Source organism: Schistocerca cancellata, chromosome 5 (assembly GCF_023864275.1).
Source record: "Schistocerca cancellata isolate TAMUIC-IGC-003103 chromosome 5, iqSchCanc2.1, whole genome shotgun sequence".
Lineage (NCBI taxonomy): Eukaryota > Metazoa > Arthropoda > Insecta > Orthoptera > Acrididae > Schistocerca > Schistocerca cancellata.
Genome location: NC_064630.1, coordinates 421,255,317 through 421,377,212, shown reverse-complemented (window position 1 = coordinate 421,377,212; position 121,896 = coordinate 421,255,317). Strand labels below are relative to the sequence as shown.

General features: G+C 39.2%; 2 protein-coding genes across 2 annotated transcripts; one reads left to right on the top strand and one right to left on the bottom strand.

The window, feature by feature from the left end:
• Nucleotides 1–582: 582 nt before the first annotated feature.
• On the bottom strand, nt 583–34,371 carry LOC126189029 (ATP synthase mitochondrial F1 complex assembly factor 2). The gene is made up of 6 exons (XM_049930861.1): nt 34,191–34,371; nt 19,670–19,860; nt 16,249–16,359; nt 10,404–10,581; nt 1,129–1,244; nt 583–977 (listed from the first exon to the last, which is right to left on the bottom strand). Exons 1-6 carry the CDS (start codon nt 34,333–34,335, stop codon nt 846–848), a joined length of 873 nt encoding a protein of 290 aa, XP_049786818.1. The 5' UTR covers nt 34,336–34,371; the 3' UTR covers nt 583–845.
• Nucleotides 34,372–34,522: 151 nt separating this feature from the next.
• LOC126189028 (BTB/POZ domain-containing protein 6-like) lies at nt 34,523–67,236 on the top strand. The gene is made up of 5 exons (XM_049930860.1): nt 34,523–34,698; nt 35,256–35,396; nt 44,265–44,398; nt 51,281–51,485; nt 64,764–67,236. Exons 2-5 carry the CDS (start codon nt 35,256–35,258, stop codon nt 65,667–65,669), a joined length of 1,386 nt encoding a protein of 461 aa, XP_049786817.1. The 5' UTR covers nt 34,523–34,698; the 3' UTR covers nt 65,670–67,236.
• Nucleotides 67,237–121,896: the final 54,660 nt, after the last annotated feature.

The window sequence follows — 121,896 nt, the reverse complement described above, 5'->3', positions numbered from 1 at the left end:
ACATGCTGCCGGCAATGACTGCAGACTCAATACATGCTACTGATGTCAGAGCTTGAAGACAGTTTTTACTTACAGATAAATGACAATCAGAATGACCTACTGTTTTCTCAATGGGGCACTGAATATGAAATTCACAGTGTCAGCACATGGTTGTAGAAACAGTTATTCACAAATAACCTTAAAAAAGTACTTATTAGGATGAGCATGTTGAGAAATCTAGGTATTTAAGTGAAAGTTTTGTAGAAAAGTTCTGACAGAATGTAAATACTTTTAGATTAAAGGAGACCACTCATCGAAAAACAGAGAGGCTTTGAGTTGCTGACAGGCACTCAGAAAAAGAAAGAAAACTTGCTAGTTTTTGAAGTAATCCTTTTTTGGGCTAGAGTAGAAATGCACACACAAAACACATTCACATGAATGCCCACAATGTGCACGGTAGTGCACTTTCTGTGTGTATTTGTACTCAGTTCCGGAATTGAGTACTCCAAAAGCTAGCAAGTTTTCTTTCTTTATGTGTGTGCCTGCTGACAACAATGGTTCTGCTTTTTCATGAATAGTTAAGTAGAAAGTAATACAAGGAAATATTATACACTTCATTTATTTAATTATTCTCACTCATTATGGCATAACGGCCATGAAGGCATTACTTATCACAGTCAGTGTCCATGCAGTACGCATTGGAGCAGTGAAATACATGACAAAAAATTCAAATTGAGTACAAAATTTAATACTTAAATTACGCATTTAAATTTACACAACAATTTCTTCAGCATGGAAAAACAGAAAAGAAAACCTCTAAAAACAGTTCAGGGAGGTGAACTGCCAGTAATCACTATATGCAAAATTCAAAGTCCTTTTGTACTGATGAATGCACTCGAAGAGTTCAAATGAATGAACAGCACGGCAGCAGCTAATCGAGCCTGTGTTTGTTGTTGGTTCAGGTCATGCGCCCATTCCACTCTTCCCCAGTGACCGGTCTATGGGGGAATCAAATAAAATAATTACTAATAATTAATTACAAACTGGACATACATAACGCCAAATAGAAGGCAGAAATGAATGTAACATGAAACATTTCTATAATTTTTCGAGACACAATATACAAAAAAATTTACATTGTAATAATACCTGAAATTCTTCTTCCAATCTTGATAGTAAAACAGCTTTCTCTACAGAAATATAACGATCAACACAGCACAATGTTAATATAAGTGACTTGACTGTTTCAACACCAAAAGCAAATCCTGTAAAAAAAACAGTACATAAACAAAAATTATGATAAAGGAAAGCCAATAATTAGAAGTCAGATAAACAATGCCACATGAAAATGAAAACCAGTCTTAAATTAAACTTTTGTTAAGTTATGTGCAACATTCAGCAAAATTTGGCTGGCTAAGACCCAATTTTCTGTAATTTTTATGATGTTACAATACCTTTCATCATCACATAAGCAAGATAATATCTACAATATCAGACAGGAAAGATCTGACTGACGGAAGACACAGCTATTTTAAACAACACTATTCTAAAGTGCAAGTTTTCAAGTTCTGCATGTGTTCACACATGCCAGTAACATTAAGCACCATGCTACTCCTTCCCATGCAGTTTAACATTCTCAGATACTTCTTGGCATCCTGCCAACAAGATGGTTGAGAAATTGCTAAGCAATCCTTTCCCACTCTTTCAAGATGGCCTTCCTTGCAGTGATCAAGTGTGTGAGCACACACTGTACAATTTCCTCGTGTTTCAAGAATGCTTAATTAGGTTTGTATCAATTGATACACATATCATTCTGTTTAGTTCATACCTGCTTCACGAAGGAGGTGCTTCTGAGGTATGCATCATGTGCTTATGCATGAACATTTTGAAAGGTGACCCCATTACAAAAATGTTGACTGTTGGGCTGGACAATAGGCTGGAGAATTCTGTCCCCATATTACAAAGCCCTCAAATTACTCATCTTATAATGGCAATGAGAGGTGTCTGTTATCCCTACATAACACTGTTTCAAAACAAGATTGACCATCCCAAGGAGAAGCCATGATAATGCTTTTCTGAGCTGTGCATTGGTACTTTGGCCATCTCTTCACTCTTCTATGTTGATCACCAGGCATCAGACAAGTTCTGCACTTGAGAACCTGAAGCCACTGAGCCAGATTCTAGTCCAGAAAATGGTTTTGTACTGTCTGGGTTGACATTGCCTTCACATAGTTGTCTCTAAAAAGTACCTACTTATGGGACATGAGAATCTTGCAGTAACAGAAACACAAAAAATAATGTGAAATTGGCAATTTTTAACACACAATGTGAAACTACTAGTGTTAAGGAATGTCAAAGATTTTTGGATATTCTCCATGGAAATGTCATAAATAAGAGGCCTGCAGTTTACCAATATTGGTAATGGATAGCTACTTAGTGTTGAAATTGGATCTCGACTTCTCTTTTAGCTAAGGTATGCGTATACCTTTAAAATGACAGTTCATTTTCCATGTAATGACATGACGCGCTATATGGTGGGTCAGGAAAAAGTCAGTGTTACTTTATGGCCAAAATCGCTGCTATGTTTTGCACTTTTTTGTGTTATTTTCTGGCATGCTTTTCCTATTATCAGTTATCTATTTTTGTCTTATTTAACCATTTTTCAATGCTATGTTGAAAATCCGCCCCCATGAACCATAGACCTTGATGTTAGTGGGGAGGCTTGTGTGCCTCAGCGATACAGATAGCCATAATGTAGGTGCAACCACAACGGAGGGATATCTGTTAAGAGGCCAGACAAACGTGTGGTTCCTGAAGAGGGGCAGCAGCCTTTTCAGTAGCTGCAGGGGGAACAGTCTGGATGATTGACTGATCTGGCCTTTTAACACTAACCAAAACGGTCTTGCTGTGCTGGTACTGCGAACAGCTGAAAGCAAGGGGAAACTACAGCCGTAATTCTTCCCGAGGGCATGCAGCTTTACTATATGGTTAAATGATGATGGCGGGAGGTAAAACAGTCTCCCATTCGGATCTCCGGGCGGGGACTACTCATGAGGACGTCGTTATCAGGAGAAAGAAAACTGGCGTTCTACGGATCGGAAGTGTGGAATATCAGATCCCTTAATCGGGCAGGTAGGTTAGAAAATTTAAAAAGGGAATAGGTTAAAGTTAGATACAGTGGGAATTAGTGACATTTGGTGGCAACAGGAACGAGACTTCTGGTCAGGTGAATACAGGGTTATAAATACAAAATCAAATAGGGGTAATGCAGGAGTAGGTTTAATAATGAATAAAAAATAGGAGTGCGGGTAAGCTACTACAAACAGCATAGTGAACGTCTTATTGTGGCCAAGATAGACACAAAGCCCACGCCTACTACAGTAGTACAAGTTTATATGCCAACTAGCTCTGCAGATGACGAAGAAATTGAAGAAATGTATGATGAGATAAAAGAAATTATTCAGATAGTGAAGGGAGACAAAAATTTAATAGTAATGGGTGACTGGAATTCGACAGTAGGAAAAGAAAGAGAAGGAAACATAGTAGGTGAATATGGATTGGGGCTAAGAAATGAAAGCGGAAGCCGCCTGCTAGAATTCTGCACGGAGCATAACTTAATCATAGCTAACACTTGGTTCAAGAATCATAAAAGAAGGTTGTATACATGGAAGAAGCCTGGAGATACTGACAGGTTTCAGATTGATTATATAATGGTAAGACAGAGATTTAGGAACCAGGTTTTAAATTGTAAGACATTTCCAGGGGCAGATGTGGACTTTGACCACAATCTATTGGTTATGAACTGTAGATTAAAACCGAAGAAACTGCAAAAAGGTGGGAATTTAAGGAGATGGGACCTGGATAAACTGACAGAACCTGAGGTTGTACAGAGTTTCAGGGAGAGCATAAGAGAACGATTGACAGGAATGGGGAAAAGAAATACAGTAGAAGAAGAATGGGTAGCCTTGAGGGATGGAATAGTGAAGGCAGCAGAGGATCAAATAGTCCAAAAGACGAGGGCTAGTAGAAATCCTCGTGTAACAGAAGAAATATTGAATTTAATTGATGAAAGGAGAAAATATAAAAATGCAGTAAATGAAGCAGGCAAAAAGGAATACAAACGTCTCAAAAATGAGATCGACAGGAAGTGCAAAATGGCTAAGCAGGCATGGCTAGAGGACAAATGTAAGGATGTACAGGCTTATCTCACTAGGGGTAAGATAGATACTGCCTACAGGAAAATTAAAGAGACTGTTGAAGAAAAGAGAACCACTTGTATGAATATCAAGAGCACAGAAGAAACCCAGTTATAAGCAAAGAAGGGAAAGCAGAAAGGTGGAAGGAGTATATAGAGGGTCTATACAAGGGTGATGTACTGGAGGGCAATATTATGGAAATGTAAGAGGATGTAGATGAAGATGAAATGGGAGATATGATACTGCGTGAAGAGTTTGACACAGCACTGAAAGACCTAAGTCGAAACAAAGCCCCGGGAGTAGACAACATTCCATTAGAACAACTGACAGCCTTGGGAGAGCCAGTCCTGACAAAACTCTACCATCTGGTGAGCAAAATGTATGAGACAGGTGAAATACCCTCAGACTTCAAGTAGAATATAATAATTCCAATTACTAAGAAAGCAGGTGTTGACAAATGTGAAAATTACTGAACTATCAGTTTAATAAGTCACGGCTGCAAAATACTAATGTGAATTCTTTACAGATGAATGGAAAAACTGGTAGTAGCCGAACTCTGAGAAGATCAGTTTGGATTCCATAGAAATATTGGAACACGTGAGACAATACTGACCCTATGACTTATCTTGGAAGAAAGATTAAGGAAAGGCAAACCTATGTTTCTAGCATTTGTAGACTTAGAGAAAGCTTTTGACAATATTGACTGGAAGGTGGCAGGAGTAAAATACAGGGAGCGAAAGGGTATTTACAATTTGTACAGAAACCATTTGGCACTTATAAGAGTCAAGGGACATGAAAGGGAAGCAGTGATTGGGAAGGGAGTGAGACAGGGTTGTAGCCCATCCCTGATGTTATTCAATCTGTATATTGAGCAAGCAGTAAAGGAAACAAAAAGAGAAATTTGGAATAAGTATTAAAATCCATGGAGAAGAAATAAAAACTTTGAGGTTTGCCGATGACATTGTAATTCTGTCAGAGACAGCAAAGGACTTGAAGAGCGTTTGAATGGAATGGACAGTGTCTTGAAAGGAGGGTATAAGATGAACATCAACAAAAGCAAAACGAGAATAATGGAATGTAGTCGAATGAAGTAGGGTGATGCTGAGGGAATTAGATTAGGAAATGAGACACTTAAAGTAGTAAAGGAGTTTTGCTATTTGGGGAGCAAAATAACTGATGATGGTCGAAGTAGAGAGGATATAAAATGTAGACTGGTAAAATCAAGGAAAGCGTTTCTGAAGAAGAGAAATTTGTTAACATCGAGTATAGATTTAAGTGTCTGGAAGTCGTTTCTGAAAGTATTTGTATGGAGTGTAGCCATGTATGGAAGTGAAACATGGGATGATAAATAGTTTGGACAAGGAGAGAATAGAAGCTTTCGAAATGTGGTGCTACAGAAGAATGCTGAAGATTAGATGGGTAAATCACACAATTAATGAGGAGGTATTCAATAGAATTGGGGAGAAGAGGAGTTTGTGGCACAACTTGATTAGAAGAAGGGATCAGTTGGTAGGACATGTTCTGAGGCATCATGGAGGGCAGCATGGAGGGTAAAAATCGTAGAGGGAGACCAAGAGATGAATACACTAAGCAGATTCAGAAGAATGTAGGCTGTAGTACATTCTGGGAGATGAAGCAGCTTGCACAGGGTGGAGTAGCATGGAGAGTTGCATCAAACCAGTCTCAGGACTGAAGATCATAACAACAACAACAACAACAACAACAACAACATGTTGAAAATGGAACTACTCCTAAGACAGGTTGGGCCAAACATGAGACAAGTGTAAAGAAAAATTATTTTAACAAAAAAATTTGACACAAATAATTATTTAAAAACAAATACCAAATGTAAAAATGAAAATAACAATCTGTTGCAGATATTGTATCGATGAAATGTTTTGGGCTTGTTCATGTCGTTCTTGAGCTGTGGAGACCACATAAGCTGGTCTGCGCAGCTTAAGAATGATCAGAAGATGCGCTAGAAGCGTGAAACGTGTCATCAATAAAGTATCTGCAACAGAGACTATTATTTCAATTTTTAACATTTGTATACTATTGCAGTGCTTGGTCAGAATGGTTTGGAGTGATACATATATTTTAAATACTGCAAAAACAATTATTTATTAATGATGTATCCAGCTGATTAAAAAATATACAGAACTCCCCTTTTTCAGATCCACAATCTATAAGGGGCATTCAAATGACACCCAATCACTAGTGTAAAGTAACGGTAACAATTTTATCAACTCAAAAATGTAGTTATACACAGTACATATTCCCACAAAGTTACCAAAACTGGTGGCACATTTATACCGTTGCAACACTAGCTGGTCGATTCCATCCTTGAAGAAGCTAGTAGGCTGCTGTCGAGCCCAGGCCTGGATCCAGTCACACAGTTCATCATCCATTGCAAATTGATGTCCATGAATAGCTTGTTTTAGAGGTCCAAACACATGAAAGTCACACAGTGAAAGGATGGGACTGTACGGGGGATGTTCCACCGAAACTGCTGCAATGTCGTCTTCACCCCATTGGCCGTGTGTGGGCGGGCATTATCATGCAGGAGGATAACGCAATTGGACAACATGCCTTGGCATTTCGATTTGATGGCTCGTCTAAGGGTCTGTAAAGTAGCTTGATAACTCTGGGCATTTATGGTGGTTCCCTGTTCCAGGAACTCGACAAGCAGTGGGCCCTTGTGGTCAAAAAAAAGGAGGACATCATGACCTTACCCGAACTGGTGTCCACGGCCTTTGATTTCTTTGGAGGTGGTGAAGTCGCATATTTCCACTGCTTGCTCTGACGCTTGCTTTCCGATTCAAAATGGTGACACCATGTTTCGTCACCTGTGACAATACGCGACAGAAACTGTATTCCTCCTCATGGTAACATTGCAGATGACTCAAAGACAGCGCCATTCAAGTATTGCGTTGTTCAGCAGCCAGTTTGTGGGGAACCCACTGCGCACAGATTTTTTGAAAGTTCAAGAGTTGATGCATTATGGTGTGGGTGGTGTTCACACTAATACCCAATAACCAATGGATCTCATCCACGGTGATTCTGCTGTTGTCCAAGACTAAAGCATTCACTTCCACAACCATTTCCGGTGTGATGACACAATGAGCCTGTCCATGACGATCATTGTCTTCTAGTGACTCGCGCCCCTCAGGGAATCTTTTTGCACCATTCCACCGAACACTTGAACAACTGAAACTGTACTCACTGTACACAGCCTTCATCCATTGATACATTTCATAGCCTCCAACTTCCTCCACCGCCAAAAATCAAATCACTCCTCATTGTTCCTGCTTACTCACCTGTATGTTCGGTAGTGGGCAATAACTTGTGTGACCACATTCTCTTCAGCGTGAAACTACACTGACACTATGCAACACCAAATGATCTGCACGCATCAGTCTCTCTACCAATAGATGGTGCCACCATAACCGCAGTTGTGTGTTGCCACCCTATGTGTAAGGCAAAGGTAGACGCACTGACCAGGTTTCATTTGAATGAACCTCATATTTTTGACACTCGACAATTTTTCTCGCTGACTTAAATATTTATATTAAATGGTTGAAATTTCTTACAGTATGGCAATAATGAGTGTTCTGATACATGAAACCAGTCACCAATTAAACAAAAGTAACTGAATTTCGCAACTTTGGCCGTTTTCTACATCAAACTGGTTAACTCGAATTGCTGTCCTGTTATTAATCCAGTGTGCTGGAAATCCAAAGAGATGAATTTTATAGCTACTCATTTCTGTTGCAGAAATTAATGCTGCCCTGTAAGATACTTGCCTTACCAACCATTTGGAACTCATCACGCATTCAGAAATAAACAACCAAATATTTATTTCATTCTTTGATCTCTAATCAGATGGAAATTTTAACATCAATTTTTGCAGAACATACTTGTATTACACTAACAGATTTTTTCCTTTACTTTTACTGTAAAAATTGGTAGAGCTGTAAGCTCAATGACTGATGACGGTGTTAGCAGTGTTCACACCCACCTCCTTCCAAATACTTGCATTACATTCACAACAAAAGATCCAGACTATGTTGATAATGCTATGATAGAAAAAAAATATTAGCATGCAGCAGGACACAAAACTACATCCATTCATATTGTAAACCACAGAACTATCCATTACGTTATGGCTTACTCATTCAGCTACTGTCTCAAGTCTCAATGATCACATTTCTTCAAGCCTTATATCATTGCTGCTTTATTAACCACATTTAATGAGCAGGGTGATGTGTTTGTGATAGATTTTCATTGCACCATTGGTTTGAAATGGCACATACACTACAAAATAAATAAATAATTGAAATTCACACAGTGGTCAGTGGTTGTTCGTATGCACTCACGAAAGTCTATAGTCGAAATGCCACTAGTGAAGTAACGACTGCAAAAAATAGTCCAACAGTTGAACATGGAACATTTCAACATTAAATATGTGAGTGACATCATCATTAGATTTACGACACTTCTATGAGGTCACAGAGAAATTTTTTTGAGAAATGCCAATTTTGCATTACTTTCTTCAAAACCGCTGAATTCGCATTACTTCCTTAAAACTACCAAATTCACGTTATTCATCGAGTTATTGTTTAAACGAATTTTTTCTGTTCCTAACTGTATGTGTCAATAGATGAAAATACCATACTTCCAACAAACTGTTCAAGTAACGCACATATTTGCTGACATCACATTTCTTGACATTTTTCATGGCAAACAGTAACAAAAATGACATGTTTTGGAGAGATCTTCATTGTGAAGCATCAGGCAAACTGCAGTTTTTCAGTACACAAAAACCACTAAATATGACACTTCGCTTCACAAATGTGTAAATCAACTTTGTGCCTGCTCAATCTGCTTCTGTCAGATAAATGACTTCATACAAACATTACTCTCACAGCAGACAATACAAGAAAGAATTTAAATCACAGAATGATCATGCCTATCACCATAGGGTGACTCAGTGTCAAACATGCAATTTTTTTGTTATATATTTTAACTTCAGGTCACTCCATTCTTATTATTACATTGTCATTAGTTGAAACTGCTAACAGAGATTACTGCATAACAGGTGTACAAAGTGTAGGGCTATAGAGAGGAAGAAGCTGAATGAAATGCATTTTTTTTTACTTTTAAACAAAGTAACAATTAGTTCCTTCTCTTTACTATGTACAGAGACAAATGCCAACAAGTGATCAAGAGACAAACAGATCTAAAACCCCACTCTAAGCGAAATGAAGTAATGCGGAGGGGGAAAAAGACACTCCTAGGTGCTACCACCAATTTTTAATGCAATTTAAAACATATATTGCAAAATTCCCAGCCGCTTCAGGTGTTAGTGTTCCAGGATCCCACTAACATAACCTCAGTGAAAATGTCACTCATCACTATTAACTACAGAAATAATGGTTGCAGTGGTATTCTTTGTAGATACTTACCAAAGAAGAGCTGACAGATTTTTTTGAATGGTCACTATGCAAGTGTAGGTGTGAAGGGCCCCCACTTAATATTTACCAAAAATGTGTACATAGGCTTTAGTTTAGAACGGCACTTTCACTCCAGTGCTCGGCATTTCCCCTACAGTGCCTGCCCGCAGCCGCTACACTACCGATCTCCTGATGCATGTCCTTCCATCTGTGCATATACTGACCATGACATTCTGCATGGACTATGTTTGTATGAGCTGGCTGATTCCAACAGTAACTGATTGATATTATAGTCATAGGACACTTTTTTTTTCCTTCTTTTTTTCTTCTTCTTTTTTTTTTACGTGCAAAATTTTACATTTCTGAACAAGAATAAAAGAACAGTATGAGATGATAGTATTTTAACTGTTATTCTGGTCACTGGAGCCTTCTGTAACTCATTAACTCACAAATATTTGCATCACTCAAAAAGTCTTTTAAAAGTTTTCTTTACTGCTCATATTAGATAACTACTAATGATCAAAAGTAATAATTCTGGACGAATGAAACTCAGTATCTGCCCTACATGTATTAACACTGTTTGTCAAAACAAAGGAGGAGAATGTACATGAATAATGAGTTCCAAAAAGTCAAACTGAAACCACTTCAGTGTGACTCAGAAGTTACAAAATCAACGTTCATGGGATAGAACAAGAACAAATAACCACTAGTTGCTTGTTAGCAAAAGAATAAACTATTTCTATACTAAATTTACATTAATACTTCTCGCACATACCATGTACAGCCCACATATTGTACGACAGAAGATGAGAGATAATTTTTTGTTTTGATTTGAGGCTGACTGTGGGGCCAGTTATATCCTTCGATTCTTCTACCTCAACATCGTAACGCTGACGAAACCACTTCAGGATTGGTCCCCATTCTCGTTCTTGCAATGCACATAGTTCTTCTTCCTGAAAGTTAGCATTACTATTTACAGTCAAAACATCATACATTTTTTTTCCTTTAACATTTATTTATAAATTTTCTTCTGAAAAGATTTTATTCCTTGTATTTATATATGTGCCAACCTACAGTAATTTCTTGTAAGTGCTCTAATCACCACATCCCTTCTGATGACAGCGTGGAAGTTGTATCATATGAATCTAAACATAAAGGAAGTGAATTATGGCATTTAGGAGGAGAAAGAGAGGAGAGAGGGAGGCCGAGTGGGGAGAGGGTAGGAGGCAGAGAAAGGAGGAGGGCTGGTGGGCAGGAGGTGGAGAAAGGAGGGGGCTGGTGGTTGGAGGTGAAACGGGGAGGGTGGGCGGGCACACGTGCAGCAGATAGAGGGTGAGGGTGGGCAAAGGCGGAGGGCAGGTGGGTGGGAGGCAGAGAGAGGGGAAGGGTGGAAGGAGAGAAGGAGCAGGAAGAGAAAGACACTGGCCATTGTGTTGATGAGATAAATGGAGTTCAACTTTTTGGCTCTGCAGTTTCTTCACCCTCTGCTCCCTTAAAGATGACTGTCTTGTACACTTCTATGCTGCCAGTATTCTATACAGATTACATACAAAGGAGAAGCTTTTCAAGGAGAAACTCCACTGCACTGATACATAAATTGTACTATGAAATTTTACTTGATCTGTCACAATATTTCAGCACAGTCTTCTGGCATACAGGTGAAAGAACATGGAGCTCACCTACTCAAGACCCCATTGGTGCATGTGTTACAATACACACACTTCTGCTGTAAATTTGTGCATTGTTCTGAGCACCCTCATTGGTGGAAGCTCACTTTATGAATATCAAATCAATTTTCTTCATTTAAAATAATCACACAACAAGAATGATGACACAGAGTCACTACCTTCATTATGGTTGTAACACTGATAAACCAAGCTCACACTGTAGAGGATGCTGACACCCGAATCTCCAATGTCAGACATTAAGTACAGTACCAAAAGTTGTATGTTGATAGAGTATCAACCAAAATTACGATTTAGTTTGTATTATGGGCTATCGCCCAGCAGAATGGGTGTAAACGTTAATTCGAAGTAATACCAGAACTATAGAGCACAGGAAAGGCATATCTGTGAGTAATTAATACATATGGCTTCCATGGATGAACTGGTAGAGCATTAGGTCGTCTGACCAATGGTCCTGGGTTCAAACCCCAATGATGACGTTTGTTTTACTGTATTATGCGCGAAAGTGTTGTATGGGACAACATGTTTATGGCATGTAAAAGGGCTTTTTGGAGTTTACAGCAATGTCCTCTTGGCAGTCTCCATTCACTTTGTTTCTTTCAACGTAGTAAATCTATAGACTACACTTGTAGTTTCACAGAATATACAATTAGAACAGAAAAATTAAGAAACAATTGCATCACACGTGTGGAAGTAGTACTTGTAGTAATAATAATAATAAAACTAATATTAGTAATAATAAACAAAATAATAAGGTTAATAATAACTACACAATGTTAAAAAATCAATGGAAACATGAGCCCCCCCTCCCCCCCCCCAGACGCACAGTGTCATTCATTCAGGAATGAAGGCTTTGCAATATTGGTTGCATATGATGAAGTGTGTGAAGCAAATTACTTTCATACACAAAGCACATTTGATGAATCCCACACTTGTGCATCCACCCTGTAGATTGCAAAATGAAAGCTTGTGTTTGAAACAGAGCTTTGTTGAAGTTTCACAGGGTCTGTGTCCATCAACAAGTTCAGCCATTATCCAACCGTGATGGTGAGAATTACAGAAACATGGAGAACCGAAATGATTGTATTTGAGGTACTGCAACTTAAGAAGACTATTCTGTTGTTGCAGACTGATCTCTTCCGAACAATCTCAAGCAGCATCGGACATTTTACGAATCATATGCTTGTACATTCTAAAGAAATGAAGAGCAAGGGGTTGACAAATGGAGGTTATGTTTGCTGGAATTATGCGAATTGTGATTTTGTCATGTAGTAGGTTATTTTGTACATGAAGGTCATTAAGAACACTAGTGTCTTTGTGGGGCCCGTAAGAATCCAGTATTGGCATAAGTTTCTCTCCAATGATCTGTTCCACTACCGCTTCTTGTAGAAATGTACTGAACAGTTCTTTGGTCATTTTGCCAGACGAGTGCGGGTGGATGATTAAATTTGGTGCTAGGAACATGGACTGATGTGTATGATTTCTCAAAGATTGAGGCTCTTGAAGGACAACAAACAGCTTTGGAGGAGCAATGGAATAATGTGTACTGTACGACCCTTACAATATTTTTAGAACCTCTAGTTGGAAGAGTGCAGCCCACAGACATCTCCTTGTTGAATCCACTTTTGTTGGCATTTTTGATATTTGCATCTATGTAGGCTGTCGTGAGTACACAAGCTGCTTGTTGCCAGTCCTCTACCGTTTTCTGGATGTAATTTCTGTTGTGGTACATTTTCACTGTAACAAAAGATTTGACCTATGCTTCCAGTGCAAGACTCAACTAACATTGGCATCAATTCCTGGGAAATTTAACTGTCTCACTTTTGTTTTCACCCACAATTTGATGTCTACATCATTAACAAATCAACCTTTCTGGAGGCGGTGTTTGAAGATCTCCATCCCATGCATTGTAAAATGCTTGTACTTCTGCTTCGACGATATTAACTCCCCACTTTCCCACTGCCATTTACAATCATACAACATACACCATGCAGGACATATAGTATGAAATCTGTTTTACATTGCAGACATTGTGCGATGTGCTAAATGTTTGCATTGGCTTCAGCTGCTTTCTGGCATTAAGTCAGTATCTGAGCATTTAGATTTTCTCATTTTTTGAGCGAAACACTGCCCTTTTCTCCTTCTGTGGTATCTCATCACTTCCAATGCTTGAGGACCCAGGTCCTCGACATCTAATGTTTCCTCTTCTGTGATGTTCGACGCATTCCACTGATCAATTATGTCCAGTATGAATGCAGCACACTTTTTCTCATCTTTAGTTATCTCGGTTGTCGTACACACATAACAATTGCTAATAATAATTACTACTACTACTACTACTACTACTACTACTACTTCTTCTTCCGCACATGTGATGCAATTGTTTCTTTATGTTTGTTTATTCTGTGAAACTACAAATGCACTAGCTGCTTCATCACGAGTGGTGTCTGTCTTTTGCACACGTCCAACAGAACACCACACCTATCTATACAAATGTATTCTATAGGTTTGCTGCTTTCAGCTAACGAAGCGACAGCAGACTGCCAAAAGAACATTTCTACAAACTTTAAAAAGTCTTTTTACATGTCATGAAAATGTCCTTCCATATAACAGTATCAAGAGTAAACAGTTAAAAAAACTGTTATCAGTAGGGTTTGAATGCGGAATCTTTGGTACAACATTCTTATGCTCTAGCAACTCACCCACGTAAGCCATGCATATTAATTTCTCACAGAATAGTATTTCCTGTGTTCTATAATTCTGGTGTTACTTTCAATTAATGTTTATACCCATTCTTCTGGATGACAACACATAGTATGAACTAAATTGGAGTTTTGGTAGATACTCTATCGACATACAATGTTTGGTATTGATCTGGAGGTTTGGGTGTGGAAGCTATTCACAGATTTACTGTACAAACAGGTGCACTGAAGTAATGCTTGCACACTGACATTCACTTACAGCTCATAATGAATGTTTTAAATGGGGGACCTCAGTGTACAGCTGAAGTTGGCTAGAAAACTTTGCAAGAAAATGTTGTGGCAGGAAGTTAATGATAACCAGAGTTATGCCCCAAATTTCATGACATAATGTATATGCCAGGGAAGTTTTAAATCTCACACATACATACTGTGCAAGAAAATAGTTTTACTAAACACGGTGACAGTAAAAGACACTTGCCAATATCAGCTAATGTTTAAGATGGTAGCAAACTAATCATAGATACACTTTGCTTTGGCTTTATCTAACTAAGCAAGTGAACATACACTCAGTGTTCAGCAGATCTGATGTTACACAGTGGGTGCTGCCAAGAGGGTTTGTCAAGAGGACCACCTGTAGCGTAGCTCAGCAACAGGTAATATCACTATTAATAATTTTTTGTCTACATGAAAGGTGACCAATCACTGAAAACTGTTACAACAAAAATATGTTTAAGTACAATGACCAGATAAAACTAGTGTTATGAAAAGCAGATGCCAGATTAAAATGCACTTCGAAAATTTTAAGGCAATATAACTCATCTCTGAAGGAGTAGCTTACAAATGGCTTGCTCAATTAATTCTTCACCACTGCTTGGCAGTCTGGGAATAAATACAGCAGATTATCTAAAGAAGAGCAGTGCATCCTGCAACAGGTCTGTTGAGCACTGGTGAGAGCAAAGTGAAGATGCTCTTTCAGTGCTACTGAAAGCTGCTACTAGAGAAACATTTTTATCAGACAGGTTTATTGTTGAAATTCTGAGTATACATATCAAGAATCTCTCACAATGACAATGGCAGTAAAAGCAGAGAAGTCTTTTCACATGCAGGATTACTGTCATCCAAGCTCCTGCACATTTTTCTACAAATGGAAACAGAAAATGAGAAAAGAAATGAGGTGCAAGAAATACCCATAAGCAAACACTATATGGTGACTTGTGGAGTGTAGATATACTTGATTCTCGTCCACTTCCTAACATCCCCCCCCCCCCCCAAACACCTCTCTGTTTATCAAGGATGTAAAGATAATTTCTTCACTGTTTAATTTACAACAAAATAGTGTCACAGAGATGTTCTGTAACTACAGATGGAACATCCTTATGCAGTAAGTAAAAGGTTATTCTTACAATTTCTTGAATCTTCATGTTAATGTGGTACAATGGCTACAGCGATGTGTTTTCAAGTGACCAATCCAGTGCAGCTGATTTGAATTCATAATTGAGTTGGCTGTTAGATACCACTAGAGGGGTGGTAACAACGGTAATTTTTCATTTGGAGCACAGAATCTACAATCATAAAAATTGAACTTTGAAGGTTAAGGGTATACCACCATCAGTATCTACAGATGACCATACTACAGCAACTAAATATTTTTGAATCAATTTTGGAACTAAAATACTGAAAAGTGTAATGCAATCTACATCCAATGAAGGTACTCCACAATTACTTAGTGTAGTGAAATCATTCATTCATGTTTCGCAGATCCTATTACAGGGAAAATATTTTAATAAGGAAGTAAGTAAGGACAGTATATTTGAGTTTAACATCATGTCAACAACAAGTTCATGCCTATGCTTGGATTAGCAGAGGATGGGAAACAAAATGCTCTAAGGCCATCAAAGGAACCAGTTTGGCATTTTCCATAGGTGGTTAAGGAAAGAGACATTTTAGCAACATGGAACTAAATCAAAGAATAAATTAACAGAGATGTCAGAAGCTAATTCCGCAGGCTGTATTAAAAATGGACTGCTGTTGAAGTGCTATATTCTATTCGTCTTTCTATAGTTTATCAATGAGCATTATACTTATATCATTAACCATGTTTCCATTATCTGTATCACAGAATTTGGAGATGTAGTGAATAATAAAACATGTTTTTAATTTTGTTTCTGAACAGAATTATAATGTCAAAAATATACAAAGAAATAAAGAAAGAAACCAAAGGACATTTACTTACACTTGAGAAACACAGCACAGTATCTGTATCCAAAAAATTAATTATCCTTTGGACTAAGTCATATTTTGTGATGTTTCCTGGATTGTCTATTGCTGTGCTGCAGAGACCTGACTGAAAAATAATAATATATTGCCAGCATTAAAACCAGTAATTCAGCAAATTTTTATTACTAACGAATAACAAAAACACAAACTTTCAGTTCTATGTAGTGTAAAGGTAACACACCTCAGAAGAAATGGGATCCAAATTACTTACCCTTACAAATTAAACAGACATTCTTAACACCCCAAACAAATATACACTATGAGGCCAAAAGTCTCAAAGTGTCCCATTCATCAGGCTCCATTTAATGTCAAGGTAAGCAATTGAATGAACATAAATGCAAGCACAGTGTGCTAACTTTATACACTGCTTTCCTTTCAGAAGAAAAGAATGGCTAGGTGGTGACATTAACTCTATTATTCCTTAATGTGAATGAAGTGAGTTAACCACTACACCATGTTGTATAATTATACACCACCAAAATGATCCATCGCAGTTGGTTAAGTGTTCTGAGACACACAACTACTTTGTCTTCAGTGTGTCTGCACAAAGTGGACAAAGGCAAGTGGGGTAAGGTATCCATCAATATAATTTAAAAAGACATAAATACAACATGCATTACACAAAGTCATATTTCATTATTATACCACAGACACAACTGTTTCTGTATGTAAAGAAAATACTGGGAGAGGTAGCACAGGGGTAGGGCATTAGACGTGCATTACGATCGACATGCAAAGCATAAACAATCCCTACCATTGTATCTTAGCAAAAAATCTTTCCACGAACTCAAGAAAATTTTGGTCCCCTGTACAATCATTAAGTTGGATGAAGGCTTCTATCTAATCACTTATTTATCAGGCTGGTGTGGTAATAGAAGACAGTAAACGGAAAGCTGACGTTCTAATTTTATGTTTAAGAAATAATTCATGCAGGAGAACTATACAAATATACCACTGTTTGACTGTCATACAGACTGCTGTAAGAAGGATGTAGTAATAGGCATCCCTGAAGTAGAGAAGTAACTGAAAGGGTTGAAAACAAGTGAGCCAACAGGCCAGAATGGAACAGCAATTTGATTTTACAGAGAGTACTCTATGGCATTGGCCCCTTAATTGGATTGCATTTATGGTGAATCTTCTGCCCATATAAAGTCCCATGCAACTGGTAAAAAGCACAGGTGCTCCTATATATAAGAAGAATAAAAGAACGGACCCACAAAATTACAGACCAGTATCTGTAACAATGGTTTGCTACAAGATTTTCAATGATATTCTCATTTTGAATATAATGCATTTCCTTGAGATGGAAAAGGTTCTGTCCACAAATCTGTGCAGATTTAGAATGCTTTGATCATGCAAAACTCAGCTTTGCCTTATCTCACACTATATCCTGTGAAGCATGGATGAAGGGCAACAGCAGGTTCCATATTCCTAGATTTCCAGAAAACATTTGACATGGTGCCCCACGAAGGTCCAAGTATAGGGAACAGGTTTTTCAGACATACGAGTGGCTCAAAGAATTCTTAAATAACAGAATCCAGTACATTGTCCTCAACAGCAAGTGTCCATCAGAGACAAGGATTTCATCAGATGTACCCCAGGGAAGTGTGATAGGACTTCTCTTAAACTCTATATACATAAGCAATCTGATGGACGGGGAGTGCAGGAATCTGTGACTGTTTGCTGCTGATGCTTTGGTGTACGGGAAGGAGTCATTATTGAGTGACTGTAAGAGGACACAGAATGACTAAGGCAAAATTTCTAGTTGGTGTGATGAATGGCAGCTTGCTCTAATGTGGAACAATTTGAGTCCACGCAGATGAGTAGGAAAATCAATCTTGAAATGCTCGAATATAGTGTTAGTAGTGTGGTACTTGACACAGTCAGACTGATTTAATAGCTAGGTGTAACACTGTAAAACAATGTGAAATAAAGCAAACACTTAATAATGGTAGCAGAGAAGGCAAATGGTCAACTCTGATTTATCAAGAGACTTTTAGGAAAATGTGAGTCATATGTGAAGGAGACCATGTATAGAACACTAGTGTAGCCCATTCCTGAGTATTGCTTGAGCATTTGGGATTCCCACCAGGTTGACTTCAAGGAAGACATCAATCAATTTTGAGGTGGACCGCTACATTTGTTACTGGTACGTTATTACCAAGATGCTTCACAAACTGATTTTGGGTATCTCTGGTGGGAAAAAGACATTCTTTTTATGGAACACTACTGAGAAAATTTAGAGAACCAGCACTTGAAGCTGACTGCAGAGCAATTCTACTGCCACCAATGAAAATTTCATTTTAGAACCATGAAGATATGATACAAAAAACTAGGGCTTGTAGGGAGGCATATAGATAGTCTTTTTCCCTTGCTCTATTTGCAAATGGAACAGGTAAAGAAATGACTAGTATTGGTACAAAATACCATCCGCCATACACCATTTGGTGGCTTATCGAGTATGTATGTAGGTGCAGAGGCAGGGCTCAAATCCCTATCCAGATGAAGGTTTTTCATGGTCCGTATAAGTCACTAAATGTGAATGCCAGGAAAGTCCCACTGAGAATGATTTCCTATACTACCCTTGTACAACCCTTTTCATATAAATTGAACAAAACAAGAACGATATACAATCTGATCTGGAGTGTGATATTTAATCTTTAGAACTAGTAGCACTGAACAAGTTAATCAACTGTGGTTTCTGAGATGCTAGATACCATGTAGCCATAATGCAGATATTGACTGTTGACTGAATATTTCAATAATGTCTTGAAACCTGACAATACAATGGTTGTAAGAAGCAGTATATACACCAGTGAGAAATGAGCCTTGAAAGAGAAAAACAAAAGCACCAAAGATGCATAACTGAGATTTATGAGGTTATTTTGACAATAAAACTGGGCATATGACAGCATCTAAAGATTCAGAACTCAGATGAAAAGACTGTAATTCTGTAAACTAGTAGTGGATCTCCATACAAGTGAAAATGAATGCCATACTGGCACCAAAAAGGAAGAGGAGAACTTAATCTAACTCGGATGCAGGACTGAGGTACAACATATCACATCAACTACTGTTTGAAGAAAAAGAAGAGAAGGAAGAGGAAGAAGAAGAACCCAAAGCTTAAAAGTATTCAAAATCAAACTTCTACAGTCCTCTCTCAGAGTGTACACCGATATGAAATTCTGACACACTCATATTCACTTGTTATCCTTTATCTGATCTTATTTAATGAATGTGGCACTGGAATTTTTAACTTCTTTTAATTGACCTTTTTCTCTGGTGTTAATTTTGAACTAGATTTCTTCTACCCATAAATTCATATTTCTATGGTAAAACCACACTAAATTCCTAAACATTAAAACATACTGCAGTACCAAGTGCATTGAACTCTGCTGTATTGTTGGAGCCTGTGCATCCCATTCTGCTGCAACTGCCAAGGCTAGTGGCTCACTTGATACTTTGAACAAATTTCCTTTTGGTGTCTTCAGTTTTCTTTGATCAAGAGTAATCTCGTACAGACCATCATTAAACAAAATTCCTGTCCGTCTGTAGAATCGTTTTGGAGCTGCAAAACAAATGTATTAATAAAAAAATGAAATGATAATTTCTAAGCTAGATACAAGAAAGACAGAAGGGCTTATACACTTAATTATTGGTATCATAATGACACGAAAATATATCATTATAACTACACACTGCTCCCCTCATACCCATCCATCTCCATTTCAAATGCAGTACAACAAATCTGCTCATAAGCTTGTGATTAAGGTGACAGGTGACTCTCCACATACTGGCTTATCATACAGGGTGATTCAAAAAGAATACCACAACTTTAAAAATGTGTATTTAATGAAAGAAACATAATATAACCTTCTGTTATACATCATTACAAAGAGTATTTAAAAAAGTTTTTTTTCACTCAAAAACAAGTTCAGAGATGTTCAATATGGCCCCCTCCAGACACTCGAGCAATATCAACCCGATACTCCAACTCGTTCCACACTCTCTGTAGCATATCAGGCGTAACAGTTTGGATAGCTGCTGTTATTTCTCGTTTCAAATCATCAATGGTGGCTGGGAGAGGTGGCCGAAACACCATATCCTTAACATACCCCCATAAGAAAAAATCGCAGGGGGTAAGAAAGGGCTTCTTGGAGGCCAGTGATGAAGTGCTCTGTCACGGGCTGCCTGGCAGCCGATCCATCGCCTCGGGTAGTTGACGTTCAGGTAGTTACGGACAGATAAGTGCCAATGTGGTGGCGCTCCATCCTGCTGAAATATGAATTGTGCTTCTTGTTCGAGCTGAGGGAACAGCCAATTCTCTAACATCTCCAGATACTGTAGTTCAGTTACAGTAGCACCTTCGAAGTAAAAGGGACCAAAAACTTTATTGGCTGAAATGGCACAGAAAACGTTCACCTTAGGTGAGTCACGTTCATACTGAGTTGTTTCCCGCGGATTCTCGCCGATTCACTTCTGCCGTACTCAATAACACAAAAAGCTTTCTGTTGAGCGGTCGCCATCTTAGCATCAACTGACGCTGACGCCTAGTCAACAGCGCCTCAAGCGAACAAATGTACAACTAAATGAAACTTTATAGCTCCCTTAATTCGCCGACAGATAGTGCTTAGCTCTGCCTTTTGTCGTTGCAGAGTTTTAAATTCCTAAAGTTGTGGTATTCTTTTTGAATCACCCTGTATTTTGCCTGTCATGGCATGTTTTCAGGGTATACGCAGTTTTCCAGGATTCTTATAAACAGTATTCAACAGCTTATTGTCTTTTCTGCTTCAGCAACTTAATATAGTGTCAGAAATGGTACTTGTAACAATTCTGTCTGCTGCATTGCATTTTACATAAATCTCTATCTCCTTTCTTCGAGAGGAGATTGTGATAGGCAAAATGTTACAACAATATTGTACACAATTATTATTGTAGGCGGCCCCTCACCTCGACACTACATCCACCGGCATTACCCCCACGACCTGTGCATTGTCTAGGAGCTGGGACATACCTCTTTCCTGATTAGAGATGCCAGTTTCCCACTATGCTGCACACACACCACCTATAATGGTGTTATGATCACACAACTATTTTCTTTGACCGTGATCACATTGATAGACACGTGCATGCTCACAATCCATAACAGCATTATGTTCATATCAATACAGCTGCATTTATAGGCTATGTTGGGGCCTCCATCTGGCAGTTGTTCTTCGCTCTGGGCAATTATTCCAGCTACTTTTGACACATCTGTCAGAGCCTCATAGTCCATCTCTCCAGAGTGTCAGTATCACTGTGCTTGGTTGATCCATTGCTCCCAACAGTCCTTGATGTCTGCCAATGGCATCCTCAGTTCATTGGTTCTGCACCCGTACCACTCTGTTGGCATTACATAATCCCATATGACCCACTAGGTTGAATGTCTTCCTCCCAGGCACCGCTGATAACGCTCTCTGGCTGTTGGCCTTAACACGTCCACGTGGCTGTCGCTGAATGAGCACTGCCCCGCTGTGGCCACCAATGACTGCCTTCGTTCCAGTTCATTGCAGTACTGAAGCTGCCAGCTTTGCTAGACACTAGTCATGTCCGTCTCGCCGCAGCATCAATCATCAGACATCTGCCACCAACATCCAGAGCATCACTATTGTTGCCAACTGATGCAACCATCAGCTCACCTGGTTACCAATGCTGACAGCCTTACCGTGTACCTGTCATGCCCCTTTTGCCTCAGCTTCAATTACCAGGTGCATGCCGCGTCCTATAGAGGATCACCAGATACTAGCTATGCCCACACCGCAGCACTACATCATGCTCAGACTATTCCTGGAGCAGCCTCTGCAACAAACTCTTGCAGATATCACCTAAGAACTGCTGTTTAGTTCCTGTGTCATTGCCACTGTTTAAGAAAATAAAAGTTATAAATAAATATTGTAATCAGTTTTTTACTATTAATCCAAAGGCCATGGGCGCCAGGTTCAGTCTCAGTATAGATTTTATAATAAAATCATCAGGAATGGTGGCAAAAGGCTTTCACTACAAGGAGTCAACCTCATTCTGTCGAAAGCCTTGTCAGAAAGGGATGAGGAGCAGATGGAGGTTCAGGGCATCCTCTTATCATTCAGGTGTGAAGCTGCCCCTAAAAAATGTGGAAGAATTAGCAATGATCAATGGTATGTAGATACAGAGGGAAATGAGAACTATTATATTAAAGACACAATGCATATTTAAAGGAAATGTAGGCTGAAATTCAGAAAGTCTCACGATGATATCTACATTGGCAAGGATTCTGCATTAGTCTCCCATTTCCAGAAAGGGGGACTGATAAAGGCAATATGAGCATGACAAAAGACTTAAAAGCCAAAGAGTAAGTAATATTCTAAAAGTTGGAGTGTGCAGTGTGAGAATTTTGAATTTGAGAATATCTGAAAGTGAAAGGTAAGGTCTCAATGTAGCTGATGTATAGGTCAGCCAGAGAAGAAGGGAAAGATATCTGGTCAGAGGAATACTGTGTAATATCAGCAGCATCAGAAAATGGTACAATAGAAGTAGGAGTCATTAAGACTAGCAAAGCAGGGCATAGAATAACTTACTGTACACAGTTCAGTGACTCATCAGAATGAAAACCAAACTAATGCAAATAACTATAGTTCCGGTAAATGTTCTGACATCACAAGCAGAAGACGTCAAGGTAGAGCCAGTATGTAAAGTGAGATGAAATTTAATAATAATAATAATAATAATAATAATAATAATAATAACAGAGGATTGGAACACTATTATAGGAGAAGGAACAGAAGGCAGATTAGTGGGAAAATATGGGCTTGACAATAGCAATGAGAGAAAATACATCCTTGAGTTCTACAATATATTTCAGATAAAATCATAGCAAGAACACTGGCAAGAATCACAAGAGGAAGTATACATGGAAAAGGCTATACATGATAGTTAGGCAGAGATTCTAATGTGATATATTTGATTGTGAGGTGTACCCAGGAGCACATAGATTGAAATTACAATTTAATAATCATGAAGAGTTAACTGAAGTTTAAGAGAATTGTCAGGAAGGATATATAACAAAATAGGATAATTGAGTATTCAGCAGTGACAAAATCTGAAGTTCTTCGAAGATTTAGAATACTGTGATAACGAATACCTCAGCAGGTAATTCAGCTGAGGAGGAACAGACATCTCTGAAGAGTAATTACAGTAATTACGATGGAAATCCCAAAAGTAATGTCTCCTATTTTTTTTTATAAGTACAGAAGTGTTTGTGTGACAGTTGGTCATACTGTTATGAAGAGTGCTTCACGTGCTGTGTGTAAACATGCGAACGCTGCGCTGAGGTACTAAGTCTTGGCTTGGCAGCTGTTGAGAATGAAGCTCCCATTGGATGTTACCGCCAAGTATGAATTGCGCACAGTTATTCGGTTTTTGAATGCAAAGGGCTCTGCGGCGATTGAGATCCATGTATGTTGAGTCAGGCATGGATTTCAAAAATGTTTGTAAGTGGTGCAGAGAGTTTGCAGTCTGCCAGTAAAGTCATGACAACCATTTTTTAGGGTCAGAAAGGGGTACTGTTGGTTGACTTTATGCCCACTGGGACTGCAATTAACACTGACAGGTACTGTGAGACTCTGAATAAACTCAAACGGGCAATTCAGAAGCGGAGAAGAGGAATGTTGAGCAAGGGCATACACATTCTCCATGACAACGCTCGCCCAAACCGCTGCTCTCCTGCAACAGTTTTGGTGGAACATAGTCACCCACCCACCCTATAGTCCTGACTTGGCATCCAGTGACTGTCACCTGTTCCCTAAGTTAAAAGAACATTCGGCCGGAAAGCGATTCAGCTCCAACGAGGTGAAAAAAAGAGGTTCATAACTTTCTTAACAACACTGCGGCGAGCTGGTATGACATGGGCATACAAAAACTGCCACAGCGTCTACAAAAATGCATCAACAGAAATGGTGATTATGAAGAAAAATAGCTAAATGTTGAAGCTGTAAACTGATGTGAACCACTTTAGAAATAAACAGGTCTATGTACTTATAAAAAAATTGGAGACCTTACTTTTGGATTACCCTCGTAGTTATGCAAATATAGGTGAGTAGAGAAAAGACGTACTTCAAGAAATTGACAAATGAAAGAAATACAAAAATGGCCTATGAAAAGAGGGGATGCCAGAACATAAGATGCCTGGGAATGAAATCAATAGAAAATGCAAGGAAGCTAAAGCAAAATGACTGCAGAAAAAATGTGAAGAAATGGAAAAGGAAGGAAGGAAAAAAGGAAAGGAGGACAGATCGCATACAGAAATGTCAAAGTAACATTCAGAGAATTTAAAAGAATATGAGTCAACATTGAGAATGGTAAATGACATGGAGAGAATGGACAGATGGAAAGAGTACACTGATAGATCTCTCCGATGAAGGAATTGTTGGTGGGACTAACAACTAAAGCGATAGAAGGTGAAGTTAATGGTGATTTGGATGACACACAGGATCCAGTAATAAAGTCATATTTTGGCTGAGCTTTCAAAGACTTGCAATCAAGAAAGATAGATGGGATGGAAAATATTTCTTCAGAATTTCTAAAATCATTAGAGCTGGCAGCCAAACAATTATTCAGGTCCTGAAGCTAGCAATGGTAGATATATATGAGAACCATCAAACAATCTATTCTAGCTGGCCCCTAATCAGCCCATGGCTACACATAACTGCACATGCACTGTCCATGGCAGTGCTGTGAACACAATCACATGATTACACGCTTATGAGTTCACTTGCCTTTATAGGCAATGCAGAGGCCACCAGCAGGTAGACGACTTCCCTCTCTGAGCAGTTACATCAGGCACATCTTGAGGCCAAACTGTCAGACATTTACCATATGTCTTGCTGGCCTGTTGCCATTGTCACATCCCAGGATGCCACTGCTGGTTGGTATCGCTGACTCATCAGATCCATCACTCCAGAGCTCCATCACAACTAGCTGGTCCACAGCATCAATGCATTTTGAGCAACACTCTGACAGTCGAGTGCCTCTTCCCTGCTGCACTACACCCACTGATGCCAGCTCATATGGTTACTGATGTAGCTAGTCATGTTGGTTGGCATCCATGCCTCATGTCACAGAGTCGATCTCTGCGCACCAGCCACACCTACATTGCAGCATCACTGAGCGTCATCCAAGCAACACACCACACTGAGTCCAGGCCAACATTCAGAAAACCCTTCTTTATTGTAATACCTTATGTTGTGTTACTGTTAAACTTGTACAAAGCAACAATGAAGATGTGACTGGGAACCATTGTTTACTTCCTGTGCCTTTGGCTTCAAACAAAGGACATAAAACTGGCACCTCATCTAATGAAGTTGCTTGCCAGAGTAATATAGAAAAGAATGGAACAGAAAACTAAGGATCTGTTGTATAGTGATCAGATTGGTTTTAACCTCCACAATACCAAAGGTACCTACCTTCTGAGAATATTGTAATTTAGCCAGTTATTTGATATTTTAAAATTATGGGAAAAAAAGTTTTTAATGAATTCTTCTACCAGGTTCCATAAATGCTTCAATTTTTTTCATTTAAACTTAACCCAAAAATTTAAGTCTTAGTGGTATATGTTACTTTCCCCAGTGAATGTCATATTCAATATTTTCAGGTTCAGGGTATTACTTAACATCAATATCTCTTTAAATACTATGTTGTGAGCAAAACTCAACAGCAATTAAAAAATTTTGCATTTTTAAAGAATTTTTTCACAGTGCATGTAAAGTACCCTCCTTTGGCATTACACATTGTTGAAAGTTTGCTGATATTACTGAGAGTGTATTAAACAACATTTTTAGGTTCTACTTACAAATCAGTATCTCTTTCAAAAGTATGTTTTCAATATAACTCAACAATGATCAATGAATTTTGTTTGTTTTTCAATTTTTTATGGTGGGCATAAAAAAAACCACACTTGGTACTGTGTGTTATAAAAAAATGCATTGGTACGTTTAGGGTTAAGAAATGGAAAGGCACTAGCATTTAGCCATATTTACAAATTAATTTGCTATGTGGATGTAAAAGGACTTGTTCCACATCATTAGGGTTTTTGTGCAAATGATCCAGGGGACTCTAAACTAACTAACTGGAGAGAGGCAGTTCTGAAGTTTAAATTGATAACAGAAGCAAGACTTAGAAAAGTTAAGATACTAGGTGTTTATAATTAAAGTGCAATTACTCACAGAATTCCAGTGTGGGCTGTAATTATTGTATGGCAGCAAAACTTGGTAGGTTTTATAATGCGTTAACTTGTAACCGACTGATACTGGAACGGGGAGGAGGGGGGGGGGAGCAAACAGTTCCAATTTTGACCACCAGGTCCAAATCTGGTGTTGTGTATGTGAGAAAGAAAATGTGAGCAGAGCAAATCAAACAAGTGAGAAAGGCATAATGATGATTGTATCAAAAACTGCATCTTACACACTTTGCTCAATATGAGTATCAGATGTCTACGAGATGCTGCATCCGTAAAATGTCATCAACAGTTGCCCGTAGCAGTTCCATTAGAACCTGAGCAATATGTTCCTGTATACTGGCCATCAGATCAGAAAGACTGTTTGCACCCTGGTAAATGCCCTTCTTTTTTAGATCTCTCCAAGTTAGATGACCTCCACACAGTTGTGCTCTTCCAAAGCCAGAATCACTTGCTGTAGGAGGAGGTCTCAATAATGTGTCGACATCAAGATGCACCTGACAGGCCCCTGGATGTATTCTTCTCACAGAAGAGTGGGCTGAGAATAAAGGTGCTTGTGAATCCACACCACACAGTCATAGTGAGTGGAATGGCTTTTCATGCACATCACAAAGTTTAACAGTCCCCAAGTTCAGCAGTTCTGTGTATTAACTGTGCCTTGTACTGTAAAATGTGCCTATTCACACCACATAACATTGTCTGGCCACGTGTTATCAACTGATCCATGTCAGAAGCCGAAGAGCAAATTCAGAACATTGCTGCGGAAAATGAGATTTCTGTTGCTGCACCATATGTATCTTTTATGGGTACCACTGTAAAACAGAGAGCAAAATTTAGTACTGTTGACCATGAGATGGACAATTCTCATGACACGGCACATGCACTAGCACTACATGGGCCATGTGCTGCATGATTAGTTACAGCAATGGCAACCTTATTAGTAATTTATACTGGAATAGCACACCTTCCTCTTCCAGGTGCCACACCAGACTCACCAACGTTTCAATTTCATTGTCATCATCTTTAAACCATTTAATGATGCTGGGCCTCTCCTCAGACATTCCTGTTGGTGATACTCCATATAAAGTGCCAGATTTGTACCTAGTGGCCAAATTGGAATTCAATTTTTTTTCCAGAGTAAATCAGTTCCACGTTAACTCATTAGCATATTCGCTAAGCTTCACTGCCATATGATAATTGCAGCCCAATTGGACCTCTGTGAGTAGTTGGACTTTAATTATAATTCCTGATACTTTCATAGGTTTTGTTTATCTAGAGAAGAGTTGAGCAATGTAAAGTGGAGTACAATGATTGAAATCATCAGAAAAAAAAAAATGGAAATTTGTGGTAAGGTCTATAGGACCAAACTGCTGAGGTCATCTGTCCTTAGGCTTACACACTGCTTAATCTAACTTAAACTAACTTATGCTAAGGGCAACACACACACACACACACACACACACACACACACACACACACACACACACCCATGTCCGAGGGAGGACTCGAACCTCCAACGTGGGGGAGCCGCGCAAACCGTGGCAAGACGCCTCAGACCACACGGCCACCCCACATGGTGAAATCATCAGAAATATAGGTACTGCATAAAGAAAGATAGTTAATATACAATAAATACAAGAACTAAGAGTGAACTACTTGTAAAAGACTGGAAGACTGATGTGGAACTTCTTGGATTAAAAAGTGTGGAAGACAGGGATACAGTGTTTCTTTTCTACCATTCAACGTGTATACTGAAAAAGTAATGAAATATATGAAACAAAGGTCAAGGTGTGGGATTATAATTCAGGGTAAAAGAACATCAATGATAAGATTCACTGATGACATTGCTACCCTCTGTAAAAGTGAGAAAGAGTTACAAGACCTGTTGAAGGAATGTGTAGTCTACTGGGGACTGAATATGAAATAGTAATTCAAATAACAACAAAATAATGTAATGGGACAGATCAAAAAATCCACTCTCCAACCACCTGTAGCAGAAAACACACATAAAATGTACGTAAATGTGCAACCCTTTGGAGCCAGTGGCTCCTGGTGGAAGGGTTCAAGGGAAAGGAGTAAGGATGAAGGAAAATGGCTGGCAATATTTAAGAAATAGGGAGATTTGTGAAAACGTCACCAGAACCAGGGGTCAGGGAAGACATACTGCACAGTATGAGACGAAAAGACTGATTATTGTTGCCTACCCTGGATGAGATTTGATAACCTGAAAGCTTAAAGGTGGAAGATGGATAATAAGCAAAATAGAGATTACTAAAAAACAATGTGCAAGAGTCAATAAGAGCAGAAAGCTAAGTACATGGTACACTGGTGGGGTGGGGGAAGGGGAGGGGGCTGGGAGGAATAAAAGAAAGTGGGGTGGAGTTGGGTGTAGAGATGGGAATGGGTGGTGGGGGATAGACAGATCAGAAAATAAAAGAGAGGAAAGGAAAGTAATAGTTACTGAAACTAAATGCTGAAACCACAGAAGTTAACATAAATTTGGGCCAGGTGGCTGACGAGAACCAAGCACATGTTGTAATGCCAGTTTCCAACTACAGAGTTCTGAGAAACGTGCCAGGAGGAAGAACCCAGATGGTCTGTGTGGTGAAGCAGGCATCAAGGACAGAACTATCATGTTGTAGAGCATGCTCTGCAGCAGGGTATTGTGTTACCATTATACACCCACTGTCTATGTCCATTCATCCTAAGTGATGAATTGGTGGTAGTGGTCGTACCAATATAGAAGGCTGAACAGTGTTTACATAAGACTTGGGGCTCTCACTCCGATAGTATATGTTTTGCCAGCTGCACGGCTTATACGGGAGGTGGCAGGAGGGTGCACAGGGTAAATCTTACAGTGGGGATGGTCACAGACATAGGAGCCATAGGGTAGGGAAATTGGTGCAGAAGGACCATAGGGTCTGGCCAGGGTATTGTGGAGACTTGGGGGGAGGGGTGATGGAAAGCTATTCTAGGTGTGGAGGACAACATGTCAGACAGAATGGACCTCATTTCAGGGTACGACTTAAGAAAGTCATAGCCTAGTCGAATTATTTGATTAAATATATTTAAGACCAAGATAGTGCCGAGTGACAAGAGGTGTACACCTAAGATGTTTTTGGGTGGGATCAGCAATACCAGAAAGGGAGAGCCAGATGTGGAAAAACACATGTTGTGTACCAACTGTTATGCAAACACTGTCTCCCCCCCCCCCTCCCCCCCCCCCCCCCCACACACACACACACATATTACCGACAGCCAACAAGCTATCAATTAGGATGAATGGCCATAGACAGTGTGTGTATTCTAGTAACAAACAATATCCTGTTGCACAGCATACTCCACAACATGACAGCTGTGACCTTGATGCCTGTTTCACCACTTCCAACTGACAATTTCTCAGAACTCTGCAGGTAGGAACTGGCATTACAATGTGTGCTTGGTTCTGGCCTAAATTTACTTTAATTTTGTTTTAGAAACAATTCCTTTTCTTTATTCCTTTTTATTTTCCTACCTGTCTGTTCCCCAACCCCATCTGTCTACCACGTACGTAGCTTTCCGTTCTTCTTGACACATGCACAATTTTTTTTTTACCAATAATCTCTCATCTACTTATTTCCCTACTTTTTACCTTTAAGCTCTCAGGTTTTCAAATCTCTGTACCAACATCATCTATCCTGAATACCAACCCTTCCCACCCCCTTCTCATCACTGGCATTGTCCATCGCACAAACTCAGCAGTGCCACTGCCCATGCCACATTCCTCTCCCATGAACCTGCTCCCTCCCCCCCAAAGCCCACCTTCCCCAACCCTCCCTTTCATTTCCCATTTCCATTATCTCTCACTTCCTACACCTAACACCACCTTATCCCAGTAAAGCTGCAATTCAGGCACAGTGTACTCAGCCAGCAGCACACAGATGTACAGGTGAGTGTGTATGTGCAAGTCTTGTTTATATGCCTTCAATGACTCAATGCCTCTGCTATCTGATGAGTTGTTACCTTTACTCCTAAATTATTTACAGATTAGTCTGCGAGCACCAAACACTGGCCTTAAAAGAAATGAAATGGACTGAACTGAAGCATTTGTGATGCAGTGTTACAATGGACACTGAAAATCGCGTCAACTGACAAGAAATAAGCACGTTCTCTGCAGAACCCTTGAGGAAAAGAGAGGCTTGGATGATAGGGGATGTGTTAAGGCATTGGGGAATAATTTCCACAGTGGTACAGGGCAAACTTTTTTATGTTTGTTTTTTGGGATGGCAAAGGGAGCGACATTAGAATATATACAACAAATAATTGATGTCTTTAGGTGTGATTGCTACTTGATACTTATGATGAAGGGATTGGCACAGGAGAGTTAAGCATGGCATACAATTGCAAACCAGATAAAAGATAAATGACACAAAAAAGGGACACAGTCCCACAAAAATGGCATTACTTGCACCCCATCTTCTTCCATGAGATTACTGCTATATTGCATGATAACTTTAGAAAATGAGTTCTCTTACACAAATAATGTGATCAATCGAGAAAGGATTTTAAGGTGCAAATTACGGCCGGAGAAGAAAGGGAAAGGTTTTAAACAAAATAGGCTGATGAAATTACTTTATTTGGGTTTCAATCAGCTACATTAACCTTCTTTGTTCCACTTAAATGGGTTCTGTTTATACTGTATTACACAATGATTGCGACACTAGGTTGCTAGCACTTTGAGCTCAGCAGGTACTTGCATATGGAGAAACTCTGCTCAACATACAGAGAAACCAATGGAGTATATCTTGTCAGCACCCATAAAGGCAATTCAGTGAAAGTGGCAAAGGTTTCCATATTTGAATTATTCTTTAAATTTAATTCGAATTTGTCTTTAGCAAATCCACCAAGGATGTCCTCAACACTTCAATGAAGAAAAAATTCAAAGTCCTCCACTACAGCAGACATACAGCTCCGAGTTTCACTATGCAATCTAGCTGCGACTCAGAGATGCACAGGGGTGCCTCACAGAGAGAGCATCCCAAAGTACCCCTGAGAAATACAGCACCAAGAATCGCTTCTTGGCTTTTGGCAAGATCAGTGTGTAGTTTTTTTGGGGGTGATTCAGGTTTTTTTAAAATTTATTTATGATAATATACAGCCAAATCACTCCTTCTCCAAACCTCTAGCATACACTGGAAAAATTTCCAACTTTAGGTCTTTGTTTTGACTAATTCTTGGGCCTGCTCGATGGCTGTTGCATTCACTGAATATAGGACACATTGAAGGGTTTGATTTTATCAAACTTTTCACACAAGAAAACTGCGCATCTTATCCAAGTGCCCCACCCTGTGATGACAAAACTGTGGAACGTGGAGCCCTATCATTTCTTGATACATAACTTGATGGCTGGGAGCCTTTACCAGAAGCTTCTTCAGAGCAACAATGAAATCATTTATCCCACAGTAATTCTCCCTGATACTTTCACAAACACAACGTAAACCACGCACTATACATGTCACATGATTGATGACGATGTACAAGCCCTTCAGTTGTTCGAAAGCGGAAAACATGTAGTGTGCTTGATTGATCAGTCAGCATGAGCCTAAAGTTTGTATTGTGCTTCCCCTCACCACAGGTTCATAATCAGTCATTGAATGACTGCATTATTGTGCAGGCATTTGTCTTCTCAAGTTGGTATATTTTGAAAAGCACAGGTTTAACCCATTCACCAGATGATGGAAAAATTAACACATTCAAAACATATATTTCCAGTTCATTTGTAGTTACATGTTTCCTGACCATCTCTTTTATTTTCTCTAAAATGTGTTCATAAATTGCTGGTATGTAACTTTCTCTCAGAGCACTCATCTGGTACACCTCTGTGTATACTTTTCATGAAATGATTTGAATACAGGACTGTTTACCTCATGGATTGGAATTCCTAATTGGATTAATGCCACAGCAAGATAGGCACTAAATTCATTCAATGATTGCTGCTTTTCAAATCCTGAAGCAAAGGCGTGTATCAAGAGTAGTCTGCTTAGGTTTTAACTTGTGTGCAATGTTCTTTAAATGTTTGTTGTTACTAATATGCTCACTTATTCTATTTCTTCTATGCTTGTCATTAATTGCAATATGTACTTCACAGCTGGCACATCAATTTTGAATCTCTAATTATTCTGTCAGCATAATTTTCTTATGAAAAATCCATTCTGGTAAAACACTAACACGGCCACCAAGACATACACAGTCGATGGATGGGAACTGTTAATTCATGTCAGCACTAAATGAATTTAGATTTCGGCTATTGCAGCATCACTACTTAGATTTTATTTTATTTCACACCTACAGGCTGGCCATTGTTGTTAGCAGTATGACTAATTACTGGTGCTTTTGACTTCTGGTTATACAAAATCTTAAAGTCCTTTCCATGAACAGAAAAGAAATTTTGTCTGATCCATTAAAACAAAGATAAAATTGGGGTGGAGAAGAGAAGGTGCTCAAGTATGAAGTGGAAGGAAAAAAGGTACGAAATGTAGTAATCTCACAAAAAGGTGCAACAAATTGAGTTCGTTTTGCTTAATATCGTGTCCCCACATGCATATACTGACCTGTCTGCACGAGAATAGATATAATTTTGGAAAGACGCTGCACCTTAAAATCCCTTCTTTAATGATCAGAGCAGATCAGTGAAAACATGTAACAATAACATAGTAGTTTGTGAAATAGCAATCACAGAAGAAATTAAGTAACAAATTCACAAACTTAGTAACACCAAAGCGAGAATCTGTACAGAATCAAAATAATGTTGGTAGACAGCGTGACTAGGTATAACTTCAGTAGTAGGTAGTCTAGGGTGATCACTGTGTTGACATTGTTATGTACTAGGCCTACCTGTAATGACGTAAAACGAAACACATTTGCATGAAAATAAATTTATTTTCCCATGTCAATGTCTTCAGCAGAGCCTCCAATGACTTGGGTTAATTCCACGTTCGCCGCCGACCCCCCGCCCCCCCCCCCTCTCCTCCCAAGACCTTGAATGTCACCTAGTGATAAAGTATCTGGTAGTGATAAATAGTTTTTAATGGACTCTACTGCTGGGATAAGAATGCAAAAGTACTGCCGTACAGACTATTTTTACTTAGTTACTGAGAAACGGTGTGCAACATTCGTTACATAGGCTACAACGTGATGCAGCAATAGACACTCTTACTTACCAAACTAATAATCTCAAAAAAAGCTTCCTTCTTGTATTACTTCATACCACAATAATTACCTTATCGTAAACAAGAAAATGACTCTCTGAAAACTGTCTAGGGTTCAAATGGCTCTGAGCTCTATGGGACTTAACATCTGAGGTCATCAATCCCCTAGAACTTAGAACTGCCTAAACCTAACTAACATAAGGCCATCACACACATCCATGCCCGAGGCAGGATTCGAACCTGCAACCTTAGCGGTCGCGCGGTTCCAGACTGAAGCGCCTAGAACCGAACGGTCACAACGGCCGGCACGGTCTAGGGAGTTGGGCTTAGGCCGTAGACGTCATTATATTTGTATTAAACGCTCTACTAACACCGTGCAAGACGACATACGTTCTTCGGTTGGAAGACAGTTTGTATAAATACTGACAAAAAATGATAACATTCAAAGGAACCACTAACACATACCAGACGCATAGAAGCGGGTAAAGGTGAAGGGCTGTCGTAATCCCAGTGTTATGACTTGCCGGCATTTGAGAAGTTTGTGCATATTTAAATTTTGTTTACATTCGCCACTTGTTGGTACATCTTTGAAGTATGATACTTGCAACATCGCCAGGTTCGCCAACGTGTGAAAGACCTAACTGTGTAATGACGATATTTCGATGCTTTTTATAGCTCATATTATTGCAAGGAATTCATAATTCGACAATCTTACACCGTAATTGATACATTTGTATTGAAAATCGAACAGAAACGGGCAGAAAAACTCCATACCATTTCAACACTCCACGGAACGAATTCATAGTCATGACATGTGCATGTCATCTTCGGCATAAATTGTTGGCCTTGTGAGTGAGTTCAAGGGCACGGGGAAAAATTTGTAAACATGACAACAAGAATGTGATATTTACATTATAGAATTCTAGAAAACACGAATTATCCAATAAGTTTGGACATAGGAGACAATATAAGTGTAAGTTTCAAATTCTGAAGGTGTCATTTAGTGTTCATAGTTTCAAAACATTAAAATTTCTGGTTTGCTGTTTTGCTACAACTATTTTTCAAACATTAAATGGGCTAATATTTAAGGAAAAGATATATTACTTCAAATTATACCGACAAGACTCAATATCAGTATTTTTATCCAGATCATGTATTTTGTACCAGTTGCAGAAATCGTGACTACCGGACTAGGTAACGGTAGGCTCTCTTTGATTTGTATTCAACACCCAGTATTTTCCTATAAAATACAAGCTCTCAGTTAAATTCACGATTTTCCATCCTTGCATATTTATATTACTGAACGGTATTCCTGCGTCACACTATAATGAAAACCATATAGATCAATTTTTACCAAGTAAACGTGTGTCAATAGTCCGGAATACTGATAAGCAGTCTTTTCACGTTAGTTTACTTTTATAGTAATATTTATGGTAGCGGTATAGTACGTAATTTTATTTGTGTACTGGTTTACTATAAGCTAGTTGAACAAGTTTTTTAAATGCTTTACCAGTATTGTTTTTCTTTTAGATGGACACATTTACTGGTAATGTACATACAACAGACTGGCAGCTATCAAAAGATAATGTTTCAGAGAGGATTCGTATGTTGCACAGTACTTCGCAGTGGAGTGACTGTTCTTTCAAAGTGGGTTCACAAACTCAGTCACAGGTTAGTTAGTCTATTATCACTTATAATGATATCAGATGTTGCTGTATCATTTGTCCCTCTAATAATAAAAAGAATTTTCTAATACCAGTCATTGTTGTGCAGACAAAAATCATGGGTAACAATCATGAGTTTTGACATAGGTAACATTGCAATAGTCAAATGTTTTTGTGATGTTAAAAGGCAGCCTACAAAATGATAGCATAAAATTTAATTGTGGGGTATTAAAATGTCCTGCTAAGAATTACATAGGACATCCCCACCCAGTAATACATTTCTTGTAGTTGATGATACAGTATATGCACATAACATACTTGTAAATTTATCTACTATGTAATACTGCTTTTATGAATTTACATTGCAGTTATAGTTATTTATATCAAAAAATGCATTAAGAATATTATGAATGTAACATCTTACTATACTGCTGATCAGTCTCTCACCACAACCTTTATTTCATGTTGAAATTCATTGGCTTTGCTAACTCACAATCCAAACCAATCTAACTCTTAGGCTACACTACAGATCAGTCAGTCAACACAACAAGGCTGTGGAAGAGTGACACTGTCACATTCTAATCAAAACTATTCCTGAAGCATATTTATTTCAAACAAACTAGCTTTAATATCATGCGTGGATATCTGGAATGACTGCATATTTATAACATTAATATTAATAGAGTTTTTGTCTGAAATTTATTTGTCAGTCATAATTACAAAAAAAGGGGGAGCAAATAATTTAGTTTATGTAGAAGAATAATATGTGTTGTTTTAATGTAGGTCATTTTTATTATTATTCTATTCTCGAATACTAAATGGGGTGGCACTGTGACATGACATTCTGGAGAGTTGGGTTTAAATACCAATCCTGCAATTAAATTGTAGATTTTCAAAGAAATTGCTTGAATTTAAAAGATGAAGGATGATTTCTCACACTATTCTTGTTTAATTTGAGCATGTGGTCAGTCTCTAATAACCATATAATTTATGAAATTTTAAACCCTGATCTTGCTTCCCTCCTTTTTCCTTCATTCTCTCATTTTCTATCATTTTGTTTTGGCCGTTCTAATTTCATACTGTGGCTTTGTTTTACAAATCTGCACAACAGGACCTAGCAACAGACATATATAAGCATAATATTGTTAGCTGACTGATCCAGGTAACCATTTCTCATTTGCCAACAGTTAAGGTATCACTGGTATTACTAGGTGGATCTGTAATTCTGTTAGAAACAGATTATTTGTTTGTATTGAATCTAACCTCACTACATGAAGAAGGAATCAGTCAGATTACCCACTTAGTGACAGAGATACACTATGTGGTCAAAAGTATCCGGACACTCCCAAAAACATACATTTTTCATATTAGGGGCATTGTGCTGCCACCTACTGTCAGGTACCCCACATCAGCGACCTCAATAGTCATTAGGCATCGTGAGAAGGCAGAATGGGGCACTCTGCAAAACTCATGGACTTTGAACATGGTCAGGTGATTGGGTGTCACTTATGTCATACGTCTGTACGTGAGATTTCCACATTCCTAAACATCCATAGGTCCACTGTTTCCTCTGTGATAGTGAAGTGGAAACATGAAGGGATATGTACAGTGCAAAAGCGTGCAGGCCGACGTTGTCTGTTAGAGACCGTTGATAGTTGAAGAAGGTCGTAATAGGTAGACATCTATACAGACCATAACACAAGAATTCCAGACTCCATCAGGATGCACTACAAGTACTACGACAGTTAGGCAAGAGGTGAGAAAACTTGGATTTCATGGTCGAGCAGCTGCTCATAAGCCACACATCATGCCAATAAATGCAAAAAAATGCCTCGTTTGGTGTAAGGAGCGTAAACATTGGACGATTGAACAGTGGAAAAACGTTGTGTGGAGTGACGAATCATGGTACACAGTGTGGCAATCCAATGGCAGGGTGTGGATATTGCAAATGCCCAGTGAACAACATGTGCCAGCATGTATAGTGCCAACAGTAAAATTGGGAAGCACTGGTGTTATGGTGTGGTCATGTTTTTCGTGGAGGGTGCTTGCACTCCTTGTTGGTTTGTGTGGTGCTATCACAGCACAGGCCTACATTGATGTTTTAAGCACCTTCTTGTTTCCCACTGTTGAAGAGCAATTCAGGGATGGTGATTGCATCATTCAACACGATCGAGCACCTGTTGATAATGCATGGCCTGTGACGGAGTGGTTACATGACAGTAACATCCCTGTAAAGGACTGGCCTGCACAAGTCCTGACCTGAAACCTATAGAACACCTTTGGGATGTTTTGGAAAGCCGACTTCGTGCCAGGCCTCACCGACAGACATCAATACCTCTCCTCAGTGCAGTACTCCATGAGGAATGGGCTGCCATTCCCCAAGAAACCTTCCAGCACCTGATTGAACGTATGCCTGCGAGAGTGGAAGCTGTCATCAAGGCTAAAGGTGGGCCAACACCATATTGAATTCTAGCGCTACCGATGGAGGGCGCCACAAACTCGTAAGTCATTTTCAGCTAGTTGTCCAGGTACTTTTGATCACATAGTGTATATAAGAACTTTATATAAAAGAATAATACTGTATATTTGTGCTCTAAAATATTTACAACATAAACAAAAATAATATTTAGATAAATATTAAAAGACAGTCCTAGCTCGCATGGTGCTCTTCATTGGCTCAAGAGAGATATCTCACTGGGTCGGGCATTATCAGGTTATCTCCTGCAATGTGGGTTGGAGATAACCAGATGAAATGGTTCGTTTTTGATTCAATAATGAGCATTGTGCAACCTAAGACTGTTTGTTTTTTATATTAATCACAATATAAGATTACTGTCCCACCACACCACAATGGACTGGAACAAATTAAATTAAAAAATTTAGATAATACGTCATATAACAAGTAATAAAGATATGGAAAATTGCCAACACAAATACGTAAAGATGCAAAATATCAAGTACTTATACATCTAGAAAATGAAAAATACATACCAAACTTAACACTTTGTTAAATTTCTGCTCTGTGTATATCATTGTGCTCCAAAATATTTACCACATAAACAAAAATAATATTTAGATAAATATTAAAAGACAGTCCTAGCTCGCATGGTGCTCTTCATTGGCTCAAGAGAGATATTTCACTGGGTCGGGTATTATCAGGTTATCTCCTGCAATGTGGGTTGGAGATAACCAGATGAAATGAATTGTTTTTGATTCAATAATGAGCATTGTGCAACCTAAGACTGTTTGTTTTTGATATTAATCACAATATAAGGTTACTGTCCCACCACACCACAATGGACTGGAACAAATTAAATTAAAAAATTTAGATAATACGTCATATAACAAGTAATAAAGATATGGACAATTGCCAACACAAATATGTAAAGATGCAAAATATCAAGTACTTATACATCTAGAAAATGAAAAATACATACCAAACTTAACACTTTGTTAAGTTTCTGCTCTGTGTATATCATTGTTGAAGAAACAATTCTGTGTAACTGATTTTTCAGATTTTCCAGATTTTCCAGATTTCAGTCAGTTGGCATACTTTTCATAGTAACCAACTGCTACCATGAAAATGTTGCATTTTCAGTTATTTTCAACGAAAATGAAGCTCAAAGGATACTGCATAAATCGTAGATAAAATAATGTAAATTTGACGTAACTGCAAAAGAAGGAAGTACAGTACCATACAATTAAAATATTCCATGGTTTTTTTTTTTTTTTTTGGATGATGCTGTTGTCTGTAGGGAGCATGCAATGCCAAAAGACAGTAGCAAAATGCAGGAACACCTGCAGAGGATCAACAGTTAGTGCAGTGGCTGTAGCTGTCAGTCACTCTCAAAAAAACAAAACCTCCATTATCATACACTACTTTCAAGTGAATGATAATTTCTTTTTCAGTGAAATTATTGTCTTGTGAAACACTGTCCATTTCCATTGATTGAAGCTGTTACTCAGAACTGATTGCGAACGTATAGACAAACAAGACAAGCAATAGCAATGTGCTGTGGGTGTGTACACTTATGCAGTTATGTGACAGATTGACACAGAATCAATTGTGTGATATTTTTGTTCAGTGACGATATTGAAGTTAGTGTTACAGTCAATCTGCTGTAACCATTCATGTCACTATTGACACTACATGGTGGCTGCAATACTAATGAGAGACTGTTCTATAGCTTAGCTTAAGATGTAGGTTAGGTTGGGGTTTGAAAATGGAATGACGTGAAATGATGTCGGTGCAAGTACGAGGGTTAACTGAAAAGTAATGCCTCTGCCTTCGTAACTCTTCAACAGTTCTCAGCATTGGCATGCGGCAGGTACTGGCTTCTTCTGTAGCCTCTTCTCTACAGCTCCAGTTGGCGGGAAGCCTTAGCATTGAACGGCTGTGTTGTTACAGTGCAAAGTGTGGAACCCTGTGTAGACGGTCAGTCAATGCTGTTTAAGCAACGTGCAGTCATTGAATTCTTGACAGCAGAAGGTGTCAACCCAAAGGAGATTCATCAGAGAATGAAAGCAGTTTATGGCGATTGTGTTGATGTGAGTACTGTGCGTCATGGGGCAAGTAAGTTTAAAGGTGTTATTGCACCCCCTCTGTTCTGCTTGCATGCATTGATTTGTTAGCCGAGCGAGGTGGCGCAGTGGCTAGCACACTGGACTCGCATTCGGGAGGGCAACAGTTCAACCTCGCGTCCGGACATCCTGATTTAGGTTTTCCGTGATTTCCCTAAATCGCTCCAGGCAAATGCTGGGATGGTTCCTTTGAAAGGGCACGGCCGACTTCCTTCCCCGTCCTTCCCTAATCCGATGAGACCGATGACCTCGCTGTCTGGTCTCCTTTCCCAAACAACCCAACCCAACCACTGATTTGTTGGGAATGTTGCTGCAAAACAGTTGTAGCCTCTCCTGGGACAAGCTGTCCCACAACTGTTGTAATTGGATGTTTATATTCTGGATACTGTCTCTGGTTCAGATTTGATCTTGCTGGCCATGGGTGTTCGTCAGCATTGTACAGGCAGTTCATAGACTCATCGTCCGTGTATGGATGAGCAATATAATGTACGTGCCGTTTTGTAGCCATTTTATGATTCTTTACTTGCCTGTCAAAAAAAAAAAAAAAAAAAAAAAGGTTGCAAGGCTCCACCAGTGAAGTACATTTGGAGGAAGTACTTTTAACTCTGCGTGCTGGCAGAACCCCTCCATATTGAAAAGTTATGTCGTGCAAACCTGGGTTCCTGTGCCCTGCCCATGAACCAAGGAGCAAGAGAAATTGTTCTCCTCTCATGTGTGACTCCAAGATGTTGGTTAGAAAATTGTTGTATAACACTGTTGTGAGTTTAGGCTGAGCACACTATCATAATGTTTTTGCATTTCTGTGTGTACTCATCAACTAATTTTTTCACCCTTGATCCAAATGATCAAACAAGGACTGTTGGTAGTGATTTTCTGGTTAAGGTGACATCATATTGAGCAGTGTATGAATGTGTTTCCTTATGCTTATCCTTTTGCTGCACAAGAACCATCTTTATATACATTAAACGTATTCACAATTGCAAATAATGACAACCATCAGCTGTAGAATGGAATGATGACAATGAAAATTTGTTCTGGACCGGCACTCAAACCCGGATTTCTCACCTATCGCGAGTGCTCGTCTTACCATTTGGCTATCCAGGCACGACTCACAGCCCAACCCAAACTTTCATATGTCATCAACCATACGTCTATGACCTGTACTCGTACATCCTTTATGTATATTCCCCTACACGTCAGACATTGTACTTGAAAGTCACTTTTCTGGTATCAGCAGAGAAATACGATATTGCAGTACCTGTGTTATTTTGATTACAGTGCAATTATCGTCATTCCATCATGCAGCTGATGGTTGTCTTTATTTGCAGTTGTGAATACATTTGTTGTATTTCATAACGGCTGTAGTCGCCACATTGTCTGTTCCTTTGTACATGCATGGATGTCCATAGGAACTCTGCATTGTAATCAGAATGACACAGGCACTGCAATATCATATTGTATAGAACCATCTTTGTCTCTCATTCTGCGAGAGTTCAGTCTTAAGTTGACTGATATTGGCACCCCAGAACAAATTAGTTAACACATTAATCTCTCATTGTCTGTAAAAATTGTTTTTTAATTGATATGAAAATAAATGAATGAATGAACGAATTTAAAATTTTCTTGCTGTCTTTTCAAATCCTTCATGCTTCCATGACGTTCCCTTGCTAGATTAACAACTGTAACCTTGTAATTCAACAGAACATAATCACTGTCCATTTTTACCTGCTTCTCTTCAGGCTTGTAATTGTCTGATGAAGATAAAGTGACCTTCGGTTTCTTCAAATGGAGTTCTGTCAGTAACTTGGAGAGCAATTACTTCATCTTGTACCATGAGTTGTTTCTCTGCTAGTATTCCAGAAGTGTTGAAAAATATTTCCTTTCCAGTTTCCACATGTTCTTATGTTATTACTGCAGAAGGATTCAAAGTGATGAAATAGTTTGTAAGAAAAAGATGTGTACTAGACACGAGTCCTCATGAGTCCTCTTTTTAAATTCAGTTTTGTTACTGTGAAAGTACTAAGAATATCATTACATGTGCTTGTAAAATCAGACGTCTTGGAGTGTTGGCAAGTAACTACCTTGGGGACAGACATACGAATGAGGTATTCTACAGGTTTGAGAATGCTGTTGCCTTTTGTCTTCACTAGCTGAAAATCATTTGTGCAAATGCAGCTATCTGGTGGGTTGAAACTACGTGCAGGAATACCGGAAAAATGCTTTCGTATGGTGAGTCATATCATATCTGGATGCATGCTGGGAAAATGACGCCATGTACCTCATGGAATACAGTTATAATTCAAAACTACTTCCAGAATTTTAGAGAAAAATCCAATTTTTTGTGGTGAAGATTATGAAGATAATAAATGATTCATTACATATTGATGTTTTGTGCAGTCACAATATGTCCTTTGTTAGAATATAGTGGGCAGTGGGAGTGGAGGAGTGGAACGGTACCAGCACTGAGGTTTGATCCAGAGACCTAGCACTTATGATATTAAATGCTTACTCACTTAACTGCAGACTTCCTGAATACTGGCAACCATACAAAGTATATAAGCATGTAAGCATGTGTAAAATTTACAATCTCGGTTTTCTTGAAAATGGTTGAAAAGTTGCATCTCCCTTTTACATATGTCAAAGTCCTAGTTGTACCCTGTACGCCTTCCCAGTATGAATGAAATTGGTAAGGGGAAGTTCGTACAGTCCCCTTGTTAACAGAAAGAAGTAGCAGCTCTTCTGTATCCTCAGAAGGCACTAAATCAAACTTAGAAGAAATTGATCCCAAAGCCATATGTAGCTAGGCCTACATAGATATTTGCCAGCAGAGTAAAAGCCAGTATGTCTGCATCAGCCCCCTCTATACTAGGAATACTGTTACCCACAATCTGTTCAACAGTAAATAGCAGATTCCACATCTAGAACAGAAGGAATATATAGGATTTTATGCAGTTTGTGTGGCAAATTACATGTAGGTCAATCAGGTAGGGTTATAACTACTAGAATGACTGAACATAAAAGAATTTGGATACAGAAAACGAAAAATTCTGCCTTTGTTGAACAAGCTCTGAATTAATGTTGTTCTTATGACATTAAATACGATGTCCACCATAGAGCAAATAAAGTAAAAAAACTACTTGAAATTTTGGCTATCACTAAGTCTCCTTTAATTTGTAATATAAGGTTTATTTGTTCATAGCCTTCTTGTGTATGTCATTACACTTGTGGTTTTTGTATAGATATGTATTCATAAAGGTTATATATCTTTGGAAAAACAATCTTTATTCAAATATAAACTCTTGCTGATATTGCGTGGACTATCTGTTTGGTTATAAATTGCCTGAAGAGGGCCCAAAAAGTCAAAAACCATTCACAGCAAACCATAAAATAAAATTATTTTGCAACATCAGTACTGTGTGTTTTAGTTTCTCATAAGAAAATTTTAGCCATTATAATGTGGAGGATTAGAACAATGTTATTGGTGATCTGAACATGCCAACAGATTTGAAGCAAATTACATTTTCAACATTTTTGTTTGTTGAATAGAAGAATGACATAACATTGAATGCAGGCTTTCACAGTCGGCACTGGCATTATTGCTGATATCATATATGGGCATAAGGCTGTAGTCCAAGGCACAATTCCCTGCCTAAGGCATAATTTAGCTGCTGAAGACATCATAAGAGATCTTAACAACTGAGAAAGCTACCACAGAATTCAAGCAAACTCAGCAGGTTGAACTGTTCATGTGTATCCACACAATGGTCAGTTTATGACATCATCAGACTGATGTGTAAGATTAAGGAACTCTGCCGATGTATGCTGTGGAGCTTATAATGGGGAACAGTTGGCACCATTTGTTTATTGTTTTGTTGTCTGTTTAAATCCTCCTTATTGTCTGTTGAAATTATGTTTGTGCATTAGCATTTCTGAATAAGTAATAAAACAAACAGTTCTACCTCTTCCCCTCTACAACTCCATAGGCTACGTCGAGGCGAGTCCATGATCTTAGGCAGCGGCCTGATGGTTTCACGAACTGACTTTTTTGGATACATATAAACAGGTCAGCTTGGTGACCTTGTTTAAGTTCTCTAACAGCTTCCAGAGTCGTTAAAGCCTCTGATGAGGTCTCCAGCAGTGGAAGATGAAATGTTAGGCAGAGAAATTATGCCTTGGACCACAGCCTTATGCCCATAAATAATATATCAGCAATAATGGCAGAACAGTTAGCAGCCAGTTGTACAAAGTTCTTGTTGAAGTAAGATTATACATTACAGTTTTTTTTTTCTTCTAGGTTTTTAGAGCACACAAGCTGATATTAGCAGCTTCCAGTCCTGTGTTCGAAGCCATGTGTTATGGACCTCTGGCTGAGGAAGCATGTGTGAAGATCCCTGATGTGGAGCCAGAAGTCTTCAGAATTTTACTAGAGTAAGAGGGCAGCCTGAAGTGCTCAGTATTAAACATCTGAAATTAAATGTATGAATTGCCGCCAGATGATCTAATGCCGTGTTTTGCATCTCTCTGTCCGTGTTTCATACTATTTTCTTCTGTTACTTTCCCACCTTCTTCTTTTGTCTTATCTCATTATATGGTGTAAACAAAATCGCTCTCTCTCTCTCTCTCTCTCTCTCTCTCTCTCTCTCTCTCTCTCTCTCTACCTCTTCCTCTCTCTCACTCCTGATTATTCTTGTCATCTTCAGTCCAAAAACTGGTATTTGATGCAGCTATTCATACTTGTCTGTCCTATGCAAGCCTCTTAATCTTGGCATTAACAACTGCAACCAACATCCATTTGAACTATTTCAAAGATTTGTCTCCCTTTACAGAGTCCACCCTCACACACACACACACACACACACACACACACACACACACACACACACACACACACACTTCCAGTAACAGATTGATGATTCCTCAATGCTTCAGAATATGTCCTATCAACCAATGTCTCCTTGTAGGCGGATTGTGCCACACATTTCTTTTTTCTCTAGTTTGATTTAGTATCTCCTTGTTTATCATTTATCTACCCATCTTATTTACAATATTCTACTGTGGAATGACCTATCAAAACTTCTATTTTCTTTTTATCTGTACTGTTTAACATCCATGTTTGAGTTCTGCACGAGACTACACTCCAAACAATACCTCCAGAAAAGATTCCCTGGCACTTAAATTTATATTTTATGTTAACAGATCTGTCTATTCCAGATACAATTTTCTTGCCGTTGCCAGTCAGCATTCCATTTCCTCTCTGCTTCAACCATGAACAGCTATTTTACTGCCCAAGTAGAAAACTTATCTACTACTTTTAGTGTGTCCTCTCCTGATCTAATTACTTTAGCATCCTCTGCTTTAAATTTAACACTTTTCCATCACCTTTTCTTTTCTGTTGATGATGTTTTCACTTTTTAAACTCTTTTTAAGACACTGTCCGGGACTGTTCCTGCAAGTACTTTGTCACCTCTCACAGAATTACAATGTCACCAGCAAACCATAGAGTTTTAATTTTTTTCCCCGAACTTTAATTCCCTTTCCTAAATGTCTCCAATGTGTTCTTTGCAGCTTGCTCATTGTACAGATTGGGAAACATTGGGGAGAGACTACAACCTTGTCTCGCTCCCTTCTCAACTACTGCTTCCCCTTCATGTCTTTCAACAGTCGCAGTATGGGCTTTGTACAAGTTGGAGATAACTTATTGCTCCCAGTGTTTTACCAGTGCTACCTTCATAATTATAAAGAGTGTATTCCAGTCAACAGTGTGAAAAGATTTCTCTAAATCTACAAATACTGTTAACTTAGATGTGCCTTTCTTCACTCAATCTTCTGAGATAAGTTGAAGAGTTAGTCTGTTCTCACATCTTCCTACATTTCTCTGGAACCTAAAATGATCTTCCTAAAGGTCAGTTTCTACCAGTATTTACATCCTTGTGTAAGTAGTTCATGTCAGTATCTTGCAACCATGAGTTATTAATCTATGGTTCGGTAATATTCTCACCTTTCAGTATCTTCCTTCTGTGGAATACAAGTTATTACATTCTTCTTGAAATCTGACGGTATTTAGTGTGTCCAGTATACCATACATACAAAGTGACGTAGTTTTATTATGGCTGGCTCCCCAGGATTTCCATAGTTCTAAAGGGATCTTATCTACTCTAGGAATTTATTTCGACTTAGGTCTTTCACTGCTCTGTCAAATTCTTCTTGCAGTATTATAACTCCTATCTCATCTTCATTTACTTCCTCTTCTCTTTCTATAATATTGTTTTTGAGTATGATTTCTTTATATGGACTCATTACTCGTATGTATTTCTGTCACTTTTCTGCCTTCCCGCCTTTGCTTACTACAGGCTTGCCACCTGAGCTCATAATACTCATGCAGGTGCTTCTCTTTTCTGCAAAGGTCTCTTTAATTTTCCTTTATGCTGCATCTATGTTGTTCCTTGGCATGCTGGCTTCTACATTGTTGCATTTCTCATATAGCCATTCCTGCCTTGCCATTTTGAACTTACTTCCAATCTCATGTTTTAGACACCTGTATATCCTAATTCCTGCTACATTTGCCACGGTTTTTATATTTTCTTCTTTCTTCAGTTAAATTCAATATCTCCTGCATTATCCAAGGATTTCTGCTAGGTCATGTCTATTTACCCATTTGATCCCCTGCTGCCTTTGGCATGTCATCTCTTGAAGCTACTCATTTATCTTCTGTCATATTCTTTTCCTCTGTTTCAAATGTTGCCTGATATCTCCACTGAAACTCTCAACAAATTTTAGTTCCTTCAACTTTTCCAGACTGTATCCCCTTAATTTCCTACAGTTTCACAGTTTCTTCAGTTTTAGTCTGCAGTTCAAAACTAATAAATTATGGACAGAGTTCACATTTGCCCCCTTGAAAAGTTTTGCAGTTAAAATAAGGTTTTGAAAGCGCTCATCATTATATGATTGTTTGAAACCTTCCTACGTCTCCAGGTATCTTGTACATTGTTGTTGTTGGTGTTTTTGTTTTGGTCTTCAGTCCTGGGACTGGTTTGATGCAGCTCTCCATGCTACTCTATCCTGTTGAAGCTTCTTCATCTCCCAGTACCTACTGCAATCTACATCCTTCTGAATCCGCTTAATCTATTCATCTCTTGGTCTCCCTCTATGATTTTTACCCTCCACGCTGCCCTTCAATACTAAATTTGTGAACCCTTGATGCCTCAGAACATGTCCTACCAACTGATCCCTTCTTCTAGTCAAGTTGCGCCACAAACTCCTCTTCTCCCCAATTCTATTCAACACCTCCTCATTAGTTATGTGATCTACCCCATCTAATCTTCAGCATTCTTCTGTAGCACCACATTTCGAAAGCTTCTATTCTCTTCTTGTCCAAACTATTTATTGTCCATGTTTCACTTCCATTCATGGCTACACTCCATACAAATACTTTCAGAAACGACTTCCTGACACTTAAATCTATGCTCGATGTTAACAAATTTCTCTTCTTCAGAAACGCTTTCCTTGGCATTGCCAGTCTACATTTTATATCCTCTCTACTTCAACCATCATCAGTTATTTTGCTCCCCAAATAGCAAAACCCCTTTACTACTTTAAGTGTCTCATTTCTAATCTAATTCCCTCAGGATCACCCGACTTAATTCGACTACATTCCATTAACCTCGTTTTCTTTTGTTGATGTTTATCTTATATCCTCCTTTCAAGACACTGTCCATTCCGTTCAACTGCTCTTCTAAGCCCTTTGCTGTTTCTGACAGAATTACAATGTCAGCGGCGAACCTCAAAGTTTTTATTTCTTCTCCATGGATTTTAATACCTACTCCGAATTTGTACATATAAAACCTTTAACATGATTTCTAAACTGAGTATTAAGAATGATTAAATTGTTTTCTGTGTAGTTCTATCAGGCAACATTCTCTTTCATTCTGTCCCTCTCAGTCCATGTTCATTTTCCTGGTCTCTAGTCTTGAATTCCACTCCCACCCCCCTCCGAGTTCCTCACATTTTCATCAGATCCCTTAACTTCAAATAATTTCTTTTATCTCATCATATTTTTTTTCGTCATTTTCTAAGCTAGAAGGTATATAAACATGACTGCTGTGATAGGTGTTACTTCATGTCTTATCTTGCTGTTCATAGTAACATTACTTGCATTCCTATTTTCTTATTCATTATTAAAACTACTACTGCAGTACCTGTGTTTGATTTTGTGTTGGATAAACTTATACTGCCCTGAGTAGGAGTCTTGTTCTTCCTGCCACTGCACTTCACTACTTTTCACTTTATATAAATTCAATCTATCCATTTTTTTTAAATGCTATAATCTTCCACCATCTGATCTGTAGAATGCCAGTTTTGTTTTTCCTGATGTTAACATCCTCTTGGAAAATGCTCACTTGAGAAGCAAAGAGGACCTCTGGAATGAATATATTCCTCAGGAGGATGCAATCATCATTAAGTCATACAGCACAGCTACATTTTCTCAGGAAAGATAACAGCTTTAGTTTCTCTTGCTTTCGATTTGCAGTACCAACATAGCATTGCCATATTGGTAATGTTACAAGGCCAGGTCAGTCATTCATCCAGACGTGTGCCCCTGCAACTACAGGAAAGGCTGCTGCATCTCTTCCAGAATCACATGTGTGTCTGGCTTCTCCACAGATACCCCCCTGATGTGGTTGCACATACAATACAGCTATCTGTATCATAGAGTCGTGCAAGCCACCTCATGTTGCCAAGGCCCATGGTTTGTGGGGTCTCATACTCATTGAGAATTGAATCATCATCTTCATTCTCATGACAATGGCAGTACAGAGTGATAAGTAATTTGCTACACAGTGGTTTATTTACCCACTGTTACAGTCCATGACAATCTTCAGCAGCACCTGTCAATGACACATTGTTATACACAGTAGCATTTGCTTTCACATTGTCGTATCGAAAAGCCCAGTACCTGCACACCCATGTAGAAGGAGTGTTCCTTGCGTCAGGCTCTCACAATCTAGCAATGACAGAATTTACTGATATTTAAGATCTTGCCCTTTCTGCACCCAGTTGTCATACTGTCGCAGCACAAGCTCTGACAACATTCCAATCAGGTGACGTACCATACTATTCAGTTAACGATAGCAGCAGAAGCACTTTCTCTGCAATACATCAGCTGCCCCTGATTTAGTTGTTCCTCAGTGTATAGGTTTCAGCTTTGAGTTTTAGCTCACTAATAGCGTTTTTGTAATGCTCAAACCAGAGATTCATGCAATAAACGTCATGCTTCAGGAGCAGTCTGGCAGAATGCAGAAGTCACAAATGAGTTTAAACAAAGCCATCACCGTTTCCTTCCCAATTATTCATCCAGCTGAGCTAAGTTCTTGATTTATAATGACTTTCATATCCAAAAAATGTGGAACTGTACAGTCCTCCTACTGCTACACCTACACCAAATCTGTTTGGCTTTCTCCTTGATAAATTAATGTCTGCAAAACACAAAAAGACCCTGCTTAAGTCAATCACAGCTTTTTTCAGTGTGCTTTCAACTACAGTACCACATTTTTTTTGTTTATAACAGAGTTTATATGAAAGTAACGTAAACAGGAAATGTGTGTTACATGGTGTGTAACATTAGTTGTAAATGGACAAAGAATTAATGACCCTCAGTTTCTTCTGGCATAATTGATTACAAAATAATTCATGGGTGTATGGCCAGATCTTAGTGTCCATCTTGCAGAATATTTTGGCAAAGAACTACACGGCCATCACCAAGTGTGCTCGTGAACTGATTGCCACAGGGCAGGTGCATGTTATACATATCTTTCCCCCGCCCTTACGACTAGCTGCTCCATTCTCTGTTCACATTGAGAAATGCGCAGTGTAGATGTATCCATTGGTATTCTGCCTATCCTTGACATCAGTTCTTTGTGTAATTCCCATGCCTTACCAAGTTGGTAAATGGTCCCTTATTCATATCTCGATGTACTGGTACTGCGCGCCACGGATTTTGAATCCGCGCCAGACGTCATGGACGTCGAAGACCCATGGAGGTCTCTGCACCATTGCACCATAAGCTGTGGCAGCGCGCGCCTCCTGGCCCGCTTTTAGTGTGAGGGCGCTACAGTTGAACGCATGGTCCCAGTGGCCAATAGCGGCACCCCCTATAGCGTACTTAAGTGCCGGCCTCTCGCCCAGCCAGTCAGTTTAATCTCGCTTACGTTGGTTTACACCTCGCTTTGCGCTAGACTGCTTGCTTCCGGTTCGTGTACGAGTGGACGTGTTTGTTTCCTTGTGACTCTGTTGTTCGGTCTTGTTGTATTCATTCTGTCCTTCGTTGGTCGTGTCCGTCCTCTTCTGTTGTGTTGTTGTTCGCAGGCCTCTCTGTGGGTCCCGCCACGCTTTCTGTCATTGCTACCCCGCCGTGACCATCCTGGTCGCAGTTACAGCATTTTTTTAAATAGCAGTCACAGTATTTTGAGGTCTGTGCCAGAAATTTCAGGGCAGTCGTAACCCATTCCAAGTAATTTCCATAGATCGTACTCTGTGAGTGCTGATTTGTTAGGTTGAAATAATTAGGTAGCCATTGGTGTTCACAGCAGTGATTTTTGACAGTTTGTACTATCTGTCTTATGTACATCATGCCTCATTGGCAGGTATTTCATAGAGACTGGACTGCAATAGATAAAGGTTGTGCTAGGCACTACCGAGCAGTTCTGATGTTTTAACCAGTGGCCAAAAAACAAATCTTTGTGTGGTGTATTCCCAGAAATCCTCCAGTCCTCTTGAATAATGTATCACTGTGTGGGATAAATGCAGCAGATGCAGCCTTCTCAGGCTCCTCTTCCATTTCTGCTTAGTGTACTGTTGATATAGGATGAGTAGTTCACCGAATCTACCACTTTGTGTATCCATTCTTACATAAAACTATTTTCAGATGTTCTAGTCTTGATGATCGTAACATGATTGTTTGCTTTAACATTGCACCTTTTGGAAATTAAAATGTGGTTGTATGTCTACAAATTATTTTATCAACAAGTAATGAAAGCTGCAGATATTATGGATGAACTGTTACACATATAGCTTGACATCTACTGGTGGTACAGTCTCATTTTGCCATTATATTGTATTTCTTTAAAACAACTTTACTCATATTATATATAATCCAGTATGCCAAAGTTGATTTTCAATTTTTATAAGCTTTTCAGAATTCGACTTCGTGATCTATGATAAACTGCAAGAACATTTTCGCTTTAACAAACCGAGCAAGACAAAAGCTAGTCTGTTTTCTTTTGTACACATATTAAAAAAAAAACTTATTTTCAGGTACATTTACACTGATGTGGCAAGTATTTCATCAGTAGATGAAGCAGCTGGAGTTTTGTATGCAGCAAAAAAATACATGTTACCTCATCTTTGTCATACTTGTCACAATTACATAATAGATAATTTACGCCCTAGTAATGCAATGAGTATTTTTGAATTTGCAAATGAAATAAATGAGGAGCAGCTTCTGGAGCCATGTATCAAGGTAATTTGAAGAGTTACGTACAATTTATTCATGTATAAAACTGACAGTCAGTTGTATATATGACATATGTCCACTTGCTGTGGGTTATCATTTATGGTAATGATGTTCATATTGAAATAATTAATTAATATGTGATCCACTTTAGTGATATTTGTCTTTTCCATTGTTTTGTAGAGTAATTTCTATAGAAAACATAGATTTTAGTATTATGTTTTGTTCCCTGAGATTTTCTTAACACATCAGCAAACTCAAACTGTTTGGAGGAAGCTCATATTTCTGGATGATCCAGAATCAAATTGTATGTCACTGTTCAGTTTTATTTTTTGTATGGCTGCTCTAAAATTGCTTTAGCTAAATTGTGGAATCATTTTACCCAGATTGAAAATGAGTCAGAGGCTTTTTTGTTGTGACTCACTATTGGCATTACATGGAATAAAATGTGAATTCACTATTTTGGTGCAGTAGTAAAATGGTGAAGCTGAATGTACAGGGAGCAGAAATGAACTCATGTTATAATCATAAGAGCTAACTTTTCCTCTAAAACAAATAAAATGAAACGGGAAATTTTACACTAAGCTGTAATAATCATACAGTGCAGACTTCCTTGGTTATCTGAATTTCTATAAAGTCTGATGATGTCGCCAGTATTAGGAAACAAAACATTAGTCACAGAAATATGGCTTGGATGATGGCCTAATGCCCATAAAACAAAATTCACTAACCTGTACTAATTTCTGCCCCAGACATTTTCCAATAGAAAAATACTGTGCAGGTCTTGAGGGCAGTGCATAATTTTTCTGAACAGTTTATATTCATAGCCATTAGCAAAGATGAGCTTACCTTTTTGAAGCATACCCTGTTTCTGCATTCAGAAGAGCTGTAGAGTAAATTGCTAATTAACTGTACTGAGATTATGTCAGTAGAAGTAAAAGGTCCTTGGTAATTGCTCCCCTAACAACTGAAGTACACATTAGAGCTAATATCTTAAATATAATATGTTAATATCTGAACCCACAATTCCAAAGTAGCTTTGGATGATCTTTAATGTTGTACTACTGTGGAATACCTCATTCTCCTAGGCTGAAAGTCGCCTGTAGGAAGAATGAGTAAAATTAAAGGTAAACTTGATGTCCTTACCACCAAACAGCTATTTCAGTGTTTAATGGGCCTATTTAAGTACAACCTTTTGTTGAAAAAAAGGGGTGCATGAGACATCCAAAATACTTTGTATCATGATTGACCCTGTCTTTGGCCTGAGCATTGTATGCAGTGTGCCGATGTATTTTTTATTGTGATCATTGTTTTGGGTGTTGAAACCTAATTTAACCTACCCTAACCTAGATTATGCAGCTTACGTTAGAGGTCTAGATGTAGAAACAGTTGCTTTGTGAAACTGATAAGAGTTCTGAACTCACTTGTGTTATGTTACTTCCACAGTCCCTTGTTACAGTCCTCTTTACCGTTCAAGCTACTTAAGCATGGGGAATTAGTTTCTTTGACAATTATTTTTGGTGATAAGTATTGTACATACTGTGCATGCTGTCATATGCTGAACTACGTATGTACTCCACAGTCCCTGTACAGTGCATGGCGAAGGGTACCACAAGCACTACTTGACATTTCCATCCCTGTTCCACTTGAAAATAGACTGAGGGAAAAAATGACTGTTTATAAATGTCCATATGAGCCCTAATTTCTCTCACTTTATTTTCACAGTCTTTGCACAAAATGCATGTTGGCAGCAGTTGAATCGATTTGCAGTTGACTTCAGATGCAAGTGTTCTAAATTTCTGCAACAGTGTCTCGTGAAAAGAGCACTGTCTTTCCTCCAGGGATGCCCGTTTGAGTTCCCAAAGCATCACTGTAATACTTGGGTGCTGGCCAAACCTACCAGTAACATGTCTCGCAGCATACCTCTGAATTGCTTCAATGTATTCCTTTAATCTGACCTTTTAGGGATCCCAAACATGCAAGCAATATTCAAGAATGGGTCACACTAGTTTTTTATATGCCGTATCTTCTATAGATGAGCTACCTCTTCCCAAAATCCTCCCAATAAAATGAAGTCAAGCATTCGCCTTTCCTACTACCAGCCTGTGATGCTCATTCTGTTTCATATTGCTTTGCAACATTACAAATAGATATTTAACCAACTTGACTGCGTCGGGCTGGTAACTTACATTTTTCCACATGTAGGGCAAGCTACTGTTCATTACACCAGCTAAAAATTCTGTCTAAATAATCTTGTATCCTCCTATCCTCCTACAGTCCACCATCCCACACAACACAACATCAGCAAACAGCCACAAATTGCTGTTTGGTGTGTCATGTGCCTGTGCCTATGCTGTTGCTATCAGTACATATGATACCCTGATAGTCTTTGGTACACTAATTCCAACATATTATGCTTTCATACATTCTATATTCATTCATTTGCACATTCTATTCCATGAATCCCATATACAAGAGGACATTCGGTGATATGAAATGATTCAAATTAAAAATTAACAGACAGTATCTACTACTGCAAGCTACTTTTATATTGTATCCTAATAACCTAATTATTACTAATGCTAATCTACTCACTCTTATAAGTATGCTGATTTCTTCTAGAGTACTTTATCTAAATGTATAATGGGAGAAAATTAGCTGTGGTGAAAAAATATCACTGCTCCTGTACTGTAACTCTCAGATGCTTTTTTCGACTAATACTTCGAACAAAGAATTTATTTAACTTTACACAGAATACTATCAGTTGTCTGTGTATGGGCAAATTCAAAATAGATTTAATACAAATATTAAGAATTAAGCAGAATTTACATCCTTATGTTCCACTATTCAGTTTAGTTATAGAAATGGTAATCAGTGAGGTACTTGTTGACTTCGCTTTTGAAAATTGAGTTTGTAATGAAATTCTTGTCTTGGCCACAAAATATTTATTTAAGGAAGAAATAAAGTAAATGTGTTGTGGTCAAGATGAGAGTTTCATTATGAGTCCAGAACATTACCACCACATTTCATAAAGCTTACAAGTAACATGCATCCATGATTTTCAACTGTAATATTTTAGAGCAGAATACAAAACATCTCTCTGAACTGTAGACAAAGAGGCATAGTCTCTATGGAAATTATATGAGCTGTGAACTAGATGTAAGTCTGTTCTGTCATTCTCCTGACTGCATCAGATGTCAATATATTTAGACCCTGGCCAAGCACTGAACCTTGTTGAGGTATCATAGGTAAGTTTTGTTAAGGTGACCATATTTTCTAGACCCAAATTTGGGACACATTAAAAAATTATGATTCTACAAAAAACTTAATTACATGCAATAAATGCAAAATCTGACTTTAATTTGTTTCAAAATATACGTTAACTTATATTTTATTAGTATCTTCTAGGATGAAGGAGTACAGCAGACAGTATTTATCAATACTGTGAATTTTCTTTAGCATGTCTGTATTCTTCGATAGTACATGAAAAAATTCACAAGGTTTCATTATAATTCACTGTAGTTGGTAGCATTCCTTTCATAGTTTCTACAGTATGTGGTTTCTCACTGATCCATATATTATTTGCAGTAGCAGGATTAGTACTAGGACAGCAGAAGGGAAACTACACTAGCTAGAGCAAATTTGAGAATTGTGTATGATTCTGTCTGGTTACGAACTATTTGACACGGACATACTGATACTGGTGAAAATATGTAATTCAGTATAAACCTATTCATAATTGTTAAATCTGGGACAACTAAGTGTTCCAAATTAACTTCATAAAAATTTGTGACAGAACTACAAAAATTGTGACTTTACCAAGAGGGGAAGGGGGAATAGGTGTGGATGGTCTACCTGAGGTTTCCTCACTTAGAATTCAGTCTTACTCTTGTGTGCTTTGACAGTCTGCCCTTACAAGAGTCATAGTGACTAGTAGCTTACACAAAAGCCAAGTGTATGTTATAGTTTACAGTAAACTATCTTCCTCATCTGAATTGACAGGCACTCAGTGTTGAAATGTGAATGGTGTTCAAAAGAAAAGGTACAATACAATACCAGTGTTTCCACAAGTTCAGAGAATATTAGGGAATTTTAAATGTGTCAGGGGAATATCAGGGAAATTTGAAAAAAACATCTCATTTTGTCTCAGTAATTGAAATGGTTTGTTTACTGGCTGGGCACAGCTGAGTATGTGCACTGCTTCCTTACTCCCTTATTTTCTGCTTCTCCACTTTCTACCACTCCCCTAAGCTTGCAGTCAGTGCTGCCACCACTTCTGACGCTAGCCTGCCAATGATAGGCAGGGAGGTGTGAGGAGTGGTTTGTGTGGATCTGATTCTCAGAGACTTGACACAGTGGCCGGAGACAGTGGTCATGTGAGCACAAGTTGTGTCTGAGTGATTGTGTGAATGCTTGCGTGCTCTCATTTTCTGACAAAGGCTATGGCAAAAAATTTAGTTGTGAGAGTGTGATTGTCTTTTCTGTGTGCGTGTCTGCAACTGAGTGATCATCTTTATGGTGAGTTGCTACGTATCCTCATTAGTACTGATTCTCAGAGCATTCGTGCAAGTTATCTGTTGCATGGATTGATCACTGTGGTCTCATTTCAGCAACATGTTGTCTTTGACATGTGAATAGCTGTCCTCGAGTGGACTTCCACGACAGGCCAAAACCGCAGGCCATTTCTGTAGGTATCTCTAATGTATCGGGCCTGCCGATCTGGAGCCCATCATTTCCCACTAATGTGCAGGCCCTGCCCATCAGATCTAGTCTCACCAATCTGCCTGCAGGCTAGGTCTGTTTGTGTGTGGATTTCAGGAATTGCGACTCTCTCACCACAAGTACATTGTACAGTGTGCCATTTTATAGACATTTTATTTATTCTAGTACATTTTGGCACTTCAAATGCAGTTTATATGTGAAAAAGTATGGACAATAAGAAGAAGAAAATTGTGGCAGTCACTGTCAGTTCATACGCTATGTACTCATGTATTGCTTGAAAGAAAAATCACACAATACCTGTAAAATAATAGACATAACCCAGTGGGTAATAACCAACAATAAGAATCATAGTAGAACCAAAATTTTATTGGCAGTCGGCTGTAGTGTTGGTTTACAGAACTCTTCCCCACCTTATGCACCAAGGGCTCAGGCTTTTGTGATTACTTTTGAATAAAAACTTCAATTACATCCAAAGTTTTCATAGCTGGGTGAAATTACCTGATATTTCCTGCTTTTTTCTGAGGTTGTTTCTGAAATCATTGAAGATATTTTAAATCTGTCTTACGACTGCAATGAAATGTTTATTTTTATCACCAAATGTGTTTCATTTTATTGAAATAAAATAACGTCAGCGGTCTTAATGGAACTTATATACCATTTGGCTTGCTACCTCCATCAAAAACAGTTCATTACAAAAGAAGTTGATGTTAGTACTTACGATTTTTGCTCACACATTTAGAAATACAGAAGTCCTTACATTTTTTGTCAACTTACGTCTTTACGTACCCTTGAGATCTCAAAATTTGTCAGGGTAAAATGCTAAAACTTCTCTGGAAATCAGGAAATATCAGGTAATTTCACCCAACCATGAATACTTTGGATGTAATTGAAGTTTTTATTCAAAAGTAATCACAAAGGCCTGAGCCCTTGTATCCCAATGTTTCACAAGCCAAAGGATCCCCTGTTTACAGAATTCTTGTGGCTGTGACAGGAGCCAGTCCTCCACTGTGTAGTACAGTTCATCATCAGAGTTGAAGCATTCCCCCCCCCCCCCCCCCCCCTTTTTTTTTTTCGCAGCACGGGGAAGTCTGTAGGTTGGATGCTGAAGCTGCTCGCACTTGAACTTGACCATTACACTTCTTGTGACTGTGGTGACATGTGGATGCCCATTGTTGTAGAGCAGAATCACTTCCTCCGTGAGTACCCCAGGTCATTTGTTATTGATGGACTTGCTTGGACAGCATGTCACAGTACATGTCTGTGGCTTTTCCACGCTTGAGGAATTTGATGAGTACTGGACCTCGGATGTCGAAAAAGACAGTGTCACCTTGTCTGCTGAGGGCACAGCTTTGAATTTTTAGGGGGAGGTGTTGATACTACTTTCACACCCCTAGATGTGTCACTATGTTGTCCCATAGCAGCAAATGCAAATTTCAACTGGTTTGGTTGTTACGATGTTTCATAGCTTTTCATTTGAACACTCTTTACAAATATTAGTAAAAAGATGCAGGGTATTAGGATGTCTTTATTTTAGGATGCCATTATTTTGAAAACAGTCCATTTTTATAATGTATACTAGTGAGCAAGAAGATGAACGCACATTCATCGTACAAATTTTATTTCATCGCTTCAGCCTGTGTTCATTATCATAGATACAGCTGAGACTTAATATGTCCTTGGCACATATAATTTCATATGATTAATATATCATCTACATCTGAGGTACAGGGAGGATTATCGCCATTTTATTCAGTGCTAAGGTGCTATTCCAATGTTGGAGAGCCTTTGCAATACTGATATGAGTTAAGAAGGGGGAACATCCAGATGGGCTGAGCATGAGTTGGAGTTTGTAGTAGGGAAGGAGATATAGTAGGGTAATAACTTGCAGCTGTGTTAGCCACAGTCCCAGGGCAGCACATCTGCCTAGTGAGCAGGAGGCCCAAGTTCGAATCCTGGTGTGCAGGAGGCTTGTTGTTGTTGTTGTTGTTGTTGTTGTGGTCTTCAGTCCTGAGACTGGTTTGATGCAGCTCTCCATGCTACTCTATCCTGTGCAAGCTTCTTCATCTCCCAGTACTTACTGCAACCTACATCCTTCTGAATCTGCTTAGCGTATTCATCTCTTGGTCTCCCTCTACGATTTTTACCCTCCACGCTGCCCTCCAATGCTAAATTTGTGATCCCTTGATGCCTCAGAACATGTCCTACCAACCGGTCCCTTCTTCTAGTCAAGTTGCGCCACAAACTCCTCTTCTCCCCAATTCTATTCAATACCTCCTCATTAGTTATGTGATCTACCCATCTAATCTTCAACATTCTTCTGTAGCACCACATTTCGAAAGCTTCTATTCTCTTCTTGTCCAAACTACTTATTGTCCATGTTTCACTTCCATACATGGCTACACTCCATACAAATACTGTCAGAAACGACTTCCTGACACTTAAATCTGTACTCAATGTTAACAAATTTCTCTTTTTCAGAAACGCTTTCCTTGGCATTGCCAGTATACATTTTATATCCTCTCTACTTTGACCATCATCAGTTATTTTGCTCCCCAAATAGCAAAACTCCTTTACTACTTTAAGTGTCTCATTTCCTAATCTAATTCCGTCAGCATCACCCGACTTAATTCGACTGCATTCCATTATCCTCGTTTTGTTTTTGTTGATGTTCATCTCATATCCTCCTTTCAAGACACTGTCCATTCCGTTCAACTGCTCTTCTAAGCCCTTTGCTGTTTCTGACAGAATTACAATGTCATCGGCGAACCTCAAAGTTTTTATTTCTTCTCCATGGATTTTAATACCTACTCCGAATTTTTCTTTTGTTTCCTTACTGCTTGCTCAATATACAGATTGAATAACATCGGGGAGAGGCTACAACCCTGTCTCACTCCCTTCCCAATCACTGCTTCCCTTTCATGCCCCTCCACTTTTATAACTGCCATTTGGTTTCTTAAAAATTGTATATAGCCTTTCGCTCCCTGTATTTTATACCTGCCACCTTTAGAATTTGAAAGAGAGTATTCCAGTCAACATTGTCAAAAGCTTTCTCTAAGTCTACAAATGCTAGAAACGTAGATTTGCCTTTCCTTAATCTTTCTTCTAAGATAAGTCTTAAGGTCAGTATTGCCTCACGTGTTCCAATATTTCTACGAAATCTAAACTGATCTTCCCCGAGGTCAGCTTCTACCAGTTGTTCCATTTGTCTGTAAAGAATTCATGTTAGTATTTTGCAGCCGTGACTTATTAAACTGATAGTTCAGTAATTTTCACATCTGTCAACACCTGCTTTTTTTTGGGATTGGAATTATAATATTCTTCTTGAAGTCTGAGGGTATTTCGCCTGTCTCAAACATCTTGCTCACCAGATCGTAGAGTTTTGTCAGGACAGGCTTAACATCAGATATTTAACACCTTAACTCATTAGACGTTTTGGCTGTTTTATACATGAGAGTTTGATTCTTTGAAGAATCAAGGGTTCATTGGCGAAATTGAATGCCCCTCTCTTCTGTTTGTCTTCAGAGTTTGTGGCAGATGACATACATTAATGCAAGTACAATGGCTAATCTATCAGATTTCACATATTCTCCAAGAGAGACAACAAATTATGCTCATGAGAAAATGCGGGTCTGCATATCATGCACTGTGATTGTTGTAGTTTTCAGTCTGAATGTTACTTTGATGCAGCTTTGTACCCTTGTGCAAGCCCTTTTTTTTTTTTTGCATAATTACTGCAGCCTACATCCACTTGAAACTGGTTTGTAGAGGGAGACTGTAGTCAACTATTTGTGTCCCTATTCAGTTTTCAAAGCTGGAAGTCAACAACTCTAAGTGGCCTCAGTCAATACAGTCTGATAGAAAATTGACATTTGAGTATCCACAAAAAATGTGATTGTTCCTCATTGTGGAATGCTCACCTCACAAGTTTGGTGCAGTGGATTGAGGTGATCAAGAGAAGAGTAGTGAAAGAGACTTGTTTAGGGAAAAGGAGACTATCAGAGATGCTCATTGAATACTAGTGGCAGGTAACTACAAGAGAGGCATTGCACACCATGCCAAATGTCAAGAGCATAAATTACTAACCATATAAACAAACATTTTACTTCCTCCCGTACACATATTACTGAATGACCATGCTGGCAAAATTTAATTGAAATTTGAACTCAAGCAGCATTATTAAAAATCATTTTTCTGTGTAGCGTTTGCACATGGAACAAGAAAGTGGAAAAGATAGTGGTATACGAAACCTTCTGTGTCACATACTGTGAGGAGGATTATGGTGTATTGCTACAGGAGGGATGTTGGAATGTAGTAATGTGGCTGTATACCACTGTAATGTTCCTGCTCACATACAACACACAAATTTAAATATCTCAGTCATTGCATTGTACTTTAAATGTAAAAGAGTTATCTGCAAATGAAAGAAAAATCATTGTGTGAGCAGGTAGATATACACTATTTTGTTGATACTTATCTTGTCTTATTGATGGTGTCTGTGATTGTTGAAGAAGTTATTAAATCATTATTGTTTGTTGCATGTCCATGGGTTGGACGTTTTTGATTTTTGCTGGAGCCTTTTACAAATTTGAGGTTTTTACTCTTTAAAATAAAATATATCCTGCACACACATCCTATTAGTCCCTGTCATTTATTTGTACGAAACAAACTGCAACTTCTTACATCCATCACTCACCACAACTACTGGACAGCACACAAACAAGTAACTGACTGCTTAATCCTAACACCAGCCTTTATATCAAAACAGTGACAAGTTGGTTACTACTATAAATACTTTTTTAAAGGTGTAATGAAAAGTCACATATTCACAAAAACTTAAATGTGTAGCAAGTTTTAGAATAATGAAGAAAATATTTGACCCTGTTTTCTTATACAATTTCTTTTTTGTACAAAATTTCATGAAGTATTGATTTTGAACAATTACCACACTTTCAAAATATGCAGATTGCAGTTAGAATGCTTAATTATTTTGATTACTAACATTTATAGAGATTTCTATGCTAAAATTACATTATCTAATTCAACAAACTATCTTGTAAACCATGTTAAAGATTATTATCTACTGAACTGTTTACAGTTTGAACACAGTAATTGGTCACAGCATTATGCATATATTAAATGATGAATTATTATCTTTCTGGAAGATAGTATTGTTTCAGCAGAATGAAGTATACAAAATTATCATAATCTTGTAAATGAAGTAGTGTTACAAACTTTTTTATTTACAGGACACTCAGTTATGCTTGGTAGTATTAGATAATGGATACTAAATATGAAGGGAATAAACAAAATCATAAATCTACAAAACCATGATGAGAGATTCAGTTCACTAAAGATACATTACACCTCAAAGGATACAGTGTTGAGAGAGAGAGAGGGAAAAAAAGGATAGAGGGAGAGGTGGGGGGAGGGGCGGAGAAAGAGAGAGTGATAGAACAGAGCAACAGATCACAAAGTCTGTAAGCTGAAACTGAAGGATCTAAGTGCTGATAAAAAAAGTGGGTGGCATGGACTGACAATTTCCAGCATAAAGAATGAGTATAGAAAAAATAGAAGATAGAAATGAGAGGGCTCCGAGAAGGAAAGGATTTTGTGTTTCACTTCCATTTCCTGTTAGTAATGGTTTACTTCTTCTCTTTCTGTCATAGAAAGCAGTAACTGCAAAACTTTGAAAATATATACCTCAAGATGGATAGGTCCTGATCTGGTTCCGTATGTGTTTGGCACCATACCTGAATGAACCTGAACCGACTGCAGAAACAGCTTCCATCAGTTTTTCTTTAGTAATGTTCTTTGAGTATTAAGAGAGATTGCAGTGGGAGAAAAAAAAATTGAGTCTTTTTGTGAGACGGTTTTTTGAAGATCTGAGAGTGGACAAATACTGCACTTTGAGGAAATGACTAACTTCATGGCTTGGAGATGAGTACACATTCCTCTAGCATCTTAAGATAATGCAAAGAGTGTGAGTGATAACAGAGGTTTCAAGAACTCTCTTTGTTGGACCTTCACTGTTGACTGGAAAAATATTAGTGGCAGGCAGTTGCACATTTTACTATCAGATGAAAGCTCTTTCAGCCTGTCTGCATCTACATTTTTAGACCAATTTTAAAAAATGAAGAAATTGTCAGCATAGAAGATTGTCTATAATGATACAGAGAAAGAAAGTGACAATCACACCTTCCTAAGCAAATAGCAGTGTTGCAGGTGATAACGCGGTTTTATTAATAATACAAAATTGTTAAGGCTTTCGTGGCCACTTGTTGACAAACTGCCTTTTGGCTTCTGTCTCGGGTTCCATTAACACCAGGATCAAAGAGCATAAGCGACATTGCAGGTTGGGGCAGGTGGAGAAATCGGCCGTGGCAGAGCACGCACTGAATGAGACCGACCACGTAATAAAATTCGCCGACACGGAAGTTCTGGCTGTAGAGAAGCACTATCAGACACGCTTGTTCAGAGAAGCTGTAGAAATACAAAAACACACGAACAGTTTGAACAAGAAAGAGGAAAGCTTTAAGGTAAACGGATCCTGGCTTCCCGTACTGCAGCGAATGACCGTCACAGGTAGCAAGAGGATAACCGCACCGGAAATGACCGCGGACAAGCCCTCGGACGTTGGCGCGCCAGGTACATATAGTCTGCGGCCGCGAGCTCACCTCCAGTTCACCACCGGCAATGGAGGGTGAAGTTTTGACAATGCCAGCCACTCGTGCTGGCGAAACTTCAGAAAAATCATTAGATGAATGTCGGCCGAAGAGCCCGAGACAGAAGCCAAAAGGCAGTTTATTAATAATCATCCAAACGTACCACATGACAAGAAACGGGTGGGTGAAAAAGCTTGCATCTGCCGAAGCTACAAAATTGTGGAATGGCGGGAAAAGACTGACAAATATTTCATTCGATCATAAGGTTGCTCTTACGTGTGACACATATATCTCATATAGTGATCTCTGGGAACATCAGAATGACCTCCAGTATTACACTTACCTGCATATTAAACTGGATGAAATATCATTGTTGTCAAAATACAGTATATTTTGCAGTTTTTTTTCCCTTGGATTCACTTATTGAACATGTATTTTATTTGGCAGGGTTTCTGTAATATTTATAAAACATTTATTTTCTGAATTCAAAACTCAAAAATATTTTATTCACAAATTTCAGTTTAATTCGTACATCTCTTACTATGTGCTAGCTAGTACTGACTACACATCTCGACAAAGTTGGCGCCACAATACATATTTTCTTTTCCAGACTTTCCTTGTACATTATTATCAAAAATTTAACATGTATTTATCACAATACAATTTTCTTTTTATAAGAGGTTTTGTAATTAATTGTAATTTTGACTTTAAATTTATGACATTCTCCTTCATCTTTATGTTGTTTTAATTAAACCCATTGTCAATGATGTACACTTTGATATGCTTACAATTTCGCCTTACATAATACAGTTTTGTGTGAATTATCAAATAACAAAACAATGTGTCTTTTCAACAATATTGTATAATTACAAAGTTTACACCAACAAACTTCCATCCTCTAGTTTCACAATAAATCTTAATGAAGCTGTGGCAGCCATGCCGCAAAAATTCGTGAACAGACGTGAGCCACTCACGCCTGGCCCAAGTTAGCTGCATCAGATGTATGTCAGCGTGCACACTTACTGAGCGCGTCGTCCATTTGCGTGAGTGCAGGAGAACAGTGGTCGCGTGTCTGAAATGACATGAACCTTTTTCTTGTGATCAGAGGGCACCGTGTATTTCACAGACATGATGAATTCTCTAACACATTTGTCCAAAATTTGTACAAATTATTTAAATGCATAGGATTTTAAAGTTCTTGAGCATGCTCCCTGTTTTCCGTTACTCCCCACCCCCACCTACCCACCTTCCACCCTCTCTACATGAGCAAAGACTTGCTTGAAAGTATGGCAATTTTCTATGAAGGAATAGTTCCAACAGGCTGAGAATAGAATGTGCCCATTTCAGTGAAACATTTGAAGAAGTGGAAAAAATGATGGGTGATTATTAAGCATGAAGATATGCATTTAATGTAGTGTTAACTTGAAACTTCCAGGCAGATTAAAACCGTGTGCCCGACCGAGACTCAAACTCGGGACCTTTGCCTTTCGCAGGCAAGTGCTCTACCATCTTAGCTACCGAAGCACGACTCACGCCCAGTCCTCACAGCCTTACTTCTGCCAGTATCTCGTCTCCTACGTTCCAAACTTTACAGAAGCTCTCCTGCTGCAGAGTGAAAATCTCGTTCTAGTGTTAATTTGTTTTTGATGGTCACAGTTATGCAGTGTGTTGCAGAACTGCCTTATTAGCAGGTGTAGACCTTGTTCACAATATGTTATTTGTCTGTAAATCTCCTGTTATTTCTTCCTCACAGTTTCTTCAACCTCCAGATACCTTCAACTCTTTCTCTTGCCTTCTTTGTCCAATTTTGTTAGCCATGTTTATAATAAAACCATGCCTCTTTATTTTGTAAATTATTAGTAAAATATTACGTATGTCTTAAAAGGATACTTTACTGTTTCAGGTGATGTGTGGGCATACCAAAGAAGTCCTGAAATCTGTGGATGGTCATATGTCTTCGCATACACTTAATGTACTCTTGAGCCAGCACAAATTAAATATTAGTGAAACGGAACTGTTTGAAACATGCATTCAGTGGGCTGAAGTTCAGTGTTCAGAGAAAGGATTAGAAAGAACTCCTGAAAATATGCGTGCAATTTTGATGAAAGCTGGTGCACTTTCAAAAATACGATTTCTGTCTCTCACTGTACAGGAATTTGCAGAAGGCCCAGAGTCATCTGGCATTTTAACTCCAGAAGAAATAGCTGTTTTAAAAGCAGTTATTTTGGAAAAACATGGTGACCTTATTCCATTACCAGAAGGAATGTGCAGTGTTCCATATTCACGAGATAAGATAGCAATAAAACAGTTTTATTGTGCTCGTAAGTTTTTAAAGACAGCTGTTACAATTTCCGGGCACATTAGACTTCTAACCAAAGTACTTGTTGATAAATATGTGAAGGTGAGTGGAATAAGAGTTTTCACTAGGCTTGTGCCTCAGAGTGAGTTCAACTTGGCTCATGGGTTGCCTCGTGAGTACCGTGAAAACTTGGACGTGTCTGTACTTGACCAACATGGAACTGTACTCAGTAGGACTCTTTTTACCGATGTTGTAGAATACAATACATTGTCAACGGTAAATTTTGAAGAACCAATCGTATTCAGCAGTAACAAAGAATATAGTATATTAATGGTGCTACCTTGTCTGAGAGGAGATGTTCATGAGTATCCATTGAGTTTCATGTCACAGACTGAAAAGAGTCGAGGTATTGAGTTCAGATTTTTTGATCATGCTGATATTGATGGCAATGGTACCTTTGTAAGAAGGTTAGATATGGGATTTGTAGATGCAATTGTTTATTCAGTTTGATACTCCACAGCTTTCTTCCTCAGTTGCGTGTAATATTACGTTATATTGATAATTTTTACTTATGGACCATCTGACAGCAACTGAATAAAACATAATTTTAGTGCCATATGCGTTTCGCCTTTATTTTCTGCAAGGCATCATCAGTGGCAGGTTGCGTGGACAATTTCTTACATATTATGCTCCTGTTGCATTTTTGGTGTTGTTTTTCTTCTTCGGAATGCCAATTTGCAGTTTTGTCTTTTATTCAGTTGCTGTCAAATGGTCCATAAGTAAAAATTATCAATATACCATAATATTAGCAAACTTGTTTGTGACTACTTAACACTATCTCATTGTTTTTTCCTATTTCTCTTTGCCACTTATTGGTTTAAATCTATGAAGAATGGTTGCTTATAAGAGTGAAATTGTACGACATCAATTCCTCCTTACAAGCAGTGATTTATTTTTGTTGACCACTTATTATGATAGTATTTTCTTTCTTCTTTGCTCATTATTGGTATAAAATCTATGAAGAATGGGTAACTATGAGAATGATGTTTTGTGGCATCAGTATTTTCTTCTCTGCAATGAGTTTTTTCTTCCTATTCTTGGAAAAGAAGTGGGTTTTTTCATTTTCCAGATCTCCCTCAACCCCATACTCCCAATGTTATGTGTCTCCCAATTGTGTGTGTGTTTGTGTAAAGCACATGCAGTCATAATTATCATTGTACATTTGTACAATGAAGTAATCCAAAACTTTGACATGTACAAATGAAAATCAATTTAAAACATTTAGGTAAAGCCAATTTTACCTAGATCTTACTTCTTTGTGTCTGTACATTAAATGAAATTCTGTTAAATGAGACATATGTAATATGTGAAGTAGTTGATATAACAGTTGTGAATGAAATACATTTGAGATAAAAGATTTGTTTGTTCAGAACATAGACAAATATGTTCCAATTGTTAAAAGGAATGTAATGATCTGTTAGACAGAGTGTTAGCAGAAGCAAACAGTACTGGCATCCTCAGTGGCAGATAGATATATGAAGGAAGAAGAAATTTGATGCAAAATTGGTATACACACATTTTGATTCTACCATTTTGATAACACAGTGGTATTGGATGGATGGCTGTTACAGAAATAAATACATGGAAGTGGTAAAAGGAAGTGTCATTTGAAGAATTAAAATGATCAGATCAATAAATCTGGGAAAATGACAAAAAAAAAGAACAAATAAAGGAATGGAAGGAAAATCCAGAGAAGCAGCATGAAAAAGCCATCATTCTTAACACCGCGATGGAAGCACTAGAAGAGAATGATGGATAATTAAGTTCGAAGTGAGGTGTACAGAAAAAATGTTTTGTCATTTGAAACTGCAATGAGAACAAATGCCTACATGTGGAGGCACCTATATGCCATGCTGATGCAAAAGAGCTCATTATAGTTGGCCTTCTCTTCCAACTGTTGGACACAAACTGTAGTAGGGTTACCACCATTCAGTGATTATCATTTCTCACAGTTGTGGCAATATATATTTCTGTACTTTGTTTGTGAGCTTAGGAACAGTTTTTGTTGTTTTCAGAAGTAGTGATGATGAATATGTTAAGGCAAATTAATGTTTGAGACATGCTCAGGACATCTTGCTTCGTTCTACTTTGTACTCATCCAGTGAACCATGCTTCTTTTAATGTAATTTTGTCATGTCCTACAAAACAATTTTTAAAGCTGTCTCTAGAATAAGGCCATAGGCATAAGAGTGTGTGTGACACGGGCAAGTAAGATATTTGTTTTCCATGCCTTCAACAGAAAGTTAATGGCAGGCAGTGGACACCAGTGTACCATTGCTTCCTCATTGACACAAAATTTCATGTGTACAAAATATGAGGTATGTTTTTAAGTACTATTTTGAAACAAAAGCAAAACAAATATACTTTTCTTAGTAATTTTGTTTTTACATGAAAGCCTGTATTGTAATCCATTTTTCTACATGATTCCCACCTACATTAAGGTACTTACCATATCATACACCCAGATTTTGGATACCTTCATCGTTGTCGTGGTGAAGACCAGTCAGATGCTTCTGTAAATATAGGAACACATGATAGTCACAGAGGTCTAGACCAGGACTGTACGGAGGGTGATCAAGTTGTTCCCAGCCAAATGATCTAATCAGCTCGTGGGTTTCATTGGCCACATGTGAATGGGTGTTGTCATAAAGCAAAACAATCCCCTTACTCAGCATACGATTCCTTTTGTTTTAGATTACATGGTACAGTTTTTTTAAGGTCTCACAATAACTTTTAGAATTTGTAGTGTCACAACGGAGCAAATGGCCCCAAAAAATGGTACATATGATTTTCCAGGATAAAAGTGTTTGCTTGAACTTCACTTTCTTGGTTGATGTTGAATGTTGCCAATCCGTGGATTGCTGCTTTGTGTCAGGTGTAACATAAGCCACCCTTGTTTTGTCATCTGTGACACTTTGACATAAAAGCTTGTCACCTTCTTCAACATACCACTCTAGGAAAGTCGAAGAAATGGCTAAATGTTTGCTTTTGTGCCCCTCAGTTAGCATTTTCTGTACATAACGTAAGCATAATTTTTTTATAATTTAAACATTCAGTAACAATTGCATAAAGCACACTTCTTGACACTTGAGGAAACTCATCATATCATGTCAAAATTATAAAGCATCTGTTATGTCTCACTTTTTCATTAACTTTCTGTAAAAAATTGTCAGTAATGAGTGAAGATTGCCCACTTCATTCCTCATCATGGGGCATTTTTATAAGCTCTCATCCGTTTCCATTCTGTCCCATCACTCATAATGTTTTCTCCATACACTGATGTGACAATTTCACCCCATTTAGCACTAAGAAAACAAATCACAGCGTGTATTTCACAATTGATGGAATTCTCAACCAGAGGAGGCATTTCAAATACTCACTAATAAACATAAATACGCCAAATGACTGTAGTGGCATCTGTGACTTGCCAACCGAGTGTGGCATAGAGTGCGCATGCAACAAATGCCAGCTGCAGTTGTAACAAATGGTACTCACTTTAAAAACCTGCCTCATGGAAGTATACCACAAATATTATGCTACTGAAAGAGTGAGAAATATCTGTTATGAACTGTAATGGAAACAAGAGATGCTTGTCTGTGAAATCTTTCAGGGAAAAGTAGGAATTTTTCAGACAAGATGTTGATATGTTGGAAAAATCACAAAAAGACTGTACTGTTTGCATAAATCTTTCCTTAAAGTTTTGTGTAAAATAAAGAAGCTGTCAGTCCAATGAATTTCAGTGGTTATTTTCAGATAGTTAGTTTTTATGAGACAAACTGATGATGGAACAATAAAGAACACTTTCATCATCAATTCATGCCACATTTTTCCCCATATGAGTCGGTGGAGTCATTTTCTCCTACGAGTCCATAAGTTTGCAGGAGTCTGTGCATTATTGTTAAAATGTTGCTTGTGAATTGTCACTGAGAGAATATTTTTGCAATAAAAATTATATAAATGATCTTCACTATTGTACTCATACATAGAGGGTGGAGCAAGAAACACCAAAACCAAGTAGAGAATATTTTTTTCCATCACCTCTCTCTCTCTCTCTCTCTCTCTCTCTCTCTCTCTCTCTCTCTCTCTCTCTCTCTCTTAGAGGCAATGAGCATTATTTATGGCTCTGCATATAAAAAACAAACCATGTATCTGTATCGAATTTCTTCTCACGCATGGTGTTTGATTTATCTTTGTGCAGCTAATATTTGATTATGTATGTACCCATGAAGTTTTATTGTTCAATGTATGACTTCTCTTTCGAACATTTGCATCTCATGTCTTTTTTGTCTGCTGCATGTGTCTTGATTTGTAACTTTGGTGTGGTAGTGTATGTACATTTTGGGTATTTGTAGAAGGTGACAAGAATGTGGGTTTTTTTCACTAACATGATTGTTACTGACTGTTAGAACATGCTGAGGCTGCTGTGTGATTTGTATTTTTGGATGTAACTAATTATCGGTAAGTGGTGTAGTTTGTTAGAAACAAGTGACATAGAGTAAACAACATGGGCAGAGTCATCTGCTGCTTATCAGTTGAAAAACAAAGAAAAAAGTTGATGTATAAAAAAGTATATCAACAGGTGAACTACTATAGGGAGATTTTTTTTTTATAGATCTTGTGTGTTTCATTTAGAATTTTTTTTAAATATTGGTGTTTGTTTTCTTCATCATTTCCTGTATGTGTAAGTTAATCTTATAAATTTTATAACAGCCAAAAGTAGTAGTAAAATATGTATAAAATACTCCTATAACATAGATATTGGCTGGTTAAGATGATCAGACATTTGGTAACCTCCTTTTTATTGCTCCCTCCATAACTTCTCCTGTTATTGACAAGGTGATCTGCAGCACTGAATGTACTGTAAAACACAACATGTATTATTAATCATGACCCAGAAAAACTATTAGTTCTTGCTTATAAGAATGACTGACAGCACGAGCTCCCTCTCCCACTCAGCTTACAGAATAATTGTAATGCATTTCAATCTGAAAAATAGCTGAAGATTAAAAATGCTTCCATGTCTGCTCTCAAATCACTTTCTTCTCCCTCTCCTCATTCTCCTCCTCCACCTCTCCCGATTCCCACCTATCATTCTCCCCCTCTGCTTCTCTCCACTTCCTGCCCTTGTCCTATCCCTCTACCTCTCTCCCCTTCCACCCCTCATCCTCCTCCTCATGCTCTACCTCTCTCCACCCCCACCCCACATTCTTCCCTCTCTACCTCTCTCCACTCCCACACCTCATTCCCCCTCATTACCTCTCCACTCCCACCCCTCATTCTCTCCCCTCTACCTCTCTACTCTCACCCCTCATTCTCCCCACCCTCTACCTCTCTCCACTCCCTTCCCTTTCTCCACTTCCTCTGCCCCCCCCCTCCCCCTGTTCATCTGCCCCTGGCCCTCTCCCCAACACCCCTCTCTCCCCTTCCTCTTCCCTCCATTCTCCTGTTCATTTGTCTTACCTTTCCCTCACCCTCTGCCCCTTCCTACCTCTTGCTTTGCCCCTCTCTAGTGCCCTCCTTATTTCTCTCTGTCGCACTCATCCCCACTATTCCTCTTAATCTTTCTCTCCCAGTCCTTTTTCTTTCTCCCTTCTTTCCTCCTACATTTATTTCGCCCTTCCTCCCTCTACCTCTCTCCATCACACTCTCGCCATCCCACATCTCCCACCTCCTTCCATTCCTAATGTGGCTTTTCAATTTGAATGTTCTGTTGTGTCAATTACGGTGATGAATTGTTCCCAGGTTCATTCTTTTGGCAATCAATTTGTCCTGTGCAATCTTGGTGGGCCTTTGTTGATTGTGATACATTTGAAATCTACGTGTCTTGAAACAGATGTCCGCCATTGCCGAAATAGGAAAGAAAGTATATAAGAAAGATTCCCATGTAGATGACAGAGAAAACCCTTGAGAATTCATTGTGGAAGGGAGGTGTATTTTTGTTTATTTGTTATTTAGCATAGAGCACTGAGGACTAGTGACATTCAACTTTTCGCTTGCATTGAACCTTGATATTTGCTCACAGAGCATATATTTCTCTGGATGCATAATGTGCTTTTTTCTTATGGGATAATTTTTCCTGGAACCGTTTTCGATTCAGTACACTTCTGAAAAATTTTTAGTCCCTGTTATGCCCAATTTCAGCACTGTCATCCCATGCACTTTGATCTTTTTGTTTTTCTAGAAGGTGAGAAATCATTTGGTAAATGTTGTAGTACCCATCTGTGAGGTGTATCTAGAATCAAGTAGCTCTTTATATGATCTAATCCTTCAAATTTTCAGTGTAACTGTAGAACTGCAGGTTTTGTTGTTTTGTGTATTCTCCCAAGGTCTTCCTGTGTTCCCCTCTCAGACTTTAATTTTCTTCTCTGTTCTTTCTGTTCAGCATTTCAACTGATAAGAGTAACAACTATATGGAAATGATAAATTGCTACTAAGTGTATAAAGGATGCATTGAGTCAACTCATACCCTCTCTGTGTGATACCTTAAATACTTTATATGTTTTGAACCTGTGGATTAGCATAATTTTGACTGATTCTAGCTGTAGTTTATTGGAAGCTTTGTTGATGGTGTGATACTTTCTCCCCTCTGGAAATATGTTTCACCTCATATCATCCTAGTTTTTGGTACAGTTGTCATTCAGTTTTGTTGAATAAGAACTTAGAAAATTTTTACTGGTGACATACCAGTGAGATTTCTGTACACACGTATGATTCTAGTGCAGTACTTGATGTCAGGGTTATCATCATAGGTACAGGAAGTTTCAGGGAATTCCTGATGAAAGTTCTTTCCAGAATATTTCTGTTATCTCCAAAGATTATATTACCATCTAATTATCTAAAGTCAAAGGCTGAGTGACATGCATTGGGTGGAGATCCATTTGAAGGTTTGATGGAAAATCAAATCACTTTCCTCTGAAAGTATTCACCCAACTGTGTCTGCTGTTTATGTGGATGCACTGGCTTTCCTGTTGTTGTATGTTCATGTTTTTAAATTAGCACTACCATATGGAAGTATGCCTATTTGTCTGAATATTCTCCAAGCTCCGTCTTTCCCAGGCTCGCTGTGTTTCTGTAGTTGTTTGTTCTCAGGCTGTCTTTAATGAAGCATGTATCTTTTTGCTGTGTGATGTATGGTCTTTCTTACTGGCAACTTTATTGACTAAATCATCCCTCAAGTTTAAGCAACTTATTTGTATTGGTACTTCAGTTTTCTTAACACATTTGCTGCAGGGATCAGTATAAGCCACTAAAACATGTGATAAGCATGTGCGAGCTGAAATCCAAAATCCTGCTCAAGCAAGATCTTGACGTTCGTGTTTTGTACTTAAGTAATAGTGACAGATGCAAAACCATCATTGCTTTCTTTCTATCAGTCTTGACAGTACCTCTTGATGTATTTTGCCAATGCAATCAAATTACAAGTTAAAGAATGAATGAACATATTTGTGAAAGTATAAACATTATCTTCCAGAAACATTGAAACAATTGCAAAATGATAAGTGAAAAGAAATTCAAAACTTATACTTCCCTCTGGCGTTGGCTCTTGAAAGCATAAGAAAGTTGAAGAGGAAGAAGAAGACAAAGAAGAAATTGTTAAGACTTCTCATTATAAAACAAAATGTTCATTAATCATGTGCCTTCGCACAACAGTTCAAAGAGAATCCAGGATTATCTGGACATTCTCTGCACTTACATGTTATGTCAGTACACTGGTCCAGTTTGGTACAGGTTTTACATGTATTCCTTATGACTTCCCTTTTCCCATCAGTTGGTTTCTGCTTTTGTATAGTGTGGGTTTTCTTATGAGGTCTCTCTGTCTCATATTTCTTGGAATTTCCATTGGAAAAGTAGTCCCTTTATTATTTTTATTCCATTTTCGTACAGCGTCAGTTTACTCCCCAAGTAGTTATTGTACAGAATATATAAATCAAAAAGTAGAGTGTCAGTTATATGAAGGAATAGTTTTTTAGACCAATGGAAGATCTTCCATTCACATAAATAAGATAACAGTATCTAGTCCTTGGTTCAGTGCCATACATATTCTGATTATATTTGGTAACTGGCTGTAGTTATGAAATTATTTGCTGGGATGAATTTGGCACTTACTCCACTGTATTGAAGAATTCTGCGGAAATAACAACTTATTTGTCACGCCATTTTCAAATCATCACACATTGTGCATATGCCTTTTGTTTTGGATATATTGTCTGAATGACAGTCTTTTCCCAAAAGAACACAGATTCATTTAAAAATATTTCTCTCACAGGGTAACACACTTGACACATTCTGTTGTTAAAGTAATGTGCTACAGATTGTACTTTGTATTATTGATTATCTGTTCTGGGTTCCTGGCTTTAGATTTTTAGCAAAATGCATTGACTGTAAGTTGATCATATATCTGTTTCTACACATACTCTTCACTATTCCCCTGTTTTGAAACAGAGCATCTTTGTTCCTGTAGTCTTGTGATCAGACAGATTTCACATTAGCCACATGTAATGTAATTCACAAGAAGAAAGTATTTTTTCTATAATTATAGGTTTCCAGTTACAAATTGTAGACCCATTCCTCATAGTTTCACTCTAAAATGTATTCACAGTGTTGTTATTTGATTCATCAAGTGCAAAACTGAAGTATGTTATCATAAGTAGAGAAATCTATTGGTGTATTCTCAATAAGACAAGTAAGTAAATATTCTTGATATGTAAACAGATGATACTGTAGCTGATTTATTTACTTGTGCCAGTGTTGGTTCTTAATCATCATCAATTTCATCACCATCATTCTCCATGCCTTCTTAATCTGTACTGTCACAAAGTGTATGTGAAAGTTCTGCTTCCGCACTATTGTCGCTGTGGCAAGTTTCTGTGTTCTTGAGATTCCATCCATCTTCCTGCGAATCATTATCTTGGAACTCATAATCACTACCTTTCCTACTGCAATCTGTATCTGATTGTCACTTTTTTTCGTGCCCACTCTTTTAACAGTAAAAGGTCCCAGTGTTGGTTGTTTAGCCACCGTTTCAAACAATGTGCGTCACAAACAACTATGCGCAAGAACTCAAACTGTAGGTAAAATCTTATAAGCTTATAAACATCTGCTGCACTGGCTTGTTGTTCATGAATACATTTAGATGTGTTAGCCACAGTGAACTAGTGGCTCACGTGGACACTTATAACTGTCAGCCACAGTGAACATGTTAACATCTACCTCTCTTCAGTATTCCTATATCAGGTTTAAGACTTTGAGACGTTTGAGCATCTTTGTATCTGTGGGTAGGAACTTCCATTTGATTTTAGAGAGAGAATAATCTGAATCTAGAGTGATACATCTTTGCACCCCTATCTTCTGCATGTCTCTTTTTGGAACTACCTCAAAGTAAAGACAAGCTTTATTTGAAATTCTCCCAGGAGGCTGTTGTCTGTCTACTTTTTTGGTATGTGTCGAAATGCCATTAACTTCTTTACTGGGTTAAGCACTGTGCAGTTGTTACTTGACTTCATTGTGTTTGTATTTTTGTGTGTCCAGTTGGGCATTAACATGAAGTTTCTGGTGCTTTCTTCTGTGTGATGTCTACATACACTGTGCTGTAAAGATCTTTTTTATGCATTGGAAGTGTAGTGGGGACAGTCTGCTGTTTGGCGAAAAAATATTTGATGATGGAAACCATTGCCTTATATTTGACAATGAAGCATTGTATTTCAGATACTTGCCTATCTATGCATCTAGTTTCTAGCAACTTGTGAGTGATATTTTGGGTAGTGCCAAGATTCAACTGTTTCAGATTACCCATTCTGAACAGGGAGAAGAAAATGTCTTGTTTAGACCTAAATCTCACATTGTCGTATAAGGTTGCCTGGATGCTCCCAGGCTCACGCTTATAACATGGTTGTGTGGGTTCCCGAAGAACCAGTGTTATGAAAGGGGATGGTGGGTTGCATACAAGCTGGGGTAATATTTTGGAAATTCCTCCTCCTTGCATAAGTGGAAATATTTGCTTCAGGACCTGAGTACTAGACACTGATCATGTTACTGCTAAGATTGTAGACTATCTCAAGTTTGATTTTTAGGATTTACTCTCCGACTGATTATTTTTTAAGGTGAAAGACCAATCTTATGTTCCATTTGACATTGTGATAATATGTATCAACTTCTGCATTAAGAGTCACTAACCTGTTTGCACTGGATCCCAAGGCTGGGGTCCTTGTAAAATGCTTTTGTGCGATGAAGTCCCCAGTTTGCATCCAATATAAGAGATCTAAATTTGTAACATTATTATTAATGGTTGATAGTCAGATGAAGATTTGAGATTCACACCAAATAATTGTGATTTCCCCAATTACTTAAATTTGCAAGTTATTACCAGATTTTGAATTAGGGCTTGCGTTTATTATTTTAGTTGACATTTTAAATTGTATGGAATCTGTGAGCTTCAAGTTCATTATGATTGGGTATAATAAAACTGTGCTGTATCAGGACATTATAAATATGAAAATGCTTAAAGAGTTGTAATGCACATTTTCTCTTTTTATGTGAACAAAAAGAAAGTATAGAGATAATTAACACACTGACTGCTGTGTGGTCGGTGCTGGCCAAAGCAGGTGACACTGCTGTGGCAGCCTTGTGGCAGTCACCGTGTTAATCAAACTTGGAAATAAAAAAAATAAAAAAATTGTTCAATTTTTGTTTTGTGTATTAGTAACTTTATTCTTTTGTGCCTTCTTTCATTTGTTTGTACTTCATCTACAGTTGCTTTATGCAAGAGCAACATGGACTAAAGTATAAAAATAATCTAAGACAATAGTGTGGAACATACAGTTTATTCATAAACAAACCACTTATGCAGGCTTTTAGTTCCCTTTGTGTACTCTGCCTTGTATTGCTTGGTGACAACATAGTCATTGATTTTGACATAATTGTGGCTCCAAGTACAATTTTTCAATTCTGTGGCTGAATGTGCGAGGGAGGACAATAATGTGATAGTAGACTGTTGTAATTCAGTTTGGAGGTATGAACAATTTTTCTCATTTCATGTTCTCAGTCATTTACCATCTCTCAAATCATTGTACTATACATGCATCATTATTGTCTTTATACCTGTAATTATTTGATGTGTCCTTAGATCTGAATTTCTTTGTTCCTATTATAAGATGTATTTTTTAAAAAAGATGATTGTATGCAAGGTATCCTTGGAAAGACATATTCTCTTTGTTATGTAACAAACTGTGATAATATGGTGTTTAAAGGACCAGAAAATCATTTTTGCATTTCTGCTAAAGGAATGTATATGACAGACATTGTCAAGAAAGGCAAACAGTGTAGTGAACAGTATTATTTGTCATTATTTTCTGCCAACCCTTTGATGTCAAAGACATTATTGTAACTTTTGATTGTTGTCGTAATATGTGTGATCATCTCTTTATTTATTGTACTCATTGAAAAGTTAGTAAAACATACAATACCTAAACACACTGTTTAATTTAAATAATATTTTACTTGTGTTCAAGCATTCCTTCACAATAATTTTTTTCCCTCATCTACATTCTTTTTAGTGTTGACCTTTGAACTACAATTTGATAATTGAGAAGAGGTTAGACAGTGTTCCATCATGTCTTGCACCAATTCTAAATGTAATGTTTTTCAAGAGGTACGAAGATAAAAGCTGGTCTGATTGATGGAGAATCAGGTTTGACTCCCTGCCTTCGATATAGTTGTTGAGTACTTTGTGTGCTGCGCCCGTAAGGTGGGTTGTACACACGTGCATAGAGTTCATCACTTTGCCACCCATAACTGAAGTTAGTTGTCTCGGGAAGATAATACCGATGATTTGGGGGCTTTGCGCATCTGGCTTTCAGATATTCATATGGTCCAGTCTGAAAAATAAAGGATTTGTATTAGTCACTGAAATTGTGGACTACAATTTGTATTTTTACTTTTGACTAAAAAAAGGGGAAGCTGCAAAGAGAGCACATACAACAGAAATTTTGGAAGCATTTATTTTTCATGCATTTATTTTTGCTGTAACCATATGAATACACCTTGTTACACTCAATATGGTAACTTGTGGAGTAAACATATAGGTCTATTTCTACTCCCTTCCACAGTGATACTTCTGGTAATTGCTACCATTAGTAGATAAGCAAGGGAGTGATTGTGTGTGTGTGTGTGTGTGAGTGTGTGTGTGTGTGTGTGTGTGTGTGTGTCACAGCATATTGTTTGTATTTCTACACTGACATAGTAATACATAAATTTGGTTAGGAGATTTGTGGGTAGCTACTTGAACTTCTTTAGAAGGACCAATAGCATCCATTTAATAAACACAAGGAATGTTATGAGTTTTAAAATAAAAATCCTGCAACATATATTTTTAATAGAGATTTACAAGAGGTGGAGCCTATTAATGACAAAAATCAAGTTTTCAAACCCAAACTCAAGGCTCCTAGTACACTATTCCTATTCCCTACTTATCATTGTGTTAAATGATGTGTTAATATATGAGTGCATTAAGTTTGCCACTGTACACACATCTTAAATTGTATGTGACTATGGTATGAATTATTCATATATACCAGGCACTTTTTAAATTTTGGAATATACATAAGCAGCACGAAGTCTTACGTATGAAAATGACCATAAGATCAAATTTTCAACTGTGCCAATTGAAAATAAAAAGACAAGCGAAGACAAAAATGCTGTCCTTCAAAATCGTCTACGTGACTATGAAACCTGCTCAAGAAAAGGCAGGTCCAGGAGAATGATTGGGTGCTTTCTTATAATAGATCATGGCTAACAATTTCCCCTTTCCTTGCTTATCTCCTCAGGGAGGAGAGATGGATAAGTGGGGGAGGTTAAGAAGGATATGTGAGAGGGGCATATATGTGAGGACTACAGTGGAAACAAAGTTCTGAATGCTAGGGTAGTATAACCATTTAACCACCTATTCTTTAAAGAACTAAACCCTCAAGTACAAAACAGCTTCAGATGCCTGACTTCTTTACAAATGAGTTAGTGTGTTAAATGTTTGACATTAAGCATTGTAGAAAAAGTTTGAAACTATGCTTAAAGTGTGCTAGAAGTCTAAGTGTTCTCATTGTCAAAAAATGGATGAGTACAATCTGCAAAATTTGTGCTCCATTTTAAATGGAAGCTAGTTTTTCATGCATCTCAGTATTTACGATGATGTATTTTCTAAACAATATGTCACATAATGATGTAATTTTGCAGGTAAATTCAATGTTATATGTGGATACTGTCTGAAAAGTGTGTTATAGGTTGAGTTATTAGCAAATAAGTAATAAATTAAAACATCATGCCCTATGTTGCAGTTTTACTGCACGAACAGTGAGAATGTAGTAAACAATAAACTTTTTCCTTTTCATCATATTGTGGGGGGTGTCAGTGAGAAAAAGTTCTACAAAGGTTTGAGATTATGTATAAAGTTTGCTCGGAATTGCTAAGTGCTCTTGTTCTCAAATGTGTTACGTGGCATCAGTACATATACACAGTTTCTAACTGTAATATGTGCCTAACTGTTTTAAAATGTGAACGTAAGATTATAGTTCTTAATGAGTGGATTATGAAAGCATTTTAAATTTTTGAATACAGTCAATAGTTATGTGAAATATCGAAAATAAAATTTCTGTTGTCCCTGGAAGCTTATAGATAGGCAACATGCAACTGGAACTGTACACTGTGAACCATGACCAGGTTAGCCATGTAATAATATAGATATTATGAAAAGGATTTTCTGTTGTTTAATTCATATGTATCTGTCAGCAGAACTGAAATTTTGCCTCCTGAAGGTAAGTACTGGCCATAAGGTCTGCCTCAGCTTTGTGAGTGAATTTCCCATTTATAAATAAAATTGGAATATTTGATTTAGGATCTTGCATAGATTACATGAAGAATGAAGGCCAAAATATAATATAATTATAACATAAGGTTTTAGTGAGAAGGGTGCTAATGAGCAACATTCATCATCCTCATGATGCTCAAGAAAAATAGCAATAGTGTCAGGCAGAGCAGGCTGATATCTTCTACACTCAAATTGCTTCTCTTGGTAATGATGGGACATACAGTGAGAGCACTTTTTCCACATCAAAGTATTTCTTGCCACAGACTTTTATTAACATTAAAAAGAAAATGAAAATTGCTGTATACCACACATGCTCATGGCAAGTGTCTTCACTGTATGCTAGTGTAAACACCTCAGCCCTACTTTATGGTGAAAGAAATTATACTATCAGAATTTCACTAGCATTAAGAGGAGAGGTGGAGGAATTTGATTGTGTATTATCAGACTGCATGAGAGTACTTTTGGTGACATTTCAAATTTCCCCCCAGTGTACACTGAGGTGTCATGGGATACCTCCTAATATCATGTCGGACCTTCTTTTGCCTGCCTTAGTGCAGCAAGTAAACATGACATGCACTCAGCAAGTTGTAGGAAGTCCTGTGTAGAAATATTGAGCCATGCTGCCGCTGTAGCTGTCCACAGTTCCAAAAATGTTGCTGGGGTAGGATTTTGTGCATGAACTGACCTCTTGATTATGCCCCTTAAATGTTTGATGGTATTTATGTTGGGTGATCCAGGTGGCCAGGTCATTCATCCGAATTGTCCAGAATATTCTTCAGACTACTTGCAAACAATTGCAGCCCAGTGACATGGTGCATTACCATCCATAAAAAGTCCATATTGTTATGGAACATGATGTCCATAAATGGCTGCAAATAGTCTCTAAATAGCCAAACATAACCATGTCCAGTCAATTATCATTTCAGTTGGACCAGAGGACCCAGTTCAGTCCATCTAAAAACAGCCCACACCATTATGGAGTACCACTAGCTTGCACAGTGTTGATAGCTTGGGTCCATGGCTTTGTGAGATCTGCACTGTGCTCAACCCCTGCAGTCAGCTCTTAACAACTGAAATATGAACTCATCTGACCTGGCCAGGTGAGATGAGTTACCAGTTGTTCCGGGTCCATTTGATATGGTCATGAGTCCAGGAGAGGCATTGCAGGTGGTGGTGTGCTGTCAGCAAAGGCACTTGCATCAGCTATCTCCTGTTATAGCCCATTAATGCCAAACTTTGCTGCACTGTCTTACGAGTTCATTTGTCATATGTCCCACTTTCATTGCTGCTGTTACTTCATTTCACCCCGTGTTTCTTGTCTGTTAGCACTGACAACTCTACGCATAAGGTGCCGCTCTGTCATTAAATGAAGGCATCGGCCACTGCAGTGTCCATAAGGAGAGGTAATAATCTTGTCAGAAACCTTTGCAAATGAATCATCTGAGTACAAATGATGGTTCCTCAAAAGCAATGCCCTTTAATACCTTGTGTAAGCAATACTACTGCCATCTGTGTATGTGCCTTTCACTGCCTCATAACTTTTGTCACCTCATTGTATGATGTGTTGGTGTAAGACACTTTTGACTATGTTACACTGAAATGTAGGAGGACGTGATCTTCACTGCCACTTTAAGGAAGAGTAGACTATGCAACACCATCTGGTTTCACTTTCATCTGTATCCTCCAACAACAACACAAATATGAAACTTTTAAAGGCTTGAAATAGGCTATGAACTAAAAGCAAAGTGTTTAGTAAATAAGATCCACACAACAATTTTTTTTCTAATTGCATGTTAACAACAAAGTCAATTGTAAGTCTCTAATATTATGTTCATAAAGATGATGTGTTGAGTTGCAGATGGGCACAATGAAAAGACTGTTACGCTTTTGGCCAGAGCCTTCTTCAGAAAAGAAAACATGCACACATTCTTTTAAGCAAGCATGTCTCATGCACACATGGCCGCTTATCTCTGGCCGCTCTGGATAAAGTGCAATGGTGTTGTGTCAAATGCAAGCAACAGATGAGTGGCATGGGGGAAGGGGGAGGGATAGCATGATAGGGGTTGGGAGGGGGATAGAGGAGGAGTTAGCATGCAGGACCTAGACTGTTGCAGGGCAAGGTTGCCAAGCACAGACTGTGTGGGGGCGGCAGGGTGAGAAGTGGATAGTGGAAAAGGAGAGGGACGGAGAGGGGGAAAAGGACCAGCGCGTGCATTGGCAGAAAGCGGTGCACACTGAAGGTCAGGGACATTAACTGGTACAAGGTGTAGGGCGGGGGACAGAAATTATTGGGTGGATGGTGTGGGAACTGTAGACTACCACAGGTTGAGGCTGGAATAATTTCGAGAACAGAGAATGTATTGTAAGAATTACATCTATTTGTGCATTTCAGAGAAGCTGGTGGTGGAGGGAAGGATCTAATGGTTGTAAACCGGCCATTGAAATCAAATGTGTTGTGTTAAGCTGCATGTTTTGCCACAGGATGGTCCGGCCACAGTTTGGCAGTGGACATTCATCCTGGTGGACAGCTGGTTGGTAGCCATATCGATATAAAAAAGCTGTGCAATGATTACAGCAGAGCTGGTGGATGATGTGGCTACTATCACAGGTAGCCCAGCCTATGATAGGGTAAGATAATAGTTTCCGCCCCTCTGTTCTACATCTCCTCCTAGTTCACATCCCCTGACCCTCAGTGTGCAAATGTCTCTGCCAATGCAGCCACTTGTCCTTTTCTCCTTCTCCTCTCCTTTCATTTTCTGCTCCCCGCTTCCAACCCTCCCTTCCCCACAGCCTCACGATGCAGCACTTGGCAGCCTTGCCATACTGCACTCTAATCCGTGCATGCTCTGCCAGGCAGTGCTTACTCCTACTGCCCCACCTCTATCCTGCTATCCCTCCCTCTTACACGCTCCACTTCTGATTGCTGCTTGCATTCAATACGACACCATTGCATTCTATCAGTAAAACTCAAAAGAATAACCAGTACTGCAGAAGGGACAGCAGTGGACTAGCCCATGCTCACTGCTGCCACCAAACACCGAGCAGTACTGAATCACTGCTGCGGTATGGTTTATTCTTTGTATTTTACTGTCCCAATTAACACATATCAATAAAACAAATGTCACACTAGGCTGATATGGAATCGCTCTATCAAATGGGCATGTACACTGATGAGCCAAAATTGTGTAAATAACAAGCCACTGATTTGCGTATGCGGAGATGGCACAGCAACCCATATGGGTTCCATAGGAATTATATTGGTAGCTGAAATATCTATGTTAGTGTACTGTTATAGTTTTAGGGTGAAAAACTGCTACAGTCATAAGCACCTGTTCTGTGGCTTAGGGAAGGGTAAAAAACCAAATGGAAAATCAGCAGCAATGGGAGAAAAACTAAAAAAGGAGGAAAACTAAAAATAGCAGGAAATCTTAAAAAACTACCATTGAAAGGGGGACAGAGTGTTTTCCCCAAAAAAGAGCTTCAAATGACCGATGTCATATCACTGACACTGATAAACTCGAGGATGCGATCTACTGAGCGTGTGTTGTCTGCTAAAAGGAAAGATATATCAGTCAACAGCTGTAGACAAGTGTCTAGCAGATTAAAATAGGGGCACTGAAGTAAAAGGTGTCTCACCGTCCACAGTTGAGAGCAGTGGGGACAAGGCGGGGGAGGCTCACCACTTAAAAGATGTTGATGGCTAAAAGACAGTGCCCTATCCAGAGTCTATTTAAAATTACTTCCTCCTGACAATGAGGTCGGGAGGAAGGGGTCCAAGCACAAGGAAGGGGTTCCACATCCCTCAATTTATTATTGGGAAGTGTAGACCAACGTGCGTGCCATAAAAGAGCAACACGATGACATAAAACGCTCTGCTGATTGACTAAAGGAACCATGTGAACAGCGGGCCAAAGAAGAGAGACTGCAGCCTTGGCTGCTATATCAGCTGCCTCGTTTCTCTGGATACCAATGTGCTCTGGGATCCAGAGGAATGCCACAGAGACGCTCCCCAACTGGAGCAAGTGGAGGCAGCCCTGAATCCAGTGGACCAGAGGGTGGACAGAATAAAGAGCTTGGAGGCTGAGGAGAGAGCTGAGCGAACCGAGCATATAATATACTGTAGACGGTTATGGTGACAGATGTATTGGACAGCCTGGAGAAGAGCGTAAAGCTTCACAGTAAAAACTGAACAAAGGGGTGTTGCCAACAATACAGGCACTCCCAACACAAAATGTGTTTTAGCCATCAGTGCAAATAAATGTGGCATGCTCCATTTGTGCATGTAGAGCAGCAAATGCCTGATGATAAACTAGACGGGGGAGGGGGGAGGGGGTTACTATCCTTGGGAAGCTGACAAAGGTCACAGATCAGGCAGTTCCAGGTGGAAAGCCAAGGTGGCACCGTACCCCCAGTTGTCAAAAAAGTGGAAGGAAAAAGAACGTAGCAGTTGACGAAAGTGGACTCCCTGTGGTAGTTGAGAGGAAGGGCGGCCTGCATACCCTAAATCCAAGGAGGCATCGAAAAAAAAGGGCATGGGCTGGATGAGCAGGCATGGAAGACAGGTGATTAGCGTAAAGACTCAGAAGGACAGCTCACTGATTGGAGAGTGGAGGTTCAGCATTCTCAGCATAAAGTCTCTCCACAGGGCTGGTGTAAAAAGCTCCAGATGCTAAACGCAATCCACGGTGGTGGACAGAGTCGAGACGTCAAAGAATAGACGGCCATGCAGAGGAGTAAACTGTGATTCCATAGTCCAATTTCGAGCGCACTAAGGTGCGATATAGGCGGAGGTGGACCACTCAGTCTGCTCTCCAGGAGGTACCACTCAGAACACAGAGGGTGTTAAGGGATCACAGACAGCAAGCCGAAAGATATGAAGTGTGGGAAGACCAGCACAGTTTTCTGTCAAATATAAGTCCCAAGAATTTAGTGCCATCCGTGACTGGATGGTCGACAGGGCCTAGAGGAAACTCTGTATGGCGTCAAAAATTTACATAGACAGTCTTACTGGGAGAAAAGTGGAAACCGGTTTTGATGCTCCATGTGTGGAGGCAATAGGGACATTCTTGAAGATGTTCAAGAAGGCTGGTCTGTTTAGAGCTGTAGGAGATCACAAAATCATCGACAAAGAGGGAGCCCATGACATCGGGAAGGAGACAATCCATAATTGGATTTATGGCAACGGCAAACAGTACATCACTCAGCACGGAGCCCTGGGCACCCAGTTTTCTTGGGAGATAGTACGGGAGAGAGTAGTGTTCACCTGCACCTTAAATGTGTGCTCTGTCACAAATTCATGAATAAAAATGGGCAACCGCCCTTGAAAGCCCCCAGAGAACAGTGTGCGGAGGATGCCTTTCCTCCAATAGGTATCGTATGCTCTCTCCAAATCAAAAAATATTACTACCGTTTGGTAGCCACCAGGCTAAACAGCAATTCACCATATGCACCAAAACGTTACGTACATTACTCGTGAGAGATATGGTGCGATAGCTAGAGGGGAGATGTTTGTCCTTTCCAGGTTTCGGAACAGGAATGATGATAGCTTCCCGCCATCTTCTGAGAAAGGCACTGTCGCTCCAATTTCGATTATAAAGGCGAAGGAGGTAATGCAGACTATGGTATGATAAATGCAGCAACATATGGATGTGGATGCCACTCGGTCCTGGAGCAGAAGAGCAAGAGGGAGAGAATGCATGTTGGAGTTCCCGCATAGAGAAAACAGTATTATAGCTTTCGCTATTCTAAGAGGAGAAAGCAAGAGGTCGCACTTCCACTGCTTGTTTCTTCAGGAGAAAGGTTAGCGGGTAGTTTGAAGAGCCGAAAAGTGTCAACCCAATGAGTTAGAAATTGTGACTGGGTCCACTAAGACATCAGGCGTGACAGTGAGCCCAAAGATCAGGGAAAAACTAGACGTGCCGGATAACTGTCAATTTCGACTCCAAACTACTGATGAGGGAGTGAAGGTGTTAAGGGAGCTGGTAAAGAAGTCCCAGCTTGCCTTCTTGCTATTTCAGATGATGCAACGGCATCAGGCACGTAACTGCTTATTGCGGACACAGTTGGCCAACATAGGCTGGTGGCGGAAAACGCAAAGAGCACATCTCCGCTCATGTATTGCATCACAGCACGCCTCGTTCCACCAAGGAACAAGGAACTTGGGGAGGGTGGGGGGGGGGGGGGGGGGGTTGCTGAGACAAAAGGGAGGTACGAGGTATTGAAGATTCTGCAGCTGTAAGAGTAGCTTCCGTAACATGAGTGATCTGATCATCAATCCTAGGAAAGTGGCACGTTATCGAATGTTGCCAGAGAGGAGAAAAGTGTCCAATCAGCTTGGGAAAATTTCCAGTGTCTTGGGCGCATAGAGGGCAGTTGTGGCTGTAATTGAAGGACACATGGAAAATGGTCACTTGAGTGTGTTTCAGCAAGAGCGAACCATTCAAAAGTGCCGAGCTAGCTGAACAGTACCGACTAAATGGTCCAAATGAGAGAAATTTGACATGGAGGCAGACAAAAATGTAGGTTCCCCAGTGTTGAAGCAAACAAGATCCACTTGGTGGAAGAGGTCAATCAATAAAGAGCCTTGCGGAGATCCCCAAAGCAGATGGTGGGCATTGAAGTCCCCAACCAACAAACAGGGGGGCGGGAGCTCACCAAGGAGATGAAAATTAGCTCTTGCCATTGGTGTGGATGATGGAATGTATACGGTACAAAGAGAGAAGGTATATTCTGAAAGGGATAGACGGGCAGCGACAGCATGGAAGGAACTGTTTAAGGGAATTGGGTGATAATAGAGAGTATTCTGGCCCTGAGACACGGACAATTAAACTGCAGAAAGGTGACATCACCATTGGGAAAGACTTCAGGTATGAAAGAATCTAGGCAGCTCCCATGCAAGTGCAGGAGAATGTCTTCTGTAGCATAATATTTGCTCCCCTGTGGCATTCTGCATGTTTTGAGCTACTTTTGACCTCACAAACAATATTTGTGGAGACAACTATCAACCTATTGTAGCAAAATGTGATTCACCTGAAGAGTCGACACATTTCTATTGATCAACGGTGGAATCCTGATGGTCCCACGCCCACTGCAATCGTAACTGATGAAGTCGGGTCAACATGTGAACACATAGGGGTAGTCTGCTGCAGAGCTCCGTGTTCAACAATGTACAATGAACATTGTGCTCCAAAACACTTGTGTGTGCACCAGTATTATGCTCTTTCGGCAAAGGTGCCACAGATCACCATTTATCTTACTTTACAGAGTGGACAAGCCTCCAAATGCCATGTTTTGTGAAGAGTCATGGACACCCAACCAGTGGTAGTTTCACTATCCTTCTATCTCTTTCCATAGATGCTCATTACAGTAGTGCTTGAAAATTTGACCAGCTTCAGTGCTTTTGAGATATTCATTCACAGGCTCAGCATAATAATAATCTGCCATTTGTCAAAGTTGCTTATCTCAATGGATTTCCCCATTTGCAGGCCATATTTTTGATATGGTGGTCCCCGTTCATGTCCACTCCACTTACATACTTCTGTTATGTGTCACCTGCCCGCAATGCCATCAGGTAGCATCCAATATTGCAGTGGGCAATGGCCTTAATATTTTGGCTAATGAGTGTAAATATCTGCTATAAAAATAATTTTGTTTGTAATGGAAGACAAAGCAACGCTTTGTATGAAAGATGTGATGGGCACTATTTATTTGGGCTGACTCCAACTACACAATGCAAAAACGAAACTGCAAACACCTGCTGAAACACCAGAGAAAATGCACCTGACAGGTCTTTGGATCCCACAATTCACACTTTGTGAAGTTGTATAATACCATCCTTTTCACTGCTTTTGTTAAGAAATTGTTCTGGGACCGAAATGTTTTTTTTTTTTTTTCTGAATAATTATGTCATTATTTCTATCCTCATCTGGTCCTATCAGAGCTTATATTTCTGGCATCACTGTTAATAGGATGTGAAACCCAGTTCGTCCCTCCTTTTACTTTTTGAAAGTTAATCACATACTTTACTTCTTGGTAAGGAGTTTTGTCCTTTTATGGGATTATAACTGTAAAGAAAAAAGGTTTTACATAGCTTTACACAGCATATCTATGAGTGAAGAGGATCAATGTGTATCATTAAATTATAAACACATTTTAGTTTCCCAGTTTACTTTATGTAATAAGGAATTTAGTAAATTTAAGCCTTTCATCCCAAAACATCCAGAGCATTTAAAAAATATGCAAGACCTTTTAGCGAGAGTATTAAGGGTGTTAAATCCATGAAAATCTTGATATAGCTTTCCTTTTTTACATGTTACTTAATACACTAATCTTCTATTTATACGTCTTGAAAGCTGTTTTCTAATGACTATTTACTTTTGTTACAAGATGGTTTATATAGACCTGTATCAAGTGCATCTGAAATTCATACTGATTCAAATTGTCAAAAGTTTTTTCAAAAGCAATGTTATCCATTATTAGCTTGCATCTTTGCTGGTCATTTTTGTCTTGCAGAATTCCAAGGTGCCCCATCCCCTGCCCCTCACATCTCCACTCCTTCCTCCCTCTCCTGAGCAATCCGTGTGATGAAGAAGCTCCATGTTGCACTTGCTCTGATACAAGGGTGCCTGTCGTTGAACTCCAATCAGGCGCACACCACCAAAGGCGTACCCCAAATAAATAATGTAATACAAGACAAACATTCACACATATACGGAATATCCTGGATACTGAAATGACATCACAGTATGTTTAAACCTATCAAATCTTCATTCTGAGCTGTTTCTCAACTACCTGAGAATATCACTGTAGCTTCTAACTCCTATAAATGTAGATCCATTTCCTTCATAATATTATAAATTTTTCTACATCCTTTTCATTGTACATGTTCTAAACTGCCTTCTGTTTATATTATTTGTTCTTCACTTGCTGAAACATCTTGTACTGAACTAATTAATATAAAAAATTGTATTTAAATGTTCAACATTGTTTACCAACCATTATTCTACCAATTTGAGATGATCTTCAGGCTATTCTAAAAGTTTAAATCTGTTCTCCTCTCTAGCTTGTTCATCCTTCCAAGTAGCAGAGATTGTAATTCTAGTGATGTTTTGTTCATTTGAGGCAGTTTTTCATTCATTTCTGCTTTTATTTCTGTTGACTGATTTAAAATTGGCTGCCTTGGTTTTGTTGTTTAGTGTGTCATTGCCTGTCTTAGTTATGTTAACTGCTATACTGTCATTTGCATAATTGTTCAAATACCTTACAGGAATGCAGCCGGTTGATGTCTTTGACAGCCACCAATGTTTTGACAGGTGCACACTCTTGCAGCTTCTCTGCTTGTATATCAATGTTTTTAGGTACATGCATTAAGATAACCACTGATTTTATTGATAAATTTATGTAATTGTATAAATTTTAAATTTGTAATTGTGTAAATTTTAAAATTTTAATTGAGTAATTTTTAAAGTACATGCAAACATGGACATTGCCATTGGTGGGGAGGCTTGCGTGCCTCAGCGATACAGATAGCCGTACCGTAGGTACAACCACAACGGAGGGGTATCTGTTGAGAGGCCAGACAAACGTGTGGTTCCTGAAGAGGGGCAGCAGCCTTTTCAGTAGTTGCAAGGGCAACAGTCTGGATGATTGACTGATCTGGCCTTGTAACAATAACCAAAATGGCCTTGCTGTGCTGGTACTGCGAACGGCTGAAAGCAAGGGGAAACTACGGCCGTAATTTTTCCCGAGGGCATGCAGCTTTACTGTATGATTAAATGATGATGGCGTCCTCTTGGATAAAATATTACGGAGGTAAAATAGTCCCCAATCGGATCTCCGGGCAGGAACTACTCAAGAGGATGTCATTATCAGGAGAAAGAAAACTGGCGTTCTACGGATCGGAGCGTGGAATGTCAGATCCCTTAATTGGGCAGGTAGGTTAGAAAATTTAAAAAGGGAAATGGATAGGTTAAAATTAGATATAGTGGGAATTAGTGAAGTTCAGTGGCAGGAGGAACAAGACTTCTGGTCAGGTGACTACAGGGTTATAAACACAAAATCAAATAGGGGTAATGCAGGAGTAGGTTTAATAATGAATAGGAAAATAGGAGTGCGGGTAAGCTACTACAAACAGCAAAGTGAACGCATTATTGTGGCCAAGATAGATACGAAGCCCACACTTACTACAGTAGTACAAGTTTAAATGCCAACTAGCTCTGCAGATGACAAAGAAATTGAAGAAATGTATGATGAAATAAAATAAATTATTCAGATAGTGAAGGGAGATGAAAATTTAATAGTCATGGGTGACTGGAATTCGAGTGTAGGAAAAGGGAGAGAAGGAAACGTAGTAGGTGAATATGGACTGGGGCTAAGAAATGAAAGAGAAAGCCGCCTCGTAGAATTTTGCACAGAGTACAACTTAATCATAGCTAACACGTGGTTTAAGCATCATGAAAGAAGGTTGTATACATGGAAGAACCCTGGAGATACTAAAAGGTATCAGATAGATTATATAATGGTAAGACAGAGGTTTAGGAACCAGGTTTTAAATTGTAAGACATTTCCAGGGGCAGATGTGGACTCTGACCACAATCTATTGGTTATGACGTGTAGATTAAAACTGAAGAAACTGCAAAAAGGTGGGAATTTAAGGAGATGGGACCTGAATAAACTGAAAGAACCAGAGGTTGTACAGAGTTTCCGGGAGAGCATAAGGGAACAACTGACAGGAATGGGGGAAAGAAATACAGTAGAAGAAGAATGGGTAGCTTTGAGGGATGAAGTAGTGAAGGCAGCAGAGGATCTAGTAGGTAAAAAGACGAGGGCTAGTAGAAATCCTTGGGTAACAGAAGAAATATTGGATTTAATTGATGAAAGGAGAAAATATAAAAATGCAGTAAATGAAGCAGGCAAAAAGGAATACAAACGTCTCAAAAATGAGATCGACAGGAAGTGCAAAATGGCTAAGCAGGGCTGGCTAGAGCACAAATGTATGGATGTAATGGCCTATCTCACTAGGAGTAAGATAGATACTGCCTACAGGAAAATTAGAGAGACCTTTGGAGATAAGAGAACCACTTGTATGAACATCAAGATCTCAGATGGAAACCCAGTTCTAAGCAAAGAAGGGAAAGCAGAAAGGTGGAAGGAGTATATAGAGGGTCTATACAAGGGCGATGTTCTTGAGGACAATATTATGGAAATGGAAGAGGATGTAGATCAAGATGAAATGGGAGATACGATACTGCGTGAAGAGTTTGACAGAGCACTGAAAGACCTGAGTCGAAACAAGGCCCCCGGACTAGACAACATTCCACTGGAACTACTGACGGCCTTGGGAGAGCCAGTCCTGACTAAACTCTACCATCTGGTGAGCAAGATGTATGAAACAGGCGAAATACCCTCAGACTTCAAGAAGAATATAATAATTCCAATCCCAAAGAAAGCAGGTGTTGACAGATGTGAAAATTACTGAACAATCAGTTTAATAAGCCACAGCTGCAAAATACTAACACGAATTCTTTACAGACGAATGGAAAAACTAGTAGAAGCCGACCTCAGGGAAGATCAGTTTGGATTCTGTAGAAATACTGGAACACATGAGGCAATACTGACCTTACGACTTATCTTAGAAGAAAGATTAAGGAAAGGCGGACCTACGTTTCTAGCATTTGTAGACTTAGAGAAAGCTTTTGACAATGTTGACTGGAATACTCTCTTTCAAATTCTAAAAGTGACAGGGGTAAAATACAGGGAGTGAAAGGCTATTTTCAATTTGTACAGAAACCATTTGGCACTTATAAGAGTCGAGGGACATGAAAGGGAAGCAGTGGTTGGGAAGGGAGTAAGACAGGGTTGTAGCCTCTCCCCGATGTTATTCAATCTGTATATTGAGCAAGCAGTAAAGGAAACAAAAGAAAAATTCGGAGTAGGTATTAAAATCCATGGAGAAGAAATAAAAACTTTGAGGTTCACCGATGACATTGTAATTCTGTCAGAGACAGCAAAGGACTTGGAAGAGCAGTTGAACGGAATGGACAGTGTCTTGAAAGGAGGATTTAAGATGAACATCAACAAAAGCAAAACGAGGATAATGGAATGTAGTCGAATTAAGTCGGGTGATGCTGAGGGAATTAGATTAGGAAATGAGACACTTAAAGTAGTAAAGGAGTTTTGCTATTTGGGGAGCAAAATAACAGATGATAGTCGAAGTAGAGAGGATATAAAATGTAGACTGGCAATGGCAAGGAAAGCGTTTCTGAAGAAGAGAAATTTGTTAACATCGAGTATAGATTTAAGTGTCAGGAAGCCGTTTCTGAAAGTATTTGTTTGGAGTGTAGCCATGTATGGAAGTGAAACATGGATGATAAATAGTTTGGACAAGAAGAGAATAGAAGCTTTCGAAATGTGGTGCTACAGAAGAATACTGAAGATTAGATGGGTAGCTCACATAACTAATGAGGAAGTATTGAATAGGATTGGGGAGAAGAGAAGTTTGTGGCACAACTAGACCAGAAGAAGGGATCGGTTGGTAGGACATGTTCTGAGGCATCAAGGGATCACCAATTTAGTATTGGAGGGCAACGTGGAGGATAAAAATTGTAGAGGGAGACCAAGAGATGAATACACTAAGCAGATTCAGAAGGATGTAGGTTGCAGTAGGTACTGGGAGATGAAGCAGCTTGCACAAGATAGAGTAGCATGGAGAGCTGCATCAAACCAGTTTCAGGAATGAAGACCACAATAACAACATGCAAACATGATGAGTCCAATACTATTGAACAAAATGGCCTACAGACAAATAAAATTATAATTTATAACAGACTGTAAAAATTCTTAACAGGCGATCTTTTGAGTCTTGACAAGTATATTGTATATGACTTTTTTCATGGCTTCTCATGAAGAAATGAGACGGGATTAGATCAAGTTAATGAGCTGGCTGTAAATCTCAACCTTGTGTTCCTGTCCACCTTTCTAAGAATGTCTAATGCTAGTGCTCATGATCATGTGACCCCTAGTTCACAGAAAAGCTGTGTTCATGGCTCTTCATATCTGTTGTATATGACTATAGCAACTAATGAGCATTGTCTTTCTGTCTGTGATGAAACAGACTTTATTTGATGAATGTACAGATGCAAGAAGGTGGAGATCAGGGATACATTAGCACCATGGTCCCCATTGGCTCAACATAATAAGTCTTATGTTAGCAAGAATTGAAGTTTAGAATTTTGGTGTTTGGTAGTGACATAACTGCTGTTCTCTTATTATTTTCCACACCACACCCATTTCCCATGCAACTTACCAAATATTGACTGAAGACATCTCATCCACACAAGCAAGTAATACTTCCTATGAACAGGGAGTCTGCACAGGTTATTGTCCTCCTTGTTCATTGCATGATGATATTACTTGCCCTGTGTTTGTCAAAATAAATTTGGGAACGTGGTGAATATTGGGAGTCTACTACAGGGGTACTTGGCGCAATCTACAAATGTTGTTATACAGCTAAAACACTCATCTTGTCACTCATCCCAGTTGCAGGTTATCTCTCTAACAGCTTCCAGGGACAACAGAAATTTGATTTTCAGTATTCATATAATTACTGACTGAATTTAAAAAATTTAAAATGCTGTCATAATCTAGTCATTAGGAGGTGTAATCTTATGATAGAGGTTTAATGCAATAAGGCAAGTATGAAACTTAAACTGTGTATATGTCTTGAGGCAGTGTAACTCATGGTGCACAAACTGCCCACGATATATTAATCCAGTAACTGAGAGAGAGAGCATTCAGTGACTTCCAATGAACTTTGCATATAATTTGAAACCTTCTCAAAACTTTTTCTCATGAGTTGCTTGATACGTGGGGGTGCAGTTCTCTAAAGAATGCAGGATAGGGGGTTACTGGTACAATCTAACAGTTTTCATTGCTTGTCCATGCTTGAAAATCATGTACGCTATTTCTGTAATTAGGTACAACACTGTTTCATGAGGGCTGCTCTTCCATATTTGGTTTGTAGACCATACTACCACTTCTTAAGACATTTAGGGGCTTTCTAGGGCATTACAGAACAAGATCACATTTATAGGGTGTCTATGTTAAACATACAATAATATAAAATATAACAACTTGAGACATAATTGAGATATTTATTGGTGGTTTTTTTCTACATGTATGATAACTCAAAATGATTTCTGTATTTGCTTGTAGCAGCTGGTACCACACCCTTATAGGTGTTTTGTTGGACTCCACAGCAGGATGTGTTCTGTGTGCTTTCTCTCACAGAGCTAAGGTCTGTTACACTGGTAAAATGTCATTATCAGTGTGAGCTTGGTCTGCGTTAAATTGTGTGGGAGTTCTTGGATGATGAGCTCCCAGATCGCTGGTTGGGAGGGGCAGTCCATCAATTCCTTGGTCCCCTCGAAACCCAAACATTATGCCACTTGATTCTTTTATGTGGTGGTTAATCAACAATCAAGTGTACCAGACATCAGTTCATGATCTACAAAATCTGCACCATCACATTTGTGCAGCTATTGCAAATGTTGTGCCTGCAGTGCTACAAAACACTTGGAGAGGAGTGGAATACAGATTATATGTCTGTCTTGCCAATAATAGTGTGGATACTGAGGTATATTAGTCATGTAAAGAAACATTTTGAGTTACCATTGTGGCAATACACAAATTCATTTTTGTGTGTGCTACCTGTCTGCTGTAGCACACAGCAGATGATGTGTCAGCCAGCGCACACAGCATTGCAGACTGTGTGTAGCAATGAACATTAGTTATGTCTCATGCACACATCTCTTTGCCAAACCTGGGTTTTCCCAGGGAAGGTATGCAGCAGGCAACATTCTTCTTGACTGCACTTTCCACAGAGGCCCCTCGCAATGCACATGACAAATGTGTCCACATGTGTTTTGCTTGTATCGTTCAATAGGAAACATCATCCAATATTTAAGAGCTTTTCGAGTGTTTAGTTAGGTTCAAGCAAGAAGAGAGTTGGTTTTGAAATGTGTAGCAGCACACTGCATTGCCTTTGGTGAGCTGACGGCAGACAAAGAAAAGACACTAAGTAATTGCAAAGAGTTGTTGAGGCCCGCCAGGAACTAGATGATTTGCATATGTGGAGTATCTGATTGATGTATTCTGCTAAACTGCTGCAATGGTGTGAAATATGTGCCAATTCTTTTATCATTTGGTAAAGATGTGAAACAGCAACATGCACATGAACCAACCAGACTAGCCTAAGTTTTACCCCTTGCTAAACTCAACTTGATAGTCTCCATGTTATGAATTTGTGTATGTACACGCACTCACCCACCCACACACACACACACACACCACACACACACACACACACACACACACAGTGTTATCATCGATCTATTATTGTGAACACCACCCACTGAACAGTGCAACTCGATGTGAACGTTTGTAGAGTAGTTGGGGTAACCACAAAGGTAGGGTTCTGTCCAAGGCTATCATAAACTCAAAAGTCATCTATTATTATTAGACTTTTTAGGAACTGTTGTCCCACACCAGTGGTCCAGATTATTAATAGCAATTTATGTGGTTTTTAGCATTAGACTTAGTTTAACCGCACTAGTTGTGGGATTATAAATTGCAAAATTTAAAACTGCACTGCACCATCTTTTTGTTTCTTTATTGTCTACTGCAGAGTGTTTATGCTCACACCTAATTGATAACTGTAATCTGCATATTGTTTTCTCTTCTTTCATTGAATAAAATTGTTATTTGTGACATGTATTCAGGAGTCATGCATTGTGTATGTCCTGGGCTGTTCCCTCCTGTCCATTTCCATGCCACATTTAGATAGTTCAGAGTAATTCTTAGGACCCACACTACAATTTCCATAATGGTGAATCCATCTCAACTGCACAGATTGACAACTGACTACTGACATCACCTCTTACCCCTTCCAGCTACTGCCACCTCTCTCCACCGCACACATAGCTTAATTCTGTACTCCACCCAGCCAGCACCCTACAGGTATGGGCATACCATCGTGGACTAAATCAAGGACAACTTTGACACTGTCTGACATCTCCCTTTAAGCTTGGCCCCAGCCGACCCCACTTCCCCCATCCCTACGTAGGTAATAGAACCGGTGGCTGGCTTGCACATGCTTTGAAGTCAGTATGCATAGTTTGCAGCCTTCAGTTGCTGCAGAAGTGTGCGACACCATCACCACCCACCTGAGTCAGGCAAATTCAGTGCACTCAAAGATCAACTGATAGGATGGCTGTCCTCAGCAGAGGTGCAGTGCACATGCGTAATATTTTCATCAGAGAATATGCGGCTCTTGCTGCTTCTCTAAAACCTTCATGCAATGAACAACCAACAAGAATTTTGAATAAGCTGTTACTCATGAATTGGCTCACCCATGTACCAGTCTACCTGCTGTACTCCATATGTCACTGGCTGGACATGATTACATTAACATCAATGCTGCAGCCGTCATTGCTGATAGTGTGTCCAAATCACTCGACACCTGCACTTTAGTCACTGTGACACAGTACTGCAACCCTGCTTTGCAAAGCCATCTCCATTCAGAACCCATGCCAATTCTGCCAACCCCCACCACTCCTGGCACCCCCACATGATTGCAGAAAAGAGCAAACTCATCACTGACCTGGTGGGTGTGACTCACCTACCCCCCTACCGTGTCTAACACAGCACAGTGACACCCATGAGTTTCACACCCCCACCTGGCATGATGGGCGCATCGCACGTCTCCTAACCTGACACACAACCAACAGCACTTCTGCTCGTGGAAACACCTACCCCCTTGACCAATTAGTAGCAACCATAGTGAAATGTGTACAAGTGTACAAGTGACTTGTGCTGGTACCTTGAGTGCTTCTGTGATGGCACTGCCAACTGCAGGGCACCTTGTGCTTGGCAGTCAAACTCTATGTGCACAATTTTGGCAACTCTTCCCCATCTAACAGCTTACCTGCTTGTACCGGCTCCAGCCTCTCCATATATCCTTGCTGGCTACTATCTCCCTCTGGACCCCTGCCCCTTTCTCCTCACTCCTGCAGATGGCTCCATCTCTATCTACTGTTCTCACACCCATACCTTTGACTTCAAGCTTGGCCGACATTTTGCATGTACCTTTATCGTGGCCAATGTTATGGACCCCATCCTCTTTACCTATTTCACCACTTTCATGGCCTTCTCCTCAACCTGGCAAACTGCTATGTCATTGATGGTACTGCTCACCACTCCATTGCCTGTGATCACTGCATCACTCCCCATTTTGCCATTAAGCAGCTTCCCCTCCTCACCTGCCCTTCCAGCACTCCCCACCCCCACCCCCTTCCGAGAGGTATGCCATGATACTCTGCACTACATTATGATGGCTCTGGGCACCCCACTTCTCTCCTGCCCCTGTCCCTACCACCGGTTAAGCAATGGGTCACACAGACCAAAAGTGAGGTTGCCATTGCCACCAGGGTGTTACACCCCTCAAAGAACCCATGGGCCTCTGCCTTGCACCTCATTCCCAAAAAGAATGGGACTTTGCGTCCACGTGGCGACTTTCGTGCCCTCAATGGCAGGACAGTTCCTGACAGTTATACGCAGTTTCACTATTGTGCAACTACAGTGACAACCTGTCAGCTGTTACTGCGTTTAGCGAATCAGAATTCACACAAATTCCAGTTGCCCCAGAGGACATGGAAAAAGACAGTGGTAATCATGCCTTTTGGTCTATTCAAAAGTGTTTTTATGCCTTTTGTACTCTGCAACACTGCCCGGACCTTGCAGTGTTTGCTCAAGAAAATACTATGTGGCACCTCTGGTTGCTTTATGTACTTGGATAATGCCCTCATCTCCATGTGCAACCTAGCAGAACACTGCTGCCACCTCCAGGAGGTTTTTCCTGCTTCCAAAGGGTGGGAGTGATTATTAAACTTGAAAAGTGCGTTTTTGATGTTCCAAAGATTTATTTCCTGGGGCATAGAACATTTCCTGCCAACTGTGTGAGAAAATCCATGCCACTGCTGAATTCCCACACCCCAAAAAATTTAAAGAACTTCAAAGATTACTCAGAGCAGCAAATTTTTACTGATGTGACCTGGGAAATGCAGCTGGCATACAACCTTCACTCGCTACTGCCTACCAGGGGAACCACACCAAAAGCAAGAGAACTGTACCCTGGCCAGTGAAAATGACAGACAACTTCAAGTCAACAAAATAGGACCTCTCCAACAATGTCCTGGCATACCCCCATCCATTCAGCCCTTCACAATCATTATGGATGGCACTGTTCATCAGCAATATGTCAAAGATTCGTGGCATCTGCTGGCATTTTTTCTGTGAACCTGTCTGAGCTGCATCAGCATTGGGCTGCATACTGTCGTAGCAGTCCCTTATTTAGAAGACCTGCACAACCAACATGCAAGATGGGTTGCCGAATGCTTTGCAGATGTGCGGAGAGAAACATCACCAGTGAATATAAACAATAACAGGCTTTCAAAATAAACATGTGACTGTGTTCCACCAATCAGAACTCAAATGAATCATGTAGCACTCTGCTGACCCAGCTGTATAAGCACAGCTGGACAATCAGAATGGCAGTGTTTACCTACTGCTAGGAACGCCTCTGGCCAGCTAATTTACTATTTTGACAGATTAATGTGTTGAATTTAGAATTCATTTATGTAGATTTTTTCTACAAATATGCCGGCCCTAGCATTGTATACACTTGGCGTAGCATTGTAGTAGCACACTGTATTTTGTAGAGTAGATTTTGGTCAGTATTTTCTTCCACTGTCTTGTTTCCTTATCTGGTTTGCCACTACAAGAGTAGTGCGGTTTTCTTGTAATTATTGCATTTAAAACTTAGTGTACGCCATGAAGGCATTTTTTATTTAATTATAATAAAGTGTGTTCAAATTGACTGTTAGTTCTTTCCTGCTGACCGCAGGACACTACACATACAATCATGAGCTTCTTGCCATGTATGAGGCAATAAGCTATTTCTGCCCCTCCTCTGAAGGATGCCTTTTTATGGTTTTGACTGGCCCCTGCACCCCATCACCACAGATTTCTGCCAAAAAGACAGCAGCCACATTTCTCCTCAGTAGTTCTGCCAGCAGAAATACTCTCCACAATTTATGACCAAGATACAACACATGGTAGGGGCTGATAACATTATCACCACTGTTTTAGTTGCTCCCACGTCATTACACCCCTCCTCAGCCACTCTGCCCTGGCAGCTGCTGAGGCAGCTGTTTCTGAATTACAATAGGTTGTGCAGCTACCCCAACACTGGCCTCAACCTTCAAACAAATAGAGTTCCTGGTGCAGTGTTGTATATTTGGTGTGACTTCCATCCAGGTTCCAACCGCCCAGATAGCCCTTTAGAATGCATAAGCCCCTACCTATTTCCGACTTCTGATGATCGGCTTTTGAGCATCTTTACAGCCTGTCTCACCCCAGTGTTTGAGCATCCATGTCCTTTGTAGAAGAACATTCCATATGGCTCAGTGAACAATAGGACTGCACCATCTGGGTGCACTCTGGTCTCCCTTGCAAACATTCCAAAGTAGGTCACCACATCCCCGCTCCCATCGCTTCTACCCCTCCCCCCCCCAGTCAGCCACCGTTTTTTGTACTTACATATTGACCTTGTTGGACCCCTCCAGTCATCAGACAGCCACAGCTACATACTTACTGTCACTGACCGGTTCACCCAGTAGCTAAAGGCTGTACCACTGCCATACATCAAGGCGGATGGGGTGGCTTCAGCTCCCATGGACTTGGGAGTTTCAACTTTGGGTGCCCATGCCACATAACACAGTTCATGTCAGGGCTATTTAAAACACTAGCTGCAATGTGCAGCGTGCTCATACCAGTTACCACCCCACTGCTAAAAGCATGGTGGAAAGATTTAAAAGCTGCCTTCACAAGCCATCTCACAACCAGGTGTAGCACCCTGCCACTAATTCTCCTAGGTTGGTGTGTGGCCCAGAAAGCCCTTTTGGTTATGTCCACTGTTGAAGATATCTACAGGCAACCACTTGCAATTCCAGGAAACTTCATTGAGCACCAGCCTGTGTGATCACCACCTGTCTTCCAGCCTTTGTTCCAGAGCTCCACAACTGTATGGCACACCTTCACCCAGCACAACCTCTAGCAAGTGTGAGTCCTTTGCACACAAGGACCTCCAGGTGTTTGTGTGTGTTATGCTGTGAGTTGGCACCAACCAGCTGCTGCTGTGCCCACAGTACTCTGATCTGCAACAGGTGCTCAAGAGAGGAGAGAAGACTTTTTCTGTACACCTCCATGATAACATCACTATGGTCTCCATTGACCATCTAAAGCCAGCATAGATTCTTGACCTTCCCAGCTCATGCATGCCACATAATGTCGAGATCAAGCTGCCACTGGATGCTGCAAGCAAAACCCCAGCCACTACCACTGACCCAATAGATGACACCTGGACCCCAGTTTAGGGGCCATGCTGCCACTCTCACCAATGCCTACCTCAGTAGAGCTGCCCACGGTGCCTGCCGCAGCACCATGCTGCCACTCCCACCACCATCTACCTTGACAGAGCTATTCACGACACCTGCCATGGGGCTGTGCTGCTACTCTCAGCACTACCTACCTTGGCTGGGGTGCCCATGATGCCTGCTGCCACCATGCTCCTGACACTAGATCTGCACACTGGTGTCTTACCTGAGCAGTTAGTCACCAGTCCTACGTGCCTGGCACCAAGGAGTGGGCCACTGACACCACAATGTCAGCCACCCCCATGCTGTAATGCATGACCCACACTTCCATTAACAGGTTACAACAGTGAGGACCTGCAGTACTGGTACATGAAGGTGCCCACTATATTGTGGGATGCATGACGCATCACCCTCCTGGTACGAGCTTCTTGGGCACTAGTATGCTGCTGCACATTCTTCAGCCCACCTAGCCCTGCTGGCCGGCTGCGATGCTTAGATGCCTCCCTCCTTGACTGGTGGTGTGATGGGCAGTTGCCCCCGTGCGTAGCTTGCCAGGTCATCTCCCAGAGGTCGCCTCATACAAAGCCACCCACATTCGCTGTTGCCACCAGCCTCTCCCTCTACCACTGAGCCGTTGCCTGCCACAGAGTGACGATCAACACTGGGTGCACCCACTGCTTCTGTCAACTTACAGTCCGCTTTCTCAGATGGAGGAGTGGCAGGGAGGGGGGAGGGGCAGGGGAGGGGACTGTGTGGCAATGCACAAGGTCATTTTCACTTCTTCCACCCATCTGATGTAGCAGACAAGTTAGTATCATAGCAGATGATGTGTCAAGCTGGTGCACACAGCATCACAGATGGCGTGTAGCAATGTACAATAATAGTGTCTCATGCACACCTCTTTGGCAAGCCTGGATTTTCCCTGAGAAGCCACTCAGCAGGAAACATTGTTCTTGCCTGCACTTCCATAGAAACACAGAGTAATGCATGTGACAGATGTGGACATACATGTTTTGCAAGTGACTATAAATTAAAGTTCATTAGGAAACACCATCGGATATGTAATGGTCAGCTGAGTGTTTAGTTAGGTTCAAGCAAGAAGATGATGTAGAAGGAGAGATAGTTTTGAAATGTGAAACAGCATTGTGGCACACTGCTTTGGCTTTGGAGAGCTGGCAATAGCCAAAGAAAAGGCACGAAGTAATTGCAAACAGATGTTGAGGCCTGTTAGGGACTAGATGATTTGCATGCATGGAGTATCCTCTTAATGGAGACTGCTAAACTGTTGAAATGGTATAAAATATGTGTTAATTCTTTTATTAATTGGCAAAGTGGCAAAAAACCACCACATGCATGAACTGACTGTATTAAATCTTACTCCTTGCTAAACTCAATTTGCTAGTGATGACATTATGAATTTGTGTATATGTAGACATAGTGTAATCATTGAGCTGTTACAGTGAACACCATCCACCGAACAGTGCTATTGCGTGTCAACACTTGTAGAGTAGTTGGGGCAACCACATCAGGAGGGTTCTGCCCAAGATTGTCTTAAATTGAAGGTTAAATTATCTATATCAGTAGCATTAGCAGATGGCATCTGTTATTACCAGACATTGTTAGGAACTGTTATCCTACACAAGTGATCCAGATTGTTATTAGTCAGTTATGTGTTTCTTAGCATTAGACATTGTTTAACAGCACTAGTTGTGGAATCAGAATTTGCAGAATTTCAGTTGGCATATCAGTGTGCCAGTGTTCATTTTCTACATGGTGCTATCTTTCTGTTTCTTTATTGTTAGTACAGAGTGTGGATGGTAATTATAATCTTATTATTTTCTCTTCTTTCATTGAATAAAAATGTTATCTGTGATGCATATTCAGTAGTTGTGCATTGTGTATGTCCTGGGCTGTTCTGTCCTTTCATTCCCATGCTAAATTTAGATAGATTAGACTAGTTATTTGGAATCACAGTATCATTCCCACAATGTACTTGTAGAAACATACCATCAATAAAGATCCCTGTTACTTCTTAAGTTATTACATTTTAAGTTATAATGTGTTTAACCTAGGACTTCCTGTATTTAATTTTTTTAATGAATACACCATTTTGATGGAGGCCAGAAAGTGTAGAATGTGATTTGTATTATGTTGTTAGTTGTGTCCACCGAGTGAGGTGGCACACTGGTTAGAACACTGGACTTGCATTTGAGAGAATGATAGTTCAGATCCCTGTCTGGCCATCCAGATTTAGGTTTGCTGTGATTTCCCTAAATCACTCCAGGCAAATGCCAGGATACTTTCTTTGAAAATGGCCAGTTGCCCTCCCTATCCTTTTGTAACCCAAGCACATGCTTCATCTCTAATGACCGAACTGTTGTGAGGTTGTGAAACTTTGATCTTCTTTCTTTCCATACTTCCTTCCTTCCTTTCTTCATTCACATTCACAGAATATGTTATTTCATATGTGTGTTCGGTAGAGTTGGCAGGAAAGTTATATGTGATTAAATTGCATGTGGGTTATGGAACTTACAAATTTGTATTCAGTTTAACTGTGTGGTACTAGGTCTTCAAAGAAATGTTCAGCTATATTTGTCTATTAATATTTCCCTTTACTGCATTTTCATACTTGAGCAGTGTCTTGGTCTTCTAACTAAAGTAATCTCAAGGTCTGATGGCAATAGTTTAACTTTTTAAGTGTGCCCTTTTAAGTGGCAATTTTTGCTAGGTTGTCAAGTATTTCATTGTATATGAGGTTAGCATGTCTCTTGACACAAGTGAATTTTATTTTCTATTGGAGAGTTTTCTTCCACAACAGCTTTCATATTGTCCATTACCAGCAAATTAAATTTCTTGATAAGGTACTGGGTCAGTATATATTAGAGCAAACTTCTGCAGTATGTTATGATAAAAAGACACTGTTTGCCATTAAAATTGCAATGCCAAGAAGGATAGAAAATGACAAAATTTTACTTATTGTGTGTATACAGTACAGTAGGAAGAATACATGATTAAACTGTAGGTAATTTGGATATGCACAGTGTGCATAATTTAGTGTACAGAGTGGCCACCTCTGACAGCAGTTATGGCTCTAATTGGGTTGAATGGAAAGTAGAACTTGGATGTCAGATATAGGAGCTTCATTTCATGCCGCTTCAACTCTATGTTAGAGTTAATCAGTTGTTGTGCCAAGTGGTGCCTGGCCAGTCTTTTGGCAACCCATGACCAGATGTTTTCAGTAGTGAAAGTGCAACAGTTGGATACCCTCCACATCAAGGTAGGTCAAGACAGAATGGGCAAAATGCATTATCTTGCTGAAAGATAATATCACAAAGATCTAAAACACTAGAGAAGAGTCATTGGCCTTAACAGGTTAAAATACATGGCCGCTGTCCAAATTATCAGTTATGTAATTATGTAAATCAGAAATAATTGTATTGTGCCCCATATAACATCATGCCAGTTGCTGGGCCCATATGACACTGAAGAATGCAATCTAGTAATGTACATTTTTCTCCTTGCCTCCAAACATGGATACATGCATTGTGATGCTACATACAATATCAGTGCTTGTTTGAAAAGATACTATGTTGCTATTCCTGTATGTAGCATTCTCATTTGGCATACCACTATTAGCATGTCCTTTTTTCTGCCATGTCAAGAGAAGCAACTAAGTAGCCATTTGACATTGCAGAGTGGTCCTGCAGATGTCATTGTGCGGCTCATGTGGATACTTGTCTTACTGCAAATAAGTTCATTTCTTGATGCAAGGTAAGTGATGTGGCAATATGATTCTCAAGGGTGGATTGGAAAATCTGTCTGACCTCTCTGGCACTAGCGACATGGGGATGACATTGAGTATGATCCTCCTGAATTCATTATTTCCATGTTTGTATGACAGTGTGGTCTCCCAGCAAACGTGAAAAGAAATACTGCAGAATGGTAAATAATAGTGTTGATAGGCTACGATCTTGCCACTGTCAAATTCTAACACATTCTGGTAGCCATTTTGCCTTCTCACATGAAGCATAACATGATATTCTCATGAACAACTAATTACTGAATGAGAAACACACTACGCAATCTTTATTTATACATGGTAGACAGATAAATGAGGCCCTATGTTGTACTGAACATGATATTTGAAGCTATTTGAGTACTTTTATTAAATCCACTGTGCAGTCTTTCCTTATACATGGTGGACAGATAAAAGAGGCCCCATGTTATACTGAAGGTGGTATTTGAAGGTATTTGAGTACTGTTACTTTTTAATGCTAGGGTCAGAAGCAGGGTCATGTAAAGTCATGTGATGTTGAGCTGCACTTTGGTAACCAGTGCTGAATTGTTCAGAGTCAATTTGAAGCTTGTTGTGAATACAGTCCTGTAGAACGCCTTTTTCAAGTGAACAAAGAGTGTCAATTGTTGAAATTTTTAAAAATGTTAAATGAAAGTTTAATGATGAAGTTCCAGAGGCAACTACTCCTGAAAAAAGAGTTATGCAGAAACTGCTCATCAAATTTAGAGTGACAGGTTCAGTCACTAATGCCAAATATAACCACATAGAGAAAGTTGAAAATACTGAATATGTTCATGAGAATATGGTGAGAAGTCCATGGAAATCAACTAGACATCTGCCCTCCTACCTAAAAATTGAACAATCATACCAGAATATGTTGAAGGTGTTACATATACAAGCATACAAAGTACGAGTGATGCAAACATCAAAACCTATGGATTACACACAATGACAACACTAGTGCGAATGATTAATCACACATGTTGCTGATGGTTATCTGGATCCAGATCTTTACTTCACCTTAGTGGGTATGTGAACTCTCAAAACACATGCTATTGGTCAACAGGCTATCCTAGGGAATACCTTCAGGTGCCTCTGCATGATCTGAAAGTGGGCATTTGGTGTGCAGTTTCAGGTAAACGGGATGGACTGTAGGCCCCATTTTCTTTAACACAACAGTGAACTCTCATTTGTATATAAAAGAAATGTTGCAACATTCATAGTGCAGCTAATGGAGGAAGAATAAGAGTACACATTTTTCCATCGAGATGGCACTACAGCGCATATGTCATGGTTTTCAATGTCATATGTTCAGGAAGCTTTCAGAGAAGAACATGCAGTTTCCACAGATTTATGGCCTTCCAGATCACCTGACTGTCTACCCGTGAATTTTATTTGTGAGGTGACTTAAAGGGTAAAGTCTACAGTACCAACATGCATACAATAGAAGAGTTGAAATCAAACATTCACAATGTGATTATGTAAATCATGCCAAATTAATTGGCAAAAGTTGCCAGAAATATGTTGAGATGTGCTGAGTTCTATATCAATGTTTATGATTAACATTTTCAGCATCTTTTGTGAGTTATTGCCCTATTTAATGTTCCATACATTGTTTTTCATAATAATAATTTACTACTCTGTATTTTGTATTAACAATAAACACGTGAATTCTCTGCATGTTGTTTATAAGACATAAGGCCTTTTTATTTTGGTCAACCTGTTAGAATGAAGATTGTGTTATTCCTTCCTGCTTTATGTGGTTGCACTGAAATGATAATCATCTGCCTATCCAAGCATCCAGTACACTTAATGGCCATTTGACTTCATTGCATACTGCCTTCATAGTGTTGCAGTTGTAATGGCTAGTTGTGTATGGCAGCTGAAATATATCCAGTTCCTAGTGTTATATCAATGCATGGAATGGTTTTAATAAGTCCTTGGTAGGTTTCTGGAGGTACGTAGCACCATATGTCTTTGCATAGGTTTGTGGGCACAGAGCTGTAACCTGACAGCATTCTGCATGTGTTCCTTCAGGTTCTGACTGGACTAATTAGGTGGCTAAAACATCATCATTAGTTCACTATCACATTCCTCAAATCACTGTAGCATGATTCTGGTCTTGTGACATGGACAGTTAGCCTGCCAGAAGATGCCCTCACAATCGGAAAAGACATCAAGCATGAAGAGGTGCAAATGGTCACAATAATAGTCACATAATTTACAGCTATCATGGTGCCTGCAATTACTACCAAAGGTTCCAGAAAAGCCCAGGCAAATGTTGTGCACAGCACAATGCTGCCCCTAGGTGCCTGTTTCTGTAGCACAGTACATGTTTTGAGCAGCTGTTTGCCCGGTTGATGGCATATCTGGACACTACTATCAACCAGGTGTAACAAAAATGTGATTCTTTTGACTGGGCACCATGTTTCAACTGATTCATGATCCAATCTCAAACACTGCATGCCTACTGAAATTGTAACTGATAGTGTTGTTGGATCAACTTGGGAACATAGAGGGATCATCTAATCCAGAACCCCATATTCGATAATACATGCTAAACAGTGTGCTCTAAAGCACTTGCGCCCACACCAGCCAGGTACACCATCATCAGATCTGACACAGATCGCTATCTGTCCAGCTTTACAGAGTGGTCAAATCTCTGTCATCCATGTTCTTTGATGAGACCTGGACATTCTACACCCTGTAGCCTACTCAAGGGTCCCTGCCCTTCAGCCACTTTCCACACATGCTCATGACAGTAGCACATAAACAGTCTACCAGCTTCCCCATTTCTGAGATGCTCCTTCCCAGGCAACGAATCACAACAGTTTGCCCACTGTCAAAATATCAAGCCAGTGAATTTTCCCAATTGCAGCCCATATCATTGCTCGAATGATCCTTCACATGTGTCTGCTATAGTTATATACTTTCCTTACCATGGTACATGTTTGCAACACCATATGATGGCATTCAGTTTTATTGTAGGCAGTGGTATAATGTTTTGGCTCATTTTTTAGTCGTAGCTGATTTGTTTTGTATGATTCCTGCTAATGGCAATATCAGTCCTAGTAATCGAGATATTCGAATAAATTGGATTACCCATGGCCATTGGATGGACTTTTCCAAATTTCTATTGAAGGTTTCAAATGACAAACAAATGGAGACTAAGAGGTGCTTCAGATGAGTTCCAAGCTGTGCCATCGGCCAAACGCAAATTACCAAGTGGTTTAAACCGATTAGGCAAGAAACAATCAATTAAGTCGTCAGCCAAATAAAAATTATGAAATGGTTTAAACCAAAGAGGACAGATGTGGCTGAAGCAAAACTTATACAAGCTCCAGAAGTTAACTCACCTGCTGATTGCCACCAGCGAACAGAAGCCACACACAAGAAAGATACAGAAAATTTTTTAGGGTAAGTGCTGTATTAGAAATGCCATTAGATAAAGAATCAGAAACTGTTTCAACTAAAGTTACTAAGTACCCAGATTTTGCTGTACTACACCATAACATTCAGTCACTCACAAATAAAATTTCCATGCTGGAAGCACTACTCCAGTATGCACTAAACATAGACATAATTTGCATTACTGGACATTGGCTACAATGTAAAATTAACCTCAATCTCAGGATATAGATTAGCAAGTCATTTTAGCCGAGAGTTTTCCAAACATGGTGGCTCTGCTATCTTTGTGAAAGAAAAAATAAAGTTCTGTGATGTCAGTAAAAGTTATATTGACTCAATTGAAAAAAACTTTGAACTTTCCATTACCAAACTGCCAGAGCTTAATTTCATAGTTATTAACATATATAGAGCACCAAGTGGAAACCTGTCAGTCTTCATGAATAAACTAGAGGTTCTGCTGAACCAGATCAGTACACTAAATATGAAGATAGTGCTTTGTGGGGATTTCAATATTGATTTTTCAAAAGACAGCAGCAGCAGAGATGCTTTGATAAATATGACCAACACATTCAATATGATCCCCACAATACACTGTCTAACAAGATTAACAGAATGCACAAATTCCATTATTGACCAAATATTCATCTCAGAAACAACTTACAGATTCACAAGCAGAGTACTGAGCATGGGTTATAGTGATAATGAGGCACAGCTGCTGTGTATAGAAATGCCAACAAGTAGTAGCAGTTCCGGAAAAGTAGTTGAAAAAAGAAGCTTCTCTGAAGATAACATTAGAATTTTTAATCTCTTACTGGCAAAGGAAAACTGGGAAAGCATTGCCATTCAGAACAATGTTGATAGAATATACATGAGTTTTCAGAGCATCTTTCTTCACTATTTTAATGTAGCATTTCCAAAAGTAGTAAAAACAGTAAAACCTAACAATAATAAGAAATGGGTAACTAAAGGCATAAAAATATCCAGTGAGAGAAACAGATTTCTGCAGTACTCTTGTAAGAAATATAGAGTAACCCAAGACAAAAGAATCTATGGCAGAGTAGTCAAAGAGGCAAAAATTATGTGGAATGACAATTTGATAAGAAACTCATCTAACAAAATGGAGAGTTACAAAGAAAGAAACTTGTAGTTCAGTGCCAAAGAAAAAAAATGTACCATTAACACTAGAAGCCTCAAAAGTCACAGGCCCAAATTCAGTTGTAGAAAAATTCAATGAATACTTCACCTCACTAGCTGAAGACCTCATTCAAGTACACTGTCAAGGACCAGTCCCAAGTTTCTCCAGCAAGTCAGTGACTTTCAATGCTTTTATGTATGTGTATGAAACAAACTCCAATGAAATTATAAGTAAAATTAAATCATTAAGCAATAAAATGTCAAGTGGTCTTGATGAAGTACCTGATTTCATATTAAAAGCATGTGCTCACCACATAGCAAACCCCTTGGCAAAAAATTTTCAACCTCTCTTTAAAAACTGGTGTATTCCCAGATATTTTTAAAATAGCAAAAGTTTCACCACTGCTAAAAAAAGGTTCTTCTGAAAAAATATCAAACTACCGACCTGTGTCACATTTAAGTTCCTTCTCAAAAATTATAGAAAAGCTCTTCTATGACAGGCTTTTAAGTTTCATAAATAAATATGCACCTCTTACAGTACAACAACATGGTTTTAGAAAGTCTAAATCTACACAGAAAGCAATTTTCGAATTCTTAGACTGCATTTTAAAATTCCTTGATGAACATAAATTAGCTGCAGGTATTTTTCTAGATCTATCAAAAGCCTTCGACGTCCTGGACCATAACATTCTGCTCAAAAAATTAGAAAGACGAGGAGTAAGAGGTGTAGCACATAGCTGGTTGTGTTCATACCTAAAAAAACTGCAGGCAGAAAGTATCACTTCAGCATGAATTCAACAAAATGAATAAAACAAGAAACAACTCCTTTCTTTCTAGGGAATTACCAATAAAATATGGTGTACCACAGGGCTCAATCTTAGCTCCACTACTCTTCTTGATTTATGTGGACGACTTAGTTGAATATACGAGTCCCACAAAAACTATCCTGTTTGCCAATGACACCAGCATATTGCTCACTGGATCCAGTCCAGAAACTTTGTGATCCACAGCAGAAAGTTCTATGAAAAGACTTTCTGAATGGTTCACAAAAAACAAACTCATTATAAATACTGAAAAAACTGTGTGTGTCGATTTTCATTTAATTCCTCCAACTAATAAAATGTCTATTCAAGCCCAATTAAAAAATGGTCCCCTAGAAAATGTAAGTGTCACAAAATTCTTGGGTCTTTGGGTTCAGCAAGACTTAAAGTGGGACACATATATAAATAATTTGTGTAGAAAACTATCATCTGTGTGCTATGGCCTAAGAATTTTAAAGGCTACAACAAGCAAAACAACAGTACTGCAGGCATACTATGCACAGTTCCACTCACTAATCTGATATGGGATGATTTTCTGGGGATACTCAACTCACAGTGTAAAGGTTTTTAGAATGCAAAAAAGAGCTTTAAGGATAATTTGTGACCTTAAAAAGATGGAGTCCTGTAAATCCCATTTTAGTGAGCTTGGTGTTCTAAATGTTCCAAGTTTATTCATTTATGAAATTATCTTGTTCACTAGGGACTATCTCCTGAAAACAGGCAAACTGCTGCAGAACAAAAGTGTACACAACTATAGTACCAGAAGGGAATCAAATATACATCAAAAATATCACACAACAACCACCTATCAGAGGAGCATAATTAACATTGGTGTAATACTACACAATAAGATACTAGAGGAAATAAAAAATACTACTCATCCAATATTTAAAGCTAAACTAAAGGCGCTTCTAATAAAGCACTGTTTCTATTCTGTCAGAGAATTTCTGAATAAGTAACAAAATTAATTGTAGTAGGTACCTAATTTTAATTGCTAATACTATGTATTATTGTAACTTATCTTTGACCTGTCCAATATCAATTGTGCAATTTGTGCTATGTGATAAAACTGGACCAATAAAAAATCAAATCAAATCAAATCAAATGCAACCATGGACTGGCCAAGGTCTGTTTTGTGTTCTTCATTGTTCCTTTGCTGAAGTTGACTTGACCTCTTACACATATATATTGTTGCTGTCACTTTTCGTTGGCATAGAGGTTTTACTGCATTTTTTCCTTCTATACACTTTGCTAGAATTTTCATTTGTCTTCTATTTCAGTTCTTCACCAGGTGTTTTGTTCACCTGTCATTTACCAGAACTGAGAACCGTTTCATTCACATGTCTCATCTCTTGAGAACTTGGGATAGGTGAAAAGGACCAGTGGACCATTGTGGGACACACTTCGTCTGGCTCCTCCCCCTTGGCCAGTCCAGCATGAGTGACCCTGATGGTAGCTAAGCTACTGCCAGTGTAGCCTGGCCTTACCCTGTCCTTTTCCTGCCATCTCAAATTATAATAGGGAGGACTCTTAGGCATAGGGAAGCCAGCTGCCCTAGGGGAGTAAACCCTTAAAAGAAAATCGGGAAAATCAGCAGGCTCTTAGGTGGCAGCCCCACCACCAGACTCAGGAGCTGTGGGGCAATCACCAGCATTTCCAAAAACAAATGATTAAAGAAACAGCATAAAAGAACAGCCAGAAGGACTCAAATATGATGACCTTTGGCATGAAAAGGACAATGAAAATAGGTTTCTGGAATATTAGAACATTGAGAGAAGCCATCAGACTGAAACAGGTTACAAAGGAGATCATGAGTTACAAGTTGGACATTCTTGAACTTAGTGAGGTGAGATGGCTAGATTTTGGAGAAATCCAAACACAAGATGGATACACCTTTTTATACTCTGGACCCACTGGAGAGGATGCAGAGCACAGAAATGGAGTTGGACTTTGTAATGGTCGCCTGGTCGTAGATATTGCTAATTGCTATAATCGCACTATTTCACTCCCATTTACGGAGCTTGTTAGCACTTGATGTTAGGTTGGCGCCATTAAAATGCATTGTGTTGTGGTAATCGCTGCTACTTGCTGGATCGCTGCTGTCTCTCGATGCTGATGCTGGCTCTACATCTGGTTGTCTAGGGTTAAAAACATGAGGTCCCGTGTTTTTTATGTGCTTTTGATGATAAAGAACGAGCGAAACCAACAAATATGTAAACTTCAAATATTTATTACTCTGGTGGCCATCTTAATTCCACTGTCCACCAAAGACCATGACACAACACAAAGTAGTACTTCCGTTACATGTTCTTTGCATTGTTTATCCACCTCAAACAATAACACACAAACACACTTTACCAAAGTGACATTCCGACTGCCTTTTTGACCGTTATTGCTGCTTGTATTTATAACATTGTCAAATAACTACTAAAAAGAGATATAGTTTACAAGTCACATGTACATCTGTTATCATAATTTGTGCAGAAAAGTTATTAATTTGCATCGAGTGACATAATTTAACATGTTATTAAAATGACAGACAGATTTGTTGACTTGACAGAATAATTCTTTGTTACAAAAAGGTCGTATTTTAGAAACTTGTCAATTGACTTCTCTAATTTGCATAAATAAGTAAATAACATAAATTATTAAGAATTACATTGGTTTTCGTCTAAAATAGGATTGATTTCGTGAATACTGAGTGAAAATGCTCCTAGTGAACAAATAGGTTTCACTGGGTGATTTTTATTTAAGGAGATCCAAAATACCTAAGTTGGCCACTATTTTTCGTACTTCATATTAATTATTTAAGATGAACTTAGTGTTTTTACATGATGACATTTGCTGTGTCAGTGATCAAGTGATATAAACTTTTGTATGGGTCAGTTATTCAGTATAATTTAATGGGTTGACTGTTTATGCAGACCTGTTATGCAATCATTGTTAACATACACAATAACTTTTCTATAATCATAAATACTCATTAAACTGGTTGAATTTGGAGGGTATCGCATACTTCGGTAAAGTAAAGCCTTTAATATGTTCCGTTACAACTTTTGTTAAAAAAAGGAGTGAAAAAGAGCCTTATGGAATGAAAACTGTTTTCAGAAAGGCTACTGACAGCACATTTTAAGACAAACATTCAAAATGTCACAGGCATCCAATGCTATGCTCCTACAGAAACCTCAGATACTGAACAGAAAAAAGAGTTTTACCTCTGCTTAAGTGACACCATTAAAAGTACTAGTAAGAGAGACATCTTGATTATTATGGGAGACCTAAATGCAAAAGTTGGAAAGAACAATGAAGGCCTAGAATAGTAAAGGGAGTCCATGGTATAGGAGAAATGAATGAAAATGGGGATATGTTTTCAAATTTCTGTGCCAATCATGATTTGGTGATTGGAGATACATTATTCCCACACAAGAATTGCCATAAGGTTACTGATCATGGAACAGAAAACCAAATTGATCATACAGCGCTAAGCAAAAAATTTAGAAGTTCGCTGACGAACATTAGAAATAAATGTGGGGCTGATGTTGGCAGTGATCACCACCTTATTGTTGCAAATTTTAGACTAAAAGTCATGGCTACAAATAGAAAGTTTGAACAATGGAACAAAAAATATGATGTGGGAAAACTTGGAATAACAGCAACACGAGAAGCTTTCTGTATTGATCTAAGGAACCACTACGAGGCACTCCAAGAAGCACAGGAAAATGATGACAATAGTGTTGATGATACATGGACTCAGATTAAGGACATCTATTGCTATGTGAGCAAACAGGTCCTTGGCTTTAAAAACCATTTGAAGAAAGATTGGATGTCTGAGTGTACATGGAATTTGGTCAGCTGTAGGAAGAAGATTAAGGCAAAATTAAATATGAGTAAAACAAGACAGCAGAAAACTTGAATGCAAGCTGAGTATGCAGCTACTGACTCTCAAATAAAGAGGAGTGTGAGGAATGATTAGAGAAAGTAGATGGAAGAGCAGAGACAGCCACATCAAGGGGTGGTGCAAAAGAACTGTACCGCATCACTAGAATGTTGTCCAAAAAAGATTTCAACAAGAACAGATCTGTGAAAAGCACGGAGGGTCAACTGTTGATGACAGAAGAAGACCAACTCAGAAGATGGACAGAACATTTTTTCTGAAGCCTCAAACAGAGAGCAACCTGAAAAGAGGGAGAGGCAATGCAATGGAATTTTCCAGATGCCAGTGACAGAATCAATGTAAACACACCAACTAAGACCGAAATTAAAGTAGATCTCAAATAGATAAAGAATGGGAAGGCTCCAGGAATGGATAATATTGCGCCTGAGGTGCTAAAAGCAGACATTGACACCGCCATAAATCTACTCCATCCATTGTTTGAGAAGATATGGTCAGAAGAGAAAATACCAAAGTATTGGAAAGAAGAGTTAATTATTAAGTTGCCAAAGAAAGAGGATACTACCAACTGTAATAACTGGCAAGGCATCATCCTCCTATCTGTACCAAGTAAAATACTCTGTATATTGATGCTGAATCTTATCAAGGACTCAGTCGAGGCATGGCTGAGAAAAGAGCAAGCTGGGTTTAGAGAGCACAGAAGTTGTGTCGATCTCATCGACACACTGCGTATAACAGTTGAGCAGAGTGCAGAATGGCAGAATACACTCTATTTTACATTTATTGATTTTTTAAAAGGCATTTGACTCTCTTAATAGGAGAGTTTTGTAGCATATGTTGGAAGAACATGGAATAACATCAAAGATAATAAATATTATTAAAGCCATGTATGATGAATATGAATGTAGGGTGCTACACAATGGGAAACTTACTGAATACATGCAAACAAATGCTGGGGTGGGGCAGGGATGTATTCTCTCATCTACCTTATTCTTGTTGGTACTGGACAGCGTAATTAAAAGAGTTGATGATGGTAGGAGAAGAGATACTCAGTGGGGAATGCAAGACAGGCTTGAAGACCTTGACTTTGCTGACGATATCTGTCTGCTCTCCCAAAGATTGCATGGCATGGAAGAAAAGTTGGAAATACTGTAAGAGGAAGCAGAAATTGCAGGACTTAAAATAAATGTTCAGAAAACTGAGGAAATTAGTATGTGATCTGAAAAACAAGCAAAGCTAATAGTGTATGGAAACGAATTGGAACAAGCAGACTCATTTGTATATCTAGGGAGTACCATCTGCAAAGATGGAGGGGCTGAGGAGGATGTAAAGAGTCAGATACAGAAGGCAAATGAAGCCTTTGTACAACTGTATCCTGTCTGGCGTAATAAGAACATCTCGAGACGAACTGAGCTGTGCTTGTTCAGTAGGAATGTAAAGTCAGTCCTCCTGTATAGTTGCAAAACATGGAAGGTAACAAAAATGATTGTAAACCAGCTGCAACCATTCTCTTCAGCAAATTATAAATGTGAGGGGGCCAGATGTTATATGTTGTTGTTGTTGTTGTGGTCTTCAGTCCTGAGACTGGTTTGATGCAGCTCTCCATGCTACTCTATCCTCTGCAAGCTTCTTCATCTCCCAGTACCTACTGCAACCTACATCCTTCTGAATCTGCTTAGTGTATTCATCTCTTGGTCTCCCCCTACGGTTTTTACCCTCCACGCTGCCCTCCAATACTAAATTGGTGATCCCTTGATGCCTCAGAACATGTGTCCTACCAACCGATCCCTTCTTCTGGTCAAGTTTTGCCACAAACTTCTCTTCTCCCCAATCCTATTCAATACTTCCTCATTAGTTATGTGATCTACCCATCTAATCTTCAGCAATCTTCTGTAGCACCACATTTCGAAAGCTTCTATTCTCTTCTTGTCCAAACTATTTACCGTCCATGTTTCACTTCCATACATGGCTACACTCCATACAAATACTTTCAGAAATGACTTCCTGACACTTAAATCTATACTCGATGTTAACAAATTTCTCTTCTTCAGAAACGCTTTCCTTGCCATTGCCAGTCTACATTTTATATCCTCTCTACTTCGACCATCATCAGTTATTTTGCTCCCCAAATAGCAAAACTCCTTTACTACTTTAAGTGTCTCATTTCCTAATCTAATACCCTCAACATCACCCGACTTAATTTGACTACATTCCATTATCCTCGTTTTGCTTTTGTTGATGTTCATCTTATATCCTCCCTTCAAGACACCATCCATTCCATTCAACTGCTCTTCCCAGTCCTTTGCTGTCTCTGACGGAATTACAATGTCATCGGTGAACCTCAAAGTTTTTATTTCTTCTCCATGAATTTTAATACCTACTCTGAATTTTTCTTTTGTTTCCTTTACTGCTTGCTCAATATACAGATTGAATAACATCAGGGAGAGGCTACAACCCTGTCTTACTCCCTTCCCAACCACTGCTTCCCTTTCATGTCCCTCGACTCTTATAAGTGCCAAATGGTTTCTGTACAAATTGAAAATAGCCTTTCACTCCCTGTATTTTACCCCTGTCACTTTTAGAATTTGAAAGAGAGTATTCCAGTCAACATTGTCAAAAGCTTTCTCTAAGTCTACAAATGCTAGAAACGTAGGTCCGCCTTTCCTTAATCTTTCTTCTAAGATAAGTAGTAAGGTCAGTATTGCCTCACGTGTTCCAATATTTCTACGGAATCCAAACTGGTCTTCCCCGAGGTTGGCTTCTACTAGTTTTTCCATTCGTCTGTAAAGAATTCGTGTTAGTATTTTGCAGCTGTGGCTTATTAAACTGATTGTTCAGTGATTTTCACATCTGTCAACACCTGCTTTCTTTGGGATTGGAATTATTATATTCTTCTTGAAGTCTGAGGGTATTTCGCCTGTTTCATACATCTTGCTCACCAGATGGTAGAGTTTTGTCAGGACTGGCTCTCCCAAGGCCGTCAGTAGTTTCAATGGAATGTTGTCTATTCCGGGGGCCTTGTTTCGACTCAGGTCTTTCAGTGCTCTGTCAAACTCTTCACGCAGTATCGTATCTCCCATTTCATCTTGATCTACATCCTCTTCCATTTCCATAATATTGTCCTCAAGTACATCGCCCTTGTATAGACCCTCTATATACTCCTTCCACCCTTCTGCTTTCCCTTCTTTGCTCAGAACTGGGTTTCCATCTGAGCTCTTGATGTTCATACAAGTGGTTCTCTTTTCTCCAATGATCTCTTTAATTTTCCTGTAGGCTGTATCTATCTTACCCCTAGTGAGATAAGCCTCTACATCCTTACATTTGTGCTCTAGCCAGCCCTGCTTAGCCATTGTGCACTTCCTGTGGATCTCATTTTTGAGACGTTTGTATTCCTTTTTGCCTGCTTCATTTACTGCATTTTTATATTTTCTCCTTTCATCAATTAAATTCAATATTTCTTCTGTTACCCAAGGATTTCTACTAGCCCTCGTCTTTTATCTACTTGATCCTCTGCTGCCTTCACTACTTCATCCCTCAAAGCTACCCATTCTTCTTCTACTGTATTTCTTTCTCCCATTCCTGTCAATTGTTCCCTTATGCTCTCCCTGAAACTCTGTACAACCTCTGGTTCTTTCAGTTTATCCAGGTCCCATCTCCTTAAATTCCCACCTTTTTGCAGTTTCTTCAGTTTTAATCTACAGGTCATAACCAATAGATTGTGGTCAGAGTCCACATCTGCCCCTGGAAATGTCTTACAATTTAAAACCTGGTTCCTAAATCTCTGTCTTACCATTATATAATCTATCTGATACCTTTTAGTATCTCCAGGGTTCTTCCATGTATACAACCTTCTATCATGATTCTTAAACCAAGTGGTAGCTATGATTAAGTTGTGCTCTGTGCAAAATTCTACCAGGCGGCTTCCTCTTTCATTTCTTAGCCCCAATCCATATTCACCTACTATGTTTCCTTCTCTCCCTTTTCCTACACTCGAATTCCAGTCACCCATGACTATTAAATTTTCGTCTCCCTTCACTATCTGAATAATTTATTTTATTTCATCATACATTTCTTCAATTTCTTTGTCATCTGCAGAGCTAGTTGGCATATAAACTTGTACTACTGTAGTAGGTGTGGGCTTCGTATCTATCTTGGCCACAATAATGCGTTCACTATGCTGTTTGTAGTAGCTTACCCGCATTCCTATTTTTCTATTCATTATTAAACCTACTCCTGCATTACCCCTATTTGACTTTGTATTTATAACCCTGTATTCACCTGACCAGAAGTCTTGTTCCTCCTGCCACCGAACTTCACTAATCTAACTTTAACCTATCCATTTCCCTTTTTAAATTTTCTAACCTACCTGCCCAATTAAGGGATCTGATATTCCACGCTCCGATCCGTAGAACGCCAGTTTTCTTTCTCCTGATAACGACATTCTCTTGAGTAGTCCCCCCCCCCCCCCCCCCGGAGATCCGAATGGGGGACTATTTTACCTCCAGAATATTTTACCCAAGAGGACGCCATCATCATTTTATCATACAGTAAAGATGCATGCCCTCGGGAAAAATTACGGCCGTAGTTTCCCCTTGCTTTCAGCCTTTCGCAGTACCACAACAGCAAGGCCGTTTTGGTTAATGTTACAAGGCCAGATCAGTCAATCATCCAGTCTGCTGCCCTTGTAACTACTGAAAAGGCTGCTGCCCCTCTTCAGGAACCACATGTTTGTCTGGCCTCTCAACAGATACCCCTCCGTTGTGGTTGTACCTACGGTACAGGTATCTGTATCGCTGAGGCACGCAAGCCTCCCCACCAACAGCAAGGTCCATGGTTCATTTATATAAAATGATGAATTGTGGGAGATGACAAACCAGCGACCAATCTGTGAAGAAATGAAGGAAAGAAAATGGAGGTGGATTGGTCATAAAATACATGAACAAGGAGCTGTTGAAAAGGCAGCACTGGATTGGAACCCACAAGGAACACGTAGACGTGGCCGCCCGAAAAAGATATGTAAAAGAACGGTGGAAGAAGAAGCTCTGAAAGCTGGTAAAATATGGAGTGAAGTGAAATGTTTGGCTGCCAACAGAACCAGATGGAAGGTCTTTACTGCTGCCCTATGATCCAACAGGAACAACAGGAAGTAAGTCAGTAAGTCATCTCTTGAGAACTTAACCCATCAATAGTATTCATTACAATAGCTAAGAAACAGCTTAATGGTGTTCCTGATATCTAGACTCTGTTTACAGCATACATACACTGGTTTCCTACCTTGCCATTTTCTTTACACCCATCTTCCCTGTAACCCACATCAGAGTCTGCAGCTCGTGGTCGTGCGGTAACGTTCTCGCTTCCCGCACCCGGGTTCCCGGGTTCGATTCCTGGCGGGGTCAGGGATTTTCTCTGCCTCGTGATGACTGGGTGTTGTGTGATGTCCTTAGGTTAGTTAAGTTTAAGTAGTTCTAAGTTCTAGGGGTTGATGACCATAGATGTTAAGTCCCATAGTGCTCAGAGCCATTTGAACCATTTTTGAACCCACATCAGACATGGAGGGAATTGATGGAATCATACTGTATAATAATAATAAATTTAGAGTTTGTCATCCTATTAGAATGTAATCATTGTTTGCAACAGATGTTACGAACCTAAGACAGGTATGTGGATGCTCTTCATAACATCTGTCATTCAACTTACAGTGCAACACATACCAATGGAACATAATTTTGTTGATACACTGATAACCATTAAAACTGCAATGTCATAAAGCATAGTAAATAGCAAAATTTTACTTACTGTACATATACAGTAAGTAGGAAGTATACATGATCAAATTTATTGATTATTTGATGCTATACATTATGCAAAAACTTAGTGCACTGATCCATGAACTCTGGCAGCAATGATGGCCCTAACCTGGTTGTACATCAAGTGAAACTGAGATTGGATGACAGACATGGGTATGTCATTCCATGCTGCTTCAACTTTGGGCCAGAGTTCATCAGCTGTAGTGATTGGTGAGTGGCGGCATGCCAATCTCTTGGCAACCCATGACACAATGTTTGAAAGGGTGAAAGATTTTAAGAATGTTAAAGCCAGCTCAACACTTGAACACCCTTTGTATATCTTCAGAGACTGAGTAACACATGCAGCACTACATAAAAGTAGAATGGTAATAGAATGTAGCAACCAGGCATGGGGTTTACCCACTTTTTTTTTTTTTTTTTTTTTTGGTCATCAGTCTACTGACTGGTTTGATGCGGCCCGCCATGAATTCCTTTCCTGTGCTAACCTCTTCATCTCAGAGTAGCACTTGCAACCTACGTCCTCAATTATTTGCTTGATGTATTCCAATCTCTGTCTTCCTCTACAGTTTTGCCCTCTACAGCTCCCTCTAGTACCATGAAAGTCATTCCCTCATGTCTTAGCAGATGTCCTACCATCCTGTCCCTTCTCCTTATCAGTGTTTTCCACATATTCCTTTCCTCTCCGATTCTGCATAGAACCTCCTCATTCCTTACCTTATCAGTCCACCTAATTTTCAACATTCGTCTATAGCACCACATCTCAAATGCTTCGATTCTCTTCTGTTCCGGTTTTCCCACAGTCCATGTTTCACTACCATACAATGCTGTACTCCAGACGTACATCCTCAGAAATTTCTTCCTCAAATTAAGGCCGGTATTTGATATTAGTAGACTTCTCTTGGCCAGAAATGCCTTTTTTGCCATAGCGAGTCTGCTTTTGATGTCCTCCTTGCTCCGTCCGTCATTGGTTATTTTACTGCCTAGGTAGCAGAATTCCTTAACTTCATTGACTTCGTGACCATCAATCCTGATGTTAAGTTTCTCGCTGTTCTCATTTCTACTAGTTCTCATCACCTTTGTCTTTCTCTGATTTACTCTCAAACCATACTGTGTACTCATTAGACTGTTCATTCTGTTCAGCAGATCATTTAATTCTTCTTCACTTTCACTCAGTATAGCAATGTCATCAGCAAATCGTATCATTGATATCCTTTCACCTTGTATTTTAACTCCACTTCTGAACGTTTCTTTTATTTCCATCACTTCTTCCACGATGTACAGATTGAAGAGTAGGGGCGAAAGGCTACAGCCTTGTCTTACACCCTTCTTAATATGAGCACTTCGTTCTTGATCGTCCACTCTTATTATTCCCTCTTGGTTGTTGTACATATTGTATATGACCCATCTCTGCCTATAGCTTACCCCTACTTTTTTCAGAATCTCAAACAGCTTGCACCATTTTATATTGTCGAACACTTTTACCAGGTCGACAAATCCTATGAAAGTGTCTTGATTTTTCTTTAGCCTTGCTTCCATTATTAGCCGTAATGTCAGAATTGCCTCTCTCGTCCCTTTACTTTTCCTAAAGCCAAATTGATCGTCACCTAGTGCATTCTCAATTTTCTTTTCCATTCTTCTGTATATTATTCTTGTAAGCAGCTTCGATGCATGAGCTGTTAAGCTGACTGTGCGATAATTCGCGCATTTGTCAGCTCTTGCCGTCTTTGGAATTGTGTGGATGATGCTTTTCCGAAAGTCGGATGGTATATCAACAGACTCATATATTCTACACACCAACATGAATAGTTGTTTTGTTGCCACTTCCCCCAATGATTTTAGAAATTCTGCCTTATTTGACCGTAAGTCCTCCAAAGCTCTTTTAAATTCCGATTCTAATACTGGATCCCCTATCTCTTCTAAATCGACTCCTGTTTCTTCTTCTATCACATCAGACAAAGCTTCACCCTCATAGAGGCTTTCAATGTATTCTTTCCACCTATATGCTCTCTCCTCTGCATTTAACAGTGGAGTTCCCATTGGACTCTTAATGTTACCACCGTTGCTTTTAATGTCACCAAAGGTTGTTTTGATTTTCCTGTATGCTGAGTCTGTCCTTCTGACAATCATATCTTTTTCGATGTCTTCACATTTTTCCTGCAACCATTTCGTCTTAGCTTCCCTGCACTTCCTATTTATTTCATTCCTCAGCGACTTGTATTTCTGTATTCCTGATTTTCCCGGAACATGTTTGTACTTCCTCCTTTCATTAATCAACTGAAGTATTTCTTCTGTTACCCATGGTTTCTTTGCAGCTACCTTCTTTGTACCTATGTTTTCCTTACCAACTTCTGTGATGGCCCTATTTAGAGATGTCCATTCCTCTTCAACTGTACTGCCTACTGCGCTATTCCTTATTGCTGTATCTATAGCATTAGAGAACTTCAAACGTATCTCATCATTCCTTAGTACTTCTGTATCCCACTTCTTTGCGTATTGATTCTTCCTGACTAATGTCTTGAACTTTAGCCTACTCTTCATCACTACTATATTGTGATCTGAGTCTATATCTGCTCCTGGGTATGCCTTACAATCCAGTATCTGATTTCGGAATCTCTGTCTGACCATGATGTAATCTAATTGAAATCTTCCCGTATCTCCCGGCCTTTTCCAAGTATACCTCCTCCTCTTGTGATTCTTGAACAGGGTATTCGCTATTACTAGCTGAAACTTGTTACAGAACTCAATTAGTCTTTCTCCTCTTTCATTCCTTGTCCCAAGCCCATATTCTCCTGTAACCTTTTCTTCTACTCCTTCCCCTATAACTGCATTCCAGTCGCCCATGACTATTAGATTTTCGTCCCCCTTTACATACTGCATTACCCTTTCAATATCCTCATACACTTTCTCTATCTGTTCATCTTCAGCTTGCGATGTCGGCATGTATATCTGAACTATCGTTGTCGGTGTTGGTCTGCTGTCGATTCTGATTAGAACAACCCGGTCACTGAACTGTTCACAGTAACACTCCCTCTGCCCTACCTTCCTATTCATAACGAATCCTACACCTGTTATATCATTTTATGCTGCTGTTGATATTACCCGATACTCATCTGACCAGAAATCCTTGTCTTCCTTCCACTTCACTTCACTGACCCCTACTATATCTAGATTGAGCCTTTGCATTTCCCTTTTCAGATTTTCTAGTTTCCCTACCACATTCAAGCTTCTGACATTCCATGCCCAGACTCGTAGAACGTTATCCTTTCATTGATTATTCAATCTTTTTCTCATGGTAACCTCCCCCTTGGCAGTCCCCTCCCAGAGATCCGAATGGGGGACTATTCCGGAATCTTTTGCCAATGGGGAGATCATCATGACACTTCTTCAAATACAGGCCACAAGTCCTGTGGATACACATTACGTGTCTTTAATGCAGTGGTTTCCATTGCCTTCTGCATCCTCATGTCGTTGATCA

Excerpts from the sequence above, each read along its gene's own strand:
- LOC126189029 (XM_049930861.1), bottom strand. The coding sequence starts at position 34,335 with ATGTTGCAAGTATCATACTTCAAAGATGTACCAACAAGTGGCGAATGT. Across the intron at positions 19,861-34,190 it reads TACCCGCTTCTATGCGTCTG|CTCCAAAACGATTCTACAGA; the intron begins GTATGTGTTAGT and ends TTTGTTTTGCAG. Across the intron at positions 978-1,128 it reads GATTGGAAGAAGAATTTCAG|ACCGGTCACTGGGGAAGAGT; the intron begins GTATTATTACAA and ends ATTCCCCCATAG.
- LOC126189028 (XM_049930860.1), top strand. The coding sequence starts at position 35,256 with ATGGACACATTTACTGGTAATGTACATACAACAGACTGGCAGCTATCA. Across the intron at positions 35,397-44,264 it reads GTTCACAAACTCAGTCACAG|GTTTTTAGAGCACACAAGCT; the intron begins GTTAGTTAGTCT and ends TTTTTCTTCTAG. Across the intron at positions 51,486-64,763 it reads TTCTGGAGCCATGTATCAAG|GTGATGTGTGGGCATACCAA; the intron begins GTAATTTGAAGA and ends TTACTGTTTCAG.